Source organism: Corylus avellana, chromosome 5 (assembly GCF_965113065.1).
Source record: "Corylus avellana chromosome 5, dhCorAvel1.hap1.2, whole genome shotgun sequence".
Classification (NCBI taxonomy): Eukaryota; Viridiplantae; Streptophyta; class Magnoliopsida; order Fagales; family Betulaceae; genus Corylus; species Corylus avellana.
Genome location: NC_142494.1, coordinates 22,998,185 through 23,140,518, shown reverse-complemented (window position 1 = coordinate 23,140,518; position 142,334 = coordinate 22,998,185). Strand labels below are relative to the sequence as shown.

At 36.5% G+C, this 142,334-nt stretch overlaps 13 protein-coding genes and 1 pseudogene across 26 annotated transcripts in view; 6 read left to right on the top strand and 8 right to left on the bottom strand.

The window, feature by feature from the left end:
• LOC132182422 (UDP-glycosyltransferase 87A1-like) overlaps positions 1-1,854 on the top strand; it is a 2,184-nt gene extending 330 nt beyond the window's left edge. Inside the window, exons 1-2 of the mRNA XM_088516470.1 lie at positions 1-306; positions 406-1,854. The exon at positions 1-306 is cut by the window's left edge and continues 330 nt beyond it. Of these exons, the coding sequence (XP_088372596.1) occupies positions 1-306; positions 406-1,292 (1,193 nt within the window). The 3' untranslated portion in view covers positions 1,293-1,854. The remainder of the gene's footprint in view (positions 307-405) is intronic.
• A 2,999-nt stretch (positions 1,855-4,853) lies between these two features.
• Positions 4,854-6,863, top strand: LOC132182382 (UDP-glycosyltransferase 87A1-like). Its single transcript, XM_059595613.2, has 2 exons — positions 4,854-5,517; positions 5,618-6,863. The coding sequence occupies exons 1-2, from the start codon at positions 5,025-5,027 to the stop codon at positions 6,511-6,513; spliced, it is 1,389 nt and encodes a 462-aa protein (XP_059451596.2). The 5' UTR covers positions 4,854-5,024; the 3' UTR covers positions 6,514-6,863.
• Positions 6,864-8,868: 2,005 nt separating this feature from the next.
• On the bottom strand, positions 8,869-10,076 carry LOC132182888 (ethylene-responsive transcription factor ERF022). Its single transcript, XM_059596253.2, has one exon. It carries the CDS (start codon positions 9,904-9,906, stop codon positions 9,250-9,252), a length of 657 nt encoding a protein of 218 aa, XP_059452236.2. The 5' UTR covers positions 9,907-10,076; the 3' UTR covers positions 8,869-9,249.
• Positions 10,077-14,150: 4,074 nt separating this feature from the next.
• Positions 14,151-18,232, bottom strand: LOC132181228 (protein NRT1/ PTR FAMILY 4.3). Its single transcript, XM_059594349.2, has 5 exons — positions 17,942-18,232; positions 17,574-17,791; positions 16,844-17,284; positions 16,276-16,424; positions 14,151-15,698 (listed from the first exon to the last, which is right to left on the bottom strand). Exons 1-5 carry the CDS (start codon positions 18,093-18,095, stop codon positions 14,798-14,800), a joined length of 1,863 nt encoding a protein of 620 aa, XP_059450332.1. The 5' UTR covers positions 18,096-18,232; the 3' UTR covers positions 14,151-14,797.
• Positions 18,233-37,270: 19,038 nt separating this feature from the next.
• LOC132183043 (GDSL-like Lipase/Acylhydrolase superfamily protein) lies at positions 37,271-39,890 on the top strand. The gene is made up of 5 exons (XM_059596439.2): positions 37,271-37,593; positions 38,399-38,526; positions 38,796-39,038; positions 39,115-39,370; positions 39,485-39,890. Exons 1-5 carry the CDS (start codon positions 37,308-37,310, stop codon positions 39,703-39,705), a joined length of 1,134 nt encoding a protein of 377 aa, XP_059452422.2. The 5' UTR covers positions 37,271-37,307; the 3' UTR covers positions 39,706-39,890.
• A 346-nt stretch (positions 39,891-40,236) lies between these two features.
• Positions 40,237-42,680, top strand: RAD52-1 (cobalt ion binding protein). The gene is made up of 4 exons (XM_059595470.2): positions 40,237-40,578; positions 40,670-40,707; positions 40,821-40,915; positions 42,250-42,680. The coding sequence occupies exons 1-4, from the start codon at positions 40,280-40,282 to the stop codon at positions 42,391-42,393; spliced, it is 576 nt and encodes a 191-aa protein (XP_059451453.2). The 5' UTR covers positions 40,237-40,279; the 3' UTR covers positions 42,394-42,680.
• Positions 42,681-50,258: 7,578 nt separating this feature from the next.
• LOC132181153 (RNA-binding (RRM/RBD/RNP motifs) family protein) lies at positions 50,259-56,329 on the top strand. Of its 2 annotated transcripts, none has more exons than XM_059594238.2 (6): positions 50,259-50,811; positions 50,954-51,086; positions 51,854-51,989; positions 52,631-52,667; positions 53,967-54,258; positions 54,968-56,329. In XM_059594238.2, the coding sequence occupies exons 1-6, from the start codon at positions 50,629-50,631 to the stop codon at positions 55,006-55,008; spliced, it is 822 nt and encodes a 273-aa protein (XP_059450221.1). In that variant the 5' UTR covers positions 50,259-50,628; the 3' UTR covers positions 55,009-56,329. The 2 variants fall into 2 exon arrangements, with proteins under 2 accessions (XP_059450221.1, XP_059450222.1); XM_059594239.2 differs by having other exon boundaries at positions 54,948-56,329.
• A 2,169-nt stretch (positions 56,330-58,498) lies between these two features.
• LOC132180456 (vacuolar protein sorting-associated protein 52 A) lies at positions 58,499-88,628 on the bottom strand. Of its 7 annotated transcripts, none has more exons than XM_059593288.2 (21): positions 88,478-88,628; positions 87,510-87,585; positions 87,233-87,327; positions 87,035-87,092; positions 86,793-86,888; positions 83,940-84,041; positions 82,925-83,008; positions 82,692-82,772; positions 81,235-81,378; positions 80,562-80,653; positions 79,450-79,531; positions 77,188-77,370; positions 69,414-69,529; positions 69,254-69,312; positions 68,660-68,760; positions 67,617-67,667; positions 60,130-60,309; positions 59,901-60,035; positions 59,572-59,646; positions 59,191-59,248; positions 58,499-59,102 (listed from the first exon to the last, which is right to left on the bottom strand). In XM_059593288.2, exons 2-21 carry the CDS (start codon positions 87,534-87,536, stop codon positions 58,798-58,800), a joined length of 2,124 nt encoding a protein of 707 aa, XP_059449271.2. In that variant the 5' UTR covers positions 87,537-87,585; positions 88,478-88,628; the 3' UTR covers positions 58,499-58,797. The 7 variants fall into 7 exon arrangements, with proteins under 7 accessions (XP_059449271.2, XP_059449272.2, XP_059449274.2 ...); XM_059593289.2 differs by having other exon boundaries at positions 87,510-87,576; XM_059593291.2 differs by having other exon boundaries at positions 87,233-87,321; positions 87,510-87,576.
• A 5,255-nt stretch (positions 88,629-93,883) lies between these two features.
• Positions 93,884-96,127, top strand: LOC132181181 (phytolongin Phyl1.1). 4 transcript variants are annotated; one of them, XM_059594284.2, is made up of 3 exons: positions 93,884-93,983; positions 94,434-94,505; positions 94,765-96,127. In XM_059594284.2, exon 3 carries the CDS (start codon positions 94,940-94,942, stop codon positions 95,774-95,776), a length of 837 nt encoding a protein of 278 aa, XP_059450267.2. In that variant the 5' UTR covers positions 93,884-93,983; positions 94,434-94,505; positions 94,765-94,939; the 3' UTR covers positions 95,777-96,127. The 4 variants fall into 4 exon arrangements, with proteins under 4 accessions (XP_059450267.2, XP_059450266.2, XP_059450269.2 ...); XM_059594283.2 differs by having other exon boundaries at positions 94,590-96,127; XM_059594286.2 differs by lacking the exon at positions 94,434-94,505.
• A 1,302-nt stretch (positions 96,128-97,429) lies between these two features.
• Positions 97,430-105,424, bottom strand: EMB2820 (Cytidine/deoxycytidylate deaminase family protein). 2 transcript variants are annotated; one of them, XM_059596708.2, is made up of 10 exons: positions 105,166-105,424; positions 104,689-104,808; positions 104,537-104,588; positions 104,216-104,289; positions 103,967-104,088; positions 103,430-103,512; positions 101,040-101,139; positions 99,769-100,230; positions 99,041-99,153; positions 97,430-97,726 (listed from the first exon to the last, which is right to left on the bottom strand). In XM_059596708.2, exons 2-10 carry the CDS (start codon positions 104,765-104,767, stop codon positions 97,552-97,554), a joined length of 1,260 nt encoding a protein of 419 aa, XP_059452691.2. In that variant the 5' UTR covers positions 104,768-104,808; positions 105,166-105,424; the 3' UTR covers positions 97,430-97,551. The 2 variants fall into 2 exon arrangements, with proteins under 2 accessions (XP_059452691.2, XP_059452693.2); XM_059596710.2 differs by having other exon boundaries at positions 104,542-104,588; positions 104,689-104,803; positions 105,166-105,423.
• Positions 105,425-107,509: 2,085 nt separating this feature from the next.
• Positions 107,510-111,490, bottom strand: ATWHY2 (WHIRLY 2). Its single transcript, XM_059594741.2, has 8 exons — positions 111,339-111,490; positions 110,635-110,756; positions 110,426-110,523; positions 110,234-110,326; positions 109,898-109,992; positions 109,617-109,690; positions 108,185-108,273; positions 107,510-107,915 (listed from the first exon to the last, which is right to left on the bottom strand). Exons 1-8 carry the CDS (start codon positions 111,368-111,370, stop codon positions 107,799-107,801), a joined length of 720 nt encoding a protein of 239 aa, XP_059450724.2. The 5' UTR covers positions 111,371-111,490; the 3' UTR covers positions 107,510-107,798.
• Positions 111,491-113,601: 2,111 nt separating this feature from the next.
• Positions 113,602-117,788, bottom strand: LOC132180256 (uncharacterized). Its single transcript, XM_059593005.2, has 5 exons — positions 117,473-117,788; positions 116,890-116,960; positions 116,543-116,648; positions 116,321-116,453; positions 113,602-114,267 (listed from the first exon to the last, which is right to left on the bottom strand). Exons 1-5 carry the CDS (start codon positions 117,547-117,549, stop codon positions 114,103-114,105), a joined length of 552 nt encoding a protein of 183 aa, XP_059448988.2. The 5' UTR covers positions 117,550-117,788; the 3' UTR covers positions 113,602-114,102.
• A 1,109-nt stretch (positions 117,789-118,897) lies between these two features.
• On the bottom strand, positions 118,898-124,755 carry GDPD4 (PLC-like phosphodiesterases superfamily protein). 3 transcript variants are annotated; one of them, XM_059596127.2, is made up of 10 exons: positions 124,739-124,755; positions 124,278-124,584; positions 124,057-124,143; positions 123,881-123,978; positions 122,324-122,384; positions 120,827-120,907; positions 120,528-120,620; positions 120,180-120,269; positions 119,395-119,522; positions 118,898-119,303 (listed from the first exon to the last, which is right to left on the bottom strand). In XM_059596127.2, the coding sequence occupies exons 2-10, from the start codon at positions 124,485-124,487 to the stop codon at positions 119,135-119,137; spliced, it is 1,017 nt and encodes a 338-aa protein (XP_059452110.2). In that variant the 5' UTR covers positions 124,488-124,584; positions 124,739-124,755; the 3' UTR covers positions 118,898-119,134. The 3 variants fall into 3 exon arrangements, with proteins under 3 accessions (XP_059452110.2, XP_059452111.2, XP_059452112.2); XM_059596128.2 differs by lacking the exons at positions 120,528-120,620; positions 124,739-124,755 and having other exon boundaries at positions 124,278-124,630; XM_059596129.2 differs by lacking the exons at positions 120,180-120,269; positions 120,528-120,620; positions 124,739-124,755 and having other exon boundaries at positions 124,278-124,631.
• A 15,887-nt stretch (positions 124,756-140,642) lies between these two features.
• Positions 140,643-142,334, bottom strand: part of LOC148585937 (uncharacterized) — a 5,147-nt pseudogene continuing 3,455 nt past the window's right edge.

Here is a 142,334-nt window from a genome sequence, read left to right as displayed (position 1 = left end):
AAAACGTACGTTTCGCCTCCATACCTAATGTTGTCCCATCGGAGCTGGTTCGCGCCGCCAACATGGACACCTTCTTAGAAGCCGTCTTCACGAAGATGGAAGCTCCATTTGAGCGGCTCCTGGACCAGCTTGATCCGCCGCCAGCGGTTATAGTGTCTGATACTTTTCTGTCTTGGACTGTCGGCGTCGGGAACCGCAAGAATATTCCGGTGGCATCGTTTTGGCCCGCGTCGGCGTCGGTATTCTCGGTCTTCCAACATTTCGATCTTTTGGTCCAAAACAAACATTTCCCAGTTGACATCTCAGGTTGGATTAAATTTATACAACTTGAAAGTTTTGGAAGATTACAGAAAACTCAGCTTAAAGAATTACATTTTTTTTTCTTCCTCTATGTGCTTGCAACAGCAAAAGGCAACGAGCGTGTGGACTATATTCCTGGAATTTCGTCCACACGTGTGGTAGATCTTCCTCTGATTGATGGGAAACAAGAAAAAATGTTGCAGAACGTCCAAAAACTGATTCCATGGGTGACCAAGGCACAATATTTCTTATTCCCGTCCATCTACGAGCTCGAATCTGAAGCAATTGATGTTCTAAAAGCAGAGTTCCCATTCCCCGTCTATGCTATTGGCCCAAGCATCCCCTACTTTGAACTTGGAGAAAAGTTCTCACTTGCTTCCGACGAAAGTGACCTCAATTACATTGAATGGCTCGATTGCCAACCAAGAAATTCTGTTCTGTACATTTCAATGGGAAGCTTCCTTTCAATTTCTAGTGCTCAAATGGATGAGCTTGCAGCTGGTTTGCGAGATAGCGGTGTCAGATTCTTGTGGGTGGCTCGTGGTGAGAGTTGTCGGGTGAAGGAGATTTGTGGTGATATGGGATTTGTAGTGGCTTGGTGCGAGCAGTTGAGGGTGTTGTCTCATTCTTCAATAGGGGGTTTTTTGACGCATTGCGGGTGGAATTCCACCCAAGAAGGTGTGTATTGTGGTGTTCCTTTTCTCACCTTGCCCATTGGTAATGATCAACCCCTAAACAGTAAGCTGATTGTGGAGGATTGGAAGATTGGGTGGAGGGTGAAGCAAGAGGTGGGAGTGGACAAGTTGGTCACAAGGGAGGAAATTGCAAGGCTAGTGAAGAATTTCATGAACCTGGAAAGTGATAAAGGGAAAGAAATGAGGAGAAGAGCAAGTGAACTTCAACAGATCACTCAACGTGCGATTGCTGAAAAGGGTTTATCTGAAAATAACATCAATGCCTTCGTTGCGGACATATTTCACAATGCCAATTAAGCACGCTGATGGAAAGTAGAATTCTACAGCAAAATAGAGGACGCGCGTGGGCATGACTCATAAGCATTTATCCCATGAGCACTTCAAGTTATCTTTGTAGCAACTTATTTGAGAGGATAAATAGTTTAATTAAATAAGGAGAATTACCACCCGATAGTTGAGTTGGTAAAGCAGCAGTAGATAAGTTTCAATGCCCTTATCCTTTTTTTCTAGTGGTTACGGGTTCGAACCCGCTTGCGATAGTAGTCCTCGAACTAAATGCTACTAAAAAAGGGCTTTACCAATTTGTACTTTGATATGGTTGTGGTGATGGACTCGCATTCCTAGGCAGTAATTATGGCTCAAACCGAACATTCAAGTAAGGTAGGAATTCATTTCTTATCCAATGGTCATGTCCAAAAGGAAAAATTATACTAATCGCCCCTTCCCGCCTTTTTGAATAGAACAAAAAAAAACATATAAGGAGAATTATCTTCGATTGTTATTTCGTCAATATTTAGTATTTATATTTCTTTTATCTTTGTTCTGGCAGCAGTTAGTTTATTTGTATTAGCTAGGGGTTTCTCTTCAAGTAAGGTAGGAGTTCATCTCTTATCCTATGTCTTTGTACTTCTCTTATTTATTTATAGGCTTGAATGATTAATAAAAAGTAAGCAGAAAATTAAGTCTTTTTTGTTTTTTTGTTTTTTTTGAATTGGCTTGTTTTCACTTGGAAAAGCTGATCTCATGACTTTTAAGTCTTTTGACTTGTCCAAAACCAACTATCATCGTTTTGTCGGTAACCTTAAGAGCATTCCGTATTGAATTTTTTAAATTTGGATTTTCTTCAAAATTTTGAGAAACTTACAAAAATGTTATTCAACAAGCTCTTTACTTTATTTTAAATTTAACTTTGATAAACATGACTCTTCAAATATTAAGAGCCAAAAAGTGAAAGTTAGTTAATTTTTTAAGCTTATATATTCATTTTCCTTCTATCTCTCATCTACACAAAGAAAGAATTAAAAAATAAAAATACAAGTTTAACATAAATAAATAAAATAAATAGAGAGTTTAATGTTTGATTTATTTAAAACTGGCTTTTCAAATATAAATATTTTTTTAAAGTGAATTTTTTCTTTAAATTTAACTTTCATTTGAAGAGCTCAGAGCACTCACATTGGCTTGGCTATTTTTTTTACTTTTATCTAAAATAGATAAGCAAAATATTAAAAAACCATTTGCATCGGATTATGTCTCAAATACAAAATACATTCTTGTTGCATTTGTGAACTATGCACCGCTAGATGTAGCTGGCACTATTCAGATATCTATTTCATTAATATACTATTTATCTCTCCACATCTTTCTTTTCCAAAAATTGTTTTCTACTATTTCTCTCTTGACATCTCTTTAGGGAAAATACAATCCTTATAAAAACAATTAAACAAATATATATTTAAAAGATATAGATAAAAAAAATAAAAAATAAAAAATAAAAAATAAAAAATAAAAAATAAAAAAGAAAAAGAAAAAACAAAGATAATAAAAAATATGGTATATTTTAAAACTCATTAACTAAACTAGATAAATGAAGTTTTAATTAATCATTTTGCATAAAAATAGGCATAAACCAATGTGAGTACTCCTAAGAATGCTTTTTCCTTTTACCTTTCCCATAAAACTTAGGGGTGTCAACCTCTTTCCAGTTCTTGGTTTTTGGCCAAAACCGGGGTACCCCGGTTACTGACCGGTTCCGGTTTGTACCCAATCCGATAACCGATTTTTTAAGAAAATTGTTTTATTTTTTTTAAAGCGGTTTAATATATATACACACCCGGTTCTGGTTTCTTGGTTATAACTGGGTGCCAAAAACCGAGACTGGAATCGGGGTCTCCGATTTTTAGTTTTTTGCAATCGGAACCAAAACCGGCTTCCCGGTTTCCCTGTTTTCCGGTTCTGGTTTCGGTTCTCCAGTAATTTTTTACACCCGTAATAAAACTTGTATGAAACGTTTGGATAAATAAATTATGGAGTCCATAAACTAGAGCCTTCGAAAGCTTACACGAATTTAACAGCACAAAGTTAGCACGCAATACAAATACTGTATACCTTACATATTTCAAAACTTATGAGTTTTGATGAGTACAAATGAGTAATGTTATAGTCTTCTTATAGTCTTCCTAGAATCATCCCAAATGTAATGTACCTTTTAAAATCACTAATAGATTAAAAGTCAATAAATCACATCTCAAATTCTATTGTAATTTTAAAAGTGACATCACATTTAGGATATGAAGACTTATAGCATTACTCAGGTACAAATACAATACATGGGCCTCAATTTTCGCTTTCTATGCGCCTAGTTTATGGACTCGTGAACAACTGCTTGAATTATATGGGTTTTACTAGTTAGGTGATTACCGTTGGATTTGAATTATGTTAAGATATAAGTATAAAATTATATAGGGATAAATATATTTTAGCCTTCTAAATTAAAAGTCATTATTATTTAACTCCATGAACTCACATATGTGACATTTAGATAGATTAAACTACCATTTTGTTGAATTATGGTTAGCCACACTAGAGGTTGTTTGTTAAACAACATAACATCCTCACCAAATACTGTATATGTTTGGTGAGGAAAAAAAATGAATGTAATAATTAGTATAGAAAAGTAAAAAAGTGGTATTGAAAAATAGAAAAATTTTATTTTGTAGTAATTTTTTTTATTTAAATAGTAGTAAAAAGTAAAGTAAATGATGTGATATAAAAAATAAAAATGTTTTTATGTTGATTTTTTTTAAAAAAATGAATAGTATTTGGGAGTGGGAAGGTGTTTAACAAACACCCTCTCAAAGGTGGTTGGGGTGGCGCACGTCCATCCCCATCGGCTCCCCCAACCAAATCTAGGAGGCGAAGGCCATCCCCATCCTATCAGGTGGTTGGGGATGGCGCCGAGCTACTCCCACCACTTTTGGGGTGTCCAAAGCCACCCCTTTCTGTTTTCCTTGTTTTCCTTTTTTTTTCTTAAATAAAAATTATTCTCTTCTATCATTCTCTTCTGTCATTATTTTGGATAACACACTTTTCTCTTCTATCATTCATTGGGATATTCTTTTTTTCATTCTACAAACCATCTCCACTCTCTTTAATTTTTTTATTTTATTTTTTTGAAAAACTCAAAATGGTAAAGTCAAGAGATGGTGGGAGAGATGTTTTGTAGAATGTAGCATTCCTCATTATTCATTTTGGATAACACACTTTTTTGTTTTTAATGTTTGTAGCATTTACCTCACCCATGTTTGTGTTTATTTGATTTCAAGAGATTCCTAAAGATAAGCCTAAAAGCCTGACAGACGCCTTTTTTTTCTTATATTTATTAATTGTACTTAATTTATTAATTTATATTATCATGTGTTTGTGACGTTGTTAAATAAAATTTAAAATTTACCTACTTTTATTTTAGATAAGCACAAGCACAAGCGCGGACCCGCATACACATTAAAAACAAAAAACCTATATATATAATATATATTTATATATTAATCTATTTCGGTAGTTTTAGATCCGCACAAAAATTCTTAATTTGGCTCCCATTGGAATCATATTTTTTTTAAACTACAACTTCCATTACTTCAAAGTCAAACACATCAAATTCGAGACTTTCCGGTGAAACTGTGATCTTAAAGTGGCCTCAAGCCCTTCTCTGAGGTTGAGTAGCGAGGCGATCATATAAGAAATCTGGACATGAGCTCCGTAAAAGCAGCACCAGCCACCGCCTGCCACGTCGTGGTCATTGCCTACCCGGGTCGTGGCAACATCAACCCCATGTTGAACCTCTGCAAGATACTAGCATCGAAGAAGACAGAAATTCTCGTCACCTTCGTTGCCACCGAGGAATGGCTCGGCTTCATCGGCTCCGACACTAAGCTGGAAAACGTACGCTTCGCCTCCATACCTAATGTTGTCCCATCGGAGCTGGTTCGCGCCGCCAACATGGACACCTTCGTAGAAGCCGTCTTGACGAAGATGGAAGCTCCATTTGAGCGGCTCCTGGACCGGCTTGATCCGCCGCCAGCGGTTATTGTGTCTGATACTTTTCTGTCTTGGACAGTCGGTGTCGGGAACCGCAGGAATATTCCGGTGGCTTCGTTTTGGACCTCGTCGGCGTCGGCGTTCTCGGTCGTTCAACATTTCGATCTTTTGGCCCAAAACAAACATTTCCCAGTTGACATCTCAGGTAGGATTAAATTTATACAACTTGAAAATTTTGGAAGATTACAGAAAACTCAGCTTAAAGAAATACATTTTTTTTTTCTTCGTATATGTGCTTGCAACAGCAAAAGGCAACGAGCGTGTGGACTATATTCCTGGAATTTCGTCCACACGTGTGGTAGATCTTCCTCTGATTGATGGGAAACAAGAAAAAATGTTGCAGAGCTTCCAAAAACTGATTCCATGGGTGACAAAGGCACAATATTTCCTATTCCCTTCCACCTACGAGCTCGAATCTGAAGCAATTGATGTTCTAAAAGCAGAGTTTCCATTCCCCGTCTATGCTATTGGCCCAAGCATCCCCTACTTTGAACTTGGAGAAAACTTCTCAGTAGCTTCCGGCGACAGTGACCTCAACTACTTTGAATGGCTCGATTGCCAACCAAGAAATTCTGTTCTGTACATTTCAATGGGAAGCTTCCTTTCAATTTCTAGTGCTCAAATGGATGAACTTGCAGCTGGTTTGCGAGATAGCGGTGTCAGATTCTTGTGGGTGGCGCGTGGTGAGAGTTGTCGGGTGAAGGAGATTTGTGGTGATATGGGATTTGTAGTGCCTTGGTGCGAGCAGTTGAGGGTGTTGTCTCATTCTTCAATAGGGGGTTTTCTGACGCATTGCGGGTGGAATTCCACCCAAGAAGGTGTGTATTGTGGTGTTCCTTTTCTCACCTTGCCCATAGTTAATGATCAACCCCTAAACAGTAAGCTGATTGTGGAGGATTGGAAGATTGGGTGGAGGGTGAAGCAAGAGGTGGGAATGGACAAGTTGGTCACAAGGGAGGAAATTGCAAGGGTAGTGAAGAATTTCATGAACCTGGAAAGTGATAAAGGGAAAGAAATGAGGAGAAGAGCAAGTGAACTTCAACAGATCACTCAACGTGCGATTGCTGAAAAGGGTTCATCTCAAAATAACATCAATGCCTTCGTTACGGACATTTTTCACAATGCCAATGAAGCACGCTGATGGAAAGTAGAATTCTACAGCAAAATAGATCGAGGACGCGCGTGGGCATGACTCATAAGCATTTATCCCATAAGCTCTTCAAGTTATCTTTGTAGTAACTTGTTTTAGAGGATAAATAGTTTAATTAAATAAGGAGAATTATCTTCGATTGTTATTTCGTCAATATTTAGTATTTATAACTCTTTCTTTTATCTTTGTTGTGGTAGTAGTTAGTTTATTTGTATTAGCTAGGGGTTTCTCTTCAAGCAATGTAGGAGTTCATCTCTTATCCTATCCTATGTCTTTGTATTTCTCTTATTTATTTATAGGCTTGAATGATTAATAAAAAGTAAGCAGAACATTAAGTCTTCTTTCCTTTTTTGTTTTTTTGTTTTTTTGTTTCTTTTGTTTCTTTTGTTTTTTGGCTTTTTTTCATCTCGATAAGTTGATCTCAGACTTTTGACTTGTCCAAAACCAGCTATCATCGTTTTGTCGGTAACCTTAAGACTTAAGAGCATTCGTATTGAATTTTTTAAATTTGGGTTTTCTTCAAAGAATAATGCAACAGATTATCTTTTTATCCTCTTAAAGTTGATGTGGCTTTTAAAATTACTATTAGATCAAAATTGAAATATGATTTATCTAAAATTTAATAGTGATTTTAAAAATCACATTAACTTTAGGAGGATAAAAAAAGGTCCCTAACATTACTCTTCTTCAAAATTTTGAGAAACTTACAAAAATGTTATTCAGCAAGCTTTTTACTTTATTTTAAATTTCACTTTGATAAACATGACTATTCAAATATTTAGAGCCAAAAAGTGAATGCTAGTTAATTTTTTAAGCTTACATATTCATTTTCTTTCTATCTCTCATCTACACAAAGAAAGAATTAAAAAAAAAAAGTTTAACAGAAGTAAATAAATATATAGAGAGTTTAATATTTGATTCATTTAAAAGTGGCTTTCCAATTTTTATTTATTTATTTTTATTATTTTTTTTAAAGTGATTTTTTTCTCTTCTTTAAATTTAACTTTCATTTGAAGAGCTTAAAGCATTCTTAATGGAAGAGCCAAATGTTACTTTTATCTAAAATGACTCTTCAAATGTTTAAAAAATCCCCTACATTGGATTAGCTAAAAGAAAATGTAAAATAGATATTTGATTTGAAGAGTTAAAAAAGAAGCTAAATGTAGCAATACTTTTCAAATGAGTTATTTTATTTTTTATTGTTTATCTCACCTGTTTTCTTTTTTTCTTAAATCTTTTCCTACTTTTTCTCTGCATGTTCGCTTTTTCCCAAAATTTTTCCCATTTTTCCTCTCGCATGTTCTTTTTTTCCCAAAACTTTTCTTACTTTTAAAAATATTTTAATAGAATAGATAGAAATATAGCTAATCGGATGTAGAGACATTAGACTACCGGACTAGAGCCTTCGAAATATATCTCCTCCATTGGAAATGCTCTTAGATTATTCATAATAGATGAACCAAATTTTTATGCAAAATGGCTCATCAAAACTCATTTTATCTAGTTAGCTAATTAATCTTTAAAGATCATATACATCCGATTAGCTATATTTTTATCTATATCATTTAAATACTATTTTTTTTACTTTTTATTGGGAAAAAGTGAAAAAAGTTTTGAGAAAAAGAGAAGACATGTAAGATAAACAATAAAAAAATAAAATGGCTCCATTGAAAAGTGCCGCTCTATTGAAAAGTGCCGCTACATTTAGCTCGTTTTTTTTTTTTTTTACTATTTCAATCAAATATTCATTTTGCGATTTTTTTTTTTTGGCTAATCCAATATATGAGTTTTTTTATAAATCCGATTAGTCATTTTGGATAAAAGCAACATTTGGCTTTTTCATTGTAAATGCTCTTAGAGCATTCACATTGTCTTAGCTATTTTTTACTTTTATCTAAAATAGATAAGCAAAAAACTAAAAAACCATCTGCACCGGATTATGTCTCAAATGCAAAATAGGTTCTTGTTGCATTTGTGCACCATGCACCACTGGATATAATTGGCACTATTCACACATCTATTTATTAATAAATTATTTCTCTCTCAACATCATTCTTTTCCAAAAATTGTTTTTAACTATTTCTCTTTCGCCATCTGTTTAGGAAAAATATAATCCTTATATAAAAAAAATATATATATATATATATATAAAAGATAAAAAAAGATAAAAAAAAAAAAGGTAATAACATATCTGGTATATTTTAAAACTCAATAAATTTTAATTAATCATTTTACATAAAAATAGGCAGAATCCAATGTCAGTACTCGTCAGAATGCTTTTTCCTTTTACCTACCCTCATAAAACTTGTATGAAACGTTACGGAGAGACAATTTGGATAAATAAATTATGGAGTCCATAGACTACCAGACTAGAGCCTTCGAAAGCTTACACGAGTGACAGCTTTTTGGCTCTATAGCTTTAAAATTCAATATATTGGAAGAAAGGAAACAGTCGTTGAACGAGTAAAAGAGTGATTACCGCATGGCTCTGGCACATCGTATACTCTTTTGGACTCATTTCAAAGTACAAATAGCCTTTAAGAACATGCTTCTCTGTCTATCTACTACCATTATTATTTTTGCAATCCTTCAAACACACATGCTGATGCCGTTTGCTTTTCATATAATCTTTCAAAATATATAAAACTCTCCAACTTTCTAATTAGGAGTTTCTCCATAATATGCAACTACAATATACATTTTTTTTTTTTTTTTTTAATAAAATTTTTACATATGGAAGCCGGATTCCAAAAAAAGCTCATCATCTTCCAGCAGCTGATCACCCAGTTCTACAGTGGATGAGTCTTCAAAACTCAGTGGACTCAGAAGGGGAGCTTCTTTGACTTCTTCAATCGACGTGATCGATCCCAAATCAATACCAAAACCATCATCGAACACGCACCAAAAGTCCGGTTCAACACATTGTCCAGCTGCGCCTAACCCGGACCGGTTATCCGCAAGCTCAAGAAGAGCCGCTTTGGCAGCCGCGGATTGTATATCTCTCCTGGAGGATGACTCGGGCCGAGGCAACGACTCGGCTAACTCGGGGAAGTTGAGGCACGCTGAGTTGCCCTTTAAGAACAAGGCGGCCGAGTCGTGGGCCCGGGCTGCCATCTCGGCCGACCCGAATGACCCTAACCACACACGGGTTTTTGTACCGGGCAACCGTATCTCCGAGACATAGCGGCCCCAGCTCCTTTTTCGGACCCCTCGAAACTGGGTGTCCGGTTCGCTTTGACAAGCTCGCTTCTTGTTCTTGGAGCCCAGTTTGGAAGATGGTTGGGATTCAAAGCGGTGGGTCGGTTTGGATTCGGTGGGCTCTGGTTTCTCTTCAATGACGGGCGAGTGAATCCTTGTGTAGGTCATATGTTTGATGGAATGCATGAACAAGAATGATGTGAGCGTCACTGTGAGGGAGCCAGGGAGGGTTTTAAAGTAGAGGGTTTGAAGAGGCTGGTAGCCTGGTAGGGGGGAGGAAGGAGGGGTTAACTAGTTTGGTTGGGAAACGGGAAGTGAGAAAATTGAGAATAGCTGGCAACACTTGGGTGAGAGTGTGGGTCGTCTGGATTTGAAAAGGACATCGGAAAAGTACAAACTAACGTTCCATCGAACAACATGCTCTTAATGACAATAATGACCCACCCAGTTTTTTTTTTCTTTTCTTTGCTTTAACAAAGGATGAAACAACAATTTTTTTTTTTTTTTCTATTAATATTATCACAGATTAACAAATATTTACTGCAAGATTTTACTCATGAATTATTAAATGAAAATGTATTTTTCACTTTACTGCGTCTGCATGTTTCGGTTTTTGAAACTGAGTATAACTGATTAATGGGCTAGTTCAATCGACTGTAAATCGAAGATTATTAGTTCGAATCTCTCTTCTATTTTTTAATAAGAAATTTCATGAATTTTATTTTATGAAAGTTGGTGTAGAAAATCCTCTAACGAAATAAGTTAAAATATGTATTTTTTTTTATATTAAAAAAAAAAATTGGTGGGAATAGAGGAAAAAAAGAAGATGGAGGACAATGGAGTAATTGAGGTGTATTGGTTTATCCTGACAAATTAGCACATGCATCATCATGGTTGATGAAACGCGTAAAACCAGCTGTATATGTGTAAGGTGGCGCAAGGCTTTATTTGCCATTTTGCCTTTTATGGAATGCAAGTCAAAGCTTATATCATCGGACCGTGTTGACTCTTTTTGGAGTCCAGAAATCCCATGCCCACGGTATCAACGCACCAACATAACATGCCTCCCTAATTTGCTCTAACAAGTTTCTCAAACCAAAATCTTTAGTAATATTTAAAACCAAGAGGCTTGTTTTTTTGTGCGTAAAAAAGAATTAATATATATATACACTCCACGGCCACGGCCACTCCACCATGCTATGATTCGTATCTAGTTGAGCCTTATCATATTCCTCTTTGACTAATTATTTTATTTCATTCTTAAACAAAACTTAATCAAATGAATTATGAGATAAAATGCAATTTCTACCATTACTCTTCCTCGTTTGCTCTATGTATCAATCATCATGTACATGGCAAGTGGTAAGCCTCAACAAACATAATTTGTTCTCAGTATCAAAATAATTACAAGCGAGTAACTTAATCGCCTATTGACTACGACCGAACTGAAATTAACCATCAACCGACTTATGCGAGTCAAAAATCAGTATGGAGTTTTTATACTGGCGTTCGTTCGGTTAATCGGTATAAAATTTTTGTTGTTGGTTAACTGAATCGAAATATGCATAACCGAACAGCCAAATTTGGCACAAATTAATGCTTTGACAGATGGACTTTGCGGAGTGATGTTTTTTTAAAAGTTTTTGATAAGTTTTTTGCATCTTATATTCTTATTGTTTGCATCTTATGTTCAATAAGTTATTTTAGACACACACAAAAAAAAAAGGGCCCCCAAAATAACTAATTTTTTGCCCATTTAAAAAGCTCACGATTAATCGATTAACTGACCGAAATTAATCGATTACTGAAATTAACCAAAAATTTTGAAATAATTTGTTATTGAAATAAAATCGGTAAATGTACCAGTTCGGTTTGGTAAGCTATTACCGATCGGCTAACTGAAAATATCGGTTAAATCGGTTATGATTTAACCGATAATGTACCGATTCGATTTGGTAAGCTATTAACCGATTTAACCGATAATTTTAGTTAAATGACCAGTAATTGCTTACCGATTTAACCGATAATTTCAGTTAACTGACCAGTAGTAGCTTACCGATTTAACCGATAATTTCAATTAACTGACCGGTAATAGCTTACCAAACTGAACTGGTACCCACCCCTAAAAATAATATCAACAAAAATTTTGAAGATTTCTCACTTCTATAATAGGCTTGCGTTGTTGCGGGAAGGAAGGCCTCATGGACAATCACCAGTTTGGGTGGGGGGGGCCCGGGGTGGGGGGCATGGCTTTTCTCCCAAAAAATTTGAATTGAGAGAAGGCTTTGTTTGTGTTAGTAAGTGGGCTGGCTTCTATAGTTGCCAGACTGGCATGGAAAGTGATTTCGTCAAATCAAATGTCAATCAAATGGACCATTGTAAGCTACGTGGGCCGATAGATTTTGGGGCCCAATCATATGTTCCATCTAGACAAGAGCGCCTCTCTCAGCAGTCAGCTCAGCCCATCTACAACGTACACAAACATCAATGGTTGTCTTGTCTATAGTCTATAGACTCGAGGAAACTACTGTGGCCCCTCTTTAAAGTTTTTAGGCTTTGTTTGACAAAGTTTTTTTCTTAGACATCGTAGTTAATGTAAATTAACGTGAAAAAAAATATGAATATTTTATATAAAAAAGTGAAAAAATGATATTAAAAAAGTGAAAAAGTTTTATTTTATAGTAATTTTTTTTATTTAAATAATAATAAAAAGTGAATGATGTGATATTAAAAGTGAAAAAAAAAAAGTTAAAATGTTTTGATGTTAATTTTTTTTAAGAAAGGATGATGAACAATAACAAAGGAAAAGGAAATAATTTGCAAACAAAGCCTAAGCTTTGCCTAATTATAGATATTTTTCCAAAAGACAAGGATCCTTTTAGATTTCACATTAACACGACAGTGGACCTTTTTTTTATTCCACCTCTATCATCATGTTTGTTTTAAATTAAAGAATTAAACTCCCAAAAAGGGATTTATTACTTTCATATCCTTCAGTTTTAACTTTGTTTACCACCCAAACATCAGCCAGATTCATTCCTACACCAAGATCTTTTACTTTCCTATTTTAATCCTCTCCATCTGTTTGTACTGTTCATGTTATGTGTCCATTTGTTTATCGGTTTGAAAAATTAGCGATTTCAAAACATAAAAATGAGATTTTAATTTTATTTTATTTTATCAAAGCAAGTACTTTATGTTAGGAAAAATATAAAGTCCAGGAGTGAATCATGGTTTTGATAAAATAAAGAGAAATGCTTCTTTTTATTCTGACGTTTATTTTGCGTATATTTTTGTTGAGTTGGCATGCTCCATCTACTATTAATGTTTTGCTTCCCTTTTTAATTAATGGTGAATGTAATATGCCAGCTGATTAGCAGACATGCTCGCGAAATAGATGTCAAAATATAAAGAAGCATTTCTCTCAAATAAAACTAGTTTGGGAGTGGGTCTAGTATAGCTTACTAGCATTTGCTGGTAAAGCCTTATAGTCATAATTACAGCTATGAACTCAAAGCTTAAGCCATGACATGATCATTGACTTATGTGGACCAACTTGGTTGTACCATCTGTTGCTTTTGGGGACCATGAGAGTCTTTTAGCAAACACAAGGATGATGGAGATTATAGTGCAAAACCAATTCTCATAGTCATTTAACCTAATAAAATCGCGGTTCGATCTTTCAAATCGTACTTTGGCGTTTGACCCAACGATATATTAACATATTGAATGAACCCATATGACAATATGTTGTAGGCTAGGGTTTGGGGGAAAAGTATCAAGGCTAGTAGCGAATCATGATTTGGATAAAATAAAGAGAAATGATTCTTTGCATTCTAGCGATTATCTTACATATATTCTGGTTGCATTGGCATCCTCCATTTATCATTGGTGTTTTTTTCTTTCTTTTTAATTAATAGCTAAAGAGGCACATCAGGGAAATAAACGCCAAAATGTAAGGAATCATTTTTCTAGAATAAACTTTCAGTTCATAGCAATAGTAGCATTGTTTGGCAAAGCCATGATAGTCATAATTAGAGCTATGAAGTGAAAGCTTAAGCCATGACATGCTCATTGACTTATGTGGACCAACTTGGTTGTAACATCTGTTGCTTTCTGGGACCCATGAGAGTCTTTTAGCAAACACATGGATGGAGATTATAATGCCAAACCAGATTCCCACAGCCAGTGGTGGTTGGAGAGGACAGCAATATTATAGAATATGAAATTGCAGGGGAGGGCCTGTAGCTCCATCAAAAAACCTGTAGGCTAGGGAACATGTTTCTTTGTGAAGTTGATAAAAGTGAATGAGAAGAAGAGAAAAAGAAGTGTGAGAATATTTTCCAAAGGAACCTAGAAATGAGTTTCTACTACTTTGTATAATTTCCTATTTGATATATTTCTATGTTGTGGTGGTAGAAAGCTTAGAGGCAATAAAAATATCTTCCATATTCATGAATCACATCAAAGGAGATCAAATCAGCTTTTAGGAGCTCGTGACACTACTTTGAACTAAATAAAGCAGAAATCAGGATCCCACCACTTACATATTCCTTTACAGAAAAGAAAATTGAGAAGATGTCTGCCTGACACATGACCACATAAACACATTTTAAGCAGAAAAAGGGAGGACAAGTAGCTAGGAGATTAGGAGAGTGCATTGCATCTTCTGGTCCACAGGTCTACTCTAGACCTAACTTCCCTGTAGATCCTTGAATTCAGCTCAAGAACCACCTTACTTTGTCAATTATTTTGACAAAAAGTGAACAAAAATACCTGAAAACTTATCAACATAGCAGGTGGGTCTAAGAATATGACAGTAGTTCATCTAGGGTGTTCTTTTACTTTGATACATACACGAGTAAGAGATAGGTAGGGTCAAGGAATAATATTAATTAGAAGAGTGTAAATCTTATTTAGTACACTTTTATACTACAGTTAATAAAGATGATGTGACAATAAAAATCAGTCATTAATTTTTTTTTTAACAAAGTTTTTTTATCCGAAGACTGATTTTTACTGTAAAATCATCCAAATTGTACGGGAGTCGCATATCAATCTAATACTCTGCTGTGGCTCAAGGTAAAATATTATCAGCTTCATCTTGCTTGGAGGGGTTGAACCTTTTGTTTTCTGGGTCTTCTTGTCCATATGACTGATGATCTGGTTGTGGAGTGGGTGATACCAATGGGTTATAGAAGTACCATTTAGACAAGAAAAGATAACTGAAGAAGTTGATGAGGCTGAGGACAGCTAAAACCCAATAAAAAAGATCCAATCTATCCTTGTTGAGGTCATTGTCACTAAGCCAGCCACCAGAAGATTTTGAGGTAATTTTGTTGACAAAGGAAACAAGGAGGGAGCTCAAATAGAAGCCGAAAGAGTATGAGCAGTAAGTCATGGCAGTAAGAAAGGATTGCATCCCTTCCACGGATTGCTTGTAGAAAAACTCAATCAGCCCCACAGCAGTGAACATCTCAGACAGGCCAAAGATGAGAAACTGTGGGGCAATCCAAAAGATGGAGAGAGTTTCATTAAAATGTAAAGCCCTGTTTCTTCTCTTTTTCTCAACCATTGCAGCTGAAACCATAGAGAAAGTGGCAACAAACAGCCCCACGCCAACCCTTTGAAGAGGTGTGATTCCCGAGTCCCTTCCTGTGAATTTTCTTGCAATTGGTACAAAAACAGTTTCATAAAGAGGGACAACAAAGATTAGCATAAAGTAAGGGATGGATTGAAGAGAAGCTGGAGGGATGTGGAAGCTTCTTGTTATCCGGGTGTTCATTGCACTTCCTTGTTGGACTGAGAAGGTCTGGAGCTGTGCTAAAATGGTGTTGAAGATTATGGTACAGGCAAATACGGGAATAACTGAGATAATTATCTTCACTTGCTCCACTTGGGCCACGGTGCATAGTCTCCATGGACTTTCACTTGTTCCACTTGTGTCTTGGCTTTTTATGCAGGCCTTGTCAAGGAATCTGTAATTTCATAACTATCTTAGACAATAGAACAACATTGTATATCAAAAGCATCAATTGCTTGTTTCAATTTGAAGCATTTCAATCCTTTTAGCCCTGTTTCATGACATCTTCAGAGAAACAAACCTTAAAAAGTCGTAATTAATCTCTCAAACTATTTGTTCATAATTCCTCACTTAGTCCCACCATTAGAATTTTCTATTAAATTAGACGCACATGACGTGAAATGTCAATTATCCCCGAGGAAATCTGTGAAAATGCCAATATATATATATATATATATATAGAAAACAAATCTTGAGTCCTGCCTTGTTTTTTTTTAAATGCACTATAGGGGTATTTTGGCTATTTTAAGTTATGTGTATTACACCTGACCCATTTTTCTTGGAATATAATAAAAAATTTTCACAGAGCAGACAAAGTAAAAAAGACTAATAATTTGGAATACCAATTAAAATTTTAAGAAAGATATTGCAATTGAGCTACAAGTTGAGAGCTAGTAACTATGGCTAATCATTTATGTAACCGTGATTTGTCGACAGAAATGGTCTGCTATCAGAATGTTCTATTATCGTACCTAAACTTTTCGGTATGGAGGAGATTAGAACTACTGATGTTGGGCGACGTGGCAAAACCATGGGTTTGCACATTGTTTTGACTTCCATGAAGCATCCCTGAATTTGAAGGGCAGACTTGCTTTCTCTTTGTAAATGCAGCAACAAAAACCTGATGATCAGCAGGAGAAAAAGAGATGGATATCATGCACTTCACTTTTAATAAACAACTTGGGTCGGTGCCAAATTTTCTTTTTAATATTGTATATAAAATGAAGAGATTGAGTTAGAATTGATAGTAAAAGAGAAGAAAAGACAAAAAGAAAATCTCATCATATTAGCACTAATTACTTTATTACTTTTTGCTTTTCTGATTTACCGTTCTAAAAGCTAATTGATCACAGTTTATTAGCCGACAGCTGATTACAAAAACATAATGTTTAACAAACATTAAGGAATAAATTAAAATAAGGAAAAAAAAAAAAAAAAAAAAGCTTTCTAAGTATCCAAAAAGTTGAAGCAAAAGATCAAACACCATAAAGGCATTCAGAGTAAAGTGAAAAGGGTAAGCAAGCAAGATAATTACATTACCTGAGCAATTGGGGTGAAGATACTTCCGTGGGGCGGTTTATTCCTGTAAAAAGTTGTACCTGAAATCAAGCTAACCAATCCCACTGCCATGACAGCTGCTGAGACCCCAAAGCCAACATCCATGCCAGAATGTGTCTGCACCCAAACGAGAAGAGTAAGTGCAATAAGCTCGCCCATGCAGAAGGCAAAGTAGGCGATGTTGAAATAAGTGGAGAGCGTCTTGGATTGCTTGGAATCATCTTTTCTGAATTGGTCAGCCCCATGAGAAATTATGTTGGGTTTTAAACACCCACTTCCTAAAGCCACCAAGTAGAGTGCAACAAAGAAATACAAAGATTTGTAGCCCTCTGCCTCCAGACAGTGCCCACCATCCAATATCATGTTGCATTTGGGTGGCTTCAACTGTGGAAGATGGGCTTGAACAGAAAGTAGTATAAAACCCTGTCACATGAATATATATATAAACTTTAGAACAAAACCCATAATTTAAATATTTGTTTTGTACAGGAATATTGGAATGATGAGAATATCAGAGTTTGAATCTTGAAAGATTTAAGTATTATAATGGGATTAGCAGAAGCAGAATATAATAGTAGGGATTGGGCTTTCAAGGGAAGACAAGAATCAAGCTAGAATATGCCAATAGCAGATATATAGTGGTTGAAATTATGAAATATATGTATGACTAGTGTAAGTAAGAAAAAGAGACGTGGACAGAGAAAGGGCTTACAGAGAGCTCCACAAAGCCAAAGATCAACATGGTCCAAAAGCTCCCAAGGTAAGAATCTGAGAGGAACCCACCAAGGAGTGAAAGGAGAAAGACTGTCCCTATAAAATTTGTTACTATGTTTGCAGACTTTGACAGAGGAAAGTGCATCTCATTTAACACGTAAGTTATCAGATTGTTCCCTACTGCAGCAATTGCCATCATCTCAAATGCTTGGAGACCTGTATCATGCCCACACTTTTTCAGATACAGAGTACTATTTGAATGAAATGAAGGAGATAATCCAATCCCACTACAATTTGTATCCATAAATGTAAAAATCCCATAGAATTTTACAATATGCATGGAGAGAGAGAGAGAGAGAGAGAGACCAAGGATAAAAATAGCAGCACTCATTCCGCCATGCTTATTAGACTTGCAGGGTCTGCCTCGCCAATCGACAGACGTATTCTTCCCCATAAAGGCAGGCATGGATTCTCCTTTGAAGTTCATATTTGTCTTCGCATCCACTTCTCTGTCCGCCATTCTCCTTGTACTTTCCTCTGATCTCTATCTATCTATCTATCTATCTATCTGTGTTATTTTAGTGAAGAAAAATATCCACTACAAACGATTTATATTTTTATGGTTGAAACCAAAAGGCTTCCTTCGAAGGAAGCTGTTGTGTGTGATTTTGGGACAAAGCTATCAAGTGGGTTGGTCTCATATTTATAATGTCGCCCTGCATTAATTTCCTGATCATCATGCCGATCTTTTCAAGTCCTCGGCAATTAAGTTGACTCAGCAGTAGTACTAGTAGTAGTGGCATGCATGGCCCAGTATGCTCGATCAAACTAAGCATTGCAATTTGCAAGTCAAGCTCCACCCCTCCAATCACATCGCTAAAAACAGCGGCTACAATTAAGTGTTCTGTTTCTTCCACCCAACACTCATCGGATGATGGTGGTTCCAGGTACCATAGACCGTACTTCTCTCTCGCGCGCCCAGCACTAGCTAGGCCTTGATCATAAAGCATCATCACTCTGGTTGGCCTCTAGTTTCTTCAAGTGGGGCAATCAATCCTATTAGAATATATTCACAATATTTTTATTCTTAATATATATTCTTTATATATATTCTCATATTTATATTATTCATACATATATATAGTTTTTACTATATATATATATATATACTTCCATTTATGTCTAACACCAAATCAGCCATAGATAGTCTTCATCTCTCTTTTCTCTTTCGTGTTTTTGCTTTTATTCTCGTATTATCATTTTCCCCACAAACTTCAACATGGTATCAAAACCACTTTTCTGTAGACTTCAATATTAACGCTTTCTTGCGTTCTCGATCTACTGTCGATCTCATCGTTCCGGTTGTCCACACGCTTCCACGTGCCTAGCTCCTCTTTAAGAAATTGTTAAGAAAAATACAATCTCGCCACAAGATAATGAGATATATACTATAAATCTATATAGCACAATAAATATTGGCAACAAGGGCTTTATGGTGGTTTTTCTCATAAACTTCAAACACATTAATTCCACTACTTTGTGGTCGTGCAGTGCTCTTAATTAATTGTGGTTTGACAGTGTGCTATTAGTGCTTAAATTAATTTCCAATCGATCTCTGTCGATAAAATCGCCTTGTGGTCAAGAATCGAATTATAGCATAGGATATGGCTAGCAGTTCATTGATTCTTTGGAAGTACGTATTTTATTTAGAATTAGAAATAAAAAAATAATAATAATAATAAAAAAAAAAAGAAAGAAAAAAAAAAGAAAGAAATTCTGAAAGTGGTGTCTGGTGCGAGGTGTCATGACTCATGAGCGATTGATCCCTCTGATGCATGAGGGATCGGATGCATGAGTACTAATATCCGAATGATGTTACAGCTTAATTTGTACTGAATATTATTTATTTTCTATGTTTTACTCTCTTTTTTTCTTCTTCTCTCTCTTGTACAACTACACGAAAGTGAAGACTTTATGTTAAGGGCGACCCACTTCAAATTATTGCAATTTGTTGTCCCCTTTTTTTTGGGGGGATAGGAAAAATCGAAAGTAAATAGGGTTTTGGTCATCATGAAAATGAATCCTACGGTGAAAGGTTACACTCTTTATACTTATTTTATATTCGTTGTCGTGACGTGTTTTAAGTATACTCTCAAATCAGCCCTGCACATTAAAAAAAGAAGCATATTTAAAATACTTCACGCCAATCAGTGTAAAATATGTATAAACAATAACATTTTTCTTAAATAACTTTTTTTTTTTTTTTTTCTAATTCTTAAATAACTTACTTAACCCCTAGAGTTGATATATATATATATATATATATATCCAATTAAATTTTGTTATTTGCGGCCAATAGTAGGACAGGAAAATTGGACTGTGTATATATGTAAGTGATTCTAAAGAGTTTTAATTATAACTATGACTAATCTTTTTAAGATATGGCTAACGTTTTCTCTTAAGTCTTAACAAATAGAATCGTATTATCCACCGATAGCCGCCGGTGAAAGATTGGTGGATCAATTGGTTTGTTGGGGGACACTGGTGTGTGCATGATCGATGATTCTTTCACTCTTGCACAAGATTACCCACCTCAGAATTGGTCGCATCTTTTTGGCTAAAAAAAGAGAGAAGAAATTGCGACACCAGTTATGAGGCATTATATATAGAGTACTGCTAAATATGTCACACAATCAGATATTGTTGGCAGGCAATGAGTCAAAGTCAGAAATGCTGGTCCATGTTTATCAACATTATGGTAGAAGAGAAGGCATTGACCATTTCAAATACTATTATATTGTACAGCACAGAGGCATACACTTGATGGTATGGTTTCGGTGGGGGAATAAATAATACAAAAGAAGCATTTTGATCATTTTGCAGAAGCACTAGCTAGTAGCTAGATAGGGTCACATGCATTGCAGGAGCACGTGGCACAATTCTCATTTACAAGATTCATGAGGCTTTTTGACTGGAATTTGATCAAATATTGAATACAGAATACGAAGGAAATTATGAATTACTGGTAATTAATATTATTGGATTAAATATAGAACATCTATGTATAAAACATGATGGAAAAGTTTATTATATATAACGTGACTGACCGACCTGCCGCCTCAGCAAGCCTTAATAATTAAGAGAATAATTAACGTAAAAGCTGAATTTCTTTACGATATTTTATGTATCTAATTCCCAGCAAGCCTTAATAAGAGAATAACGTGAAAGAATTATTCCTTGCTTTCTTCCAATAAACATTCATTATTGAAAAGCACTATATTAATTAACATTTGATAAATATTGGTAATTTTTTGAAAATTTTTGGGAAGAATTTATCTCTTTAATGCTTCTACACTGATTTAAAATGAAAGGATATGCTTTAGTTGTGTGACATTGTTAATTAATTAATTAATTAATTACCCAAAAAGATTGTTAATTGAAAACAAAACTAAAGCTTGTCATGCAAGGATTTGTTTGATAATATTTTGGGATAAATGCAAAATTGGTCCATGTGGTTGGCCTAATTTACAAATCACTCCATGTGGTTTAAAAAACAATTTATAGGTCTCTAGGGTAAGCCAAAATAACATTTTATTCCCTGAACTCATTTTCCGTTGAATGACTTAACGGAAACCGTTACATTGTCACATCACATCCAATAAAAATAAAACAAGTGTTCTTTTTTATTTATGCTTTTAAAAAATGACAAATAAGCTTTTACATATCATTTTAAGGTTCCAACACACACTCCACGTCAAATTAAATAAATATAATTCCTCTATATTTCCTGTGTCACTGTCGTCTTCATCTTCCTCAATGATTCTTGCCGTCGTCTTCATCTGCACCTGAAATTTGGGCATCTGCGTTTTTTGGCAGTGCTTTCTATGGAAACAAATCTCAACCTCTCTGTGTGTATGGTTTTTTTGTTTTGTTTTGTTTTGTTTTGTTTTGTTTTTTTTTTTTTTTTTTTTTTTATGGCAAATGCTTTCTGGTTTATGTTAAATAGATGTTGGAAGATGGTGGCTTTAAAAAGCAAACCGTAGATTCATCTTTTAAAAAATGATTTCTTTTTTGAGATATGCAATTTTTTTTTTTCTTTTGCGGGGCTTGTTTTGTCCTTTAGTGTGCATGTGTAAGATGGTGCTTGTGCTTGTAGGAATATTCATGTATGGATGTAAGTCTTAACGGAAAAAGTAGATGAAGACGACGGCAAGAATCGTTGGGGAAGATGAAGACGACAACGACACAAGGGAGATAGGTGGACTAGGTTTATTTAATTTGACGTGGAATATGTGTTGGAGCCTTAAAATGAAGTGAAAAAGTTTAATTGTCATTTTTTAAAAACATAAATAAAAAAGAACACGTGTTTTATTTTTATTGTGTAACGGTTTCTGTTAAGTCATTTAACGAAAAATGAGTTCAGTGAGTAAAATGTTATTTTGGCCTACCCTAGGGACCTATAAATTATTTTTTAAACCATAGAGAGGGATTTGTAAATTAGGCCAACCATAAGGACCAATTTTGCATTTATCCCTAATATTTTGTTTCTTCTCATTTTTTGTTTTCTCTTCTCAAAATAAAAATATTAATAAACAACATCAAATACAAACACCGAAAACTACTTCAACTTTTATATCTCATAAAGAAATTACTTTTTGTTTAAATTTCATGGGTTTTTGTTAAAGTGTTGACTAAATGATTAAATTTAAATTTTTTCTATTAGCTTAAACGGAACAAGATCCTCTCAAATTCATTTGAATCGAATAATGTTCAGTTAGTTATATTAGAAGGGTATTTTTGTCTTTTCACTTTTTGAATTGACAAAAATACATTTATCCAATTCAAATAAATTGAAAAAAATCTTAATTCAGCTTAAACTTGTAGAACAAATAATTTAATGATAAATTCACCGATTCACTGTAGTGTGATGGTTGAAAGAATTATTTGTATCTTTTATTCAACGCAACTTTTGATTACTTGTCATCCATCCTCACAGCCACGTCATGATCCTAAGGCCCATTGAAAAGCCTATCATTTTAATCCTTTTTGGGTAGGGCAAAGGCAAACGTAGTGGACGACACGTGGATTACGTCACAAAACATCTTTCATTCATTCGCTTAAGATCGAGGTTGGAATCTAATTATAATCCTAATAAATCGATTAGCTAGTAATTAATTAAACGACTGAAGTAGAGAAAATGCCACGATCGATAAATGGTTGGGACTTGAAATGATCGAAAGAAGGCAGCAATTATAATAAAACCATGGTTTTGTTTCTCTGTAGGCCTACATATCCACGATCCTTTGATCTTTGATAGTGGCAAACATTGGATTTTTAGTTGCCGTAAACAATGGCTTTGCCTTTGGCGGCCGTTAAAATCGCCACTTTTTGACAAGACGCTTCGGCTATGCACTGTGGAAGTGACTCACCATTTACTCATCACCTTTCTTCTTTTTATTTTTTTTGCTCTTTTGCTTGTCTTTGCTTCTTTGTTATTTTCTAATGAAGGTGAAGATGCTTAGATGATTGCATTGTATATGGTGATGACGGCAATGATCTTCATATCCTTTTTTGCATTTTGCCATTTTATTTCTTTACTTGTTTGATAAGATAGGGCTTCTTTGAAAAGACAATTCTTCTCGATTCTTTTCAACTTTATTTTTTTTTAGTTGATTTGACGGCACTAACACTCAACTCAACTCAAAATTTTATATTTTTCAAACAACCTCAACATAATCTCAACTATTTTTTCTTTTTAATATTCGCAATTTTGAATTTAATTCGGTAGAATAAAAAAAAAAATTGCAATGATGATCATGTAATTCAATGATGATCATGTAGAATTTTTAAGGTAATTAAGCGGTGAAGTTCTAAATTCTTGTTAAAAGTCCACTTGTTTATCAAGAAAGATGCGAAACATGCTCAATATTATTTGATTGAATAGTTGACTTAGTTACTTCAATTGGTGTATTTTTACGAAAAGTAAACATGAGATAACTTGTTAAAATGATTATTATTATTTTTTTTCTATAAGCTTAACATGACATAATTAGAGATAGAAGTCTTGAGTTCGAATCCTGACTCCGTCCGTGTATTGGGCTTTACTTATTAGAAAAGAGTTTTAGTTCACACACAAGAGGGAGGATAAGTATTTGATTAAATTTATCTATTTCTATAACATTAAGGTTTTGAAATAAGTGGTATTTTAACAATTTTGACCATTAGTTTTAAGTGAATAAAATGAACACTTTTAATCTTCATAAATTAATAAAATACTAATAAGGATTTTAAGAACTCTACCAAAAAGTACTTATTTTAGAAAATCAAGAGGATCCTAATTTGATCAAATGCTAATGAATGATGAAGCCCTAGCATTGCCCATTAATTGTTATGAATTTAGTGCTAGCGTTGACATTCACCATTTTAATTTGGTGTCTATTGATTGAGAATCTCTTCTGTGGAAACCAAGCAATTAAGTTCATGATTACCAATTCTTTATCAAGTCAACCCTACCATGAACTTGGAAACCAATTAAATTTCCCTCTAACTTTAAAACTGAGCCCGTGTGGAAACAAAAACACCCAAAGAGATAAAAAAAAAAAAAAAAAAAAAAAAAAAAAAAAAACATTTAAATGGGCATATTAATTTCTTAATCCTGCCGACGAAGCCACCAAATCCATCCAAAATCTAGTTTAATATGCTAAATATTTACTTTTTATAAAAAAAAAAAAAAGAGAAATCTCCTCCCCAAGGAAAGGGGCCAAAAGAAGTAGGATTAGTCAAAAGAAGGTAGGATTAATGGGTGGAATTGATCCACAGAAGCATATTAATGCTCCTTTTTGGTTATATATATTTACTGATCTCCAAGTTCCTCCTTCTCGAGCTTTTCCTGAAACTGCTTTTGGAATTTGGTAGACATATATATATATATAAGCAGATGAGCGACCAACAAGAGGTGGGTTTAGTAGGCCTTCATTAGACTTTTTGTTAGAGCCATCATTTAATTTTCTTCCCACTTATGATGTGCTTAATTAACAAGTTTTGTTGACCATATAGCACATATGAGGAAGGGCCCTTACGCTCGTACCTAGCTAGCCTATGCCATAGATATGGCAGCCTTTTTGACCTATTAACAATAGTGTAGTCCATGTGTCAAATTTTACTTTGTGTCAGCATGCAACAATGCTTGGGGGTGGGAGACAACCGTTCTCTATTGCCAAATTCATTTTAATTAGGGAGAAGAAAAGGGAAATTAGGGCTAGCTAGCTAGCTAGAGACCGGCCTTTTTTCTTTTCATATAGATAAACTCAATCAGTCTAATCTCAATTAAATTGAAGATTTTCTTTTTTAATAAGAAAGTGTGCTATATGTCATGTACATTAGGGTAATGCAAAGTTTACAAAATAGAATAACAAAAAGTATGTAAATTTTTATTTTTATTTTTATTTTTTGAATAAGAAATAATGTACTAGAAGAAAAACAGGAAATAAAATAGACACAAGCTGCTGCCGTAGCTAAAAGCAACAGCATGAGCAACCAATTACATGTTAAACCCTTTTTTGTTCTTTAATTCTTTTTTTTTTCTAAGTAGAGTATAAAGGAAACAGGGGAGGGGAAATATATCAAAAGAAGTACACAAAATTTGGGTGGGTCAACTCAACAGTCAGCACATTTGGAATGGACGAAGAGAATGGCCTGACCCATTTGATTATTCGCTCAAATGACAGTTAGTAAGGGCAACCTGAGACAGATTTACATGACTAACTCCTACTGCAGCAACAAGTCAACTTAAAACCACAGCAGAGATGGGAGCACTAGAAGAGGCTACATCGGAACTACTGAAACAGAGCACCATCGCGATGTCCTGCAAGGGAGAGGTACGTGACAATGAAGGAATAGAGAGCATTGTATTTGGATTTGTATTTGGATTTGCAATTGGATTTAGATGTCTCCATTTACAAAAAAACAGGTACCAACTATGAAGATCCAGAAAGAGGTTCTAGGGCTAAAACTTAGTTTAGGCTTCACAACTACAAAAAGAGGATCATATTCTATTTATAGGATGAGAAAAGCTTCATGCAACGGGTAAAAAAAAACATTTTGATGCAGATTGCGTAGCCGTCAGTTTGTTTTATTTTCTAAACCGATTTTATGTTGTTATTTTATTAGAGTTAGGGTTTTGTGAGTCTTTATTTCGTTATTTTATTAGGTTTAGGGTTTTGGGATATTTATGTCATATTTTATTAGGTTCAGGGTTTTAGACTATAAATATATGCTTATAGCATCCAGAGAAAATAGTTTATGTTCTTTATTGAAATTTGTTGAATACGAATTACTCATAGGTGAATTTTCTTCATATTTTTCCTTGAAATCATAGATAAACTCTATATTTTGAGAAGAATTCTTAGATCATTGATAGACTCAAGATTTAGAATTATTTATCAGCTGCTTATTGATGTTCTTCGTTGCAGCCCACTAAGTTACGTTGCATTAGTTGGTATAGAGCTCAGTTACTTTCCATGAATGGGGAAGAGCAACCGCTTTACAGACATGAACGAGGTGCACGTGCATACGAAGGCAACACGTAGGGAGCAAACGGCAATCGTTCGACCGAACGGTTGTCATCACCAACCAAGACCGTGATTCCCAGAGGCGGAAGACAAATCTAATGCAGAGTGGTGGCAATACAAGGAGGATAGACTTAGGACTATGAGTGATCAAATTGAAGATCTCACTACCCAAGTATCCGACTGGTGTCGTCACAATGGGAATGAATCTAGAAACCTGTTTATGGAGCGCCAAACGCAAGGACGTCAGCACCTTGTGCAAGCTCATGCCAATCAGCAGGTGAGTAGATTCAAACTCGATACACCGGAATTTCAAAGTTGCTTGCAACCTAAAGAGTTCATGGTGGCAGAAAAAAATAAAAAATTTCCACAAAAAGAAGTACCTAGGAAGATGGCGGAGTTGGTGCCTAAGGAGGGGGCGGAGATCAAGTGTCGTTTGGTGTCCCGATACATTAAACGTACATGCTGACCATTTCAAACTATATGCAACACGGGAGGCAAGGGGGCCAAGCTTATCATTGATCCAAGGAGTCAAGAGAATATAGTCTTGGAGGAAGCAATTCACAAGTTGGGGCTTGAGACCAAGAAACATCCTACTCCCTATCAATTGGAGTGGCTCACAAAAGAAAACGGGGTAACGGTTTTTAAACGTTGTATAATGTCCTTTTCCATTGGAGCTAAATATAAAGATATTGTATGGTGTGATGTGGTCGACATGGAGACGTGTCACCTGTTATTGGGCAAGCCATGGCAAGATGATAAAGCTACTATCTATGATGAAACAAAGAACACGTACAGCTTCATGTTGGGTAAAACCAAATTGACGTTGCTACATAGCTCATGGGTGGAGCCAAAACCTTCACAAGGGGATGATCAATCCTTTGTAGCCAAGCAAGAGTTGACGGACATAGAAAGCAGCATCAAGGGAGTGGTACCATGGCCGATAAAGGAGTTGTTGGGAAGATTTGTCAATGTGGTCCGAGCAGAATTACCGAAAGCGGTACCATCATTGCGAGACATTCAGCTTCAACTTGATTTGGTGCCGGGGTCAAATGTTCCTAATCATCCGCATGACATTAAGAGTCCTAAAAAGCTTGGAGAATTGGGGGAACAAGTGTAAGAGGTAAACCTTTCAGAGAGTATCGCAATTTTTCATGAAGAAGAGGAACCCTTGAAAGAGGTAAATCTTTTGGATAGTTTTGCACTTTTTGGGGACAATTCTACATATTATGTGCCTAATAAGAGCCACGAAGATAAAGTCTTCTATTTTAATGTTGAGTCAATTGACTATGTTGATTTCATTGGGATAGATGCTATTTTATCAAATTATTCTAACCAAAATTGTGATGAGATCTATATGGTGGAAAATACTTTTCTGTTAAAGATTGAAAGGGTCTTTATGAGTTCTTTGGGGATTCTCATGGATTGTGGGAAGCGCAAAGCGCGAGAGAAGCATGACAAATCTACACATCAAAGGGGTGTGTGGGGATTTCACGACAAACATCGAGGTACTTCGATGATGAGAAGCGTCACGCTTATTGTGGGATGTTACCTTGTCTTGATCTTGAAGAACGGCGAGTGGAATGAGTTGACTGTACATCTGAAGGACCGTGAAAAGAACTAGCCGAATTCGAGGATAAATTCTCTCCAACAAGGGGAGAATGATGCAGATTGCGTAGCTGTCAGTTTGTTTTATTTTCTAAACCAACTTTATGTTATTATTTTATTAGGGTTAGAGTTTTGAGAGTCTTTATTTCGTTATTTCATTAGGTTTAGGGTTTTGGGGTATTTATGTCATATTTTATCAGGTTTAGGGTTTTAGACTATAAATATATGCTTATAACCTTCAGAGAAAACAATTTATGTTGTTTATTGAATTTTGCTGAATAAGAATTACTCATAGGTGAGTTTTCTTTATTATTTTCCTTGAAATCATAGATAAACTTTATATTTTGAGAAGAATTCTCAGATTATTGATAGACTCAAGATTTAGAATTATTTATTCGCTGCTTATTGATGTTCTTCGTTGTAGCCCACTAAATCATGCTGCATCACATTTTTACTACAAGTTTTCTAGCGATTTCAACATGGCTTGAATTACATTAGTACAATCACTAGGGTTTCATTGCTAACTTTCAATGACAACTCGAAAGTGTTAGCATGGACCCGATGACAGAGATGAGATCTCTAGAAGCCCTCTAGAGCAAACATTGTCATCATGGACCAAGTAACGGTTCGGGCGATGGAGCTCTTTGGAAGTCCTTTGGAGCAGCTATTGTCATCAAATCCAGGTGACGGTTTAGGTAACGGTGCTCTTGGGTTGGTTTTTTTGAAGTCTATCTACGATTCACTTTAGTACATCAAGGTGACAGTTTGGTGACAGTGTCACAACTAAAGCTTGAAAGACTAACTTTTTACACTAAAAAGTTTAGGTGTTGAAAGGTTTTACAACTCTAGTTTTGATCATCGAATATGGTCAATTTTTAAGACCTAACATATATACTTGAAATAAATAAATGAGGATGCCACATCACCAATATACTTATAATTTATTAGGTGTACCCTATCCATTCATCAACAAACTCATGAGCACTATATATATATATATACACATTAATTAAATCAACCAAACAATCATGGTATATATATGGTGGGTTATTGTAACGACGAAAAAAAAAAAGCCACATGCTCAAAAGATCAATAATTATACATTTATCAAAGAAAGTGGTGTTGATTTTGTTGGTTTTTTAAATCCTACACGTTTTATACAGCCTCCCCGGCCCTCAAAAGAAATCGATCATGGCTGAGATGAAATGAGAATTCGTCACCAAGACGGCAACTAGTGGCATGATGACTCTTGAAAGAGAAGATTATATTTATGTATGAACATAATTATTACAAAAGTATGCTACGCATTTTGGTTATATATTATTCCAACATAATTCGGACGCTGAGATACTCACTAGTGCATGTCAACCAGACAGTATCATTCTGCATGCCCTTTTCTTGTTTCTCTTCTACATTATTAGCTGACTTATTCAAGAGGACACTAGACCACTAGTGACCTTATACGTACAGAGGATGTTTTATATTTATATATATACCCTTTTGGCACCATTGGTCAAAGCTCTTGGAAAAAGAAAAATGGAGCCTTCTCTCCGGTTGGATGAAGAGAGCAAGCAATTGACATATTCATCACCTCAATCCATCGATCGTACTTAAGATTTGCCATTTAATTGTGGTTAAAAGGAGAAAAAAAAAAAACAAAAAAACAAAACAAATTATTTGCACTATCGGCTGTCAACGTACTTTGAAGTATATACTATCTTATCCAGTGGCGAGGAAAACATATAGTGACAAAACTACTAGTCAACAACTATACCATAATTGATTATGAAGATCCCAAATGTAGCCTTGTGTACATGTGAGTGCGTCTTTCTTTCTGTGTGAGAGAGAGAGATCTCCTTTGATTATGCAAATTAATAGTATATATATTATACGAAGACTTTGAGCAAAGTGTGTCACTTTTCCATTCTTAACCGCTCCTTTCAAATGGTAAAAATTAAATATGTTTTCTTTTAAGTCTCCGTCGACATGTTAAAGTCAAGTGCACCGTGCACTGAGAACAAAAAAAAAAAATATTACTTCTTTACATTTTTGTGTTCATTCACGTAAATTTTCGTTGAGTTGGTACGTATACTCTATTTACCATTAGTAATTTTTTTTAATTAATGGTAGATGAAGCATGCTTAATTAACTCTTTAGCGAAAATGTACACCAAAATGCAAAGAAAGGAAAAAAAGAAGAAAAAAAAAACATATAACAAAGTTGGGCAAAAAATAAGAGGACAAAAATTACCTCCAAATTTATCAATGGTTGTAAAAAAAATTCTAACTCAATTTCTAAAAGCATCATGTGATAATAAGTGAATTTTTAATAGTATTAATAAAAAATATATATATTTTTTCCATATATATATATATGCTCAACCACTCAAAAAATTGGGAATTTTTTTACAGAAATTGTGTTGTCATCATCTTAGCCATTCCTTTAAAGCGTCATGAGAAATCTAGTGGCATTCGATCGCATGGAGTTCCGTAGCTCGGAATTAACGTTGTCATATATGAAAAAATTGTTACGGGATAGGGACAATTAAGGAAAGCACAGGACTGTAGAAGCGATATTTGGTCTCTTTTCTGTGCTATGAATATGATCTCATCTTGCTGCGTTCTGTGAGAGAGGGTTCTGCAGATTTGCTTCTGAGGCGATGATCTTATTTGTGGGATGCTGGGAGCTTGGATTGGGTGGTTGCACCAAATTAAGAAAGGACAAAAAAAAAAAAAAGGAGTTTCAGCTTGAGCGTCAAAAGCTTGATGACTAGGTAGGTGAATTATAATGAAAACAATCATGGGAGAATTTGAAGAACAGGGGGAAGATGATAAGGGTGATGAAAATCAAATCTGATGTTGACGACATAGCTAGGCTAGGCTAAGCTATTGAATGGTAGTGCTTCAGAGATTTAAGGATCTCTCCTTACTTCATGCTTTACTAGACAATATCGCATGCCTCGGTGGTGGTGATGTGTAGCAAACGACACATTGACATACCCTTCTGGCACCAAGTGATGCCATGCCAGACAAGATAAAGGATTCGTCACCAACATATATCAGAACGTACATGGGATGTATATATTTTGAACATTTGAGGCCTTGTGATGTGCCAACTATATATATATATATATATATATATATATATATATATATATATATAGTGCTTCAAAGATTTAAGTGTCTCTCCTTACTTCATGATTTACAAGACAATATCGCATGCCTCGGTGGTGGTGATGTGTAGCAAACGACACATTGACATACCCTTCTGGCACCAAGTGATGTATATATTTTGAACATTTGAGGCCTTGTGATGTGCCAACTATATATATATATATATATATATATATATATATATTCAATTTAGGTACCTAATTTAGGCCTCCTTCAAACAAAATGGTTTGAGAAATAACTTCTCACTACAAATAAAAACACCCAAATTGTTACGAGTGAAGAGTGGCGTTTTTTACCCAAAAAAAAGTTACTATTCAAGTAGTAACGTTTTGATAATGACGCTTCAAAAAATCAAAAAACATAGGGTTGAGAATTTGAGAAAAGTGACGTTTACTGTTGAAACGTTACTAATTAAAAACTTATATATTCCTGTAAAACATCACATTTTAAAAGATTAAACCTTCTTCAAACAAAATGGCCGTTGCAGAAAGAATCTCTTGATTTTTTATTTTTTTTGATGATCAATATCATCTTTAAATAAACAACATAATACTTCAATCTACATGCAAGTGAGTGATAAAGATTAAACAATTCAAATAGCAAGTGAAAACTTTAGGTTTTTAGTGTTGACAAAATTCAATATCAAAACATGTTTGGTTGTAAATTATAGGTGTAGAGTTAATTTGGTGTAATATAGTTGATAAAAACATGGAGAATTCAAGCTTATCAATGCAGTCCAGTATAGACTTAGTCGGAGTACAACAACCATATATTTTTTATTCTGACATCCTATGAAAGCATGTTTGCTGGTGTTAGAAAGCTGATTCAAAATTCTAGAACTTTGTACTTCACAAAGATTTCCAATTCAAATGTCCACTAGGTAAAAACAAATTGTTAACATAAGGTTGAAAAAATAGATAGAATGCCCCAATTGTAATCTGGTTGAAGCCCAGGTGATACAAGTTCGAACGGAGCACACAATAGACGAAAAAAATTGAGTTATCAAAACATCCAAGTAAAATGCGGTTGATACCAGTTCGAATAGAGGAGCCATAGAAACATTTGATTGATGGCCGGTATATACCCGCTCCAACACGCTACACAATTTTTGTACATGCACTAACTTTAATCTAAGCCTCAAGTTTTCTCAAGGCCTATATAAGGACTGACTTGCATGATTTTCAAAGAGGGTGTTAGGCCATAATTCAGTATGCTAAGAGAGAACTCTTAATCCTTAAGCCTTCATAGATAATCTCTTTCAGAGATTTTGTTGTAAACCACAACCAAGCACAAAAACACACTTTCACTCTACTGGAGTTTTGATAAACAAAATCAAAGAGAAGAATTGCCCAGAGGTTTTGCTGCTACCTAGCTACTACGGCAGGAGGTAAGTGAGTCGCTTGCCTGGTATAAGGGAGGGTCTATTACAAAGGTTTTATAAGTGCGATTTGCTTGTACAACTAAATTACTCTTAATAATTGATTTCTCAAATTAGGTTGTCCCAGTTGGTTTTTACCTGTGAGAAGTACTTTTTCAAAGGGTTTTCACTTTGTTACCATATTGTTGTATTGATTGTTTTAGAACTTTCATACATACGGTAGTTGAATAATTTTTTATTTGGCATATCAATATTCTGCAACATACATATTTACCCCAATCTTGGTGTTGTTTGGGGCCGGTCTTAATATCATTTATCAATTAGTATAAAAGCGAGGTTTAATATGTTAGGATTAATTTCTTGAGTGAGATCCATGACCTTTGTTGTCACGAACAGATCTTAGATCCTTAATGCGAGTCCTCAAGTTAGAAGATTTAGATAACGAAGATAATTAAGCTTCATATGCCATGCATATAATAAGTTGTTTAAGGAATGTGCTAAATTGATTAAAATCAATAAAATTTCCTTTAAAAAGCTTAATAAAGTTGAGCATAAGAAAAGAGTTTTACTTCAAAAACCTAATGATCATTCAGATGCTTTGGTTGAAAAATGAAAACTCAAATGTTGTGCTAAATGAGAAAAGCAAGACACTTGAGAATGAACTTGACAATTCTAAAAGTGTACAACTTGATAAATTGTTGAATCTTAAAAGGCCTAATATAGTGCCAAAGGAGACTTGGGATATATTGCTATGAGAGCTTCCATCCCTTCTTCATCATGTTCTCCTCCCGTCACGAAAGGAAAAATGGTTGTTGTTTCTACTGTCAATGAGCAAAAAGGTTGTCGTTTCTGACGTTGTTTCTAAACCTAAGTCTAGGTAATTCTAACCCCTCTTAAAAAAAATCATATCAGAATTTTGTTCCGACTTGTTATCATTGTAGCGTCAATGATCATATCCCATCAAATTGTTTCAAGTTGAAACCCCGTAAGTAGCTTCTTAGAAGTTTGTTCGAGTGAGTTTAACCCTTAAATTAATATTAATAGGATTCTCTCCATTTTAAATGATACTTATTTCATAGTCGGGATTTAAAGTTAATGCATCTAACGGTGTATATCAATGTTAATACATCTTTTAAAAAAAATTTAAAAATGTAAAATAATGTAAACTATTAAATACATCAACTTTAAATCTTAACCATGAAATGAAGGGAACAAGATCCTCTCCATTTTAGTTGAAATTGAGAGTATCCATTTAGTGTAAAATGAGGGGTAATATTGTCTTAATATTAAAGTTGAAAGATAAAATTTACAATAGTATCCCTCATTTTACACTAAATGGCCGGATTCTCTCTATTTCAAATGAAATGGAGATAATTCTATTTCGAAACAGGATCCTCTTCAATCCATAATGGACTGGAAAATATCCAGTTCATGTCTAGGATTTCTTCTTAGAAGTCCTAGGGGTACAAATATGATACATATCACACTAATAAAAATAATAATAAAATATTATTTAATTTAAAAAAACTAAAAAAACAAATTAATAAAAAAATAAATGAGTGGTTGGCCACTATAGGGGGTGGCCGGCCACTCCCAAGGGCCAAGATAAAAAAAAATAATAATAAATAAAATTAAAAAAAAAAAAAAGGTTTGCCCTTGGGGGTGGCTCCTTAGCCTAAAGGGGATGGCAAGCTCTTAGCGGGGATGGTTCGGCCACCCCCTTTTTGCAAGATGGGGGTGACCGAACCACCCCATAGGCTAGGGGTGGTTCGGCCACCCCTTGGCCGGCCCGGCTATCCCCTTATTTTTTTTTGTTAATTTTTTAAAAAAAATTTAAAATAATATTTTATTATTCATTTTATTAGTGTATATGTGTCCCATTTGTGGCTTTAAGATTTCTTTTTAAAAATTTTAACCATAAACTGGATACTCTCCCATCCATAATGGACTTGAGAAGATCCGGTCCTTTCCGAAATGGAGAGGGTGTATTATAATTAATAATGTTTTTTTTTTTTTTTTTTTTTGGAACATAATGAATGCAACTTGCCTGACAATAGGCATTACATGTCTCATGGGCTATAATGCGAAGCAAATATAATTCACTCATTTTCATGCTTTCCCAAACGTGGGAAAAGATGGTTCAAGATAGACAACCAGACATCAAGTCGATCTCCTGCTCAATGAAGAGACTTTAGTGATTATGCAAATCTTCTTTGCCCTACACCCAATTATATACACATTCTAATTATAGTAGAAGCTAAACTAGCAAGGCCGAAAAGTAAAACACATGGTCCTGAAGAAAAGCAAACTCGACTAGAGATCTGACGTGGCATTAAATATCTTCAACCCAAAAAAAAAAAAAAAAAAAAAAGAATATTCTTATACCTCTTCAATTATTTAGTGACTTATAGTTTATCGGACTCAACGTTTTGAAAGCCTTGATGTGAAACACAATTTCAAGCCCAACCCAACTTATAATAAAAACCTTCAGATTATATTCCAACTAGCTAGTTTATGCACTGCCGTTACGTTGTTGGGCCAAACTACTTTCTATATATGAATTAAATTCGACAAAATCAAGTAAAACACTACTACTTATTCGAGTAATTAATCAAATACCAAGAAAGCAATAATCACACAAGATGGCATTAAATTTTAGTTAGCAACAAAAATTCGAGTAAGCAAGAATCTCACCCATCTATGACAAATATATAAAATCTTGCCACAAGATACTGTAAATATGGCAAACACAGAAGAGCTCTCTCTTTATATATATATATATATATGATAGAGATGCAAAGTGACGAGTGAGAAGCTGAATCTACAAACACAAGATTTCACAACTCTTTTTATAAATTCTAAAAAACTCTTTAAGATTATAGGGTTTAGTGGAAAAACTTTCTCAAAGAGTATTTCTTGTTGATAAAACTATTGTCTTGTGCTTAAATAAAAGTAGTTAGCTAATTAAGAGCGCATATATTTGACATTGCAATTTTACATACAAAAAATATGATTTTAAACCAAATCCCGGATTATTTACTTTTAAACTAGCTTTGATTTCCACAATTAGCACTACAAAAAACCAATTTTTTGCTAACATAAGTTTTCTAATGTGTCAAGTGGTCTAACACATCAGAAAATTCTTCTGATGGGGCATTTTTGACGTGTTTCGGGCGTGAAAATTATGGGTGTCAGAAACGAAAAATTTATGATAACACGTCAGAATTTTCTGATGTGGCAGATGTAACACGTCATAATTTTCTGACGTGTCACTTTCTGACATGTCAAAAAAAATTTCTGACGTGTCAAATTTTGACACGTCAGTAAATTTCCTGACGTGTCAAAATTGACACATCAGTAATTTAAAATTTATTTAAAAATAATAATTTTTCTTTTTTAAAATTTTTTCTGGATTTTTTTTTTCAATTAAAAAATTTATTAATTTAGATGATTTTTCAATTAAAATAATATATATATATACCAACTCTCTCCCTGATCTCTTCTCTCCTCCATTTTCACTCTCTCTCTCTCTCTTCTTTCCTCCATTTTTCAAAAACTCAAACCCAAAAAATCAAAAACCCAAATCAAAAAATAAATCTTATGCTTCTTCGATCTTATTCTCTTCAAATCAAAAATCTCTCAAATCAAATCAAAATAAACCAAATTAAAGCTTCTTCAAATCAAAAATCTCTCTTCTTCAATATTCTTCTCTTCTTTTTTTTTTTTTTTTTCTTCTGCTTCTCTTCTTCGATCTTCTCTTCTCCTTTTGTTTTTCTTCTTCGTGATCTGCTTTTCTTCTTGCTCTGCTGCCGTGCAAAGAGATTGAGAGAGAAGAGGGAGATTCAGAGAGATTGAGAGAGAAGAGGGAGATTGAGAGAGGGAAAGAAGATCTGGGGAAAGAATAAATAATAAAAGAGGGAAGAAAGAGAGAAAATTAAAGTTGAATGTCCAGTTTTTTTTTTTTTTTTGACGTGCTAGTTTTAGCGCGTCAGAAATATATATATAAAAACTTAATATAAAAATAAAAAATTAAGAAATACTGACGTGCTGGTTTTGGCCCATCAGAAATTTCTGACATGCTAAAACTAACATGTCAGAAATGGACCATATATATATATAAACTTGATATAAAAATAATAATAATAAGAAGAAATGCTGACGTGTTGGTTGTAACACGTCAGAAATTTCTGACTTGCTGCACATCAGAAATATATATATATATATATATATATATATATATATATATATATATATATATATAAACCTGATATTAAAAAAAAATACTGACGTGCTAGTTTTAGCATGTCAGAAATTTCTGACATGCTAAAACTAGCACGTCGGAAATATATAAATATATAATTTTAAAAAATTAAATTAATTTAAATTTTCTGACGTGTCAAATATTGACACGTTAGGAAATCCTAACGTGTTGAATATAACACGTTAATAAATATTGACGTATCATATTCAATACGTCAAAAAAAAATTTGTTGACGTGTCACTTTTAACACATCAATAATTACTGACGTGACAAAATTTGGTTACTGTTTGCCATGGCCCACGTAGTAACCATCCTGTTTTTTGTAGTGTAGGATTGATCCCTTCACCCTCTTAAATTCTTAATCTTTACAGCTTAACATACATCCTCCATAACGGCATTCATGTATATCCATGCCAGTTTGGCGTGCCTGCTGGCTGCTGATGTGTCTTTCTTAGGCCGATCGGTTTTGGTCCACAGGACCCGAGATTCGCTCAATATTGGCTGCCTACTAGAAAGTATAACCTTTACGTAAATTTATTTGATTAGATGCGCATGCATGCAAAGAAGCAAGAAAGGCAGGAGAAAAGGCGCACACAAACGCGCACATAGCGTGCATATTGCTTGGCCGTTTCAAAATGGACAATATTTGCCGGCTGCCCCTTATATTGTCCACCACCCTTCATGATTTCATATATGCGTTTCCAAAGATCATCATCCCTTCTTCCTCTTTTTCAAATTTCTGAAAATGATCATAATGAAGGAAGATGTACAGAAAATGGTTATGATTTCCAATCAGAAGCTCTGGTTCGCCACCACTATGGTGATGCTTATATTCCTACAATATGGGGCAGCTGTCGGGTCACAGCGGGTTCCAGCTATGTTTGTGTTCGGAGATTCCTTGGTTGATGTTGGTAACAGCAACTTCCTCAACTCCTTAGCGAAATCGAATTACTTACCTTATGGCTGCGATTTCAGAACTGGCGCGCCTTCTGGGAGATTCTCCAATGGCGAAACCTTTGCTGATATGATTGGTAATTAACTTTCTACAGCCTTGTCTATATATGTCACGTACGTGCGTCGTATCAACTTTATTGATCCACTTCTGCATTATTTAATATTTCGCAAGCAAGCAACTTTATTAATTATTTTCATTTCAATTTATAGGATTTAATTCCCCCCTTTGTTCTATCTGTTTCTCGTTCAATTCCACCTCTGTTGGATCAAAAAATATGAACTCTACGTGCACTGAGAACCTATTAATCATAAATAAGGTGGTACAACCTCTACGTGCTTGCAACCAATAATATGAGGCTGCCTCCTTTGTCCTCTCCCCCCTCTAGTGCATGTTATTCCGGTGGCGGATCCGCAAGAACACGGAACAAGATTAAAAGATAGAGTTGGGAAAAAAAATTAATTAAAGAGTTTAGGTCCGAGTCACTTCTGAAGGAACCCTTTTTTTTAAAAAAAAAAAAAAAAAACAAGGTTAACATTTCCCCCAAAAATGAAGAAATATCTTCAAGGAAAAGATAATGAATTGTGTAGAATTATGAAAGTCGGAGCATCAATATTGATGAATATTAATTAACCAATAATCATTTAAATCAATAACCATAAACCCTAGCTACCCAATATTTGTCAAATATTTGGTAGCTAGGGTTTATGGTTATTGATTTAAATGATTATTGGTTAATTAATATGTTGACAAATATTTGGTAGGGTTTATGGTTATTGATTTAAATGAATATTGGCAAACTATTCATCAATTAAAAAAAAAAAAAAAAAAGCTTATTGAGCAAGAGCAAGTAGCAAGCTCATTTCTGAATTTTTGGCTTGCAGGGAGGCTGCTGGGTATCCCATATCTTCCAGCCTTTGCAGATCCAAACACAGTTGGAACCAGAATACTTCATGGAGTGAATTATGCTTCTGCAGCTGCTGGTATCCTTGATGAGACCGGCCAACACTATGTACTTTCCTCTATTTACATAAATTATCGACAATTTCCTCTTTAATTTCAGAAAAAATAAAAAATATAAAAAAAGGAAGAAGAAGAAGGAAATTCGAAAAGTTTTGCCGATTTGGATAGAGTTTTTGTTCCCTCCTCCAATTCAATCTATTAAATTGACATCATTCATATATGCAAACAATTTAATGTTGACAGTTGTTTCATGCAAATGTAAGTATACATTGTTTGATGCAAATTAATGTATTAATATATATTGTGATGTGGATGCAGGGTGAGAGGTACAGCCTGAGCCAGCAAGTGCAGAATTTTCAGGCCACTTTGAATCAATTAAGAACATTAATGAATGGGACGACCCTGAGCCAATGCCTGGCCAAATCCATAGCCATTTTGGTGTTTGGAAGCAATGATTACATCAACAACTACCTCATGCCTTCCATCTATCCTTCTAGCTACATTTATAACCCTCCAGATTTTGCCAACCTTCTCCTCAACCGCTACACCCGCCAAATTTTGGTATTTATTTTCACCATCCTTATTATTTTCTCCACATGCTTATATATATAATGATTTTTTTCTCAAAATGCTGTAGGCGCTGCATAGTGTAGGATTAAGAAAGTTGGTGCTGGCAGGAGTTGGACCGCTCGGTTGCATCCCTAACCAGAGAGCCACCGGTCGAGCCCAGCCGGGAAGGTGCGTGGACTATGTGAATCAGATTCTTGGCACCTTCAATGTGGGGCTCAAATCCCTCGTCGACCAGCTCAACACCAACCACTCCGGTGCAATTTTTGTGTATGGCAATACTTATGGTTGTTTTGGTGACATCCTGAACAGCCCCGCCAGCTATGGTAACAAATGTTATTACAATTAATTTTTATATATTGTAACGTTATCTCAATTGTATTTCAGTCGTATAGCTAAACAGAAATACTATAATTCTAAACGACGGTCCATTGCTGCAGGTTTCACTGTTGTTGATAGGGCTTGCTGTGGACTTGGGCAGAACCAGGGGCAAATAACGTGCATGCCATTACAAGTTCCATGCCAAAACAGGAGCCACTATGTGTTCTGGGATGCCTTCCATCCCACAGAAGTTGCGAGTGCTATCCTTGCTTGGCGAGCTTTCTCGGGTCCACCCTTAGATAGTTACCCAATCAACGTGCAACAAATGTCTCTACTCTGAGATTTTCTTTTTTCTTTTTCGCTTTTTTGGCGTGATTTTTTTTTTTTTTTTTTTCGCATGCAATAAGTTGGCAAATGGCAGCTTTGTGTGTAAGTAAAAGTATAGTGTTTGCCTACTCTTCCAGAAATTTTCTAAATGTTTTTATCTCATGATGATATATCACTTTCAATTCAATGTACTGTTGACCGCACTCCAGTAATCTGGTCAAGAATACCTAAATGACAAAAACAAACTCGAGTAACTTTAGAAATGCCGGCAATGGAAATTCCACCGGCAGTTCTATGTTTGAAAAAGATTGAAAATTACTTGTCTATTCTTTTTTAAGTGATTTATCAAGTAAGAAGAAGAAGAAAAAAAAAACAAAAAAAAGATTTCAATGGGCCCATGGACCGGATCTGGGCTAGAAAATTTCCATGCAGGCCAAGTCTAGGTGGCATCGGCCGGGTCCAGTGAGGCCCAAGGACGTACCCATACAACTTTTTGACACTATTGCCCTTATGGAGCGCTGTAAAATAGGGATTTCGAAATCTCTGTACTTGAGACCCAAAAGAAAAAGAGAAAAAAAAAAAAAAAAATGGCATTTTCATCGATGAAATCCCTGGGAAAACCAGTCCTTTCCTTTGCTTCATCTTCTTCGGGCCCTTTCAAGTCGATGCTGCTTCTCTTACAAGCACAAAGCCCATACAAATACCGCTCCTTTTCGTCGTCTTCTATTTCTAATCAAGTGGCGGAAACAGAGGACGACGTCGCAGCAGTGAGCTCGGGAATCAGTCGGCCAATCTCCGAAATCCTCAAAGAACTGAACAAGAAAGTCCCTGATTCCCTCGTCAAAGTCCGCCACGAAGATGGCTTCTCCATGAAATATGTTCCCTGGTACCACTACCACTAGTCCACCACATTTCTGTTCCTTCTTTTTTCTCTTCTTCGCCTTTTCGATTTCAGTTTTTGTTTTCGTTTTATGCAGGCATCTTGTTAATCGGATTTTGAATTTACATGCTCCGGGTATGTTACTTGATACCAACTTTTATTTTTATTGAAAAATTAGTACGAAGTCTACAACTTCATTATTTACAGTACTGGATTCAAAGTTCTTATTTTGTCGCCACCGGTTGTAGAATGGTCGGGCGAGGTTCGAAGCATTACCTATTCTGTTGACGGCAAGTCTGTGTCTGTCGTTTATCGGGTGACTCTCTATGGGACTGATGCAGAGGTATATATCATCCTCTCACACTCCATGGATGGTGTCGCATTCATGGAATTTATCTCTGAAATAAATACTCCTATTTGGGTTTGGTTTATTATTTGTGACATGTTTGTTACATTGTAACAAGTGTGCATGATTGATATAACATGGTTGAACTTGAAATATATTTAAAGTTTTGGGTTAAAGTGGTTGCTTAACATGTTGAGAAATGCTACATTTACATTCAAGGGCTTACTCTTTGATGTGGCAATGAAAATAACCATTGAATTTTGGACGGGTTAATCAGTATATTTCACATTAATGGTGAATTTTAGTACTATATCAAGGAGTAAGTACTTGGAACTGCATGTAGCTAGTTCAATACTTGGAATGGCAATGTTTTTTACTCTTAAGTGTTTGTCTCCCAAGAAGTTTGGAATAGCAATGATATAAGATACCATACAAACAGAAGGTGCACATCAACTTCAAAGGAATTAGCTAGTTCGGCACTTGGATAATGATTGTAGTTGGAGAGACTATAGGTCTAAGATGTTTTGGGATCTTTGCATTTTGAAAAGTAGAGGAACTAGTAGAATATACTGTAGTGTATATGTTTCTCTTGAAATTTCAAAGGTTTCAGGAAAACAAATCAGATTTTGATTAGAACTCAATTTGACTTATGAGTGGCTGAAATCTAGGATGCACTGTTAATGATGTTTATGGTACGTTCTTGAAAGCTTTTAATTGATGACTTCAACAATGACTGTTTTAAACTTCTCTATACTGAGGTTTTGGAAGCAATTTTGAGCACAAAGGCTCACCTTTCATTCACAAATCCACAATATTATCTGTGTAGTTATTTTTTACTGTTGAGATACTTTGGAAGAGTGTAGTTTAAGGCAACTTGGACATGGACTGAATATTCATTGTGGTAAATATATTAGACATTTGCATCTAGGATTGAGAGAAGACAATCACCAACGATTTAGAGTGTGAGCTAGTTTCTTGGTCATTGCAATTTTGTTTGCTAATTATGTTTTCCTTCATCTCACTGTATCTGTACTTTTTTCTATATTGGTTACCGGCATTGTATGTTAATGTTTTGTCATGTCCGGGAGGATTTTGTTAATAACAGAGTTGTTCGTAATTGTTATTTGGTATGACTGTATTTGCATTCAATATAAAGAGAATAATGATTTGGTTTTCTTGCCTTAATTTGGTGATGGGTTTGTGCTTTACGCAGAATGTTCTGATAGCTGAAATCTTGAGGAAGTTTTATAATGATTATATTGAAAATAATGATAATGTTTCAGGAATAGTGGAGCTGACTTTCTTTTTTTCTCCTCTCTTTCGTCCACAAGATATTTAGGGAATCGACAGGAACTGCTTCAGTAGATGACACAAGTTATGGGGATCCTGTCCAAAAGGCAGAATCAATGGCATTTCGTCGAGCTTGCGCGCGCTTTGGGCTTGGGCTTCATCTTTACCATGAGGATATGTCATAGTAAGACACTTGCCCTGTGCTGTGCAAGTTTGCGTTTTGTCTTTCATCGTGTTGGGGAAATCATGCTTAAAATGTGGCTCGGTTCTTTTGGTTGTCGTGTAGTTTTGTATCAAGATAAACAGTTTCATGAAAACCTGAAGAAAAGCCCCCTTTTTTTGTTCATTTTAATGTAGCAGACAACTGCTATTGAAGCATTAACCCCTGTATTTAAGCCAGTATTTTTAGTAGTTCCTGGTGGGAATGTCATCTTTTTGATTGTTATTCAAATTCCAAGTATATCTTGCATAATTTTCTGAGCATACTTTTCGATTGTTAGAGATTCACATTTGACCCATAAATTAGAGCATACTTTTTGTTCTTTACTTGCCACTTTCGAATAGATTTTCTGAATTTTTTATTCGTCCCCAATAATTTGCTGGACTTAGATTGTCTAGCTATTGTCCAAATTGGTCAGTCACTTGAGTAAAGGATGCTTAGATGTCTTGATGGACTACTATGTTTTAGATGACTTAAAGAGTGGAGTGTCAACAAGGCTTCAATTGGAAAGCCCATGTAAAAGTTCAGATTGGATAGAAGAAAAGCCTGCTTTCAAATGCAAAGTTTTTTCTTTTATATTTTATAGAAGCCTAATATCTCTCCATTTCCAACATGGATCGACTTCAGAAGCTTCACCTAGGAATATTTTATGGCAATGGTTCGGCCAATTCCTATTACATTTTTTAGGGCTCAAGGTATACTAAACATTTACTGCAATTTATAGTGTTTTTATGGTTTGTGAAATTAAGCCAAGTATCTTTGATTTGTTAACACTGATTAGTTATAACCTATGGCATCTTATAGTTCTAAAATCATACAATGCTGCCACGTGCGTCTGTATAAGTTCGTCTCGGAAGATGTATAAAACTCCCAAAAAATTTCGTCATAATAATTTTAAAGATAAGGCTTAAATGCTGCAGTTAAAAACTGCCATTAAAACAACCGATGGTTGGAATTAAATAAATAAATAAAATAAAAAACTAACGGTTGAGATTTAACCAAAAAAATTTCCAGCCAAACTGTGTCGTTTTATTTTCATTAAAAACTTCAGAAGCTAACGTCGTCCAATTCTGTTTGATATCTCCCGAGCTTCTCAAACAGAGTACTAGTTTCCCTGAGCTTCTCTGAACCCTCCCACCCACCGCTGCTCTAGGCGGTGCAGACAGTGGCCGGAATCTCCGGCTACTCTCTCGTCCTCTCTCCTCCTTCAATCTTCTCCAACTTCCAACCCATCTTTCTCTCTTAAATCTCTTCCTTTCTCTCTCTAAACCCATTCTCTCACGCTTCAAAATCCGTCCTCAAATCATCACCAAATCAACACAATAACATCCATCCCAACCGACGAGACAAAACAAAATCACAAAAAGAAAACACAGTTTTTTTACCTTCGTTCTCCTCTTTACCTTCTCTCTCTCTCTCTGTGATTGAAAGGCAGCACACGCAACTAGGCTTTGCAAGAGAGACGGCGTGAAAGCGTTGGGTTAAAGATAGCCGTCAGTTGTTTTGCAGTTAAAACTTTTTTAGTTAAATCTCAACCGTTGATGTTTTTTTATATTTAAACCCAACCGTTGGTTGTTTTAACAGCAATAGGTGCTGTAGCCGGATCCTAATTGGTTTAAAAGCTACGTTGAAAAGTGTAGGGAATATTGATGAATGGATATATCACATATCCATAAATATTAATTAACGAGGAAAGGGCAAGTGGGTGTAAGCGAAAGTGAGCTGGCAGTGGGCCACACAGAAGTGTGAAGGGAAAAAGCTGATGGACAGGCATGTGTATATTTCTCTGTTTCTGCCCGTCTCTCTCTCTCTCAGACTCTTTCTAGAGAGAAAGAGAGAGAGAACGAGTGAATGTGCGTTGGCAGCGTTGCTGCATTGTATGGATGCTTGTCGCTTTCTTTGGTCAAAGAAGTTGGAGACAGCTGCCCAACTGCCAGATAATACCCCACCCTCCCCCTCTCCTTTTCCCTGCTTTTATTCCCCTACTCCTCACGTGTACCTGCAACCCCTAGATCTCCTCCCTATCAGACCTTAATGCCCATCATCCAACGGTGTGAAGGACTTGACGACGACTATGGGCAGGTCAAGCAACAGAGTATTGGTGTGAATATCGTAACGTCGAAGGATTTGTGGTTGGGCTGTCTCCAGTGTGAAGGGCCCTGAAGCTTCAATTATCTTTTTCTTACTAATAAAATGCACTTGTTTTTTTCTCTTTATTTCTTTAATGCCATCCCGTTCCTTTGCTGTCTTTTTGTCGGAAGCACGTGGCTGCTCCGTATTGGATCATTGAGGTCAGAATCAGCCACCCAAAACCTTAACGTCCTCGATGAGCCGACAGCTTAACATGAGATAAAACATTGTTTCCTTTTTTACTTTATTATTTTCTTTTTCGACAATAAGGAATCTCCCACCAAAATAGGTAGATTAGGGTCTAATAAATCTCCTAATCCTTGCATAATATGCCTCACTATTATTAAAAATATTAGTATTTATTTTTATAATGAAGTTAACCATACTCTTATCCTAATGCATTATCTATTATTATTTATATTTAATCCTCATGACGCCATGCATCTTACCATTGACAAATCTTCATTGAAAACCAGCTCCTACATGTAAAACTTTTTGTTTATTTTTCTGCCGCCAAAATATAAAAGTTGAAATGGGCATTGAACAATTCATCTATTTCGGCTACCTCATTCATTTTGACCTATTGACCGCTTTGCAAGCCTACCAACCCTTTTCTCAAGCAAAAGAGATTTTATGGAGAGAAAAAAAAAAAAAAAATCCTTTATTCTTTTTTTTTTCCTTCTTCTTTCTTTCTTTCTTAATGTGAAGAAATGGCCTACTGGGCATCGAGTTCAATTCCTGTCTGCCACATTTCTAGTGTCCAGTAATATTGCATACACCATTTCTAGCTATCTCAAGTAACATGCAGACAGAATATTAAAAGGAAAATTGGTGATCTTTTCAAAAACTTCTACACTTCTATTATTTTTGCCATATAACTATCATAGTCCACCCAATTGACAATATCCTCAAAAACTCTAGCAATTCGAGTAACAAATGTGAAAAAATTCCTACGGTGCATTCGTCTGACCGAGACCGTCTTGGACAATCTGCCTCATAAAGAGTACTGTAGCTATCTCACATTTGTTACGGAGATGACTAGAGTTCGACCAACAAATTGCAGAAGTCGAGATCCAACTTTTCTGTCCTTTCTAATTTCACATATAAAAAGTAGAGGAGTAAATGTACAGCATATTGAAGTAGCTAGTATATGTAGCTGTAGGTGTGACAGTATTAAACAGTTTAAGGACCAGCAACAACCGGCAATATCATTGAAATGTCATAATCCGCCATGGGACAATACAGATAAACCTAGCAGGGCACCACATGATGCTGTAAAATTATTGATACGCAGTGGACAAAAGGAGAGGATAGATGAATCAATGCCCTACATTAACAGGGGGGATATCCTTAGGCCTGCTCAGCTATTTCAATTACAAAATATATATATATAGTAATCCATCGAATGTGTGATCATTTTTCTCCTTTGTTCTTAACACCAACATTTTGCTGCTTAAGAAGCCAAGATTCCTTTGACTTAATCATGCTAAAACTATTAGAAATGGGGAGGGGATTAGGTTGAATTATTTCAGAAACTAGTGATTAAAGGATAAGGGGAATTGAAAAGAGCTTTTGAAAACAAAATGCATATTGGATTTGAAAATGACAAAACCTTAGACATGTTACCTTTGCAATTTTCTACAGCTATATCTCTAAAAGACTTCAATTTATATAGTTTTAGGAAAGTTCACGTATCCCCTCAAATTACCACTCAATCTTCTCAAACTTTCAATTCATACAATGTTCCCCGCCCCTCCCCCCCCAAAAAAAAAAACTACCAAAAATTGTTAATGTTCTCCAATAACAAAAATATCCTTAATATAATAAACATAAAAATAATTCAAAAAAAAATCAAAAAATAAATAAATAAAATTCGGGTGTGAAATTTATTTTCTTTTTAGAGAAAAATATAATTTTTTAATTTATTTGAGTTTTTTGTCTTATTGAAAAAAATTTAAGGTCCTTTTTATTTTTTTATTAGTCTTATGAGACATTGTCAATTTTTTGGTAATTTAAGAAAGGATATTGTCGTAATTGAAAGTTTGGGAGGAGGAAAATTGGCAATTGGGTGTGGATTTTTTCCTATATATATATATTCGTACGTGTAAGAAGATTGTTGTACCATTGTCATAGCATGTGATAAAGTATTAGTTAAATGATTAAATTTACTATTTCTTATAAATTTAAACACTTAAAATAACTCACAATAACAAATAAAACTCTCAATTTTAATTAAAATAATTCATGTGTTACATGATTGCTTGGACTTCAAAACTTTTATGCCTAAATTAGTTGAATTGGTCTCCTTTTCTTCTAGGAATGCTACATCTCATGGAAGAGCTAGACACTCACTAGTGCATATTATTATTGACCATCGTGGACTGAGGAAGCCGCACATGCATACTTGTATAGATTGGCCTACATGTATCCTTCAATATGACTGGCTAGGGGACCAGTCCCGACTACTAACAAAGGGGATCACTAAAAAGGTTCACCAATTAAACTCTTTTCAAATAGATCTTTGTATATGATATGTCAAGATCTTCTATTATTTACTAGGAAAAATTCACAATATAATTCTTAAAAGTTTTAATCAAAATTTTGTCGCTTCATTATTTATCATAAGTTGGATGTAGCTTATTAAAAATAAAAAATAAAAATATTCTAATTAAAGGTGATTCAATAATTGATGTGACAAAAGCTAAAGCATTTAATTTAAAAATAATGAATATAATTTCATACAACCATATTTCAACTTCTTTTTTTCTAAGCAAAAAAGACAGTAGGAACGTAACCATGGTAGCATAATTTACTCGCTGGGAACCTTATAGGAGTGGGCTGTTTAGACGATGAAAACCATAAGCACTATAGCCACTAGATTGATTAGCGATATGCACAATATTTAATGTTAATTAGGCCTAGATATTACATGCATGCTTAAAAAAGGACTAACAGGAAGGTAATGGGCTGCACCATCATTGTGTGGTAAGTGTTAAATCATCACTTATCTCATAAACTTAAACTCATATCAATGAGAAAATTTAATTATTTAAACAAATATTTTAACATTACGTGCTCATGACTTTTAGCTCTGATATCATATTAAATCGTCACTTATCTCACAAGCATAATTGATTAAATTATTAAATTTACTCATTTTTATCCACTTACGCTTTTAGAATAATTGATGATTTTAACACATACAAAATTAATAAACGGATTAAATAAAAAAACAAACTTAATAATATTAAAAGGCATTATTAAAATGATTAAAATTGCCGAAAAATGAAAATTAGTATTATTATTTTTGTATCAATGTTTTTTTTTCTTTTTTTCTTTGAGAGTCGCAGAAAAGTGAAAGTGATGAGTACTCCTAAAGCTAGCTAGCATTGATGTTTACGTGCTTACATAAAAACAGGGAAAAGTTGAAAAAATCATGTGATAATTTCTGCAGCCAATGTTGAAGGGTCGACTGGCCGGCAATGGAAATCCTAGTGATAATCTTGAAGGCTTTTGCTATTATATATAATATATGATATATATATTGTTTGAAAATTTTAACACACGTCATATATATATATATACTAAATAAGCTCTATTTTGAATAGCTAGGGTGGTTGTTTATGCCTACACCACTACAGGTCATCATGACATTAGTTGAAAAGCTATGTGTTCTAAATTGCTTAGATCTGCATGCATTTAAAATAATTTTTTTTATTGATTTAGGTGTGATGGTTAATCTTGAAAAAACAAAGCTAACAAACTAAGAATAACGTTTACATATAACAAAGTGAAGGGTGGAATGTCGTTTTAGGCTTTTTGAATCTTTATCATCAAAACCACATGACCAATTTTGTCACGCAAATAATAAATGAATTATTATTCCTCCCCTGAGATAGAGCAATCTCACCCTAAAGACGAACAAGCACTAATTAACTAACAGATTATCCTTAATTCGAATTAATTGGGTACAAAATGTATGTCACTCATACAAAACCCTTCCTATATTATAAAGTTTCTATCAATGTGTCACTTTCCAATGGATAACATGGTTAATTTTTATTTTATTTTTTTTTTATTTTTTTTTTGATAACATGGTTAATTAGGTCCATATATACATCATATTAATTGGCTGCTTAATGGCAATAAATGTGGTTTAATTCAACTAACTAATAATAGCAATTAAGTTCTTGTTTTATATATAGCATGCATGCAATTTTACTTAGCGAGTTGGATTAGGATCCTCTCCATTTTGAGTAATGTTAAGGACTATCTTTTTATCCTCCTAAAGTTTTGATGTGGTTTTCAAAATCACCATTAGATCAAAATTCAAATATGATTCATCTAAAATTTAATGATGATTTTGAAAACCACATTAACTTTAGGATGATAAAAAAAATGGTCCCTAGCATTACTCATCTATTTTACTTGAAATTGATAGAATCCATTAATTCATGGTCAATATTTTGTTTATTGTATCTAATGATCATGTACATGATGCTACGTCGTTTAAATTTTAAAATGATGTGCTACCATATACATCATGTGGCAACGTATACAGTATGAGTAATATATATATATATACACTACAGCTTCATCGTACTGAGCTGATGTGACCGTGTCTATCTCCCCTTATTGAAAAAAAAAAAAAAAAAAAAAAAAAAAAAAAATCCATGCACGTCAACCCTTACAACCCTTAGAACATCTCCAGTAAGATTAGGTAAAACACATAATTAAAAAGTACAATTCTCTATTTTAGATACTATGTTTACAATATACACTTCAACACTCTAACAAATAAGACATATTTTCCGACATTCATCTTTTTTAACGGTTATATTTATGAATATTTTTTTTTAAGTAGTTAGTTTTATTGAGAATGAGAGAAACAATAAAATATTTAATGGGCCTAAATTCTCCATATATAGTCTTATAAAAATAGCTAGGTATGTTTAGGACAGTAATTTCCCATGCATGATTATGGTAATTGCTCAGCTCATTTACAAGATTGACAAAAATGTACTGTTTTGCGTCTTCAAAATAAACAATAGCCCCCAAGCTTAAAGAGTAGCTAAATGATCTGTCTCGAGACCATATTTCATAAAGCAGAGGCCACTAGTTTGAATTTTTTCTATATAAAATAAATAAATAAATAAACATGTACAATAAAGTTTTGTCGTTTCATGACTTTCACAGGGAGTTTTGCCCTATCAGAATAACTTTGTAGAAAACAAAAAGATTCCATTAATGCATAAAAGAGATACACTGAATCAACCCCTTTCATACACAGTAGCCACTGGGCGGTTGACCGTTGACTTCCCCGTGATTTTTTCATTCCCTCCGTTTCCAAATTTCCCCGTCCCGTTTCTGCCACTAGGCAACACGTTCAGAGCATGCAGTTTCCCATGGGTGAGCAACGTAATTATAGGAAAAGTGGTAGGGCTAATTAGTCAACCAAAGTATTTCACTTAAAATAAGCTAAAGTACAGCGAATGAGGGACATAATAATACTAACAAAAACTACTCCCACGCTCATCATTGCGCGTGAACCAAAGCACTTTAGCGGATAATGCCAGGTAATGATAATGACGTGGTGAACACATATTATAATGGCGCGTGAGAGAGTGATTTGAGCAAAATAATGTAAGGAGGTGGGGTCTGCTGTGTATATAATTCATGTCCGTATTATGAGAGGGCCTTTCCTCTTTTTCCAACTTTTGCTTTCTCTTCCCTCCCATTTCTCTCTCCCTCTCTCTTTTGATCTCTGACCTAATTGTGTTTCTGATCAATATCAACACCACTGCCACCATCACCATCTTCACCAAATTCACCTCTAAATCTTGGAAAGATCCATCCAGGCCTAGTGGGTCTTCCTCATCTTCTAGGACTCATTAACACAAGCACACACATACACAGCCAAGTTTTGCATAGACTTAATTAGATTTGGATCGATATCAGCCGCGCGGGGGTTAGAAGAGAGAAAGAAAGGGAGGATAGAGATTGTATAAGAGGGTTGAGAGAGAATTTTATTGAGAAGCTAGCTAGCTGTGAATTGAGCCAGCCAACAACAATGACACCAGCTAATTTGGCAGGGCAGTTTGGCGATACCACTTACACCAAGGTGTTTGTTGGAGGCTTGGCTTGGGAGACGCAGAAGGAGACCATGAAGAAATATTTTGAACAGTTTGGCGAGATCTTGGAGGCTGTTGTCATCACCGACAAGGCCACTGGAAGATCCAAAGGCTATGGATTTGTATGCTTCTTCTTCTTATATATTTTTTCTTTCCTCACATTTCCTTGCACAAGGATTCTGGAATTTATCTCTATGTCAGTAGATCTTGAAACAAATGAAAGATCTAAGTTTATTTGATTAATTCATGTAATTCCCATTTCAGGTGACTTTTCGGGAACCCGAAGCCGCCATGAGAGCTTGTGTTGATGCTGCTCCTGTGATAGATGGTAGGAGGGCTAACTGCAATCTTGCTTCTTTGGGTGTTCAGAGATCCAAACCTTCGACACCAAAGAATGGTATACTTGTTTTTTTTCTTGAATTTTCTACAATCCTATCATATATACTATATGGGCTTTATCTGATACCATAAATCAGATCTGGAAACAGTTTCTTGAAATCTTCCATTTTACTTGTTAAAGATGTTCGTATATATCTCTTACCATGAATATATAATTATTCCAAGATGCTGCAAACAAGTTTAGTTTTTATATGAATATAACTCCTTACTAATTATTGGTATTAATTAAAGACTTCCATGTAAGATTTTGATCGGTCATTGGAAAATATTCTTTTTTGGGAACACACATATATACACTGTCAAATGCAGCATGAATATTCTTCCAACTGGAAAGTTCTACTCTGCCTTCCACTCTGCCTTCCATGTAAGAATTCCTTCACATTCCACAAAAATATGTGGAATAAATTGTCTTTCACTTCATGCATATATACAGGCCACACAATCAGCTTTTTCCAAAAGTCCTGTCACTTCTCTCAAATTGTATTAATCGAAATGATATAATTTGTCTGAACCATTTATCATACAGTATAATATATATACAATTCATCATCATGCATTTTCTTTCTTTCTCTCTTTCTTCTTCTTCTTCTTCTTCTTCTCCATCATGCATTTTCTTTCTTTCTCTCTTTCTTCTTCTTCTTCTCCATCATGCATTTTCTTTTTTTCTTCCTTCCTTCTCTTAAAGATGCATACCATGAATATATAGCAGAAAAATCAATGTGTGTGTTAATTAATTAATAAAGTTTATTATAATGAATTGGACAGGAGGAGCAGGCAGGAACTTTAGGGTAATGGGCTCCTTTCAGACGGGGTTCGGAGGGGGAGTGGGAACAGCTTTTCCTTCAGCAGCAACCTTCCCTCATTATGCCATCCAACAAGGAGTACCTTATAATCTTTATGGGTATATGAATGTGCCTTTTTCTTTTATAACTCTTCTTCTTTTTTTTTCTTTTTTCTTTTTTGTTTTTTTAATGAATTATTTTTTTTTTATCTCTTTCTCTCTTGTGTTATACATGGGACACTGCACGTGCATTGCCAACTTATGCACACCCGCCCCACCTCATTAAACTAGGCTTTTTATCAAGCATGCTCATCCATCCATCCATCCATCCATCGCGCTATACTACTCCTTCATAGCCTCTCTCTCTCTCTCTCTCTCTCTGTCTCTCTCACAGATGATGTTCTAGCAACGATGGCATGCATGCATGCACATAAGAGACATATATGCTCGTTCATGCCAGCATGACGAGTACATGTATGTATGTCACGCAACATTAATGTAAGAAACACGTAGAGAGCACATGCATGTGCGGGTGTGCCTAGAACCCTAGACAGTTACATTATGAAATCTTTAATAAGAATGCGTACCTGCAAGCATGCATACGGTGGTGATGATGATCATGCATGCATGCATGCCTCTCTCTCTCTCTCTCTGTTAAATTTGAACTATTTAATTCGTTTGGAATTTTGTGTTCACCAGCTTCGATCAAATTCTAACCCTTTTTTTTTTTTCTTTTCTCATTTCTCTGATCACTATCTCAGGTACTCTCCGTACTCGCCAGATTACAGTTACCCTACGGTTTGTACATTTTCTCCTTTTTCTCATTTATACACACACACACACTACTTCTCACTTCATAGGATCCGTCTGGAAAGCCTTCTTTTCAGGAGACAATGACCTTTTGACCTGCAAAGTCACACACACAAATAACAAAGCATATCCTTAATCTTCTTTATCAGAAGAAAATATATATATGGCATACTATATATTATCTTTAATAATAATAATAAAAAAAGATGAAATTTTTTTGGATCAAACGGCTAAGATGCCTTGAAATTAAACGATTTCTACAAGATCTTAGGATCATGTAAGATATATCTTCCTAGTTAGTATAAGTACTCTTCTGATCAAGTCGGCACATTTTGCCTTTCGACCAAGCAGGCCAAAAATTTCACTAGAGCTATATTTATCTTTCAACAGTTCACCATTAACCCATGGTTTTATTTGCCAACCACAATGTCCAAAGTACTAAAGGGCCACTGGAAAAGCATATATATTTAAAATTTCTTTTTTTTTTATTATTTTTTTAAACTAAATTCATAATATATATATGAGTAGTGATTTTTGCAACACATATTTGAGCAGTAAAAAATAAAATAATATTTTAACACCGACCGACGTATTTACTGTTTAAGTACGCCGGTATTACAAAAATACTACTCTATATATATATATTTTGCACTGTATAGTAGATGATTAAGTATAATTTCCTGGTTGGTTAACTTAAAATGCAACGAAGGGTTAAAAAAAGAAAGAAGGTGAGAAAATGAGGGGCATGCAGTACACAGACATTGACGCTGCAGTAGATAATATTTCTTGCTACTTTTTGGGTCCATAAAAATATTGTGGGCAAGAGAGAGAGAAAGTGGGGATGAACGTGGGTGAGTGAAAGAAATAATAATGAAGGAGATCGTCAAAGCATTGTTGGCCAATTGTCTCTTCTGTCTTCTTTATACATTTTGAATAACAGATTTATTTTGGGGGCCCACTCACTCAGTAACCACTTTCACGGTCTTCCAAATATCCACCGACCAACAATGTACACCCAAAATTATTGTCCTCAATGCCATGAATCATGATTTTGACTCCCATTTACAAAACACAACCAAACAAAATAACCTCAACTTGCTTTTTTAACTTCCTACCTACGTTGCTACCAACCCGACATATTATAATTATAATAATAATAATCTCCAAAACAGGAAAAAAAATAATTAATTAATTAATTAAATTCACGTTTGGTAATTTGTTTTTTACGTTGTACGATCGATGATTTTGTGCATGCAATAATAATAACCCATGTTTGTTATGGCACAGAGCTACTACAGCGTTTATGGAGGGGCGGCAGCAGCCCAGTTTCCCATGTATGGAACGGCGGGGCCAGGTGGGATGATGACCGGCGCGGCCACGGCGGCGTCTTTCTACCCATATCTACAGTTTGGAGAAGGGAGTGGTACCGGAGCAGCCACCGGATATAGTTCTGGACAGAGTTATGGTGTGAATTACCCACACCACCTGTTTCAGTATTCGGCCATCAACTCAACCGGAGGGTACCCACAGCACTATGGTGCACCCATGTCTCTTGCACCTACGCCTGCTTTGCAATCAGGTTTGTACGTCATAATTAAACTGGTTTTGTTTTTCGGATTACTAATATATATATAATCTAGCATTATGAAAAAGAAGTATATATATATCAGAAAAATCATTATGGCCATGAGTTTAATTAGCCTTTAGAGTTTCTGAATATTCTTCTAAAAACTATCATAATTTAACATGTTGGCTTAAACTCTCTTTTAATAGGTAAAATCTAACACATAAACTATCTAATTAAAAATGAGAGGTAAATGACGAAGATAAAGTTTAAACTTAAGACCTCTGCTATGATAATATGTTAAATCATTACTTATCCTAAATTAAAGTTTAAGCTGATAGGAAGAAGTACAATTATGGCTTGTTTGTGATTGTGTTTGAGGAGTTTAAAAATATTTTTAACACTCAAAAAGTTCGTTTGAAGAAAAAAGTACTCGTTTGGTAAAAAAATTAAAAGCTTAAGACCTCTGCTCTGATAATATATTAAATTACTATTTATTCCAAAAGTTTAAGCGGATAGAAATAAGTAAATTTAATCAGTACGTTAACATGAGCTAATGTTCAAATTCACAATTTTTTCTCTAATATAATGTTAAATTATAACAAACATGCATGATATTGGTTGTAGAAGATATATATAGTTGTTTCAAATTGATTTTGTGCAAGTGGTTTTTGATTGAAAAGAGTTACTAACATCTTTGACAGTGTGTTTTGCTGTGCCTCAGGCGTGACCGTGGCTCTTCATGCACCAATTCCTCATCGCTAGAGATTCATCTCAGAAACTAGCAACATCAAGCTTCTCAGCTGCTTCTTGAAGTCTCTATTCAGACCTTTGGCCTAACCATGGTTCTCTCTCTCTCTCACTCTCACACTCACTCTCTCAGTGTCTAACACCAGCCCATTCTTGTCATTTGGGCTTCTGCACATATCTATGGCCCCCAATAGGGGCTAAAGAAAACACCTCCACAAGTGTTGGAGGGTCATGCATTTTTCCCCCTTTGCATCTTTTTGAAAAGAAGGGTTCCTTGAAAGAGAACCAAAGCATGTGTGTAACCCCACCAGCTCAAGCTATTGGAATTAGCTAAGTTGGGAAAATAGTTTTTCAATTCTTGGCCATGCATGGAAAGGCCAAGCAAAAAAGAAACTAGCTACCTCGTAACTTTTAGCCTAGGAAAGGCTAAGAAGAAAAAAAAAAAAAACACATGGTTTGCAAAAATTGTAAATTCAACAACTCATGATACAGCGAGCCCCTCACTCATGGAAATTAAGTTTTGGAATGGCTAATCCCTCCAACTTCATGATCAGCTAATCACCTCTAGATGAATTAGAGGCAGTTTTAGCAAAATCAAGGGCATGGAAAATGCCCCAACTTTTTTGTCTGTTAACATGTAGTCTTAGGATTTTAGAGCTAGGACCAGTCATGTCTTTAAAATTGTTTTTTTTTTTTTTTTTTTAATTACCAACTGCACTTCAAACTTTCACATGGTGCATGCTTTTAACCAACCATCTTCCCTTAGGGTAAGGGGAGGCAATCAGTACTGATTACTCTTGTTTTTTGTTAATTTTGTAAATTCATTGTGGCTAAACATGGAAGTTTTAGCCCCATTTTACTAAACTTTAGGAGGGATAGTGTTTGTTTTCTTAAAAAACAAAAGTATGCATTTTTAGATTTTAATATAGTTCATCATCCTTTTGAGACTCCATCATGGATGTGGAGCTCAAAGCATTTGCATGTGACCCTGGGAGATATTTTGGTTCCCTTGGGTTCTTCTCCACTAACCCTGCACCAACCATGGTTAGGACTTAGGTCAACCTCTTGTCACTCTCTCCTCCCTCCTTCATCACCTTCATCATCACCACCACCATCATTCTCTCTCTCTCTCTCCCTCTCTCTCTGCGACTTTCACTTGGAGATGGAACTTGATACTCTTTAATTAATTATATGTATAAGCCTATGGATTGGATTGTAATTAGAGATGCTACTTAGGACAACTAAGACTCATTCTCCATCCATGCTGGTTGTGAGAATGGGTGTGATGCTTAATTCTACTATGCTTTTAATTTGAGACTCTTATATGCTTACTTCTGCCATTCCTTAATTTCTCTAATGCTAAGCAAATTTAATGTTCCTCAAGTTCAAAAATATTGTCGTGGTCTTAAACTGAGAATTTTTTTTTTGGCTAGTCATGGGTTGCTATATATGCAAATATGTATGAGAATTATTTTTAGCTCCTATTGATGCCTGCAAGCTTTCAAATATGTAAAATTAGCATGTATCGATCTCAGCATTTCCTGCAAGCTGGAAAATTAGCATGCATCTAATTTTTAAGTGGATTTTTGCTACTACTATAACCAACGTGACACCACTGGTGGGTTGGGAAACGAAGCAGAAGAAATAGACAAGAACAAATCAAAAGCAAACACACAAGAACCCCAATCTCTACATGTATCCATAACTTAACGAGCAATTATTGCAGCAAAACTCTCTTCTTTGTCTTCAAGCTTGAAGACCAATTGAAGCTGAACAGAGCTTCAGCTTCTCAATAGTAACCGCCTCTTGGTCAACATATCTGTAGGATTGTCTCTTTTGTCAATCTTTTCCAAAGTGAATTATTATCTTTCCTCCAAGAGTGAGCGAGTTAAGTAGTACTTGATGTCTATCTGCTTGGTCCTCCAATGAAAGGTTGAGTTCTTAGCAAGATGGATTGCACTATGGCTGTCACTTAATAGCCTGCCTGCAATGGTTTTGCTCTTATCCAAACTCTTTCAAGAGACCTTTTAACCATAACTATTTCCTTCAAGAGACCCTTTAACCATAACTATTTCCTTGCACGCTTATGTAGCTGCAACATTCTTTGAATTTGTCATGGAGATTGTCAGTCTTCTGTAATTGAGACACCCAATTGAATAGAAACCAAAAAAAAAAAAAAAAAATTGAGACACCCAATTGACTGCTACATTATACCCAACATAAACACATATATACTCTGTAGTGCTCTTCCTGAAACTGTCAATGTCTCTTGCCAAATCTGACTTAACATAACATAGTGTTGAATCTGTAGTACCTTAGAATCCACTTGACAGCTTCCCATCCTCCTTGCCCGAATTGCTCATAAATCTGCTATCAATTCCCATTGCATCAGAAATATCCGACCTCATACAAACAATGGCATACATTAAGTTGCATACAGTTGACGCATAGATTATATCAAGCAATTGGCCAATATATTGTCATGCACCCCGTGTCAGGTTATATTGGACAATCGGCTAGTATTTGGTAATGTATTTGGTGTTAGATTATATTAGGCAATTGGTCAATGACTCAATACAGGGTCATGTACCCTGTATTATATTATATTGGGAAATTGATCAGTACATCTGTATATGGTCATGTATCTAAATCAGAGTATATCAGACAAATGGTAAGTGCATGGTCATATTCCCCAAATCAAATTATATTGAACAATTGGTACCGCATAGTAGATTTCATTGGGCAGTTAGCTAGGTCATGTAGTTTAGATCAAATTATATTGAACAGTTGGTCAATATATAAGTATGTACCCCATATTACATTATAGTGGATAATTGGATAGTATATGGTCATGTAGCTCATATCAGATTGTAGTGGAAAATTGGTCAATATATAGTCATGTTACCTTATATCAGATTATGTTGGGCAATTGGTCGAAATGCAGCCATGCGCCCTAAATCAAATTACATTTGGGCAATTGTCTAATATATGGTCATGTACCTTAAATCACTCTTCGCTTGGGTAGCCAATCAAGAAGAACGGATAGCTAGCCTTATTTCCTAACGAGCCAATGAACGACTAGTTTCCCAATGTAAAGTGAGGGAGTGAGATAATTGATCCCTCCATGACATTATGAGATTTGATGACCCTTCGCTTAAGAAAAAAAAATCCCCAAACGCGATAACTTGCATTATGTGACGTTAAGCGGAAAAAAATGAAATTCCTACTAGTTGAATAAAATTGTAAAATAACATATCCTAAAACTATATATATATAGAGAGAGAGATAGTAAAAATAAATAAATAGATTAAACGAAAAAAAACCATCCCAATGCGACGTGACAATTATGTATTAGAAGTGCTACAAAAGTAGAACAAGTCTAGCAAAAGAAGCAATAGCCGTCACACATACTGAGGTCAATTATTTAATAGGTTCAATATTTGCATAAGGATTCGAGCTCATTTAGAAATGGACGCTCGGCTTGTATCAATTGAAGGAGTCCCTCTAAAAAATAATGAAATTGATAAATAATTTATTAACACAAAGCCAACAAAAAGCCTGTCATGAATAGCACTTTAAACGCACAAGTTGAATGGACGAAACCAAATCCTCGGGAGATCTGCTTCAGAAGTGATCTCCTAAAGCAAGAAACAAAGACTCGAGAGCCCCAGCACCGAAACCGACAAGACTCCAAGCAAAACCTCTTTAAATAAATTAACCACCTTCCCACGTGTGTTGGAGTGTGCGTACGTGCGTGTGTGCACACGTGTGGGAAGAGAGCGAAAATTTCCCGACCTGAACGATTTAGAAGGTCCTCGAGTATTTCCTAATTTCATACATGATTGAAGATATGGACACCAGATCCTTGTTCAGTGCAGATCCACCGACAATCCTCTTTATGCAATCCGAGAGCCTGGTATAATATAGCAACAGCTGAGTCAACGCAGCCCTCAAAATTTCCATACCACAAAGCAAGCTGCTGAAAGAAGTTATGACATCTTTGTGCATCAGTTCTATTGCGGCTTTCCATCTGCTCGCAAAGTCCTTCACAAGTGGCTCCACTTCAGCGACAGTTATGGCCTTCTCAGAACTAGAACTTGGGTCCTCCGCTGAATAACAACTTGCAAAATGAGCCCATTTTCTTAAATAATATACAAAATATTGAGACTTTGCAACCATAGTTGTTTAAATACTTACACGCTCGGGTCTTTACAAACTTTATTATATCACTGAAATGCTCTAGTAGCAGTTCTTCCTGCAAGGAGAAGTAGAGAAACTTAAAAAAAATATGCAAAGAAACCAAAAGGCATTAAAAGGCAAAAGTGCCCAAAGGGGTAATAGAAGAGCATTAAGGGACAGTAATTCAATCTTCATAATAGGCCTTTTGGGTGTTTTCATACTGTTTGTCAGTAGGTTTTGCTAAAACTTTTAATAAAAAGATGGGTTGTTTTTCAAACTAAAACAAAAAAGATGTTTGGATAGCAACCTTGGGCGCAATTATTTAGTTTCAGGATCAACACTGAAATTTTTTCTTTTGTGCGTATAATCGAGGTCTAAAAGCTACTGGTAGACAGTTACCACAAATAATGTTGTGTTGCTCTTCAGCAGTTCCTCAAAGTGCATTTGAATTTTCCCACCTTCTGGAGCAGCTTCCTGAAATAAAAGTGATGAACATATTAAATACCAGAGTGGCTGAAGGCCGAGGACACTGCAAAATTCTTGAGCAACAAATATAAGTGAATATGCTGCCCATCTAAAAGGCATTATAACTAAAGCAAAACTTGTCCAAGATTTCTTTTGGATAAAAAGGAACTTGCCCTATAAAAATTTCTTTCCCAGCACCAAGTTCCACCTTCACATTGAAGTATAGTTCATTTTCCAGAGAAGAATCAAATACTAATTCTTACCTTTAGAACAGAAATTGTCATGTCGTAGTTGTTTATCAGAAACACAATTTGTAGTTTCGTTTTTGGAAACATTTTTGCAAGCTTCATAAGCAAGTCATCAACAGCCATTCTCAGTCGTTCCAAATTCAACTCAAGCTGCAATATTGAGGGAATGCATATTTTGAGAAACTGATCTCAATATGAAATCAAACATATAAGCATTTTATGACTTAAGATCCCTATGTCTAACCTGCCCATCTCCATATTCAACATTAAGGCGGATTAGTGAAGCTGTGAATTCAGCATACCGCCTCATTACGTAGTGAGGATGAACATCGTCTTCCCATAACGTCCTTATGTTTGCATTGCGCAGGCTGCTGAGATGCATATCAAATACCATCTTGAAACGAGGCCATAGGGAAATATTGACCTGCTCAAATTTAGTTAAGAATTAGTCTGCATTTATACAGTGAAAGAGTGAAATAAGATGTGTGGGAGATAGAGTTTAACATTTTGGTTAAAGTTTGTAAACTCTCTCGACACGTCAGCATGATTTTCTCTCTCGCCCCAGCGGCGGGTGAGGCGTAGGGACGGAGCGTGGGGGAATTTTGATCGGTATTCCGGTAGTATAGGTTGAGAATCATCGAATTTTGATTAGAGATATGGGTTATCTGGGGTTTTTTTACGTAGAAACTAAAACTTTTGAGATTAGATCGAACGTGCAAGGCGGAGTCCAGTTGGCGGAGAAGAGTCGGGGGAAAACACGAGACGTGATTATGGCATGGCCAACCATTTTCTGGTTAGCGAGTGCATGGGACTATTTGACGAATATCGAGATCGTTCGTGACAATTGGAGGACTTTTCGCTTTGGCAGCTTTTCATACGTGATGCAGCGAAAAAAGAACTCTCATGGTAACTATTTGGAGTTATCAGAATATGGTGGGAAGGGACGGAGGAGCTTTGTGATCATACCGGAGGGGCACGAAGGGAAGGGATGGACAGATTGCCGGTCGCAACTGCAGAGACTAAAGTTGCATTTTGAGAAGAATAGCAAAGGGGTGATCAATGGGGAGGAGGCGGAGGGAAAGAGACAACCCAGTAGGGCTCCAAATGAGACAAAAGAGCTGCAACCGACGAGCGGAGGGACCATTGTGATGCCACCGGCAGGGCCACAAAACCAGCAGAAGGAGTTTCAGAACCGGCGTTCGTATGCCGAGGCGGTGGTTGGGGAAAAAAGCACGACCGGCACCTCCGGTACACAGCCAGCCGGCGAGGGGGGGTTGAATCTTTGTAAGGAAGGCGCGCAAATCCGGGAGTTGACGAACGGAGATCACGCCATGCAACAAAAGGAAAGTCTGGCGACACACAATTTGGAGAATCTCACGAGCATTAAGGAAATTTTACTTTCCTTACAAAAACAGATATCCAGCTGTCTAGAAAAGCTGGAGCAGGGAGGTGGGAAGAAGGGGCTGGAGATGGGCTGGGGGAATAAGGAGATGGCGATGGGCTGGGGGAATACGGGGAAGGAAATCCAGATGGGCCAGAGTAAAATGGGAAATGGGCTGAAGGAATGGGCCTCAAACAGGGGGAATGAGAATAGGCTTAAGGATCAGCCCACAAGGTTACAGATTATCAATAGATATCGGAAAATATACGTTCGCCGGCATCCCATCAGAAACAGATTATGGCGTCCAAAACCGGTGATTGCAATATCGCCGGTGAAAGACCAGACCGGGACGTCGGAGCAAGAAGTGAAGGATAGTGCCACAGAACACACCGACGCGAGTGACCACTTCCAGCAACTGGCCAGTACAGGTGCGCTGGAGTCTGATCGGAGTGGAACGCCGAAGCAAACTACGGAGTCCATTGGCACAGATCACGCCGGCGAGACGGAGGGACCACTTGGGCAGGCTGAAAACAAGACAGAGATGGACGAAGAAGGGACTAGAGCTGGCTCAGACGTTGCCGGCATCGCTGTCATGGCGCCAGCGACGGCGATGGGAGGTATGGCGGCGTCGGGGGTGGCGGAAAAGGGGAAGACCGTCACAGATAGGGCCGAAGAGGGGAAAACAGACTCTTTGGGAGATGTTGAAGGCTTGTGTCAGTCTGTGGCTCAGTGCCTGAATTTCTCTGACATCGCCGGGAAGCCTGCCGGAGACATACCGGAGACAGATGAGGAAGTTGAAGGTGCGAAAATACCTGGGGAGATAGGATTGGCCGTGGAGCTATTTATGGAGCAGCCTGAAGGAGGGGAACTCGCCGGGCAGGGTTTGTTAGTGGATGAGGGGGCTGGAGCAGAAATAGAGAGGATCAGCTTAATGGAAGAAATGGGGGGGGAGGAGATATTGGATATTACACCCTTAAACATATTGGGGGTGGGAGACAACATATCTGTGTCCCCAAATTGGGTCCTAGAACGAGTGTTGAAATTTTGCCAAGATTTGGGTCTCAATTGCAATGGGCATGAGGAGGAGCTGCTGGCTCTGTTTACTATCATTGAAAACAATAGAGCAAATGGGCGAAAGGGCAGTGGACACCCGGGGATTGCTAAAGTGGGGAATCGAGGTAGTCGGGAATTAAAGCGATTGGAAAGCACAGTGAACTATGATGTGAAAGGATCGCGGAAAGAGAATGGTAAAGGGAGGGCTGGAAAATCTTGTCAATGAAGCCAAAAATAATTACTTGGAATGTACGAGGCATGAATGAGCCGGAGAAAAGAGTGAAGATTAGGCGGAGACTACGAGAGTGGAAAGCGGATATTGTGTGCTTGCAGGAGACAAAAATGGAGATCATTAATATTGAGGTGATTCGGAGTGTATGGGGGTGTAGTCATGTTGGTTGGTTGTATTTGAGAGCTACCGGTGCATCGGGAGGTATTTTGTTAATGTGGGATAGACGAGTGGTGGAGAAAGTTGAGGAATGTGTAGGGCAGTTTATAGTAGCATGTGTTTTCCGAAGTGTCACGGAAAATTATGAATGGGCTTTTGCGGGCGTGTATGGGCCAACGGACGCTAGTATCCGAAGCAACTTTTGGGATGAACTGGGAGGTGTAATTAATGTGTGGGATCGACCTTGGTGTGTGGGAGGGGATTTTAATGTCGTGCGCAGTATTGGGGAACGATTGCGGGCTACAAGACAAACCCAAGCAATGACCGAATTTGCGGATTTTATCTTCGAGCATGGGCTTATTGATCTTCCAATGGTAGGAGGGCGGATTACATGGTCTAATAGGCGTGCAGGGTCCAGACTTGACAGATTTCTGGTCTCCACAGAATGGGAGGAACACTATCCAGATGTATGTCAAAAAAGATTGCCTAGAGTCTTATCCGATCATTTTCCAGTGTTGTTGGAGTGTGGAATTGGAAGAAGGGGTCGTCTACCTTTTAGGTTCGAAAACATGTGGCTACAAGCGGAGGGGTTTGTGGAGCAGGTCAAGAATTGGTGGAATTCCTATTTTTTTGATGGTAACCCTAGCTATGTGCTGGCCCGAAAGTTGAAAGCCTTGAAAGGGGACCTCAAAAAGTGGAATGTGGAGGTTTTTGGAGACATAGGCAAACGTAAAAAGGAGTTGGAGGAGGTTTTGGGTGGGCTGGACAGAATAATAGAAACCAGAGAATTGACGGAGGAGGAGATACTTCGGCGAGATGAATGCTCTCAAAACTTAGAGAAGACACTCTTACAAGAAGAAATGAGTTGGAGGCAGAAATCTAGAGCTTTGTGGCTAAAAGAGGGCGATCGGAATACGAAGTTCTTTCATAGGTTGGCAAACTCACACAAAAGAAACAACACAGTTGCAGCAATGATGGTGGGTGGGAGAAGGACAGAGGATCCGGCAGCTATACAAGATCATATTGTGCAGTTTTATAAAATGTTGTATTCTGAGCAGTGCCAGGAGAGACCAACCACATTATTAGATCCTCTGATAGAACATATCAACTCTATTGAGGAAGGGGAGCGGTTGTGGATGGAGAGAGATTTTGAGGAAGAGGAGATTTGGGCGGTGGTGAGGAATTTGCAGGGTGATAAGGCACCTGGACCGGATGGCTTTACCATGGCGTTTTATCAGAAATGTTGGGAGGTTATTAAGGAGGACTTGATGGCGGTGTTCAAGGAATTCCATGAAAGTGGTAAATTCGAAAAGAGCATTAATGCTACTTTTGTAGCACTTATTCCAAAAAAAGCTGGAGCGGTGGACATAAGGGATTTTCGACCTATTAGCCTGGTAAGCGGGGTGTATAAGATAATCTCAAAGGTGTTGGTTAGTCGGTTGAATTCTGTCATGGGGAAGCTCGTGTCACATACCCAAAATGCTTTTATACCTGGCAGGCAAATTTTAGACTCTGTTTTAATGGCAAATGAATGTGTGGATAGTCGGATTCGATCTGGGGAACCAGGTATTATTTGCAAGTTAGATTTGGAGAAGGCATATGACCATGTCAATTGGGATTTTTTATTGTATATGTTGGAGAAATGTGGTTTCGGGGAACGGTGGAGAGCGTGGATCCGGCATTGTGTCTCTACTGTAAGATTTTCAGTGCTCATTAATGGAACACCGACAGATTTTTTTGGTAGTTCTCGGGGAGTGAGACAAGGGGATCCTTTGTCCCCTTTGTTATTTGTGTTGGTGATGGAGGCGTTCAGTAGGATGATGAAGGCAATGGCGGAGAGAGAGCTTATGGCTGGCTTCTCAGTGGGTTCGCAGCTTAATGAGGTAATGGAAGTGTCGCATTTACTCTTTGCTGATGATACTATTATTTTTTGTGAGCCAAAGATGGAACAACTTCGGAATTTGCGATGTTTGTTGTTGTGTTTTGAAGCGGTTGCAGGGTTGAAAATAAATTTATCCAAGTCTGTAATTGCGCCTATTGGTATGGTGGAAGATGTAGAAGGATTGGCAAATATACTTGGTTGTGGTGTGGATTCTATACCATTTATCTATTTGGGATTGCCTTTGGGGGCTCATAGTAAGGACCCTGCTATATGGAATAAGGTTATAGAGAAGATGGAGACGAAATTGGCGGGGTGGAAGCGAATGTATTTATCCAAGGGGGGGCGAATAACGTTGATCAAGAGTACGCTATCTAGTATACCCACATACTATTTATCGTTGTTTCAAATCCCAGTGAATGTGGCGAAACGGCTCGAAAAAATGCAAAGAGATTTTCTATGGGGAGGTGTCGGAGATGAGTTCAAATTCCATTTGGTCCGATGGTCCAACATTTGTATGCCTGTGGAGGCGGGGGGATTAGGGGTAAAGAATTTGACACAATTTAATCGAGCCTTATTGGGTAAATGGTTGTGGAGATTTGCATTTGAAAGAGATGCATGGTGGAGGAAATTAGTGGAGACAAAATATGAGGTGATGAGGGGTGATTGGTGTACCAAGGAGGTAAGAGGGTCATATGGGGTGGGATTGTGGAAAAGTATCCGAAAGGGATGGGATGAGTTTCAGCAACATGTGCGATTTGAGGTAGGAAACGGGTCTCGTGTGTTGTTTTGGAAGGATGTGTGGTGTGGGGAGGCATCACTACAGAATTTGTTTCCTGCTTTATTCAATATTGCATGTGAAAAGGAGGCATGGGTAGAGGAGAATATGGAGAGGGTAAATGGAGCTATCTATTGGAATGTTCGATTTATTCGACATGTCCATGATTGGGAATTGGAAGAGGTTTCGAGATTCTTCGAATTGCTGTATTCCCAACAAGTAAGGCAAGGTGGGGTAGATAAAATTTGTTGGATGCCTTCAAAGAGGAAAATTTTTGAGGTGAAGTCTTTCTACAAGGTGAAAATAAATTCAGCCCCGGTGGATGGTCCATGGAAACTTATTTGGAAGAGTAAAGCTCCACCGAGGGTGGCTTTTTTCGTATGGACGGCAGTTATGGGGAAAATTCTAACATTGGACAACCTACGGAAGAAGAACATCATTGTGACGGAATGGTGTTGTATGTGCAAGAAGAGTGGCGAATCTATTGATCACCTTTTAGTGCATTGCGAAACTGCTGTTGAGGTATGGAACATGATTCTCCAACTCTTTGGTATAACGTGGGTGATGCCTGGGAGTTTGAAGGAATGCTTGGGGAGTTGGGGAGGGCAAAGGGGAAAGCGGACAGTCATGTACATTTGGAGGATGGCTCCTTTGTGTGTAATGTGGTCATTATGGAGAGAAAGGAATGCGCGGAGCTTTGAGGATCGTGAAATGGGAATTATAGAATTGAAGAAAAGGGTGATCCAAACACTCTACTCTTGGAGGGTCATGGGGTTTTCTTCGCAAGCTACAACGCTTACGGAGTTTATCGATCTATGTGCGTCTTTTTCAGTTTGAAGCTCGTGTAGTGGGCTCTTTTGTATACTTCCTGTGTACATGGGTTGCGCCCCTTGCGCTTTTTATATAATGCCTTTTAATTATCAAAAAAAAGAATTAGTCTGCATTTTAAGGTGCAAAAATCCATGACAGCTCCAAAAGAATTTAATAATTATATATTCCTTCAATCCTTTTTGCTGGTCCTCCTTTCCTTTTTCTGGATGTCCCACTATAGCTGTCCATTTTGAATACTTCATATTGAGATTCTAAATTTTCTAGATAGCATCTATAGATAATGGAGAATAGTATGCACAAGCAAAACAATGAGGACAAATTAGGTAAGTTACAAGTTATAGAGAGTAAAAATGATAGTCCCTTACAGATTGGAATCCCTGTTAAGGATCAGTAATTGGGTTGGGGGGAGAACTTAGCAAAACCAAAGTCGTCACATTGAATTAGAAACAAATTCTAGTCAATCAGCAATTGAGTTCCATCACTTCCAAATTTATCGTCTTTTTCTAAAAAAGGGACTACAAGTATTTTGTAAGGGTGACAACAATAGAACCAATTTCTGTCAATGCCATGAGGGCCTCCATGTTTGAAAATAATAAAATAATAATTAAAAAAAAAAAAAAAAGGGTGTGCAGCCAAATGGTCTCTTAAAACAGATCTGTCCATTCCAGATAATGTGCAGCTCTGAAGTTTGAAAACAAGCTCCCTAGGCAATAACAAGCCGTGTTTTGGTCTATCTGCAGAGTGTTACACGCCAGCAGTGAGAAGACATGGTCCAACATCGCCATTGGTGGGTAAAACTCTGATACCAGAAAAAATTCAATCTATGAACATAGTTTGTGTTTATCAAAAGGAAGTGTTTTTTTTTTTTCCTTTCTTTTTTATAGGAGTATATTTCCTGCAAGAGTCCTAGAGGTGAATTGCTGAAGAAAGTAACCTCTTTAGGTTACAAGGACATTTATGATTGGATGAAATAGAATTTTAACCTATTACCGCAATTAAGGTTTTTCCTATGAATAGATAGATGAACCTCTTTCCAGAAGAAGAAAGAACAACATGATGCTATGGAAAGGACGGCTGTCTACCTTGCTTAGAAGCAATGCCAGAAGAAATACAGGTAGACAAGGATGCAGAAAAAATGTTAATTGTTTTTTATTTCTTTGGCTAGGTAAATTAACATGCACCCAATGATTTCTTAACCAGCGAATTTAAGATGCTATTTGAACGATATTTTCTTCCTCTTGTATCATGATAAGCTCTTCGCGTGTTCACAGAAGAATTCTATCTATTAAGTATAAACACTTTGTTTCTAAAGAACAAAGGAGATTTGAAATTATAAATCTTGTACCAATTCATTTGTAGGCCAAAATTTATATCATCACCAGGCAGCTCAAATGATAAACACAATATTAAATAATACAGACCTTGTCCAAATATAAATCCAAGCATGGAATTCGCCGCCGAGACATTATAAGCTGAAAAGGAAAACAATGCCAGCAACAGATTAACTATAACCAGTATTCAACACAGTTTCAGTGATCACAGAGATGATTGTATTGGACACTGCAAAAAATCAAAACGCTACATCTAAGACCAGCTGAAATATTTTTGAAAAAATATATTTTATGATAGGGTTATATTTTGCCTTCAAAATAACTCTTAAAATATATTTGCCTCTTGAGTATTTGATTTCCCTCTCAGATCAACCATAATGCGCAACAATTCTTTCAAGGATTCTTTTCACCCAGCAAACATACCCATATCAGAGGGATGCTTAAAATGATTCTTATTTTCTTGGATAGAAGAATTAATATGTATGTGTACATTTTCTCAAACATATTATGAATATATAATTTGTGATTTCAGATTGTGCACCATATATTCCAACTATTACAAAAGAAAATAAATATGGGGTAAGCTTAACTCAAACAGATGAAGAACAGAAATGCAGACACCAAGATTCTTGACAGCCAACCAACTGAACCATCAGATAGAATAATAAGAATTTGTTGTGCGAAGGAATACTGAAATTCTCGGCCTATAGTCAGACAACGAAATGAACTTTACTTAACTAATGAAAGTACAGCATCCAGAATGCAGATACACGAAGAGTGTTTCAGCATCCACAGTACAAAAGGCAAATGTTATACAATGACACAACACCAGTAACAAACAAGTAGAACAGGCATCGAATTCAGTATCCACCCAACAACTCTTGATTTTCTCCTTTTTATATGTTCTTCACTTGGAATCATCATTTTAGATCGTGAAGTTGGCGGGAAAAAAAAAAGTGACAGCAAGCAACCTGAACGTCCAGCAACTATATATTTCAGTTTTAAGGACTCATGGTACAGTCAAAATACAACTTCAAACAATCTAAACACCCCCCACCACCCCCCCCCCCTGGAACCCCAAAAAGACAAAAAAGAAAGAAAAAAAAAATCACAACAGAAAGTCAGTACATTACCTGGTGCTGACGTATTATCCCAATCATGAGCATTAGGCCAATAGCATCATAACAATTTGGAAGTATTGAATTGAAGTGTTCATCAATGACAGCAAATGGACCTGATAATTTCAAAGAGCACATGACAAATCACTGATCTATCCAATTGCTTTAAACAACAAAAATAAGATAAGACCTTCAATGCCATGTACTTTCCCAAGTACAGGTATTTGTTTTTTCAGTTTCCAGTGCTCATGAATTCATATGAAGCTTCTGAAGTAAATACAATACTAGTGAAAAACATGAGTAATGCTACAAGTCCTTCTTGTGCCACTCTTGTATTCCTCCAAGAATGATGTAGCTCTTAAAATCACCATTGGACTTGTGATTGATCGTTATTGGATTGATCAAATGGTAATTTTAAGAACCACATCATTCTTGGAGGGACACAAGAGTGACACAAGAGGGACTTTAAGAATTACTCAAAAAACAGTGGCAATACGAGTCCAACAAAAGTCATCCCATAGACTACCATTTTGTTTTTTGGGATAAGTTGAATGCCAAATAAAATTTGATGAGAAAAGTCAAAACCTATGTATTTTACATCAAAGTTACCTGCAAAAATTTCGTAAAATATGGACTCCTCACCAAAGAAATCATCACAGAAATTATACCTGCAGATGACAGAAAAATGTCAAAATGCTTATCATCACTACAGGACTAACAATCATCATTTAGAAAGCAGCATGAAGGGGCTGATCAAACTCCACAGTACTCAGAAGTAGCAGTGTCCATAAGCAGCTTGTGCAAACTCCTGAAGAGGACCTCGTAAGGATACTTGCTGGAGCTGGCTTCCGCTATATGCGGTATTAAAGCAGGTTCATCAATTTCCTGATAATTTCCAACCATGGCATCAGCAAGCAATGAAAGTACAGCATCTAATCAAAATTATCGTAAATGCATTTATAAATTGAAAATAATGACAAAAAAAAATGTAATTATTTTACAAGTTCTGCACCTACTCGTCATCTTTTACAGATATTAATGTACCAAGTTGTAAAAGCAAATGAAAGTATGAGATAGGATAAGAAACATGTTCCAAAATGCACAAAAAAATATACATCATGCATATCGTTTCTCTTTCAGAACCAGAATTAGGCCTTAAATGATTATTTTATTGAAACTGATAAAGAAATGCAGAGACTTAATACGTTGCAAACACATTTCCTTTCTCTTTTAAAATTTTGTCATGCTATGACATTTTTAATTAGCATGTTTAGGAAAAATGAAATTCATCATTTGATCACTGAAATCAAAGAAACCAAAAGCTAAGGAGGCAATATTTTGTTTAAAATAGTCCAATCTCCAACCAAACTCAAATACCTAAGATGCTCAAAGAAGAAATCAATAACATATACAAATCTTACAAGATTCAAGTCAGAGATGATTATTTTGATGAAACCTAGTTAACACAGCAAACAACATAGGGGAAGAAAATTGATGGCTCAGAAAAAAAGCTTCATGGCAGTAGAGCTGGCATTGGTAGGTGTATAAAGCTTATTCCACACTCTTAACAGTCTATTAGCAGCCAACACTAACCTACCTCGGTCACTTAACTAGTAGATAATTCACCCAAAAAAAGAATTTAGTAAGATTAAAAATGACAATTTCTCGTGCACAACCCAAACAAATACATTATAACCTGGTTAAACACAAATACACAGAGAAACAGTGAGCCCAAACTGTAGAGTACATATACAGATTTGCAAGTAAAATCAAGTTTTACTAAGAACATTAGAGAGAGAGAGAGAGAGAGAGAGAGAGAGAGAGAGAGAATCAACCATAGATACACTAGCACATAACTGACTTTTCTACAAGCCATGTCAAAAGTACAATACATTTGTCTAAGCTTTTGAAAAATTTACTATAAATTATGAAATACTTGACAAAAGTTTGCACTTTAACTTCAGTTATGTTTTTTTTTTGATAAGTAATGATGTTATAAAAAGCGCAAAGGGGCGCAACCCATATACACAGGAAGTATACACAGAGAGCGCCTAAGAGGGAGAGAAATGAAAAAGAAAATCCGAAAAACTAATCACTAATGGAGCTAGCCAAGCGGCCGTCCAAGAGTAAAGAGTAAAGAAGAAAAAATGAGTCAATTCCTCTATGGTCCTAGTGGAATTATCAAAACATCTAGCATTTCTTTCATTCCAAATACACCACATAAGACACAGAGGGATCATCTTCCACACAACCGCACTTCGAGAACGCCCTCCCGACCACCAGCTATCAAACAAGGCCCTCACACCACAAGGCATGACCCAATGCAACTCAAACCGCTTGAAAATCATGTGCCAAAGAGCTCTTGCGAGCTCACAGTGGAGAAAAAGATGATCGACTGACTCTCCAGTCTTCTTGCACATACAACACCACTCCACTACCACTATGTTTCTCTTGCGTAGCGTATCATGAGTCAAAATCTTGCCTAGGGCCGCAGTCCACCCAAAAAAAGCCACTCGCTGCGGAGCCTTAGTTCGCCAGATGCTCTTCCAAGGGAACTCCTCTTGATTAGAAATGGTCAAGGCCTTGTAGAACGATTTTACCTCGAACTTGCCCTTCTTAGACGAGGACCAGCAAATACGGTCAACACTGCCTAGGGAAACCTTGCAAGAATACAACCGATCAAAGAAAGGGGAAACCAAATCCAACTCCCAATCTTGAACTGATCGAACAAAAGTGACATCCCACTCAACAACCCCGTTCCTCCCGACAAAATTCTCCTTCACCCAAGCTTCTTTGTGTCTGGCGATACTAAATAAGGACGGGAAGGCTTGCTTCAAAGAATTGTCCCCACACCAAATATCATGCCAGAATCGAACTTTTGAGCCCTCCCCCACCTCAAACCGAATACCTTTGGCAAAAAAATTCCACCCTTTACGAATATGCTTCCATAGACCCACACCATGAGAACCCGAAACCTCCTTCGTGCACCACCCACCTTCTTGGTCTTCATACTTAGCTTTGATCAACTTGCACCAAAGAGCCCCGTTCTCATTTGCGTATCTCCAAAGCCATTTCCCCAAAAGAGCTTGATTAAACTGGTGCAACTTCCGAATGCCAAGACCTCCGTAGCGTAGGGGGCGGCAGACTTGATCCCAACTCACAAGATGCAACTTGGGCTCATCTCCCATTCCACCCCACAAGAAATCTCTTTGAACTTTCTCAATCCTTTTAGCTACACTAGCAGGGATCGGAAACAGAGACAAAAAGTAAGTCGGGAGATTAGCCAAAGTGCTCTTAATGAGAGTTAAACGACCTCCTTTAGAAAGATACATTCTCTTCCACCCTGCCATCTGACGCTCCATCTTTTCGATCACTTCATTCCACATAACCGTATCCTTATACATCGCCCCAAGAGGGAGACCCAAATACTTCATAGGCAACTCGGCAACACTACACCCAAGGATATTAGCTAAGACCCCAATATTCTCCACCTCACCAATGGCCACAATCTTTGACTTTCCCAGATTCACTCTCAAACCCGAAACAGCTTCAAAACATAAGAGAATGAGACGAACATACCGGATTTGCTCTATAGAATCTTCACAAAAAATCAAAGTATCATCTGCAAATAAGGAATGGGAGACCATTAATTCTGACAAGGCCCTATTTCCCACTGAGAAACCAGTCAGAAGGCCTTGGTCAACCGTCGCATTCACCATCTTACTCAAGGCCTCCATGACAAGCACAAACAATAACGGTGAGAGAGGATCCCCTTGCCGGATTCCCCTTGAACTGTTAAAAAATCCTTCTGGAGAACCATTCACAAGAATGGAGAATCTTACTGTCTTAATACACCACTCTATCCAAGCCCTCCACCTCTCGCCAAAACCACATCTATGCAGCAAATACAGAACAAAATCCCAGTTTACATGGTCATAGGCCTTCTCCAAATCCAATTTACAAAGCACACCTGGCACCCCTGATTTCATGCGACTATCCACACATTCATTTGCAATGAGAACGGAATCTAGGATTTGCCGGCCCCCAATAAAAGCATTTTGAGAGTAGGAGATGATCTTACCCAAAACCGTTTTCATCCTATTGGCAAGGACCTTAGCCACAATTTTATACACCCCTCCCACCAGACTAATGGGCCGAAAGTCCTTCATCTCCACCGCATCCGCCTTTTTCGGAATCAAAGAAATAAAAGTTGCATTTAAGCTCTTCACTAATTGACGTCTACGATGGAACTCTGCGAAAACCGCCATAACATCTTGTTTTAAAATACCCCAACAAGCTTGAAAGAAAGCCATGGAGAAACCATCTGGACCCGGAGCCTTATCACCCTCCATGCCTTTTACCACCTCCCAAACCTCCTTTTCCTCAAAATCTCTTTCTAACCACCTATTATCCTCTTCCTCAATGGATAAAAAGGGCTGGTTATCCATTCTAGGGCGCCAATTGCTATGTTCCGAATAAAGGCTTTGGTAATACTGCACTATGTGATCTTTTACCACAGCAAGATCTTCAGATAAGACTCCATTGATACGGAGCACTTCTACACGGTTATACCTGCGATGGGAATTAGCCATCTTGTGAAAGAAGCGAGTATTCCGATCCCCCTCCTTGAGCCACAAAGCTCTTGATTTTTGGCGCCAATGAATTTCTTCACACAACAAGGTATTCTCCAAATCTTTCGCCTTGTCCGCCTTCCGGATCTTCTCCTCCTGATTTAAGCCTCTTGACTCTGCCAACTCATCCAACTCCTGAATAGCACCCAACAACTCCTTCTTTTTCCTCCCAATATCCCCAAAAACCTCCTCATTCCACTTTTTCAAGTCCTCTTTAAGGGATTTCAGTTTATTAGCAAGCACAAAGCTAGGTAAGCCCTCAAACGAATACGACCCCCACCAAGAAGCAACCTTATCAACAAAACCCTCTGCTTTGAGCCACATATTTTCAAATTTAAAGCCCTTCTTACCTCCACAAGGAGTCTCACCTTCCAGTAATAAAGGGAAGTGATCGGAAAGCAGACGTTGAAGTCTTCTTTGTGAAACTGCTGGGTAGTGATCTTCCCAATCCGGGGATAGCAAGAACCGGTCAATCCTCGACCAACTCTCATTTTCTTGATTATTGGACCAAGTAAATTGACCCCCCATCATCGGAATATCCACCAAATTATTCTCTGAAATGAAGTCCGAGAAAGCCATCATACTTGAAGAATAATAAGAACCACTGGAGCGCTCACTAGGAAAACGGACAATATTAAAATCCCCGCCAAAGCACCAAGGGACCTCCCACACCCTCATCAAACCGGTCAGCTCTTCCCATAGTGCCCTTCTCTCCGCTTCCTCATTTGGCCCATACACTCCCCCAAACGCCCAAACCCAACTATCCTCCACATTTTGGAAAGAGCAAGCCAAAGAGTAAAGCCCCTCACGGACCTCCTTACACTCCACAACCCTCCTATCCCACAACATTAACATCCCCCCCGACAAACCAATAGAGCCTTTAAACTTCCACCCCACATGTTGACCTCCCCAAAGACTATGTATCACCTCCCGGGAGATAGTCTCCATCTTAGTCTCAATCAAGCACACTATATCTACCTTCCATTCTTTCAAAAGACCCCTAATACGCAGCCTCTTTTTGAGGGCATTCAACCCTCTCACATTCCAAACTACGATGTTAAGCTTCATGATCCACCAAAGCGACCCTCTCACCTTCCTCAATCTCTTCAAGTCCTTTGAGTGCAGGGACATAGGCAGAAACACCTCCCAAATCAGAATCGTACTGCCTTCTTGAAGCTTCAATAGCTTTGAACAAGCCCTCCAGGTCTTCCTTTTTCCCCTCATCGGAAACACCAATTTTTGGACAAAATTTGAGGCAGTTTTCAACTACCCAGCTGGATGAAATTGTGTCTGACCCTAAGTCCTCCAACCCTACTGTTTCAGAAATTTTAACCCCATCCATACCTGAGTCAGACTCAAAAGAAGCCAAAGCCAATGTTCGCTTCAATCTTTCCTGTCCAGGTTGAATCAGAGGACCCATACTCATATCCTCCCCCCGATAAGCCTGCTGAGCCCAGCCCCCCACTGCCAACTCAACCTTCCGGCGAGAGGGGCTCCCCTTCAGAAACTGTCGTGTGGCCAAAAGAGCATCTTTCCCAGCCTCGCCGGTCCCCCAAGTCCTCTCCGGCGTCTTCTGATGGTCCTCCGGCGACAGAATCGTCTCCGGCACCCTCTGAGTATATTCCGGCGTCGGTCCAAGGATCCCTTTCAGCTGCCCAGACGCCGCCACCGAGGCTTCTAGCGAACCCATCAAAATCTCGCTCCTTCTCTGCCGGCCATCCTTCCTCCTCCTATAAGTCAGCAGAGATTTCCCTTTATCAGTGGTCTGAAACTCCTCCACCGGGCTTCCGGGAATATGGGTTGAGTTCTCTCCGGCCAAGCGATCGTGATCGCCCCCCACAGAAATGCCGATAGACACCCTTGGAGTCCTATCCGGCGCTGACCCAGACCCCCTTCCCCCTGATATCTCTCTATCGGCCGACAACAAGCACGCCGGAGAAGGCTTGAGAAATTGCGACCCAGTCGTGACTTTCTCAGAGTCCGCTGTAGAAGCCAACCCAGCTTGAGAGGATTGAACTGGGCTAGAACCAAGACCCACCGCTGGAGCCACAACACCTTTGGGCTTAAAAATAACCTTTTTCTTCACCTTTAGTCTGCTGTTAGCCTTTGCCATTTTCCCTCCCGGCCCAACTTTCTCCTTTTCTTTCCAAACAGCCTTCCACTGATCCACATCTTCCTTTTCTCCCGGCCCAAGCCCACTAGACTTCATCTGAAAAATCACCCTATCGATCTTACACATACCCACGTCACACTCCCTCTTCAGACGTCTCAAACACTCCTTCACGTTGAGGAGCTCAATGCCTACCTCAGAGTAGGTCTGCCCCGCGTGATACCCCATCCCCTCCTGTCCCTTCACGCGATCAGGTACTGACATCGGCTCAGATTTCTTCGCCGACTTTGCTGACCTCGCCGGAACTCTAGGCAATATCTCCACGCAACCGTCAGTTTTCGTAACAAACACGCCACCCGCTACCGGACCTCGAGCAGACTTCGCCGGCCAGGAAGATGTCGTCGGGACCATAACAGATTCCATCGGCAACCCCCCCGAAACTCCCTTAGCCCTCGCCGGAACTTGGGTCTGCTTCTGGCCTAAGGTCTTCTTTTCAAACGTATTTCCTCGCCGGCCCTGTTCTTGACCGATGTTGCATGCTTCCTGGGTTGCCTTCGATGACAATCTCACCGTCTCCGCGTAACTTCTCTGCTTCGTCACCTCCTTATCTCCCTTTTCTCCCCTAATCTCTCTAAACTCACTGGACAGTCGGTACTCACGAAGAGATGAGTTAGCTGCTTGTATCTCCTTGGTGAATCGAACCCACCCAAAACCTTGACGTCCTTCAGGGATGATGATCGAACCACACCGTCTTCTTCCATCAAATTCCTCCACTGTCAAGTAGCAGCCATGCCTATTAGAGCACTTCTGAGCAATAATCCTAGGGTATCCAGCTCTGGATTGATCCCAGAAAACTTCAGAATTGTCCACTGCCACCAGATCATTCACTATTCGCACCAGCCAGGCTAGCTCATCCTTTTTAAGGAAGATGGACCTTGTGAATCTATTGCTCCTCTCAAAAATTCTCACCCCTGATGCCCCTACCTTAATGCACACCTCAAACTCCTTGGACTCCACCTTCCACCTCCTCGGCCCTATCATTGTACAAGCAGAAAATAGCACCTAATCACTGACACGCGCCTCTCTATCTAACCAAAGAAAAAAAAAAAGGTTCTCTTTCATTAGTGTACTCCTGAACACATGTTCCAATTTAGTCTCTTGCAACACCGCTATGACAGCCTTCCACATCCTGAGGAGATTTCTAAGACCCAAATGTTTATTCATCTCATTCAACCCTCTCACGTTCCAAGAGATGAGTTTCAGCTATAAGGGAACAAAAGACATCCATCCTCTTCTACCGCCCGACTTGGACATAGATCCTTTAAAGTCATAGTTAATGGAGCAATCTAGCCTTTTCAACTCTCTGCTACCTTTAGGAGTCAACTGATAAGATCTAGGAGATCCCCTGCTCATAACAAAAAAACAAAACCTCTATAGACCCAATTTTTCCTAAAACCTCTCTGCTACCTTTAACTTCAGTTATGTAAGACTAATATGAATATTTTTTAACAAACAAGAGAAAAATTAACGGGAAGAGGAGAAAACATTATTGAGAATAACCTAAATTCAGCTAATATAATATTATGGGTATGGATGTAATAACATAAACTAAGGAAAGCAATAAATTAACGTTAATTTACTGAACAAGCCTTTCGTAAAGCAGCCAAAGAGTTACAATTGAAATTTAACTGGGTGGTTGAGAAGATAAAGTACATGCATTACTTCAGCACAAATTTACCAAAGCAAACCATATTTCACAGCTAGCAGGGAAATATTAATAAAAAAAAAAAATTAAAAAAAACCTTCAAAATTTTTATCCTCTCCCCCAGTGCAAAAACAGCAGACCGGTTCTTTAGCGGTTCCCTTCCTCTTAAAAAGAGACCACTGCTTCGTGTCTCCACACCAATCAAATCGCTAGATGTAGCTATATCCAACTGTAGTTTCTCCAGAGCCAGAATATAAGCACGGAAATGTGCACTTAAGACCTGCAAAACATGCAGTTGCACTTCAATACTCTTCAAAAATATCCACACCAAGGTATATAAGATAAACTATGGTGATTCCTTTAATATATGAAAAACTGAATTAGCTGTTAAGACTTGATACTCAAAACAAATTCACATAGCGATTGGAATAGCTAGGTTTCAACATATTTAGGATGACCTAGAAAAAATTCAATCTCCAAAGCACATCCACCATTAGAAACTTCCATGGTAGCTACAGGTTATTAGGTGTAGCATTACAGGCATGTTCTCTGTAGATGCCAGGCTACCACAGAGCTACCTATCACATCAAATGCTTTCAACACCTAAACTGTTAAAGTCATCCATAAAGGGACAAGTTACAAGAGAAACCCATTAGCCTTGACAAACTGAAGGGAGCCCAGCTTGACTTTGCTTGAGCATCATTAATCAGTGGAGTATAGATTTGAGATTGAGCTAAGCTTAAATAGTCTACCAAATAACTTTCTTCTGCAGATAATGATAGGCCTCACTTACAGAAAAACAAAAAAAAAAAAAAAAAAAAAAAAAGAAGAAGAAGAAGAAAAGACCTTACAGTGAGAATTAAACCCTAAAACCTTTAACAAAAAGGTCCTTCAGATATCTAAAGTAGTGGGTGACATGAACAATAATACAGGTTGACAGTAAGTGGTACTGTGTGAAAGCTCTTTGATACATCCGTACATGTTAGATATGTAGTATGGACACTAGAGAACTCTTCACAATCCTTTATGTATTAAGTTTACATCCAAGGCAGATGTTCTGATATTGTACACTCTACAGAGAGTAATCAAGCACTAGTTGCCAAACTACCACCAATATCATATACAGAACTATGATTTGCAATCACAGTAAGGAAGCATAAAAGAGAGGATTTTTATTCTTCTTCAGATTTCTAAGACATAAGTTCACGAATCAATATCTGGTGAGAGCGAAAATGAAGCCAGTGTTGTTTCTAAAGCATTCCCAACATATGCATAAGAGATTTGAAGAATAAAAGTTTCCTAGTACGTGAATCCTTCTTTATGTCAAATATAATAGAGATACTTGTACTCCAGATATTGGTGAACTGCAAGCTTGCAATAGATATGTAAAAAGCTTTCCCTACATACACAAAGGAGATGTGAAGAATAAGAGTTTCCCAGTAAGCTAATCCTTCTTTAGGTCGAATATAATAGAGATACTTCTACTCCAGATAGAGGTGAACTGCAAGCTTGCAACAGATATGTAAGAAGCTTTCAGTTACTTTGATGACTAAATTTTAAACAAAAGAGTCTATCACTATGATGAGGTATGAAGGGGTTTAGTCACTGATCTCTGACTGAATTTCGGTGTTGGCAATTTGGTTTTCCCCTCTTTTGGGGGGGGGGGGGGGGGGGGGGGGGGGGGGCGCGGGGGACGGCGCCATGCAACATTCAATGGGGGCATGGTCTGCGTGGCTTGTAAGATCAAACCACAAGGATTTGAGGGTGAAAAGAAAAAATTGTATTTTATGTTGGTTCCTCAGCCTAAAAGTTTTTGGTCTTTTATACAGAACGGCAGAACCACCCATTCCTAGAAGCTTTCAAGAATCTTAAGAGTGCTTTGTTGGGTTTTAAGATGGTTGGATTTATCAGGTAATTTATTGTGGCAAACTGGAGTTTGATAAGGATTTAATATTGAAGGAGGTTTTCACCTGTCAAGTTCTAGTTTATAAGTATGAAGCAATGTACTCAAATAGAGCTAAACTATGGAAGTTGAGTGCCTGAATATTTTGGCATGTCATCTTTTCTGTGTCTGCTCTCTCTTTTCTGTGCTCTTCCAAATGATAAACCCCCACCCCCCCCCCCCCCCTCTCTCTCTCTCTCTCTCTCTCTCTCTCCCAACAACCCATGTCTAAAGAGTTCACTCCTCTCCTTCAAAGTAGAATGAGAAAATAACCAAAAAGATAAAATTGAAGCTAACGATATTAAGAGAAAGTGACCACTCCCAAGTCATAAAAATAGAATTGCATAGATGAAAATTTTAGTCCTAGTCCTGAAAAAGTTAATTTAAAAGATAGATAATCGAATCGACAGGATTCACCTTGTTCATTGTGTCCATATATGCTCCACGGACCTCTGTATATACTTCATTGCCATGTTCTTTGAGGAAGGAAACTACATACCTACATGATCATGTTCCATATTCTATATTACCATACCACATTGAACTGAAAAGAAAATAAGGAACCAAAAAAATTATATGATATAAAAATACAGAAGTAGATATGGGTGAAATTGCTCCTTACTGTTTGATAGCATAAACATCCTATGGACAAAGAAATGCGGAATGATTGCAAGCATAATGGCAATGTAAAAATAACTCAAACAATTCATGTCCAATGAACTAATAATACTGTCCTACTTGGATCTATAGCTCTCTTTTCCAACATGGATACTAAACTGAGTTGCACAAAAAAAAAAAACTGTATTGCAGTTTTAGCTAGTAACATTTACAGATACCTGAATGAATGCTGGGGATGTACAAAAAACTATGTAACTACCATGAACTTTCTTAGAACAGCACAACAACTGCCTCAACAGTGACCGCATTTGATCAGCTCTCAACCTCATGATCAAGGCAAAAGAATACACACATACAACTGGCCCTTATATATGTGAAGTCAAGTTTCTCTAATCAGCAACCCATAGGAAACAATCAAGATATGATGTAGTTTTCCCAAACAAGGCTCAAAAGGGAAAATATAAAGATGTATGTGCTAGAAGAATTCATCTCTTGTGAATAGTTAATGGTCAATGGAAAAGAATGCATCACATGAAGCTTCCCAGGACAATGCTAAACAAGATAAGAAACTAAAAAGTTCTACTCGCAAGTTAGATCTAATAAACAATAACTACTTAATTGTGATAGACTCATAAGCCAAATACTTTTAAAAAAAAAAAAAAAAAAAAAAAAAAAATGACAGAAAGAACAAACACAACCTGATGCCATGTTAAAGTAGTTAATTAAATGATTAAATTTATCTCTTCCTATAAGCTTAAGCTTTTGGGACAAGTGGTGATTTAATATAATATCAAAGTCAAAGGTCTTGAGTTCGAACCTAGACTCTGTCATCCACCCCCCATTTCTATTAAATATTCTACGTGTTGGGCATGTGCCTTTAGAACTAAGAAAGTTATTCAGGCACTACTTACTTGTACTTTAAAAGAACATTTTGTTGAAGGATCTGGATATTTGTTTTGGGTTTTCTCAGCGCATAAAGCTTCTGAACTATGAAATCAAACACCTGCAAAAAGACAAATATTGTTCAAATGTCTAATACAGTACAAATCAAGTTTAGAAATGTTTTACCATTAAATTATCAATAGACGTCATTCACTACCCTAATTGATACTCACATCAAGATCACTATCGTAACAATAATAGCACTACCACTACTAATAAAACTAGTAGTAACATTTATGATCATAAAAAATAAGAACAGCATGTCAACCATGCCCTGGGGTCACCAAGGAGTCTTAGCTTCAAACAATTGCCACTACAGATGGCATTTTTTTTTTTTTATAAGTAATTCAGTCTTATCAACGCTACGGATGGCTATTACTTCTATTTTTCTTCTTTTGACAAAAACAAGACTGCTATTACTAATTGATACTAACGAATCTACGAAAGCAATCATCCATATACAAGTATCTCCATGAGCATTAACCACACAGCAGTTACAGATTAGTGTACATTATATGTTCATGACATTGTAGAGGGGATCAAATAGTCACATTGATACTTTGGTAGATGTAAAATGTAAATTAACACAAGATACCAATTAATCATCATCAGCCAATGCATCTGGAAATTCTAGTCGATAACCTTTGAAACTGCTTTCTGCCGTAGTTTTTCTAGCTCAGGTTGAACATCTTTTAGAGCTTTTGAAGCTTTGACCATAGGATCAACATCTACAAACTTCAGCTTCTTACTTAGAATCTCGAGGGTTCTCATATATTCATCATTGACCTGGACAAAAATTCCACTGCAAGTATGTTAACAGCAATGGAAGAAAAGGATCACAAAAAGTCCCAAATCACCAAGTTGCCCAGGAAGCAACATGGGCTGTGCAGCATGTACATTCAAGGACATGTGATGTAACTCCATTCTGTTACAGATAAGGTGTGATGTAGCTCGATTCTGTTACAGATAAGGCCTACATATAATAGTTGACAAATCAACTCTAAGCTAAAATGTTGGAACAGCGCTAAATCAAGTATATGAGCATAAAACATATAGAAAGTGCCGTTCTAAGAACCAAAATGTGTGTATGCGCGAGTGCAAACACGCACACGTAGAAGATGTTGCTGCAACAACTAGAAAAATCTTGCCAACCATGTCAATAGCAAGGGTTAAACAGATGGATAGAAAGTGAAGGGGATGCCTGGATATTTCCACAATCAAAAGCAACGAAATCTCCTCATGCAATGATTAAATCCTTACAAGAAGAAGGGAGGAGAGGGAACTACAAGCAACAATTGATCACTTCAACTACTATACGTTCGATACATGCACATACACACACATAAATATATATAGAAGATGTTGCAACAACTACATATCAACTGGCCAGCCATGTCAATATTCTGGATTAAAAAGACAGATAGAAAATGAAGGGGATGCCAGAACCTTTCCAGTATCAAGCTACAATGTCCTAGATACCATGATTAATATGTTAAAACAGTACGGTGGAGGGGACAGAAAAAAAAAAACTATAAGCAACAATTAATCATTTAAACTAAAACACATTTCCCTAGAATGAAATTTTCACTCAAACCAATCTAGCAAGTCTTACAAGAACATGACAATGACATAGATCAAACCTAAAAGAGCTTAATCCAACTATGGCTTGACACGATTAGTATAATAATAAAAGTGTAAAGTTTTAGCAACAGGTTCAGAAAGGAGCTTTCTAATTAAGGCGACTGTAAAAATAGACAAAACACACATATAGACTTCTCTCAAATTACCTGTATCAATATTTTTATCATAATTCAATCACCAGACATTAATAATACCAGGGCCTACTTATCAAAAAAATAATAATAATAGCAGGGCCCTGATAATCCTTTTGGCTAGGTGAATCAATGAAACTCTTTGATTTGTAAAAAAGACATATAAACAAGAGTCATTTAGGAATGAGACCACATGTGAGCAAGTTGCAAAACTAAGACAAACAAGTAGTAATATCAAAAAAAAAAAAAAAAATTGGATAAAAACAAGTAGTAATATCAATTATCACATGAACACAGAAAAGCACATTATACAAAAACCAGGGATACCTCTCCATCAACAATTATGTCAACCATCCTTGGAGGGACTATAATGTCTTCAACAAATTTTGCCAAACTTGATTCTGCCACCTGTTTAAAGAACATAAACAATCATATTTCGTACATCACAAGATGATAAGCACTATTAACATCTAATGAGATCCACAAACCCTGTTTGCAGTACTCAAAATTTAAACTCCAACCAAACAATGAAGCATAGCTTTTGATAAAAACAATGATACCTTGCGATTCTTAAGCTTCAGACCCATATCCATAGACTTCTCCTGGAGGATTTTTATGTCTGAACTTATGGAACCAATTTCAGACTGGAAGTGTCAAAGAACAACACCATTGAAAAGTGTGAGAAAAAAATGCAAACCCTTGGGTTTTACTAAAAGAAAACCAATCAAAGAAAAGAACAGACAAGTATAAGAAACAAAAACATTAAAATAACAAATAATTGTGAAAGAATGAATGTCAAACAAGGTATGTAAACAGAGAAAGCCTATATCATTTGAAATGCATCTAACGTCTGGGTTTCATATCTTCTTAGTTACTCATACCACAGCTGAAATGAAACCAGTATCCTTATAATCAAATGGCTGTAGGAAAATCATGACCAAACTTTTAAAGACATCCTGAAAGCAATAGAAAAGTAGAGTCGGTGCCTATAATCAGTGCTCTGTTTTTTATACAGCTTATAAATCGGCCACTTGTAAAAAGCATCCAGACTTTCTAAATGGATCTTTAATATATCCCACCAGTTAACTGATTATGATTATGATTCCAGGCATATCGGACTGAAGTGGTGCTACTTATATAATTGCAATGCCCAGAAATTGATTGTGGGAAGGAGCCCAGAGAAACAACCAGCTCATGCCTATATCTGCATTTGGATTTTATAGACATAGTATGATTCTAAAAGGAATTATGGTCTTATCCCCATCAATAAGACAATGGATTACCAGCTCTTTAAGCAAAGATCATCAAGATCAACCCAAACGGGTGTGTAGGAGTATCATGAATTCTGATTGTTGTTAATGGACAGAATGATACTAAAGAATTTCAGGGGAGCAAACATTCACTAGAATTTTTCTATGATCACATGTTTTCAGCCAATACGTTGTTATTAGAGAGGGGCAACTTGTGCATTTCCAACAAAAATACTTGAAAAACCTTTCTATCAGTATAAAAAAAGTCTCACTGAAGCTGCAAGCAAGGAAACACTTGCTTATTGCCAAGCAAGGGCAAACATACTTGAAATCCGCTGAGGAGAGTTTCCATCTGTGACAAAATACTGTCACATTCACGAATTTGATCATGAAGAGACACTAAATTATCGCTTTCTTTTATGTAATCCTGCAAAAGTAGAAGTACCAAAAGCATTAAAAACAGTGAATATTATAAATGAAAAATAAATAAGAAAAAAACAGTACTCAAAAAGGATTTTGAAGAGTATCTCTACCAACAAAATTTAACCAATGACTGAAAACAAATCACACATTCCTATTTAAGGGCTAATAATTTAAATCTAGTTTCTATAGTTTAAGATCAGCGCTATAGAAGACCAACAGTGCAAGGATGATGAACAATATAACAAGTCAAAAGAGTCTTATCCTTCATTGATGTGCATACAGATGCTTGTACACACTTCCAAGCATCCATAATATGAGATAGTCTGCAACATCAATGGCCAAAGCTTCATTTATGGTAACTGAAGTTAACAACTGAAAATTTCAGGGCAAGTTTGGGTCAGCTTTAGAACCCGTAACGGAACACAATCTAACAATCAAAAAAATAACAATTTTAAATTGGTCAAAACCTCCACAGCAAAACAGCTTAAAATGTCTTAACACCTTAACTTATCAAAAAAAAAAATGGTGCTATCCTCCTAACTTGTCAACAACAAAAGCCAAAGAGTATCAGAAAGTATATGTTTTTAAAGCTATCCTCCTAAAAATTGTTTGTCATTAAACATACCCTTCATGGCCCATAGGGTCCAAGTGCTCCACCTAATGACTGTCACCTTCCATTCAGGCTACTTAAACTCTTCTTGTTCACCAGTGATGAAGACTAAGTAGAGCAGAGTTACAAGGTAGGCTTGTTTGGCCAGTTCCGATGGAATGAAAGAAGTGTCTTATATAATGATAAAAACATAATGGAGCAATGCACTTCAGCTGGTAAAAGGGTGGGGAGGAATAGGATAATCCTGGATTCAAAATATTACCAATCAAAGAAAGTTGTTGCAGGAAAATTGGTAGAGATACTCTTCATGTAAGCACTTGACCTTGAGGTTCTGCTTGAACTGTAGTGCTAACGGAAAAGCATTTTTTTTCTAAAAGTCAATTCCAAGACCTTTTTTTCAATTGGGTATGAGATTTTCTCTACTCAATGAGAGTTGCTAACGAAAGTAGTCTACTGGCTAAAGTTCCAGTTTCCTCTATCTTCTGTTCTGCTTTGCTTGCAACAAATTGTTTGACTTTCAAGTAGTACTTCCCAGAACAATCGAAGTAGCTTTTCTTCGAGCGCCGAAACTGTACGCATCTCCCGACACTTCACTAACAGCTTTCTTTCTCTAAGTCAAGTCACTTGACTTGAACAAAGACTTTAAAAGTAACTAGCCATCCAAAAAGAAAGTCACTTGACTAACGGCGAGGTTCTTTTTGTTCAGCACAATCCTCCGGAGGATGGACAGTTCTCATTGGTAGGTCTTGGGTCCAATGCTAGCTTGCCAGAGGTATTGGGTCCAAATCGTGTTGATGTTCCTGATGTTTTGACTGTGCGGACCTCCCCAACACTGCCGGTTCCTAAATCTCTGAAGATCTACAACCAAAAGCTGAAGAACAGTAACTTTGCCAAGATGGACAATAGTCTGATTGCCGAGGCAATGACAATGACTAGCGCTCCGCCTACTGGTCCTTTGGATTTTGGTCTGAGCTCGCCTTTGCAGCCATCTGGTCAAACCATAGCTAAGACCTCGCTGGAGGTTATTTAAGGCCTGGCAAGTGTAGTTGTTCGGAATTCCCTTCTGGCGAGGGGTATTCTCCGGAGGGGGTTTCTCAAGACATCTGCTATGGCTCAGCCTTTTGTGGAAGTTTTGGGTAAGGGAGGGACTATCAGCCCGACAGTGTTGGTTCCATCTTCGGCACTGGTTGATAAGGATAATGGGGACATTCAAATGGATGGGGAGGTAGACAATTTTTGAGAGGAGGAGGAAGAAGAAGATTATCATTTCCCCTAAGGTGATTTTCCCCATGCCGTGCCCTTGGATTGGATCTCGTGTGAGTTGCCCCCAGAGGCTGTCCAAAAGGGTGGGGTGGATGAAGCCGTTTCTCTTTCTCTATTTTTGTCGGGGTTTGGGTCCTTTTCATAGGTTTTCGTGGGTTTGTCTCATGATCCCCCTCCCCCAATTAGGTAAGGGATGGTCCTACCTCTCTCAGAATTGGGAGAATCATCGAAGTCAGTTTGTGCTTCTAAGTCGAAAGGAAGGAGGGAATTGAAGAACTTGGAGAGTTCTATCATGAGGGTTCCAGTCGTGGTAAAGGCAAGAGGGTGTAGGTCTTCTGTGGTGGGGCTTTGGGTTTGTTTTGTGGGTTTATGGGCTCTTTTTCTTTTCTTTTTTTTGTTTGCTTTTGTTTCTTGGTGTCCTTGTGAATACTTCCGGTGTAATTAAAGGCGCCTCATGTTTTTTTATAAAGTCACTTGATTACCTATCAAAAAACAAAAGTACCACTATAGCAAAAAGCATGTCGCTTAAGAAGAAAATTTATACAGATATGCAACTGTACGACAATATAGTCTTTGGCAGTATGATATGATAAAGCAGTGGGAAACCAGTCTATTTTGAAGAAGCAGACTTCCTAAAATAAAAGAGAAGACACTTCACACCACAGTTTGTATATGAAAAATTTCTGGATTTATTGCAACAAAGCATCAATCACTGTATGCTGTGAACACCATAGTAGTATGAGCTACATAAGACAATTTTCATGCTACCATAAATCAAGCAAATCCTAGAAGAAAAAAATTATAATCATAAATCAAGTAGCTACAAATTATTAAAACTATGGATTGCCATTAAAAAAAAAAATCTGCTTAGAAGCCACAAACCTGAATCGAGTCCAATTCAACTTGCCGTAAATTGTTCTCAACCCCCTTCGTATACTCCCTTAATGTTGTCCCTTTCGACAGTATGTTTGCAACTACCTACATCAAAAAAGAGGCCAGAGGGGTGGAAAGGGGATCATCAATGTGTAAACCTCTAAAAAGAACATAAGAAACCTTTTTTTTTTTCAGTAAGCAGCAAGAATAAAATTATTACACTCAGACGCATTGATAAATAAAGTACTTACATCATCATTTTTACATTCTTCCAGTTCTTGCTGCAGGCCTTCCAATGACATATCATCACTGTACAACATAGCAACCAAATGTCTCTTCATAACAACAGAATGAAAATAATCTATTTAAAGACAAATCAAATTGATCACTTCCTCCAAGTAATGAACAAATAGCACAAATCCACCCAACAACACAAGGAACAATCATACCTGCTCGCATCCTCCTCGACAGTCAAGTCCCCAACAAATGCTCCTAAATCAAATACATTTTTCTGAGCATCATTTGTCTCACCATAAGACTGCCCCTGCGCACACATGAAACATAAATCAAACACGTGCAAGACTAGGATTATCACATCACTGTTCTCCTGATGAACTAATGGTGCTTTCAGCTGCTTGAGAAGCAGCAAACAGACCTCCTTGGATCACACAACCATTAATAAGAATTACAAAGTCGATCGCTGAGAACTTCAAATTTGAAACTTACCACTTTGTTCGTCGCAACGTTGGCCATATTGGTGAATCCAACCAAAGGCCTCAAGGATTGAATGCACCTGACAGAGCTTTTTTGAGCAGCAAATGTTAAGATTAAACAGAATTTCAGATTCAGATCGGAAGATTTGTTCCTGATTACTATTGCATAAATGAAATCTTGGCAATCTGGTTCAAGCCCCGTTGTGGATCAAGTCGGTTAGCATCGCTCGAATGCACAAGAAAGAAACTAAAGGAAGAACCAGAGCGTTCCGCCAATCAAATCAGGGAAGAACGCCTGGTTCGTTTGGCAAAAGCCATGGCCCCCATTGACCGGTTTTCAGACTAAACATTTGGCATATTTTTCCAATTTTGCCCCTCTCCGAAATTTTTCCACAGAAAATGAACAAAATTCAGAGACGAGAGCACAAAAGCAAACCCCAAAGAAAGAGAGTAGATGAGTAAATGATTACCAGAGTATTATTGATTATCGAGTCAAAAGGTAAGACGATGGTAGTATGTCTCTGTGAAGGAGACCCAGCACCACCACGTCCACCACTACAGACTCGGCCACCCAACCACCTTGACCTGACCAGATGACCCTCACCCTCACCCCCCCATCTCACTCCTTTCTCAATAATCTCTCTCTCTCTCTCCTCCTATTTTTCTCTCTTTCAATTCAAATGGGAGAAAACATTTTCCACCCTCCCATCATTTTCATCGCTTTCTCTCTCGTTCTGTCTGATTTTAGCCCAAATTCATAATCATGATGTTATTTCAGAATAACTACAAAAAGAAAATAATAATAATACTATTATTATTAATTTTATATTATTAAAACACGGAGAAAAAAAAAAACAAAGGAGAGAGAGTTGGGAGGGAAAAGGGTGCAAGTAATCCAGTGGTGGTGCACCGGAAAATGGATGGAACCTTTGAAAGAATAAAAAGAGAGAGAGAGAGAGAAAAGCTCAAGGATTTCTCCACCTCTGCTTGCCGCTTTGATTGATTGTTACATTCCCAATTATTATTCCTTCTTTTTGGACTGGGCTTCGGCCCTTCTCAGGCCTCACTCTTCTTAAGCTTCTCTTCTGCGCTCGGCCTAATCACGTCTCGCCAACTGCATCCTGCGCCTTACGCCCATCAGCCCATGCTCTCTCTCTCTCTCTCTCTAGCTCTCTAGCTCTCTCGCTATCCTTAGCCTCCCCGCTGGCCGCTACCACTCATTCTAAAAACTCCACCATTTTCGATTTTTTCTTTTCAAATTTAGAGAATATAGCTAGACTGGGCTCGCAAGTTTTCGGAAGGGATGGGGTGAAACGGGACGCTTTATTTTCGCATGAGGGAGATGGAGGAAATGAGGGAGCTGGAGGAAAAGAGTACAGCGCTGAATATTTTGGGAAAAACAACTTAAGGGGGGTAAAAGTGTAATTTTACATTAGGAAAATGACAACAACAATGTTTAGACTGGACCATGCCTTTTGCCAAACACTAATTACATCATTCGCAATAATTTTTTAAAATTCACTTTATTTAATTTAGCTAATAAATTTTTAAATGTTTCCTACATTTGATTAGCTATATTTTATTTATATCATTTATTTATATATATATATATATATATATATATGGATTGTATTTTTCCCAAATATCCTATTTTTCAACTTTGAAAAAAAAAAAAAAAAAAAAAAAAAGAGAGAGAGAAAGATGTGGAGAAAGAAATAGTGGGAAAATTTTTTGGAAAAAGAGAAATAGAAAGAGAAAATTTTGGGAAAAGAGAAAACATGTAATAAAAACAATAAAAAAATGAAATAGCTCATGAGAAAAGTGCTGCTACATGTAGCATTTTTTTTCTTTTTGTTGCTAATCTAATAAAATATCCATTTTGCTTTTTTTTTTTTTTTTGCTAATCCAATGTAGGAGTTTTTTACAAATCTGATTAGCCATTTTAGAGAAAAGTACAATCTCTAAAATGGCTAATCGGATTTGTAAAAAAAGAGGAAATGCTAAATGTTCTTTTAGTGTTCTCCTGGTATCTTCATAATTGTGATATGGCTTTTAAAATCATCAATAAATTAAAAATCAATAATGATAATCTCAAATTCAACGATAATTTAAAAAGTCACATCACAATTAGGAAGACATCAGAAAAACACTAGAAGAATACCTAGCATTTCCCAAAAAAACCTACATTGAATTAGCCAAAAAAAAAAAATGCAAAATGAATATTTGATTGAATTAGCCAAAAGAAAATGCTACATGTAGCAGCCAAATGCTACTTTTATCTAAAATAGTTAATCAGATTTGTAAAAAAACCTCACATTGAATTAGCAAAAAAATAATGCTATATGTAGCAGCACTTTTTAAGAGAGTCATTTTATTTTTTATTGTTTCTCTTATCTGTTTTATTTTTTTCCCAAAAATTTTCCTACTTTTCAAATGATCATTATGAGAATATTCTTTCACAATTTTTAATAAAAATATATTTCATAAATATGACTGACATTACTATGAGAATATGGTTTTCATACCTAATGTTGGCAACTATGACATTTGAAAAATATAACTGTTGAAAAATATAATTATTATAAAATAAAACCGTTTCAAAAATATTATAGTTACGAAAATGATTATTTGAAAAATAATAATCGTTGAAAAATTATTGTGCTAAACAAATTACCATTGCAAAAATAAAGAATGAAATACGAATTTTAGAAAAGAAATAAAGATATAATCAATAAAGAGTAAAAAATAATATTTAAATGATATAAATAAAAATATAGCCAATCAAAATTTAAATGTAGAAGGCTTTAAAAAATTCATTAGTTAAACTAGATAAAGTGAGTTTTAAAAAGCCATTTTATTTCGGCTTGTGAATTCTCTTATTAACTTGCCTTGAAAAATTGGAAACAAACGAGCGAGTGTCGTTTGCAAGTGTGGCTTTCGAGCCCAAAACAAATGACTTGAGTGGCTACACAAGTCCACTTGTGATTTTGGGCTTAACATATAATATTTGACTTTTAGTCCTTTTCTGTTTCCTAATTTAATTATTAACCGCTTAAAAGTATAACTAACTCACTAAAAGACACTACTGGCTTGAAATTAAGGTGATAAATAGATAAGAAAAATGTCAAGACTAATATCAGCATGTTAGAAAGTTAAAGATGGTATTGTTCAATCTATTTTTTTGGGTATTTTTTTCTTTTTGCACTTCTTGAAAGATCCAGATTTCGCACCTTTGAACTTGGCCGATGATCATCTAAAAGACAAGGGAGGAGGTTGTCAGTAGGCCACCGGGCTAGAGACCGGAGGCACTCCGACACCCAATTTTATTGTTTGTGAGCTTGAGGGGATGAAGTATGGGAAGAGCCCTCTTTGGGGGAGAAGAGTGTAAAAACATACCTGAGTGTGATAGAGGATGAGGCTTTATATTAGGCTCTCTCAGGCCCCTCTTGGGCTTGATTGAACTTCTTCGGCCTCTTGTGACAATAAGTCTTGTGCTAGGCTTTCTTGGGCCTCTCCTGGGCCCTAATAGTAGTGGTCCTTTTATTTGGTTGGATCTTGGATCTTAGGCTCAATTTTATTTTTTATTTTTTATTATTATTTTTATCTTAGGCTCATTTTTGGGTCCTGTGTCTTAAGCACATGTTTGGTATTTATTAGCATTAATGCTATACGTGGCTTTTAAAATTATCATTTGATTAAAATATAATAAAGATCTATCACAAATGTAATAATGGTTTTAAAAGTCACCTATAGGTGTAAAGAAATGAGCATAAAAAGTGGAAGTATGTGTAGCAAATAAATTATTGTTTGGATGATGCAATGCTATTAATTATGTTAATGTTAGAGATCTCATTGTTAATATCAATATATACATTTAGGGCTTGTTTAGATGTGCATTTGAGGGACATAAAAGTGCGTTTAACACTCAAAAAGTTCGTATGAAAAAAAAAAAAAAAAAAAAAAAAAAAAAAAAAAAAAAACCCCATTTGGTAACAAAAATTGAAAGCGTTTTTAAGGGTCAAAAAAGTCTACAAATTGTCAAAACGCACAAACTTAAAAATTAAGCCTTTGCCAGAAAGTGCTTTTTGACTAAAAAACTATATTTTTCAAACACAATCACAAACATGCTCTTATACTCAATTTGTTTTGATATAAATTTTTTTGTTAAAAAATATTTTAAGCAAAATCATTTTTTTAGGATAACTGATCCAAAAGTTACTAGACCTTGCCACGTTAACTTTGTGAGATGTTTGTATATAGTATGTAGCATTACTCTATGATAAATGAATTTGCATAGTTGACACTGACCTTATGCAAGTTATAACATGAGACCTAAGATTAGAGTTTATGTTTTATAAAGTTGGTTATTGTTGCTTAAGGTCAAGGTCAAATTATAGATCTTCATGCTTAATTTCTAAACAAAGCTTCACGTGTTGAATTGTATGCATGCATGTGCTCTCTGCTATAAGTCAAAGTTGAGTCTCAACGGTGCAAAGGGCACTCCAAGAAGTAAGTACATTTGCACATGATGATGTTTTATCTCAACAGTTTTGAACCATAACCTAGCTAGTTTGAATTAAAGGTTTAATTTTAAAGTTTCAGCTAGAGTCAAGGAAATAAAGTTCCTGAAGTTGGTGCAATGTAGGGGAAAAAATGAACGCTAAAAATTACATTTTTATATTATCCCACGAAACCGAAGGAAGTTAATTGGAAAAACTGAAAATTTAGGGGGACGCAACTCAAGGTAATATTGTGGTATGCCCCCTCTTATTTTTAGAAACACTTTAATAGTTTTAATTGGTCATGATTCTGTTGGTCATGATAATTTAGTTGATGAACTTTATATGTTATTTTTTGGATGTTAATTCTTCTACATGTTTATTGTTGATTGTGGTTATAGAACACATAATAAGATATGAAATGAAGGAAATAGAGAAACACACAAAAACTAAGGTGGTTCGGCTATAGTCTATATCCACACACTAAAGCCTTATAAGCTAGATATTTCTTTGATTGTATAATCTGAGTACACAATTCTATTTATAGAGCTTTACATGTGATTTAAAATATTTCAAATACAAACATATCCCTTAAATTAGGGTTAATAAATATTATCTAAATTCCTTATTTAGATAATACAAAATCAACATTTATTTTAATAAAGGATTTCTTTGATTGTAGATATGTTTATATGTATATGATCTACTGAAAAATAAGGATCAAACTTATCAAAGTGAGGTTGAAAGACAAAAGAGAAGAAATACTGAAGTTGTTTGATCAGATAAAATGGTGGGTATTTGGCACTGTATTTGTTGAGTATTTTCATGGGCAAAATGGTAAAACAAACATTTGGTTTGCAAGCTTAAAAAGTCTATGTATGGGAATAGGATCCTCTCCATTTCAAAATCCCTCCATTTCCTTCATTTAGTGCATTTTGAAGGGTATTGCATTTAATGCACTATCCTTATTAAAACTTTTGGACAACACTACCCTTCAAAATGCACTAAATGGAGGAAATTGAGGGATTTTGAAATGGAGAGGATCCTTTTCCCTATGGTATGGGCTTAAATAAGCATCGAGATTGTGACAAAGTGACTTTTAAGTTATAATTTAAATAAAATGTACCACAAGGTCAGAAAGAGTAAGTTTGACACAATCCTCCTGGCGGACGTGTTTGGCAATACATTCTTCCTCTTTCTTTCATTTAAAAAAAAAAAAAAGTCAACTTTTTTTTCTTTTTTTTTTTGTCTTTATATTACTAAACAACTTGTTTTTTGTTTTTTTTTTTTTTTTTTTTCATTTTTCTCTCATAAAAAATTAAAATATCAGTTTATTTTTATATTACATAAATTACTTTTTATTGTTTTTCAAACAAAAAGCTCACATCAAAACTCTTTACCTAACGTGCCAATATTTGACTTGTTACATGACAAGAAGCATTTATTTAGAGTGTTGATATGAAAGACTTGAGTTTAATGTATCACCATATGTTAGGATTAGGTTTATTATTAAGAAGCGTATGAGGTGTAAAAGTCATAAATACGAATAAAAGAGCATTTAAAAATGTATGTAAATTTTTTTTAAATTAGTCTGAAGAAAATATTTTTTAACCTATATAAAATAGTGCTAAGTATTTATAAATATTTAAAATGTACGTTAAATTCTTAAGATTTCAACTATTTTTTATATTATTCTCAAGATTTCAACCAAATAATAGAAAATAAATTAATTTTTTCAATATATTTCCAAGTCTCGTGTAAAAAAAAAAAAAAGTCGAAGACAGCAAAGAAAGCAAGAGGAAAGAGGAGGGGGCAGTCAAAAAGTGAAACAATTAATACCATTACCACCCCTCTGTTAACGCCCATTTCATTACCTCTGTAATCATCTTATGCTCTCTCTCTCTCTCTCTCTTCCTCTCCAATTATTTCTCTCCCGAGCTTCTGAAGCAACATCTTTTGAAGGATTCTTTAGAGCTTGACTTTACAAGGTAATGGCTTAGAGAAACATTGACGATGATCTACTTTGTAGCTCAGATAATTGTTGAAAGTATTATCTTATATATTGTTCCTGTCTGCTAACTGTGGCCAAATAGCTGCTCAAGAGGAACAGTTGAGGGGTGTATTTTTTATTTTTATTTTTTATGTTCATGTTTTTTCTTGTTATTTCTCGTCAACCAAACAGAGGTTGATTGTTTAAATTCGTTGACTTTATTATTAGTATTTAGTTGTAGGCTTTAGATCTTTGGAAAACATGATTGGGTTTCCCTCAAATGTTGGTTGTCATGTTATTTCATAGATTAGAGTCGTGGGTCGTGTTGGATTTTGAATCTCTACTGGGCTGTGAAAAACTCTGGTGGTCATTTTTCAAATTGGGTTTGTTTGAAATTTTTTAGATTATACCTCTGATTGTCTGTACTTTTTTGCTTCGTTGATTACAGAGGGCATGCCATGGCAAAGTTGTGTTTTTGTTGTTATGTGAGTGTTTGTGATTTGTGAAGATCGCTAGGCAGGTATGAGAGATTTCATTCTTGCTTTTGAATACTTAGCTGAGGGATTCTGTTGGTATTTATTTGAGGCTTTTGACTTTATAGCAGATGAATTACTGGCATTTTATTTGGTTTTTGCCTCTTTGGTTGAGGGATTTATTGGGTTCTTCTTTTGCCAAATCCTGATTGCATAGATTCTTCAGCACCCGACCTTCTACATTGAAAAGGGAATAATAGAAAAGGTATTGCAGAGCCCTATATTAACAGTTTTAATTAATCTCAGGCTTTTATGGTGATGAGAGTGCTTGGTGTGTGGTAAAGTCAAGTGGGTGTTGACGATCTGGAACCTGGAAAGAAAGAAACAAGGATAATACAGAGTGTATTTTATCATTCTAAGCTAGTTTTTCAAGTGGAATTGGCTGCAGAGTAAAGTTGAGGGAGTTTTTATCACCATTGTAATGGAAACGATTCAGAATACAGTTTATTACTGTTGCGTTCAAAGGAGTAACAGGATTTTGTACACGTATAGTGGCGGAGCCCATGAAATTGAGAATTTGGCTGCTATGTGCTTGGAAAGGGCTCCCCCATTCCACAAGTGGTATTTTCAGACAATGCATAAAAGGACTTTTGGGTTTTTGATGGAAGATGGTTATGTTTATTTCACAATTGTTGATGAGGGTCTGGGTAACTCAGGTGTTCTTCAGTTCCTGGAGCATGTGAGAGATGAATTTAAGGTGGTGGCTAGAAAAGGTTCTAGGGGAAGTTTCTCAAGTATTAACTCAATTGGCATGCAAGAACAGTTAGTACCTGTCATTCGCCGCTTGATCACCTCGCTGGAGAATGTTTCTCAAAGCAGGAGTGATTGGACAGCTGAAACACCTTCATCACTTCATGCAGGTCTGTCTCCATCGCCAAGTAATGCAAATGGACAAATTGAAGCTGCGAGTTCTACAAAAGCCCCTTTGTTGGGCAAATCTAGCAAGCAAGAGAAAAAGAAGGCTAAGGATCATGTGATTGGAATGAGAGACATTGAGTTGGACGAGCACCGAAGATCTACAGATAGAGGAGTCAAGGCTGATTTGGAAACTCTGGATTCTAATAACCAAGGTGGAGTAAGTTCCTCGGTCTCATTACAGAAGGATTTAGGCTCACTGAGGGTCAGACCAGGCTCTCAAAGTATTCGTAAGAAGTGGTGTCGCCAAGTACGGATTGTTCTTGCCATTGATGCAGCTATCTGTGTAATACTGTTCGTGATCTGGTTATTGATCTGTCGTGGTATTTCATGCCTTCATTGAAAGATTTGTCATTTCTGTGAGACTTTAGAACTAAAGTACGGTTCCAAATGTAAGCTGGAATCATGACTTGGAAGATTCCAATCCAAATTCTTTAGAGAATAGGTTCTGCAGGGAATGAATGAGTGAAAGCTACGGACCAATTTGTCCATGAGATTTAATATATATCTGAAGGTATGCCCCTTAAAACTAAAATTCAATGGGATCAGATCTAGGAAACACACTGTATAGTGTCATTGCTTTTGCATGTGTATATCAAATATCCATAAGATTTTCAAGTTCTTGGTTCTGAGTGATTCTATATTCTGATTGCCGATATAAGAGATGTTTTGTAATCTCAGAATTTGCTTGTCAGTTACATTCTTTTTATTCATTTCATGTACTAAAACATCCTACTTTTCTTTTGCTTGATGCTTGCTAGTTTTTTGAACACTCTTCTTGAATCAGCATGAAGTTGTTTTTCTGAACCCTGAATCGATTATTTGTAACTTGTGCGTTTGCAATTAAATATCTGCATATTGATCTGTATTGACAATTGATTAAGAAATCATTGTATCATTAGGCAGGAGTGACTGCAATTGGCAAGCTCTGCATTCAACTCATTTTAAGATGGTTATGTTTCTGAATTTGTAGTACTCTGCTGTTCCTGTTAACCACTTCTCCCCGCATTCCTAGTTACAGTGTGTGCTTCATTAAAATCAGGCATGTTTCAAAGCAAAGCAGTTTCTATTGTATTTTTGTTTGGGATGTGGTCTGGTGAAGGAGTGCATTGAGAAAATTCAGTTTTGTTTCTAATCAATGATGAACCGATTGCTCTTTTAGATGGGCCCTGAGGAAAGCAGAGAGCTCTCTCTTTCCTTTCTGAACTTTCTATTTGTTAATTTTTTCTAGTATGAACCTAATATTATTCTCCCCTTTTTATATAATATTAAATCCAATATAAGACATCCCCATGAAGAGGGAAGTAGCGAGAGACAAGAATGGCGATATTGTATGTAATGGTTACTGATTGTCCAGAAATATTTCAAGTTAATTCAAGAAGTAAATCCTTTTTGCCAAAACCTAAGAATGAACATCAACCCAAACTCAGTCAAGGGTGGTTAATATATTTGTTTAGGTCCGTGACTCAAAAGTTTTATCCTAACCTAAAGGTACACGCCATGAGTCACCTGGTATTTCACAGTAAATTCACCCAAAAGAATGTTAGAATGTGATCGTACAGACATCTTATATCTAGTCTTTCAATGTAACTTAACGTGCTTTTGGAAACAATTTGTCAGCGAAATTTTGAGCTTTAAAACATAACATGACATCGAAAGAAGTATTTTTGAGTTTTTTTTAAAAAAGCTTAAAACAAAAAAATCATAAAAATCATAGCCCCAGGTAAAGAGTGTGATTCAGAGTGACAAACTAGGCTATGGTCTATGGATGAAACAGATTGCAATCCCATGCAACAGCTAGGACATTGAATGTGGGTCGAACCATCCACACTTTGGGTGGTTCAGGGGTGCCTGAACCACCCTAATATTTTTAGGGATGGTTTGGCCAACCACCAAGAAACCACTCCCAACAGCACTTTTCTCTTTTTGGCCTCATTGCCAAGAGGACCAAGATTTGGGTGAATTTACCATAAGGAAATAAGAAAAGGCAAACAAGTGAAAAATCACATTAATCTCATTGCATGAATGTCATATATGGGGAAATGTTGATCAGTTGATGCATCCCTAGCATTTTCAGGAGCCGCACCTACTCAAGAATTGACAACCGTTAAAGTTTGGTTAAAGTTTCACATCTAGCACTTCTTCAGGCAACAAGACTCTGAAAACAGCAAAGCGATGATTTAAGCTTTTCTCTCCCTGTAATCTGTAAACACTGCCCAAGGCACCAGCATTGAGATTTGGGAAAGCATAAAATATGCGCCTAATTCGTTGATGAACAAGTGCCATTGCACACCTAAAAACAGAAATAAGAGGCAAGATATCAGAAAATTATATACCATTACGAAGAAAAAAAAAAAAAAATCTCGAGGAAAACATAAAAAGATAGAAAAGCTCTGCTTGATTGAAAAATAATCATTGCAGCTAGAACTTTCGTTGGAGACCTTTCAACAACATATTGTCCTGTGTCAATTTAAATAGAGTCATCTTTCAAAGATTTTGGGGTATATTCTTTCCACCACTTTTCTATAGGGTGTAGGGAACATTATGTATAACATATTTTACTAATAGTACCGTGAGATTAGATTATTAACTCTTTTTTCCTTTCCTATTTTAAAATTCTGAGGAAATTATTTCTAGGGAAGCCAAAACTAAATCTGTTTCAGCAGCCATACGACCATGATTAAACCCAAGGGTCACCCAAAAACCGAGCTTCCCTTGAGCTGAATCAATCCCTGAAATTTTACGAGTTAACTCTCCAACACACTTGTCATGCAAATTCACATATAATAAGCAATTCTTAGATCAGATACTAGTTAGGAGGAACAAGAATGAACGTCTCAGAGAACATCTAACCACAAGTGTTAAACCACCACATGAGGTGCACAAGCCCACAAGCAGATTTTGATGTGGCTCAAGCTCAGCTTGTTTAGTGACCCTGAGCTTGTGCCCCAGCTTGGCTCCTTTACTAAATGAACAAACTGACCAAATCCTGAACGACTCAGAAGCAGCTCAACTCACTTGCAACCTTGTGCTAGCCAGCTCTAACATCATGAATATACAGCACAAGTAGTAGGGATGGGTATTTCTTTTACCAACAAAAGATACCGACAAGTTGGTACAGGAACTCCCCATGAATTTATATCCAACCAGCTGATACTTGCTAAAAACAACCAACAATTCAGGCAAATCACAATCCCAACTTCATTTCCTAGCCCCATTTTGCCTTTAGACCAAAGCACACTGGCCTTTGTTCAGTTTAAAGTAATAAAAGCTACAAAAAGATAGCTTATCCCGTGAGAAAATATAAAAGGGCGGGGGCAAAGTTAGGCGAGTGGGTGGGGTTTTACCTTGGCTGTAATTCTGATAGGGTTAGAAGGCTTCTTTGGGTTGAGATGGCTAGTTTGCTCAGCTGGTGGAACCTGCCTTGATGTATTGGGGTGTTTTTTGATCTTTTTAGTTAGGTATTTCCTTTTGTATACTTCTTGTGTACTTAGAGGCGCTTTATGCTTTTAATAAAATTTGTCAATTACTATATATATATATATATATATATATATATCAAAAGTCTAAAATAAGATAAAAGGTTTGTTCTGTCTGACAAACTTACATTGTACATGGCTCCCAAACAAGGTAGATGTCATACCCAGTACATAGATAAGGTCTGGCTGATATACAATGATGCCCTTCAGTAAGAGTATCCAGTTTCTCATCATCCTCAACCTGGAATGTCATAAAAAAATGCTGACATATACCTTCCAACAATATATAATCTTTTATAAGAGAAACTTTAAACAATATATTCATTATATATATATATATATATATATATATTATTGCCTCAGAAGTTCCGTTTCCATGGTTTTACCGTATGTGTATGTACCCAATGAACTGTTTAGATGCTACATATTTATGTCAAAGCAAATAATACAGTTCTACAATAATAGCCCTGATACTGAAATGGTATAGATGTCTTATAAATGCATGGGTATTGCAGAACCTTTTAGAAAACTGCACAATTCAATCAGGAGATGAAATACCTGATTAGAAAGCATCAATTGTTTAGTAAAGAGTTTTCTCTTTGTTTTCAAAAAATTACAAAAGCACAGTACCATTTGAACTCAACGTAGTTGAAAATATTTCCTTTTGTTTAAAAAAGGATTCAAAAGACTACAGATCTTTTTGAACCCAACATGAATATGTATTATAGTATAGAGGGCAGCAACTACTACTAACCGCACTCTGTAAATGTTTTCATATGCATCAGCCTTATTCAACGGATCCCAAAATTGCCCATTACAATGTTCTCCAGTCCAAGGAGAGAGAAAAGTAACTCACATTGTTAAGATTGATTTTTTGTCTTTTAGCTGGAGAGCTTGTGAAAGAAGACTGCATATGATCCAACTCAGAAGATTTATCTTCAATGTCTCCCAAACCAGAGAAAAGTTGCCTGTCTCTAGCTGCAGAGGATTCAATGGCTACAAGTGCAGCATGTCGTAAAGGGTGCCAATAACAAGAATTTGGTGTATGTGGTTGTTTTTCAGACCACTGCCAAGGGTATAAACAAGAAACACCAGTACATAATTGTTCAAGTTTAGTGGTGGAACCATTTGGAAGTAAACTGTCATGGGTTACTACTATATTGGAATCAGGATGGGAAATACAAGCTTCTGGCTGTTTCAAGGAGCAAGGTCGAATGCTGGTTTTGTTTGTGGGAGTATTCCAACAGCAACTTTCATCACATGCACTAGCAATTACTTGCTTAACTGAAGGATCCACAATCACTGCAGCATTCACTACCTGCAAAGCAGAAGGGAATATGCAGGTAAAGAAAAGAATTGGTCATAGCCTCACAAGTGTAATAGCCAAACATGCTAAACATGTGTGCTTCAATATGAACTTCAAATAACATCAAAGCTTCACTGCCAAATATCCTGAATGAGTTCGCATAATACCATACACTGCAAAGACTGACTGGGATAAACAACAGGTATTGTACATCTTCACATACACTGCCAACTTTAGACTAGACTTACCACACTAAGTGTGCGTCTCTCGTTCTAGCTGGGAAAGAATGCTCAATTTGGAAAAATCACCTTTGGGTAACCTCCAAGATCCATAATGTGCATGTTTCAAACCACTAAACAAGATTTATTGAGTGAGAGATAGGTTGAAACCCCGGGCAACCCAACCCGAGTCCAATTTATGTTATCTATTTTATTGTATGATATAATACCATCTTACATATTTATAAATTCTTTATGCACATACACATATTTACATGTAACCCAGAGTCGCTAGCCTAGCACCACTCCAGGAAGTTGAGATTTTCTAAGTCTTATAATGTGAAGACATTTTGCTTCTCAGCTGACAAAGAAGTAAGCATTACACTCCTATTCTAGATTAACTCACAAAAAAAGTCCCAAGTCAAACAAATTATTATACACTGGTTCAACTATTCTTTAACTTGAGTTCCATGAACACAAGAGCTTGATCAGGTAGGTAGATTACTCCACTGATGGGAATGGGCCCCAGTTGAGAAACCCATTCTAGTAAAGTTGCATCATCCCAAAGACACAGCTCGTTTAGGAAAAGGAAAGTAATTTTACCAAACCATGATCAGATTTTGCCAACTCAACAGCAAATTTCATGAAGCTGAAAACGGATTGCGAGTCCTCTTGGCCAAATCCAGTGATGCCATCAATATTGCTGTAATTTAAAGAAAATAACAAATAGCACGAGTAAGTAACGATGGTATGAGACAAAGAATTGTTTTGACAAATACATCCTAAGATTATACCCCAAAAGAAGATAAAAATGATGATGGATGCCCACACCAGATAATGAAACTAGCAAAAAAATATTCAACCATCTCATCAAGTTCCCTACCAGGAAAAGAAAAAATACATTATCAAGTTGACGTTCAAATACAAGTTGGGGAAAAATCAAAACCAGTCCCTAGATTTTCTTGAAATTTAAATTTGGTCCTTGGGTTTTAATTTTGACAATTAGGTCCTTAGATTTTATCCAATTTCAAATAGGTCATTTTGTCAACCTGTCATCTAATTAATTAACAGTGTGCTACATCAGACGACTAAGTCAATGACCACACACATCAAGTGCCAGCTGTAAGTTCCACATGGAAAATTTACCTTGAATTATGAATCTACCCCGAATAAAATATTAAAATAAAAAAGGTGGCAACTATGAGTGGCGCCTAACCCTGTGTAGCTGTGAGGGGAGCCACAAACGCCACCTTTTTTTTTTTTTTTTTTTTATGTATGTAAAGGAAATTCATTAAAAGTACAAAAGGCGCAACTCAAGTACACGGAAAGTATACAAGAGAGAGAAAAAAAAGAAAAAAAGAGAGAGAGAGAACAACAATTGACACATAATGTGTCAGACACAAGCTACATGTATTCGACTTGGTGATTTGACATGGCATGCTATCAATCCATTGGATGGTAGGTTGATGGAGGGAACTATTTGAAACTAGAGTAAAACTTAAGGATCTAATTGTTGAAATTGGAAACACAATGACTAAATTGCAATCACAAGAAAAACTAAAGGACTAATTTTGATTTTTCCCGACAATTTGAACCGACACCATTGCTATACAATGCTAACAATAGAAATTTCTTAATATGTCATTTAGAAGCATGTTAACTAATTTAGTTTGAAACATCCATAAGACAAAATTCTTCTATTCCTCTCCAGTGTGACCCCCCCCCCCCCCCCCCCCCCAACAAGTATATTGCAACAAATACGATGCCCCCAAGTATATTGCAACAAATACGATGCAACACAATATCTTCCCCTCATAACAAAAATCAGCCTAGCCACTGTAGTAGAATCATTGAAAGTGGAAGAGCTAATTAAAATCTAAGGCTGCAAATGAGCCAAATCACTCACCAGGTACCCACATTCAGCTACTGTTCAACCCCAAGTGGTTGGCCCAACTGGTGGAGGCTTTGGTCTTAAGGTGTTGCTTCGTTCAAGGTCAAAGGTTTAACACCTCATGGGTGCAAACAATCCCTTGGGGCCATACTCCCTAGTGAAAAAGCCAGCGATTTAACCAGTTCCGTATAGGGAAACTTCCGAGGGTGCAGTGCACGGGACTGGGGTTTACTCTATAAGGGTGGGTCCGAAGGGCTCTGCCTTGGAGAGGTTTCCCGAAATCAAAAAAAAAATTCAGCTAGTGTTCAACCCAATTTAATTGTAAATATAAATGAGTAGAACCAGAGTCTTGGTGCTTGTTTGGATACAAGCCCTATCCTGAACAGCTTCAGTCCAGCATTAAGGCTTGAGAATCCAGTCGTGTAAGAGAGATTTTGAGTGGAACGTAAAGGTTCATGATTTTGGAATATCGTTGAATGATAGGAAATATAAGCAAACAAGACAAAATATCGGTTTGTCTTACGTATTTAACCGGTGTCTAACAAAATCTTGACTTTAAAAATCATGAAAAAATACCTGGATGGAGCTTTAATATCACCAAGCTGAGCTCAAGCTCTCTTAATTTGACCAAGCAGAGCTCAAAGAGCAAGGCATTCAGCTTCGCTCGGCTCAGCTTGTTTGCAGCCATATTTGTTTTTTACAAAATCAAGAGACTATCAAAAAAAAAAGAATCAATATTCCATATAGATTCAAGGATGTGTAAACCTGGAAGGTTCTTCAGTCATACAGGGGTGTATATTCCCATTCTGCCTGGATATCATGAGTCATAGTTGGCAAAACAATTATTCATTTCCTTTAAGCAAATAAATCAATCACTAGTGAACGTAATAAATATGTGATTACTTTTTTTTTTCTTCCTACAATGAAGGATGACTTATCATTTTCATCTGTAAGACCCCTAAACATCAATCCTCCTGCTCATGTTTGAAAAACTAAAAGCCTTACTACATGTAAATTAATTAGAATTGATAAAGAAAACCATGAAGAGACAGTTATGATATAAGAAACACCAATGAGTTTAAACTGATGGCAAAGAGCTTACTAAGTTGGTGGATGATATGATGTTGGCCAAAGCTTGCATTGTTCTTCCCACTCTTCCTTTGACAATGCATCAAATTTGCAAACCTAAGAGAATAAATTCAAGAGTAAAACATATCATTCTTAGCTAGACCCATAGTGCTACAGCAGAACATGCAAGATAAAAAAAAAAAAAAAAAATAGACAATAAGAAATTTTAATTTCGATGAAAGATGACCATAGTTTTCACTTGAGAGAACAAAAAAAATGTATCACCAGTTTTCAGCTTATTTTTCCATATTTGAATATACAAAAAAAAAAAATAGTTTCGATAACCATAATTAGCTTGATAGTGGCCTAAGTAAAACCCCGTATTTCAATAACAGCACAAGGCTATGGAATATCACATTGAATTATAACTAAGATTCTGTTTGTTCTGATGTAAAACATTTCCCAACAAAAACAAGGCCTTTGATCAAACATTAAAGTCATCACCGAATGCTTGAAAACACTTTTAAACAAGTATTAAAATATGTATTGATAAAACAAAAGGAAGACCCACTTTTGTAATAAAAGGACTCAACTGGTAGAAATTGACCAGCTCCTGTACACCATGCGGCATACTGTCCAACTGATTGTCATTTTCACATGCCAGACATAAGATCACTGATAACTGAGTTTTCCCTATCAAAGAATTTGAGGTCACTGTTAAATTCTGAATATGTTATAGGAAATGTGTTGGAGATACACCATATAACGTGAGAATCCTGGGTGTGCATCACACACATAAGACTAGATTGTGCATGCATACCTCCTTCAAGATATTTCTTCTGCACACGCTTCACATGGCGGAGAGCCTCCAGTGGCGCTATCTGATTTAAACGCCTAAAAATAGACAAATTTTAATTTGAAATAATGTACAATTATATTATACCAATCCTACGCCTATATGTGCATGGCTGCACGCATGTTGTCCATATACATGTAACATTTAGAGTACAAACACCAAATTCAGATGAGAACAACAAAAAGAAAGATTTTGTTTCATTTGATTTAAACTTCCAAGGAAATAACAACTAAAGTTCAAATTAGAAATAAAATTTAAATGAAAAAGTAGGAAATCGAAGCCAACCTTACCAAAGTGTTGGTGAGCTTTGGCTCAATAACTGAAGCAAAAACATTCACTGTACATCACAAAATAACCAAAAAGACAAAAACAAATCAAAACACCGGAAAACATTTTTGAAAGTTCTCCCAAATTGTGTAGGGATTTGATAAACTAACCGGTGGGTTGTTGGTCAGGCGGCGTTGGAGGCTTGTCTGGGATGTGAAGGATTTCCCACGAGTCTGTGGTCTTGTTCATTGGCTGTGTTTGCTATCTCTCTCAAATACCTGTTTTCTGTGCTATGAACGAGAAAGATGTGAAGCCAAATTAGAGAGCGTGCAAAATAGGCGGTCATGGGAAGGGAATGAAGGAGAGCTTATGCCAGTTAAGCTTAGGGGACAAATCAAACACATAAAAACCGCTCAGCCAAACAAACACATACTAAAAGATTACACCACCTGACACTGCACTGAAATTTCAGAACGGAATCAGATGATAGGAACCTTCAAATTAATTTTCGTTATTAAGCTATTACAATAATAAGTCCTTTCCTTACTGGGTTAGGATTGTTCTTGCTCTATAAAATCAGAATAGAGAGCGTTCGTTCTTGAGTGGCTTCAATGTGCAGAGTAGTAGAGATTCGGTGGGCGACTTACCTTTGCAGAGCGTTCGTTCTCACGGTGGTTGGGTGAATCGGTTGCTCTGACTAGTGAGAGCTCCGTGTGTGGATCACCGTCGTCGTGTGCGGTGGTTGAGCGGCGCTACTCCGGTGGTTGAGTGGTGCGGTGTTGAAGTGCTGTTCCGGTGGTGCGGTGGGTGTTGTTTTCTCAGGTGACCTGATGCGAAGTTGGGAGCGTGGCGGTGTGCAGCCGTGGGAGGCAACCGTGCTTGGCGTTTCAATTTATTTTTTGCGTTTTTAGACCGTGCGTGCGTTAATTTGGAGAAGAACGGTAGTGTTTGCCTACACAACTTCACTCAGTCAGGCTTGTTTTCTATTCCAGTGCAGGAACTACACTATTCTAGTCTTATGTAACCCTTATTTCAATTTTAATATTACAGCTTAATATGAACCACATTTCAGTTTTGAGGAAATTTTTGTCCTAATATGAATAAGAGTAAGGAGAAAAAAAAAAGTTTTATGCCCTTCACACATAAGCGGTAGAGAGAGCTTAACATTACCGACTTAACTCTAATAGTAACGTTTTACTAAACGAGGTTTCTTTTGAATTGATAATTGTTTTGAAGATTGTTGAAAAGTTGAGAAAATTTAATGAAAAATTATGTTAGAAGAACTGTCAAGCGAGCACTAAATTGTCGAGCAATGAACTTTACATTAAACAAAAATCAAGAATCATTGAAAGTTCGATTGCAAAGAGAGCAATATGCCAGATAAGACAAAAATTGAGAATTATCAAAAATTTGGTTGAGAATGGAGCAAGAGCATGGAGCTCCAAGTATGAAATTGGATTTCCCAAACTTGAATGATGGCGATCCCTCACTATGGGTATTAAGAGCAGAACAATTCTTCAAATATCACCTCACACTTGATGATTTAAATGTTGAGATAGTATCAATTAGTCTTAAGAGGACATCATATTGGCTTGCTTGATTGGTAGCTTACCATAGAAAGTCAACATGTGATGAATTTGTAGAATGACTCCTTTGATTTAGTCTTTTAATATATGGTAATGTAGACAATAAGCTAGCGAAGATTCATAAGACATCAACCGTGAGTGAATATCAAAGTTGTTTATCAACAATTAAACTTGAGGGTGGTCAAAAAGGCAGTTGGTGAGAACTTTCATTTGAAGGACTTTGGGTTAGAAATCCAACAAGAAGTAAAGGCCCAATGATCAAGGACAATCACATTTGCATTTTCAATTGCAAGAATACAAGAGGAAAAGATTGGTGTGGAAAATCACAAAACAACTAAAGTGGTGAACATTGAACAAGATGGTTGGCGGAAGTAGCAATGCTCCAAATCTAACTCGTCAACCTCTGGTTATCTTGTTAACATAAGAAAAGCTCAAGCAACGGTCAACTAAGGGACTTTGTCGTCATTATAATGAGAAGTGGCATAAGAGACATCAATGCAAGCAAGAAAGGTTACTAGTAATTGAACCGAGTAGTGATTAACTGAACACTGGTGTGCATGAACAGTGTGTACGCTAGTGTTAAGATATTATAAAATATTATTTAAACAGTAAAATAATAATAATAATAATAATAATATATGAACACTGACGTGCACACTGTTTATGCACACCAGTGTTCAGTTAATCACTACTCAATTGAACCTGTGGAAAAATCGATTCATCTAGGATTTGATGGCAAGGAGTTTGATTCCAACTTTAATGAATTTAAAGTTGCGGAAGATTCAATGGCAGTCACTATTCACGGATGAGCCGGCTACTCCAACCTCCAAACAATGAGGGTCAGCGGATATCTCCAATGCTAACCAGTAACTGTCTTAATTGATATTGATAGTACCAATAATTTCTTAAATGACGATATTGCAAAAATACTTTGAATTCTAGTGGAGTCCTATGACCAGTTTGAGGGGAAATTGGCATACAAGGCAGAATCTTAACTTGTAAGGTAAGTGTTTGAGAACAAACCCTCTAGTGCAAGATTAAGAATTACGAGTCGATCATTTTTTCTGTTATCATTGGGCATTAGGCGATTAAGTAGTGTTGGGAATCGAGTGATTTAGAGCCATGGGAGACGTGCTATGAAATTTCTTGAAATTAACTATGAACTTCACATTAAATGGGCAGAGGATAACTTTCTAAGGCAAGCACAAAGGAAATGTTACTAGAGTTGGTTAGTCATTGAATAGAGCAAATTCTCAAAAATAAGTGTCTAATTCCTATAATTGATGAGCTGCTTGATGAGTTACAAGGTGCCCAACAATTTTCTAAGTTGCATATGCGTTTTGGATACCACCATATTTGAGTTCATTAGGATTACATCCAGAAGACAATTTCTAGCCATCTCAGGGATAGAAAGTAGCACCCTGTGATCCAGAGAACCAATACCATAGCTAATTCTAAAAGTTTTACATAATAGTTTCTAGTTTTGCGCTAATTCTTTTTTGGTTTACGACTAAGAACGTCACTAGAAAGCGGAAAAGAAGTGTTTGGTTACAGAAACAGGATTACATAAGAGTCTACACAAAATAAAGCACACAGTTTAGGACGCCCACAAAATAGTCCTTTCGAATTGATAAACAATACGAAGAGGTGGCATCCAATGCGAACATTCTATTTGATTCTTGGTCAGTATGATTTCATTTATCCCACTCTAAGTCCATATTTTTTGGATCCACTTTTGATGGGTGCCCCTCTATGTGTCTCGGCAGCTGATTAGTTAACCGGTCCCAACCCAAGATGTGGGGCAATGCAAACTGCAAAACATAACAAGTGAATATTGAGCTCAAGAGGGAAATTAGACAGTATGATGTACCTATGAGGCTATGATGATATGATGATGGCTATAGGTGAGTTTGACCTATATCAAGGAAATCATGTACTTTATGTTTATATACAGATTTAAGGAAATAACATTTGAAATTATGGAATAACTTTCTTGCCAATACAAAAAGTGTTGAAGAATCCATGAAAATTCAAATAAAAAAAAAAAGATGACGAAGCATTATTAAGAATTTTGTCATACGCTGCAAGCTGTCTTTATCACTGCAGCTTCTGCAGTCGTGACAGGAACAGTGAAGTATTCTTTGGTTTTGAGAATATTGTTGACAACATCTGCCAAAGAAGCATAGAAATAATTGAAACAATTGTTAAGAATTCAATGAGGAAGAATGGAACCAATAAACTCAGATGAACATTGTTTCAAAACTTCTGCAGGCAAGGAAAAATCAACTTCTCGTTTGCAGAGAGATCTGACCTCAATGTAAAAGCATGAAGCTGTTCTGCCTATTTGTACACATCTTTAACTCACACCTAACCTCCCTAGAGATTGCAATAATGAAAACTGCCTGGTAATGTTGTAGATGAATGAATAAGGAGTTCGATAATTAAAAAAAAAAAAAAGGTTCAGAGATGCCCTACTTAATAATTTATCCTGAATCATTGTGGTTTTCCATCTTCAGGTTACCTAAATATTAATGTATTCATATATCCACTCAGGCCTACCAGGGGTCCTGCTGGGAGGTGATGGTGAGTGGGAGGGGAAGCACATGGCAAATGTACATCTGAACCCACCCCATACACTTAAGGAAAAAGAATGTTTTAATGAAATCCCAGTTTTAAAGTTGTTCTAGAGATATTATTCAAACTAGGAATCAACAGCCACTAGAACAACTATCAAACAACATGCTCTCCAATCCCTCAGCCAATGAGAATTTATTTTCAGAACATTCAAATTTCTTCTCTTCCCTATAATCCTACAAATCACCAGAAAGGTATTATTACTAGGAGGCAGCTCGCCACAGCCACAAACATTAATCAACAAACCCCTTTATACCTAGACAAACTGCAAGTTACTTTTTCCCATGACTACGTATCAGTCAAGAAACATTAAATCTTGTCAGTGTCACCCAAGAAGCTTCAAGTCTAGATATTATTACCCAGAAACCAGTAAATCTAGACAGTACTGCTTCCACATGCTTAAAGCTATAACATTCCAACTTCAACGATGTCCCATTAAATCTAGCAGTCTCATGCGCTTGCATAATTGCATAAGCAAAAACACTAAGAAAAAATTCATTGGAAATTATAACCACTTACTCTTCCTTAAATTGGTCTGTCGGTAAATAATAGAAGTTTATTGACATAAAAATGACAGCATCATAAAAACATTTTCTAATCCTAACCTCACTTGAATGAAATAATAAGGCTAGAACAACCCCCCTCCTACTCCTTTTTTTTTTAAAAAAATTTTTTTTTTATTTTTTTATTGATAAGTTACACACACACCCGGTGGAATTTGAGCCAACAACCTCACCATCCACCTTGCTACAAAGGGAGGAAGTACCATTTGAGCTAAACGCAAAAGCAATTCATGCAAAAAGCAAATGAATTACAAAGAAGTAGCAAATTGAAGTCATTCAAGGAAAAAAGTAAGCATGAGCGGATAGAGTTCTTACTCAAAGAAATTAAATAGCCAGTACCATCTGCATGAGCCTTAATCGATAAGGTCTTCCTGACTTGACCAGAATTACTGTAACATAAATTACTCATCATAATGAAGCACTTATCATTTTTCAATAGCATAAAGGCTAGAAAAAAAGGATGCTTGCACAACGAAACAATACAATAATGCCATCTGAACAACTTGGTTTAATCAAAATATGCTTCTTGGCAATCAAAACTTGAGTCAAGATTAAAGATGCTTCCACAAGAATAGTAAGTCAGAAAAAAAATCAACCTTGTTAGCATTGATGGATCATGGAAGAATTCACAAGAATCTTTGGGACCCAAGCTTATCAAAGACCCAACCTCTGTTGCCGACAAAGCAAAAAACTACAGAACATCCAGTAAATCAGTAAGTTAATCTGTATGGAGAGAGAGAAAGAGAGAGAGAGAGAGAGAGAGCACTTATAAGCTAAAAGGCTCAAGAAAATCCTGTGTACATCATTATGGAAATTGACCAATAAGACATTCTGGATACTGTTTGATTATGTGCAAGGTGCAATTTACAGAGCTGCGGTTGTAATTCATAAGTGTACTAAGGCTTTAAAGAGAAAGGAACTAAAAAAATCACCTGTTTCTTCTCATAATCATACTTGCGCTCACCAACAGCAGGTAAAAATGACAACATCATGACACCACGGCGACGAACTCTAAGACTACCAGACTATGTGACAGGAAAGAGATAAATGAGAAGCATTACTCAACTCCACAGAAAAAGATGCACTTGAATAATTGTAAAAGCAACAAAATAAATCACTCATACATCCGATTTGGTGAAAGTTGGGAGAACAGGTCTCACAGACAGTGAAGCTTTGCCCTTGTAAACATCATAAGAAGCAAATATTTGATTTGAAACATCTCCTGTAGGTTCAGAATCAAAAGGACGCAAATGTCCAATTGTACTTGATCATTTGATAGAAAGCAAAAAGGAAGACAAATCCTGAAAAGTGCCCATAGAGATTAAAGCAAAACCTTTAGAAGCAAAATTCTCTCTAGCAGTTGATATCCCAGCCCGAAATGTAAAAGCATACAACCATGAAGAATCTTTAACATCAGCAAGTTTCCCATATAACAGTTTTTCAGACAACTGCTTCCTGTTTTTTTGACAAAGAAATTTGAAAAATCAGCAACAAACTCAAAAACAATAAGGAAGAAACAGTTCAAGTTTCAAATAGTCAGGTGTGACAGTACCTACAGTTCAATCAAACGCGTGCGGAATTAAAATATACAAAACATGTATTATCGTAAAGCAGAATAAATATGACCAAAACACTGAATCGCCTATGCATTGCAAAAAAAAAAAAATATTAAAAAATCAGAGCTTTACTCTCCTTTAAACTCAAGTTTTCTCGGCAACCAAAGAGAGATCAACAGACGCAGAACATACAGAGTCTCCAGTTTCAGTTTCCCTAATAATGGCACAAGTAAAATCTCATACCAAAAAAAAAAAAAAAAAAGAACAACTTCCCAAACTAAACAGAATGAAGGAGATGAATGAACCCAAAAAAAAAAAAAATCTCTTTAAGAAAAAAAATCAAAGAAGCCCAACAGGTGGATTAGAGCTAATCGAAAAATGAGATGCCACCAAAACTTCAAATCCCATCCCCTGTTACTTTCTCTGTGGCCAAACGGATAATGAAAACACTTAAATAGTCTTAGATTAAGCCAGTTGATACCTGGACGGCAAAAGGCGCGATAGCTTCATCATCTTCTCAGTGTGGGAGAGAGTGTTTGTGTGTGATTTTGGGAGGGAGGTATTCGAGCGGTCTTACTTAAATGGCCAGCCGGGAAAATGGAATTGGGTTTTGGGTTTGGGTAAAATTTTTGAAATGTGTTTTGGGTTTTTGATTTTTGAGTTTTGACAAAGGTAAATTTGGAAAATACTTTTTACGGACACAAATTTCTTAAATTTAAAAATCGATGTGTTTTTCAAGCTATTAAAAATAAAAATAAAAATAAAAAGTGAGAAGCACATGTAATTAAAAAAAAAGTATTCCTCACACGCTAGCGACATGTGTTATTTCTTCAACAAAAAAAAAAAAAATGATACTGTTGATTTTGTAAGTTAGTTCGTAAAAAATTTCATACAAACTAGTTTGTATAAATTTTTTGTTCTTTGCGATTACACATTTTAAAGAGAAATATTAGGAGTACTAACTCTTTTATTAAGAGAGGTTTATTAAACTGATGTATAGTTTGTTTATTGGAAAAAAAACAAAACAATTAATTATGAGAAATGTAACGGGCACCAATAAATATGCTACACATTAGTTTAGTAAGTTTATATTGATAAAATAATTAGTACTCCTAGCATTTCTCCATTTTAAAACCATGGACTCTACAAAATAATTTTTGTTTGGTAAACTGAGAATTGTTTTTGAAAACTAAAAAATTGAGAAATATTTATAAAAATTAAAAGAAACAAAACGAAGAAAAGATAAAAACAAAAAAAATTGGAGTTGAAGTCTGGCTGTAGCCACCTTGAGATGCCACGAGGGTGGTGCGACTACCCCCACCTCTTTGTGGGTGGCCGACCACCCATTGGCCACCGCCAATGGGTGGTCGGTCACCCACTTTAATTTCCATATTATACTTTTTTTCCTTTTTTAGTTTTTTTTTTAAAAAAAATATGGGTGTTTATGTAAAATGTATTTCATTCCTTAAGGAATAACTATTCCTCTTATTTTTTAGAAGAATAGTTATTTCTGTGTGTAAGGGATTAGTGATTTTCATAGAAATGACTATTCTCAGGAATAGACTCTTACCAAATAAAAGAATGACTATTCTATAAGAATACTCATTCCACTCAAAGGGTTTATTCTGCAAACCAAACAAGTCCTAAAAGGTTTACCCCGGGTTATTGTATCTTTCACGAAGGTAATTTAGTTACCTGGAAGAACAAGAAGCAAATGGTAGTTGGAGAAATCCATTTTAAAGAGATAATTTATTCTTGATAATTAGACACTAATCCTGTTTGAGAAATGCTAGGGGCCTAATTCTTTTACTAACATAGGTTTACTAAATTAATTTGTAGCTCATTCATTGGTACTCGTTACTTTTCTATTAATTAATTGTTTTGTTTTTCTCCAATGAATAAGCTACACATCAGTTTAGTAAGCCTTTGTTGGTAAAAGAGTTAGTGCCATTCGTATTTCTCATCCCGTTTTCATGAAGGTACAAAGCAATGAAGCATATTGAAGTGTACTGTCATATTGTTTGTAACAAGTTAGTCAATAAAGAGGCCGTTACTCCTTAATGAAAAGTCAAAAGATCAATTGACAGATTTATTCATGAAAGCTCTTGGTAATGGACGAGTTGCGTATTAATCTGGAAGTGTAATCTCCCCTATAAATAACAAATGAAAGTGTGAATATCTAAACAAGATATTAGCCCACCATTTATTTTCTCAACACACAAGAAATTGCAATATTATCTTTTAAACGGACCTTTGTGATGCTGAAAGGGTAGTAAAACTTCAGATATTTTGGTTGGCCTGCTAAATTAGTAAGGTTCCACAGTTCAAAACATTTTAATATGCAGAAGAATGCCTAAGAAGTCACATAGGAGGAAGATGGACACGGAGAGGGACAATCTAGTGATCCCTACTTTTTTTTCTCACCCCTTTTTAATGAGGGTTTAGAAGAAAATGGTGCAAATTAAATTGATTAGTTCTATGACAAGATCCTAACTATTTAATTAAAAAACAAAGCATAAGGAATCCAAGAGGATCTGATATGTAAATCATAGACTCAACAGCTCTTTCTTCAGGAATATTTATTTTTCTGTCTTTTGTGTTCTCTCAATATCTTGTGCAGACTCAAGAAATTAAGTAAGGAACAATAAGCCCTGGCCACGAACGCCCTCCTTGTCTCAATACCATTTTTTGAGGCCTTCAATTTGGACTATGGTATCAACAGATCAGAAATGCAATAATGAAAATATGTTAAAAGAAACCTATATAATATCATTGAAGTTCTAAATAACAAGCAGAGTTTGATGTGAAAAACCCAATTGAAAAACTAATATATCTTGTGATCCCACGACCAGCAATGGGTAGAAAAGAGCAGGCAGCTCCTCGGTCCTGTATCTATCAAGGCTATGATCCATTCTAGTGTGTTTCAAAACACCATTACAATGTGAATCTCAGCCTGTATCCAACTCGAAAGCACACCAATAATTCAACGAACAATTCGATGAAATAGGTGGTGCTAAGCAATAGAGAGAGTTTCATCCGTTTCCTGTCATAATTGTGAATAGACTTCATACTTCCATTAGTTTTTATCCAAATATTGCCTTGGCTACACTACTTGATACAACAAGCGTGACACTGATACAAACGTCTTTGTGCATCTTGAGCATAAAAGTGTTCTATGTACAAGTATTAGGTTAGAAACAAATGTCACTGCTCCTGTTGATGGGATGAAAGACACAAATAGTTAGTCAGACATCCCTTACCTTGAGCCTGATATCGGAGCTTGAATGAAGTGGTTTCTTTGGGCTTAAAGGAACAGGGTTGAACTTGTGAACCAAGAACTTAAAACACGGCAAGAATGTCACATACAGCGTGGCGAAGATAAAGGGCGCTGCAACAAGCCATCCCAACAACTGCAAAGATTGATAGATAAATTAGTTTGCAATTGTGGCTGTCGTTAAAATATCAAGGGAAGCTGGGAAAAAGAACATAAATAAAGGCAAGCAAAGACATCTCATGTCAGGACTGAAATGCAATGATTTAGGTGTCAATTAACATATAACTACTCAAGTGTTACATATTGATCTCCCTACGAGCTTAAACGATAACTATTTGGTCATTTAGTACATAAAGTTTGTAGTCTGAAATCACATTGGTGGCCGTGACTAGCTCTATGCACAGGGAACTAAGTTTGACAGGGAAACTAAGCTAAGCAACCACAGTTAAAGCATCACCAACAATAGGTGCTAGTCCAGTCTCTGAACCTCTGCTCTTATTTTTCTTTTTCCTTCATTTTTTGGGACAAGGTGGTGAAATTTATTGTTAACCAAATGAGAGATCAAAAACTGGTCAGTACATGAATATAGCATGACTACCTTTTCTAACAGTAATTGCATCATGTTACGTAGCACCTCGCTGACAGAAAACGGGTTATTGCAAGTGATAGGAGTGCTCAAAAGCCTAAAAGAGCACTACAAGCCTTGTTGCTTTTTTTTTTTTTTTTTTTTTTTAAAGAAAATTCTCTTGCATTAGTTACTTTTATACACATCCTCTTATGGCTATATAGCATGAACTGACATAGAATATAAGATACAAAAGGAGATGAACATGTTGTCACAGCAAAGAGTTCGGGACAGTTGTAGTGAATACAGAGCCATGAATGGATGTGTCTATATTATTGTGTCATCAGGTTTTGGTTAATATATCTAATTCTTTATGGTTATTACTTGGTAACTGATAAAACATCCGTTGTCCCAAAAGTTTAAGTTGATAAAAAGATGTGAATTGAATTATTTAATTAATATTCTTAATACTCCTCCCCACATGTGGGCGTACACGTCTTCCCTCCCTCAATAAGTGGGTTCAATACGTAGAATATATTACTAAAATAGAGGTTTAAAGTAGAGTCAAAGTGCGAACACATAACCACGGCTTTGATACCATGTATAAATCACCAATTGTCTCAAAAAATTGAGCCAATAGAAAAAATTGAATTTAATCATTGAATTAATATTTTAATTGTAACATAATATAATCACACCCATAGTCCTAACATTATTCATCAAAAGTCAATAAATAAGGAAGTGCTTGGAAGAAGCAACAAGATAAAAGGACAAAACAAATATATAAACCATTCAAAGTTGTGTAGGCATAAAAAAGGTAACTTTGAGCATGCATTTCATCTTTGAGTCAAAATTTATATGCACATGGGAGCAAAGATTCAGGAATTATGGAGAGTCTGGAGACATATAGAATATGTCAAACATATGTCTGAGAGGCATCATGGAAGCATAAGTGGCCCAGGCAATAGAGATGGCTTCCTTGGTAGTCAAAGCCAATAGTCTAACAATTGTTTATAACAACCAAAATCACAACAAAATTACTACAAATCCAGTTTCATTTTAAACACCGTCACCATTCACTGGTCCTGTATATCTGCAGGATAGTTTTACCCTGTTGCCAGAGTAGCCAAAAAAGTAAAAATATCCACTTCTATCATTATGAAGAGTTAAAGGTCTGAACCCTTAGGTTAAAGTCCTAACTCATGAGACAACTTGGTCACTGAGTTCATAAGTATCCCAAGCCTCATGCAACCATAACAAATTGTACTCAGGTATTTGTAGCTAAACAATGATGGACTCCATGGTTCACAACCTTGTCCAAGTAGTTAAAATATTAGCATCACTGTATCATGAACATGATACCAAACACTCCCAGAGACCCCATTAGTAACAAAATATGAACTGAAATCAATACACTTCAGATCATCCTAGCATCCACATATAGCAATTGAAGGTAACTGCTCTATTATCAGAAACAAAAGGAATGCCAGTGCACAGTGAGCCAAAATCAAAAGTAGCAATAACTAGTGGTCTTAATGAGCCCATAAAAGGTGTGAGAGAGAGAGAGAGAGAGAGAGAGAGAGAGAGAGATTTAAAATTAAAGGACGTTAATTAAGCTACCTACCGCATGAGCTATACTTAGGAGGACTTCACGCGAAGCTTGCCCAGTTAAGACCTTCTTCAGAGCATCAGATGTCAATGGAAATTGAGGTCCACCAGAGATAGTTTCACCAAGGCGCAAGAAGGGTACCAGCAGACTGGAAAGCAAAAAATATCAGCAATCCGAATATAAAATGAGAATTGATCTCCATTGGTTTAAATTGATGGTATGAAAGCACACAAGCACCTCAACTCTAATGGAGTAGCAATAAAGTTTGCCAGTATTGCAGTTGGAGCATGGCAACGAGATTGAAGCAATGCAATAGCCATCCCACATAGAAACACAGTGACCCCTGTTAATGAAACATTAGTTCATTTGAGGAATGCTTGTAGTACACTCAATAGCTCACTGTTCACGTAGACACACACATAAAAAGCAAAACCAATGCACAAGGTGTGTAAATAAACTATGAATCATGCTTCAAAGATCAATTTAATAATAACGACCAACCAGCACAACTACTTAATTTCACCACCTGTAAGACAAAAAAGGAATTAAAATATATATATATAGAATTTCTAAATGCGATATACCACATATTGGAAATACTCCCAAGGTAATGCCAAGAGCAGCAGAGAATGCCAGTTGCTTCGGCTCAGCACCCCTGAGAAAAAGAAGAAAATTTACAAACTGAAAATGCTTTCTCGGAGGCTTATTCTTCTTATAAATATAAAACAAAATAACTCCAACTTTGACTATTTCTACTGTTTTAGTCATTAAAGAAATAAATAAATGACCATCAAATAATACTACAAGGCTTAACTGAGCTGATCTCTACATCCAGAGGAATTTAAGGATTGGAACAAAAATCAAATTTTCCTTTCTTTGCGTCTGATTTCTCATTGCCCAAACATGGAAAAGGATGGAAAATTAGTTTTTCAGATCTGTAAGCTGTTTCAATCCAGAACTCAATGCTTGTTGACAAACAACTGGCCAAAATCTAAGCATGGGAAACGCATAATACCAATTAATGACCGATAGCAATGAGTAATAAAGCACAAACCCAATAAAATCCCACCAAATGTCAATTCAATCACACCCAATAAACCAGCACCCACAAACAAAAAACAAGAAGAAATAAAGCAAAGACAAAATCTTTTGAGAGAGAGAGAGTACCTGCGGAGGATTTGGAGAAGAGGATCGACGATCTTCTTGTGGAACCAAGGACCCAATCCAATGCTTGCCATTGCCATCTTCTTCTTCCAAATTATAAGAGCAAACTGAAAAAAGGAATCAAATTTGGGGTTAAAAAAAAAAACCCTTTCTGTATTTATATGAGACTCTTAAATGGATTCAGTGTTCATTAAATTCTGTTTCAGAGATGAGAATCTTTTCTAGAATTCCCCAGATTTTGTTGTCTCATTTCGTTATCTCTGTGCGTCAAATTCAATCCTATGAAGCACTAAAACGATTTTCTTATAATTGATTTTATTTCATACAAATCTTAACTTGCAAGATAAGAGACAGGTAGTTGAAATCTTTTTTAACCAGAAGAGCAGATAGATGTGCCGGGCACGGGTGGACACCGCCCCAATCTGGTACGGGCAAAAGCACGGTAACACCTAACTACTCTGCCATCGCTGATATATCCTGTGCGATCTGAACCATTTCTTAATGTGGACCCTAGGCGAGGATCAGTTGCAGCCTGCAGGTTGGATCTTGGACAGTTCAGTGCACGGTACTCAGACGATCCTGCCACTGCACAAACTCCAATGCATTCAGGAAAAGGTAAATAGAGAGGAAGTGATTACTTTTACCTGAGTTACCACGTGTAGAAAGGCACACGGAAATTGGAAAGTGTGTGAGGCGCTTCGTTCTTAATTTATTATTATTTTATTTGAAAAAAAGTACACATAATTTCATCAAAATTGCCAATGTTTCACATGTTGACAAAAATAACCTTCATAAAAATTAAAATAAATTGTAAATTCTTTTTTTAAAAAATAACCTTCAAATGCATCTACCTCTCTCTTTCCTTCTCTTTAGTTCCTTATTTTTATGAATAATGCTGAATTAATAAATTATGGTACAGATAAATAACATGCTCCATGTTTTTGATTTTGGGTGAGAGATGAGTTTCTACAGAAAACATGTTTCGCACCAACACTGTCATTGCGAGACTTGATCGGTATCATCCAAATTGCACAAGGCATCAGTTCAGAGTTGATAATTCGTATTTATGTGTCGAGTTTGCAAGTTGTGTAAGAAGTTATCAACCCCACCTTCAATGCAGCACACCAAAGACTAGAGCCAATGACGGACTAGGGGGGGACCGGGAGTGGCACTGGTCCCCCAAGAAAAAAAAAAATTTAAAGTAAAAAAAAAGTTAATGTATTTTTTACTAATTGGTCCCTTCCCAAAATAATTTTGGCTCTGAGTTCCTCTCCAAATTAAAACTTGGGTCCCCTGACTAAAGCCTATATAGATCAAATTTGCTCAAAACAATAGCTTAAAGCAGAAAAGCCTTGCAGGAATACCATCCATCAGAAAAGGTCCATTGTCATAAACTACAAGTAGTGGTGCATAAAGATTATTCACTCGTGATTATAAATGACTTATCAGATTGAAGCTTATATTCTCAATAGTAATACATACCTGAAATAGGGTATGCATGTGAACGTGTCAATACCATCACAGCCAGAGATAATATTCCAAATCAAGTAGTATTATAAGTAAATTAATGAAGGCTATTTGGTATTTCAAAATATTCTGACATTCACAAAAGTGGAAGGCAAGCCTCTGAAACAGAATAAGTTCTGTACTTGAAATGAATGAATGTCATTGTGACATCGTAAAACCTTCCTCAAGGCATTGTGTTCTAGTATCTTGCATTAGACGTTGAAGTAGAGTAGGGTTGCTTGTAACAACAGCATCCACTCGCTCAAACAACATCTTTTGCATGGAATCCACGTCATCGACAGTCCAGGCATAGACTTCTTTATTCCTCCTGTTAAGACCCAAATGTAAAACATGAAATCACACACACCACACACGTGCTGTTAACCTCCAAATACTAATACATCAAACAGATTTCATACCCATGCAGAATTTTCACAAGCTTTTCATCAACCAAAGGGTGATAGACACCAACGACTCCAGCACTTTTCATCCTCAATAATTTGGTTCTAGCCCCAGTAGAAGGATCCTTCATGACAATGTAACCCACCTGTAATGACATCTCACCCTTTTAGAATGCGAGAATTAACTCAAAAATCAACATCACCAACTTCCGTACCTAAATATCTGGCTTTACGAGTCAGGCCAGTTGAGTATTTCATATATATATATATATATAAGAAGGAGAAAAAAGAAAATGCTGCTAGACCAGTAAAATGAATTAAAACATGATAATTTAAGTATATAAATTCAAGTCCGCTGGTGATGAGATTATCAATCTCAAGCAGACATTCCATAACTTTAAAATGCAGCTAAAAGACTATTAAAAAGTTGAGGGGGGTGGGGAACCAAAAAGGCTTCTAAAGGAAGGAACCATATTTTGCAATAACACCCCATCCATCCCCACCCAAAAACAAATTAAAAAAAGAAAAGAAAAAGTAAAGTAAAGCAAAGAAGACCAAGACATGAAGACTACTTGGTAAGATCCCCATATATACAGTCCAATGTGCAGGACACGTGATAATTTCAGGTTTCAAAGCAGTCAACAACTTCACCAAAATTTCCTCAAGTTGAAGATAGGAAGTGTTTATCTTCCCCACTGATTAGCACAAGAGAATTCAGCAAACAGGACAAAGCAATTATCTTAAAATAAAAAATTGTATAGTAAAAGATCCTGAAGATTTAAAATCAGTTCACTGCTTCTTACCATAGTATGCGGTGATAGTTTAATTACATCCCTTGCTAAACTGTCACTTTTAGCCCATACAAGGCAATTTGAACACTTTGTTCTTTCAACCTGTTAAAAAATGCAGTGAAAATTATAAACAGGACTTGAAAGTATTTTTCGTGGGTAAAACTTGAAAACCATTTTAGCTTTGCAACAGTGCATTTGTAAATGGCAAACCAAAAGGTAACTTCATATTTGAAGTTAGTTATAATTTAACATGTTAGATAGTTATTCAATGCATTATAATCACATATGTAGAGTAAAAGTTAGAAAACATAATAAAATAAAAATAAAAACAGGGGAAGGGCAAGCAAATAACAAACTTACAACAGAAAGAATATCCTTTGCAAGCCCTTTTTCATATAATGGAGGCCCAACCTTAACATCTATAACCACTTGCCGAACAGAACTTGATATCAACTAAGAACATCAATTAAAAATATCAGAGAAAACTCAACGACAAAGCTTTAATAGAATAAAAGAAAAAGAATTTGCAGATAGATGTCAATGAATAGGGTCATGAGGCACACCAAATGGGTCAGTAAGATTGATGAAATATGTTTACTAGTTAGTAAAATAGGCGAACAACCATTATTTCAGAAGGATTATGGAAATCCGGAGTATACCGTCAAAGCATCTTCAATGGTAGGAATTCTTTCATCATGAAACTTCTCCACAGATTGATGAGCACTGCCTAGCTCTTTTATCTACAATCACAAACTAAAATACAATCTCAGTCAACATTACTCATATATATATGTGTGTGTGTGTGTGGAGGGTTTATGATATTACTAAAACGGAAACTATACTTTAACCACCTGTGTTAAGTTCAAATTGCCAACTTGTGGTTTCAAGAGTTGCACTTTACCAACTTGGGGTAGAGATATATATATATATATATGCTTATTTTACATTGTAATGAGGTTGCTATCATGATCTTAGGGCTTTATTTCGAGGTAATGGATTTACACACAAATTTTAACAATTCAAGGCTAGAAAAATATTAGAGGATGCGACTTCACGTGGGTAAAATGAAATTTTTGAAACCACAGGTTGGCAAATCAAACTCAATCCAACCCAGATCACAAGTGGATAACGTACAATTAACCAAAATCATTAAATAATAATATCTTCTCCAAATTAGACCCAAAGAAAACTGAAAGTATTTGCTGTCACTAGAGATTAATATGTCATGACAACTTCAAAACTTTGCATGCTTCAGATCAAACCAGATCACATGAAAAAAGTTAATACTAGAAGCCATGCATGAATCAGCAGATATGGTTATCAAAAGTAAATTTTTGAAGTCAAACTGAGGCTGCCAATAGAAAATGACACTTCACTCCAAAATGGATCATCGTGATTATGGTTCATCCTATTCCCCTTAAATGACCCAGAATGTGTAAGACTATAGAAGATACACAGAAGAATGATTTATTGAAGGCAAAAGGCCATTGTTAAAATTTGTCCAAACTCTCCTCACTTTCTATCAAGAATTCTGTTAACTCACCAGAAGCACTGATAGTTTACAATTGAGAACCCCAACAATTAAACTGAGGAAAATATCCTAGATCACACCTTCTACACTTAGCTTTAGGAAACCATGACCAACTATTTTATTAGAACAAAGGCTAGTACTTGAGCTCAATTAAGGGTCCTGAGGGTCTTGTTTGCTGGTTTTCTCATATGTCATTTTTCCATCTGCATGTAGGCCACAATCACATTGATCCACTGGGACACATGAGTGATAATACCAACAACCGTTAAGATATCAAACCTGGCACAACTTGGCCTAGCTCAAACCAAGAATAAATCAATCTGTTCCCTTTTGGTTGGTTTGCACGGTATTAATCAACATACTTACTCAGTCTGGTCCAAGCTTAATGAAGATAAGATGGTTGGTTAGCATTGGATTGGTATCCCTGGTAACCCAACCCAACCAGTCAAATGAATGTTCATCTACAATTCCATATGTATAAATTAACAGTTACAACTTCAACAACAACAAGTGTGGTTGACATTCATTAACTGGCAGATTGACAACAAAAACTTGATTCATAATGTAAATACGTGGGGAGCTGCTTAACATTGTTGACAAGAAAGGCAATTCACAAAAGTCTCACCTCTTTCATGCTCAAGTGCCCTACTTTAGAAGTACTGTTTCCAGATATCCGCTGCAAATCCCTGCCTGTCATGTGAGAATCAAATCTCCAAGTAGCTAATTCAATAGAAAACAATCTGGATAAATAATGCTTAACCATGAACATTTTCAACACTTTTAGATAAGTATACCTTTGTTCATCAGTTATGGATGCTTTTAAGATGGTATTTACTACTCCTATAATAGGTAATATGCAAAAAGATAGCAGAAGAGCACAAAAGTGCATGAATGATTTTAAATGTGTTCAACCAACACGATTAACTCATTGTATTACTTTTTTTTTTTTTTTTGATAAGTAATATTTTATATCAAAAGTGCAGAGGGGCGCAACCCTAGTACACAGGAAGTATACAAGGGAAACGTCTAACTAGAAGAAGAGAAAAGGACAAGAAAATCAAGAAAGCTAACAACTAAGGGAGCGAGCCAAGCTGCTGTCCATGTGTAGAGTGTATGGAAAAAGAAGGCCGTAAGTTCCTCCAAAGATCGCTCAGAATCCTGAAAGCATCTCTCATTCCTTTCTGACCATAGGCACCACACAATGCATTGCGGAACCATTTTCCAAACAACGCCACTCCTGGAGCGACCTCCTGACCACCAACAAGCAAATAATCCCTTCACCCACTTAGGCATGACCCAAGACAATCCAAAATGACTGAAGATAGCATACCATAAGGATCGAGCAATATCATAGTGAAGGAACAAATGATCAATAGACTCCCCATCATTTTTGTACAAACAACATCTATTGATCACAATAAAATTCCTTTTTCTGAGATTATCAATCGTAAGAATCTTCCCTAGCACCGCCGTCCAAGTAAGGAAAGCCACTCTCGAAGGTGCCTTGGTACACCAAATACTCTTCCAAGGAAAAGGATCAGCCTCTTTGCTTACCAAGACATCATAGAAAGATCTGACATCAAACTTCCCTTTTCTAGACGGGATCCACCAAATTCTGTCCTTCCCTCCCCTTCTCATTCTCTAGGAATATAACAGAGTATAGAACGAGGCTAACACTTCCAATTCCCAATCGTGAACCGACCGAAAGAAACTAACATTCCATTTGCGGGTTCCACCCGTAAGCTCCAAATTGTCGGCGATGGACGCATCTTTTGCATTAGCTATATTGTGAAGGCCTGGGAAAGATTCCTTCAGAGTCATATCTCCACACCAAACATCAAAGATTCCTTGTATTACTTAACGTATGACTCTCATCATTTTTTATACATCCAAGATATTCTGATTTTTTTTCTACACCATTTTCCATATTTTGATTCAGATCATGCATAACGAGCTATATCAACCACAATATGTTGCCATAATAAAACAACTTAAAACATCATAAGATTCGAATCTCAGTCATACCCAGTTCCACCCGCTTAACATCCCAGCTATCAAAGGTAGTTAATTCCATGATTAATTGATTTGAGGTTGTTCATGTACCATGGCAGTAAGATGATGAATCAGCAAAACTAGATTGTGGGTGAAATCTTAAAGCAAAAACATGGGAGCCCAGAAGTACCTATCGTGCAGCGCGAACAAAACCCCATCTGAGGAACGAGAAACATCAATCTCAATGCAGTCTACATGAGAACCAAGTGCAAAACGATATGCAGCCATCTGTGAAGAAGAAAAAGTAAGACAACATTAGTAGTGGGACCTAAAGCCGGTGAGTTTGGTAACATGGGGGGAGCTTACCGTGTTGGGGAAGGCCTTAGTCGAGTCACCTCCGTGAGCACATACAAGCGGAGGATCATTCAGCCAACCGCACTTTCTTTGTTGCATCTGTGTGTGCAAACGTTGCAAAATGCAAATCGTTCGTTCATTCATTCATTCCCAGTAATCCAAATTCTATTTAAGGAAATATTAACAAAGATGGAAATCTTGATGGGTTTGAGTAAATGAAGGAACTGACAGACCTGGTGGAAGTTCCTGAGTCGGAAGTGGAAGAAAATTGGAGGCACGACAGCGATGAAGACCAGGCTTATGATAATCGTACGGAAGAGTCTTTGCGAAGAAAATCTTAATCTGAAGCGATGGAGGAATCCACCACCGTGCCCACCGAATTGCCTCTGTAGGAATCGCTCCCCTCGTTGTCTCCTTCCCAGCAGTCTCATTGGGATAGCCATTTTTGGTCTCTCCCTTTCTCTCCCCTGTCTCTCACTCTCTTACATACAAACCTTGCATTTTCTTTTTTTCTCACGGAGAGAATTGCTGAAATTGGAGCTGTAAATACGATATTACAATAATTATTTTGAAAGCCACCTTTTTATTCGATTGTATGTTGCTTAACATTTTGGGGATTTATTAAAGTTTGAAAATTACTCATATACCAAATATCTGCCCGATCAATCCCAAGAGAAGAACCGAGAAAACAAACCTGGGCCGGGTCGTGTACCCGAACAGCAACTCGAATGAGCTGTGGCTACTAGCACTAGCAGATGCTCAGATTAGTATGGTATGTGGGGTGCGACTGGGAGGATGATTACCGACCTTGCTATTTCAACTGTCCCATTATTCACCGACACTCTTAACTTGTAAGTGGGCACGATGAATAATAAATAACTGTAGTTACTCTGTTTGGACAGTACCTCACATAGGTGTGGGTATCGGTTATAACGGTATGAGTAACCCTATTTTCGATAATTAACCGAAGTTATCAGTTAATTCGGTTAATTAACCAATAATATTTTGATAATAAATTATTCCGAAAACTTCGGTTAAAACAGTTAATTGGTTAATAACCGTTCGGATAATAGGTTATCGTCAAACCAGCACCATGCAACCCACGAGGCTCCAACATTGCAACACCGCGCAACCCACAACCATGAGGCTTCGACGCTGCACCACCGACAACTGAAGTCAAACCACGCTGTCACGGACTCATGACAGAAGAGCAACATGACAATGAGAGAGCCAAAGAGAGACGGTCGGGAGCTGAGAGTGATGAGAGGGGCATGCTGCGAGAGAGCTGAGAGTGAGACTGAGAGTGTAATGTCCTGAAAATTAATTAACTAGTAATTAAATCTACGAATCGTCTCGTAGCCTTATTCCACTCTGAATAAGACTCAGGAACCTCTACTTCTTGAAAAGAGAGGATACTAAACAACGAAAACAAAAAGATTCTATAAACATAATTGTTACAACCAGAGCATCTACCAAAGATCATCAAGTAGCTAAAATCACACTATATAAGTCATCATCTTTACAAGGAATTCATGCTATACCTCAATATGCAAGCATGCATAAAATCTCTTAAGCCTACATCATAACTCAAAAATACTAGTTACCATGAGTACCCGCCTAAGCTTGCAATAAGTCCTCAAGTATCTCCCAGGTCGAATCCTCCTCAATAACTAGATGTTTTGCGGTAACCATCTTCTGCTAAACTATTTATAACAACACAGTTGTACATATGAAGAAAAAAAAGAAATAATACAAGGGTAAGTCCGACGACTTAATAAGCATAAATGCACATGACGTACCCGTCATTAAATAGTGAACTCAATTGTTTATAAAGCACATGCAACATTATAAGATGACAGTTTATCATGGATGTAATATAGATATAATATATGCTTATAATCATAAGTAACAGTAATAGTTTAACCGTATGGTCTATCCGAAATATTACTCCTTCTCAGCAGGGTTGGTGTTGTCCCGAGGAACCTGTAATACAACATCGGTGCCTTGGATATTGTACGCTACCGTACATAACATTAATGGCACAACCAAGTCCGACCTCGGGTGGCCCACACCATTAATGATGTCTGTCCTATAGTAATTATCCATTAGAGAATAGCTGCGCCTTGGTCACGAAACCATTGCATCCAAAGCCCACACATACACACATTTAACCATAAAGTTAACATGTATAGTAAGCCCATGGTCATTATCCCGCACATATTGGTGTACCATGTAATACGATGCAATTAATCTTATCAGTCTTTTACATGCATAGTTTTACAAGTATCATCATTGTCTTATTAATCAACATATATTTTCACAAAAGGGAGTTCATAGTAGTTCCAAAATGTATTTTATGAGAGTTGCAAAATATGCATGTTTGATATATATAAAATAGTCGTGCAATGCGGGAAAAGTAACAACAAGCATCCATATGAGTTTGTACTAACCTTGGTCGTAAGGCTCCTCTGTAAAATTTCCTTAGGCTCCATAACCTCGAATACTGAGAAAATACATATAATTAGTTCTAAATCAAACTAAAACGAACCTAGAACATGAAACTAGAGGCAATCGGACGACTGGCCAAAGTGGCGTTCCCTGGAACACTTATGATCGTACGTTCGGGTTTGTGGTCGTACGTTCGCTCAAAGAGCTTTAGGTAGAACCTCATTTGGTTCAACCATCCTCCTATCCTCCCAAACTGGTTATAAAGCTACTAAAATGATATCTAGGACCTCCTATCTCAAAACAACACTTCCATGCAAAAAGAAATATACCCAACAAGAATCAAACACTAACCCATGCTTAAACCAACATTAAGGGCAACAACGTAACTAGAAGCTACAAACTACCAACTAAGTTAACTATGAAAAGCACTTAAATAACATAACTATGTAACAAGCTAAGCTCAGAAGATTACCTCATTGAAGCCAAAAACCTCCAAGAATCACCTCTCATTCTCCAAGAACTCACAAAACTCACAAGAACACACTCACAAGAGGATTTTTGCGGGGTGTAAATGATTGTGTGAAATGTTGAGGGTAGGGATGTATTTATAGTAGAGGGTGCTACCAACTACTCCAAAAAGTGGCTAACGTCCGAGTACTATTAGGGTGTACGTCTGGTACTGTTTACATAGTGGTCCAAAGGCTGTAGCGTATGTCTAGGTATTATCCAAGGAGTATTTCAAGAGTAGCGTACATCCATGTTGTCCCGAGTGTACGTCCATGTCGTCCCCAGCATACATCCATGTACTATTGGTAGAGTATGGCGTACTATTGTCAGTGTACGTCCGGTGGTCCCATACGTACGAGTGTATGTCTCGCAACCTTAGTGTACGTTCGGTCCGAAAGTCCAATTCCCAAAATGCCCTTCTAGCTCTTCCTAATGACCCAAAGTCCAAATTAACCCTTTAGCTAAGCTATTTAAGCTTAGTTAATTATTTGGGTCACTACAGAGAGAGGCGTGCGAGCGTCAAGAGAGTTGAGAGTGAGAGCACTGCAAGAGTCAAGAGAGCAGAGGGGGACAGCCAAATGATTTGATTTAGGGTTAGGGGAAAAAAAGAAAGAGATGTATATATAACATCCGAAAACTACGTAGTTTTGATTATTTTATATTAGGAAAAAAAATAAAAATAAAAATGAAACGACGTCGTTTTATACTCCCACTATCGGTTCCTTATCAGTTAAGTTCGGAAACCGATAAGAAAATTTGTTTACCGATTACCAAACCGAACCAAAAATTGATATAAAAATTTTACTAACCGACTTCTGGAAGTTGCAGTTAATGTCGATTTGATTGCAGTCGGTAGACGGTTGGTAATCGGTTGATCTGCCCACCCTCACCAACAAGCAGTACCTGACATATGCATTACTTCTAGGGGTGAAAAGGCGGGCGGTTATTAACCGCCCGCTAACCACCTTAACCAGTAACCGTTAGCCACCCTAGCCGCTAACTACCTTAAAAGCAGTTAGTAAAAAATCGCTAACCGCCTAGCGGTTATATAATAATAATAATAATAATAATAATAATTATAACAACAACAACAACATGATCAATTGACCATTAAATCACAATTTTTTTTTTTTTAGAGAATTAAAATCACAATTTAAGTATTAATGTATTATCAATATAATTTATATGATTATTCGCATAATCGATTAATCATTAAATCATATGATTATATAATAACAAATTATACATACATAATATGACATAAGTCATAAGTATATATGTTCATACTAATACAATAATTAAGTACCTAGAGACTTAGTTCCAATATATGTTATAAACTTATAAGTCCATATATGTTATAAATTATAATTATACATATATGCATATTGAATAATACAAATGTATAATATCAATACTTAATCATATGATTCAATAACAATTCAAACAATTAATCATATTATCCATATACAATGATAATGTGATTCGTATAATATTAAATTAAGTAATTAACATTGGATCAAACAATGTGTTACTTATAACCACAATTGAAGTATTAATGTATTATCATTATAATATATATGATTATATCACATGATCAATTGATCATTAAATCATATGATTATATAATAACAAATTTTACATATATAACATGGCATGATTATACAAATTCATACTAATCCAATATATATATATATATATATATATATAGTATTCTTAACATGTTGTGATTTACATTTAAGGACCATTTTTTTAAATTTTTTTTTTCTTTTAAAAGTACAAGTAGATGTAAATTAATGTAAATTTGGGGTCAAATATTTTAGAATTTTCAATATGGGCTCCTTTTGGAGCAATTTGGTCCAATGTGGTATATATATATATATATATAGTATTCTTAACATGTTATGATTTACATTTAAGGACCTTTTTTTTTTTTTTAAAAAAAAAGTACAAGTATATGTAAATTAATGTAAATTTGGGGTCTAATATTTTAGAATTTTCAATATGGGCTCCTTTTGGAGCAATTTGGTCCAATGTGGTATATATATATATAAATCCCAAAACTAAAAATTGGCCCAAAGGCCAAACTTAAAAAAAAAAAAAGGTTATAGCGGGCGATTATATGTTTACTAATCGCTAACCGCCTAGTGGATGCAGTTGGTGAAATTTAGTAATCGCCTAGGCAGTTACGATTAGTGGTTATTAGCAATAACTGCTAACCGCAACCCACCTTTTCACCCCGAATTACTTCACTAAAAAAAGTGAATTGGGCACAACGATTGGCCAAGGTTCATACTCTATTAGAGGACGACACCTAGCCAAGGGGGTATGAGGGGAAACTACTATGCTTAAGAAAGGGAATGCAACTATCCCAAGTACACACATTAAATAATCTATTGCTTGGGCATTCTCCTTATATCTAGAAAGCATTCTCTTCACAAAAACCCTACCTAACGTAAGTATTAGAAGTATTTCCACTAGCGCTTCCCAAGTAAGTCTCCAAGCTTACTTTTTACTCCTCATGCAGGCATTCATGGTTTGTGGTTAGTCGTGCAATCAATTGGATCATCGGTTGGCGCCATATAACGGAATCAAACAAGGGGCTAACAGAGTTCGTTTGGTCCTCACCTCATCATACAAGGTGGAGCTCAAGTATGCCTTGTGGTTCAATTTCAAAGCCACAAACAACAAGGTTGAGAATAGAGCTTTGATAACCCGACTGACCACAGGCAAGGAGTTCAGAGCAAAAGTACTAGCCATGCACAATGATTCAAAATTGGTGGTTGGTCAAGTGTTGGGTGACTACAAAGCCAAAGAAGATTGAATGAAAATGTACCTCACCAAGGCCTTGGAGTTGAAGGACCAATTCAAGAAAATCAAAATGGAACAAGTCCCGATGGAATAGATCAGTTGGGAAAATCAACTTTCTCAACTAGCCACGACACTAAAGACCAACCCCATAAAGAGCACACCCATAGAGTTCCTCGAGAAACCAACTATAGCTTGCGAGTAGAAGGAGAAACGGGTCAACCGGACAGACCTAGAGATAACTTAGGCGTATCCCTATTTAGCTATATGAAAGTGTTCATGCACTAGACCAACACATTGATATAGACAATCCTTTATAACTTGAAGCAGTGGGTTACGGAAAGTTGGCTCTGATACCACTTTGTTACGTGCTTACGTAACGTGATGAGAACTAAGTAGAAAGATTGATATGGTAGGATTTTCGAGGAATCCTAAACCTCCTATGAGCAATTCAAAGTGCCAACTCCTACAAATTAAACACAAGATTTGAATAATTTACTTGATTCCCTTTTCTTATTCATAAATAATGCAGTATTTAAAGACAATAGAAAATAGAGTCTCACATGAGATATGACTTCCATTTAAAATAGAAAAATCTAATCCTACCCAAATAGAAAAATCTAATCCTACCCAACTAACAAATAACAAGATAAAAGAGATAAACATAACATAAGAGTCCTACACACACAACAATATTAAAATAATAAAACAACTATAAAACATTAATGAACTAAATAATCTAATTGTTAATACTTCATAACAGACCCACTACCTAACAATGACTATACGTAACATTTCATCCCTCTTTGAATCGACCTTGTCCTCAAGGTCGTAAAAATCTTGCAGTGAAAATCTTTTTTCTTCTCCTTTGACTCACCATTTTTTTTTTTTTTTTTCTGGTGAACCACAAAATCAGGTTGCATTTATCACCAAATTTCTTGTCTCTGTTGTGAAATAAGAACCTGATGGGGTTTGTCCCACTAAAGACCGGTTTGGTATGGTGAAATTGTGTTTGCTGGTGGACTGAATTGTGCAGATGAATTTTTGGTTGTGGAATTTCGATGTGATGATGGTAATCTGATCGGATTTTTGAACATGACAGCTGAGTTTTGGCGTTGTCGCGGTCATAGTGGCGGTGTGGGGCATGCGGCTTTTGCACCCGCAACATCGTTTGTTGCTACTCACGTAGGTGTTCATTTTTTATTTTCGCTAAAGTGCTCTTGAATCAGCCAAACGACTCGTCCATTTTTCTTTGGAATTCTTCCACTTTTCTTTGGAGTTCATGTACTTTCATTTTTCTTTGGAATTTTTCCACTTTTCTTTGGAGTTCATGCACTAGACCAACACATTGATATAGACAATCCTTCATAACTTGAAGCAGTGGGTTACGGAAACCTGGCTCTGATACTACTTTGTTACGTGCTTACGTAATGTGATGAGAACTAAGTAGAAAGATTGATATGGTAGGATTTTCGAGCAATCCTGAACCTCTTATAGGATTTTCGAGGAATCCTATGAGCAATTCGAGGTGCTCTCAACTCCTACAAACACGGGTTTGAATAATTTACTTGATTCCTTTCCTTATTCATAAATAATGCAGTATTTAAAGACAATAGAAAATAGAGTCTCACATGAGATATGACTTCCATTTAAAATAGATACATCTAATCCTACCCAAATAGAAAAATCTAATCCTACCCAACTAACAAATAACAAGATAAAAAGAGATAAATATAACATAAGAGACCTACACACACAACAATATTAAAATAATAAAACAACTATAAAACATTAATGAACTAAATAACCTAATTGATAATATTTCATAACATACTCACTACCTAACAATGACTATACGAAACAGAAAGGTGATGCAGATCGCCGAAGTCCCTGGAAGTGCGATTGAGTGCTCGCATGCTTGCAATCGAGCGCACTTCCAGACACTTATGCGCACCAAGCTTCTGGTTGTGCGATCGATCGCACTTGTGCCTACGATCGATTGCACACGGAGTCATTATGTTTTGTTTCTGCATTTTAATTAGGTTAAGCCGACTTTATTTAATTGTTTTAGTATGATTAGGGTTTTGGGAGTCACTATTTCGTTATTTTATTAGGTTTAGGGTTTTGGGGGTATTTATGTCATATTTGATTAAGTTTATGAGTCTTAGGGCTATAAATACATGCTTATAGCCTCTAATTTATTAGTTTATGTTGATTATTGATTTTATTAAATAAAAAACCTCAGAGTTAAGCGTTTTTCTTTCTTTCCTTTAAAACCTAGAGAATATCTAGCTTTTGTCAAGAAGATTTCTTAGATCATTGATAGAATCAAGATCTAGAAGTATTTATCTAATGCTTATTAATGTTCTTCGCTGCAGCCCACTAAGTCACTCTACATCAAAAGGTAGGAAACTGCCCGATATAAAAAACAAAGCCAAAAAGTTTAGGGTTAGAGTAGCGAGATGTACATTTTGCTGATTGTGGATGGTAAAGCCACTCCTAGGGCCGGTTTGGGCGTGGCCAAAACCACGCCATGGGGTGGTTCAGCCACCCCTTAAAGGCATAAAAAATAAAAAAATAAAAAAAATTGAGGGTTACCCTGTGGGTTGGCCAAACCACCCCAGGCCAAACAGGGGTGGCCGATCACCCTCATTTTGCAAGTCGAACCACCCCCAATGGCCAAAATGGGGGTGGTCGGCCACCCCACTAGGCACAAAAGGGTGGCTTCGAGCCACCCCTCAAACTTATTTTATTTTTAAGTTTTTTTTATTCATTTAAAAAAATTATTTTTTATTTTTTTGGGACATAAGACACTTGTATTGTTTTGATTAGGCTAACATGGCGATCCATTAGTTTCATTGATGGAGGTACTGACCCATCATTATCAATAACAAAGTTACTATCTGTGATATAGGTGAAAAAAAATATAAGTCATTAAAATCCAAATACTAATTAGGCATTTGATCCTTAAAATAATTCATGTTACTTGACGATAGTCTCTCCATTCTTCTTTTGCTTGTTCTTTCTATCTTGATCAAAACAACGTGTCAAACAAAGAACAAAATGTGTGTGCGTGAGAGAGAGAGAGAGAGAGTGAGAGAGGAGATAGTGAGAAAGAAAGAGATGAGTTGAAGTAATAGAAAAGTATTGGAGAGAGAAGAAAATGTAAGGTTAGGATTTGAAAGCAAATAATATATTTAATAAATCCCAAAATGATGTTGTTTCATGAAAAATAAGACAGCATCGTTTAGAATATATTAAGTTAGGCCTTAACTTAGGATAAATTGATATCTGGTTGGGCCATAAACATGCTTATAAGCAGCGTTTTTAGGAGATTAATATTCTCTAACCATTTTTAAAATAAAGCCTTTTTTTTTGGTAGTGTGGGACTAACATCAACAACCCCAACTACATACATTCTTGTAACAAGAATAATTTTTTACATGAATATAAAATGCTTATAACCATTATAAAAAACGAAATAATTGTGAATAGAAAAACAAAACGTAATTGACAATGAATTTATTTCCTAATTTATCAAAATGATCACTCCACTGATATCAAGGAAAAATACAATAATTTTGAGCTTCTTTTTTTATGTACTCAAGGGCACTTGCTGTCTTGCTGACTACTTGACTCGCAACTTTTTTGGGCTGCAGCTTTCTCTCCTGGGAAGGAGACACACTTTTAGTGGTTCTAGCCATCAACAATGTACCCTACCTTATTTTCCTTTTTTGGAATTTTGTTAATTGTATTGCTCATGTTAGTTTAGTTTTAGGGAAAAATATAAAAAAGCCCCCCAAACTACCAGCTGTTTGCGATTTAGCCCCCTGATGTTCCAAAACTCATAAAGTAGCCCCCTAAACTACCAAAATGTTGCATTTTGGCCACTCCGTTAGTCAAAACCGCTAGTCTGGAAGGAAACCTCGAAACGACACCGTTTTATTAGGGTTAAGTTACGAAATCGCCCTTATGGCATTTTTTTTTTTTTTTTTTTTTTTTTAAAGCTGGAGCAAAACGGCGCCGTTTTGCTTATGGTTAGGGAACCCTAAGCAAAACGGCGCCGTTTTGCTTAGGTTAATAGGTAACAGTTTAGGGCCTCCTTCTCCTTCACGCTCACGCTCACGCTCACGCTCACGCTCACGCATCTCACCCGTTCCCCTGGTTCACCCGTTCCCTTGGTTCACCCAGCCCCCCGCCCGATTCTCGGCTTCCCCGTTCACGCAGCCCCACCGCACGGTGCGCCGCCCGATCGTAGCCATCCCCCGGTCACGCAGCCCCCCTCGCACGCGGCGCCGCCCGATCGTAGCCATCCCCCGGTCACGCAGCCCCCACGCAGCCCCCCTCGCACGCTGCCGGCCGGTCGTCGCAGTCCCTTCACGCAGCCCCCCGTTCACGCATCCGGTCCCGTCATCCTGAAGGTAGCCCACTTTCCCGATTGAGTTTTTCCTATGGGTTTGGTTGTTTTGTTAAAGATTTTGTGGAGAATGGGTTTGGTTTGTTTGTAGAAGATTTTTCTGGAGAATGGGTTTGGTTGTTTTGCAGAACATTTTGTGGAGAATGGGTTTGGTTGTTTTGTTAAAGATTTTGTGGAGAATGGGTTTGGTTTGTTTGTAGAAGATTTTTCTGGAGAATGGGTTTGGTTGTTTTCCTTCACATTTTGTGGAGAATGGGTTTGGTTGTTTTGTATATGTATTGATGTTCTGATTAAGTGCGAAGGAGAATTCGCTTTATAGTGTCCAAAAGTGATATGGGTCCCTATGTTTAGAATATTTTTGTCTCTATATTTTTGCCTTGTCTGCAGCAGACCCGTTGGTTTTGAATATAATTTTTTTGTTGTTAAAAATTGAAAGTTATTGGTTGCTGTGAATTTTTTTTTGGTTAAACATAGAAAGGTATTGGTTGATGTGTATATTGTTTGCTTATTGTCGGATGGGTTGGTTTAAAATTTTGCATTCTGCCTTCCCTTTGTTCTGTGGTCCCCCTTGTTGTAATGCATGTCACGCAGCCGGTCCCATCGTCAACGATGGAGAAGTTTGCTGGCGAAGATGATGCGAATGGCTGTGTACTGTCAGTGGGAAGTTCGCCGGCGAAGTCTACCTCTACGTGTATGAAATGCCTATGCGGAATAGAATCACCAGTGATGACTTCTCGCACGCAGAAAAATCTTGGTAGAAGGTTTATTGGATGCGGTAAATATAAGGTGCGAATTTAGGTTTTAAAAATTAGGGGTTTTCGATTTCTTTCTTTCTTTCTTTCTTTATGCTTTTCTCTATTTGATTCAAATCTGTACAGTGATTGCTGGTTTGGGTTTGTGGGTCTATTCTAAGATATGTGTTCCATGTTGTGTAGCCAATGTTTTTTTGTGGGTTCCATTTGATGTTTTTGATGATGACTACTTATATTAGACGTTTTTCATTTGCTTATGTGATGAGAATAGAAGACTTACACCCATTAATATGAATTTGTTTGAATAAGTAAGCTGCCAAAAAATTAAGGAAAGAAAAAGAAGAAGAAGAAGATATTTGATGAACATATTCATTTACTTTTGAAATGCAGGACCCCATTTTCTGAGACCCATTCATCACTTTGTATCCCAATAGCATATTCACTTTGTATCCCATTCATCACTCTGTATCCCAATAGCATAAGTTTAATTATTATCCCCTTTTGCCTTATTAATTTGGTTAATTGCTTCTTGAAGTTTAATGACATCGTTTTTATGTACATGATGAAAACATATGTCAATCTATTCCCAATAATAATAATTAATAATAACATGGTATATATTCCCATTGTATGCGACTGTTTTAGCTCTCTCTTAGAGCATACAGCAATTATTTATTGTTCTAAGCAAATAAAGATAATGTTAATTAGAAAGGTGGGTCTTTAGACTCTTTTTTTTTTTTTTTTTTTTTTAATTCTTATTATTATTTTATTTTTTATTAGAATTAGGCATGTCCATTACCAATAAGGTTGGCCTTGTTTGACAAAGTTTTTGGGTCTTTTCCATTGGAGTATTGGAAAATTGAAAGATGTAAATGTTTCACACTCCATAAATAGAAATAGTTTGAAAGCTCATAAGGTCTCCTTTTGTTGTTGTCTTATTTGTCTTCTTTTGTTTTTGACTCTTTTAAATCAAATAACATTGAAGAACTCCATTGTGAATTATATTACACTTTGTTTGTGAATTGGTTAGTAATTCTCATTTATGAAATATGCAGAGCGAAAGTGATCGGGGTTGTGATTATTTTATGTGGGTTGACGAAGAAGCTATGCTCCCTGTGTCACAGTTTGATGCTCAAATAGCTGATCAGAAGAAAGGTTTTGAAACTGAAGTGGCAAAGTTGACGTTGCAAATTGCTGCTGAAAAGTACAAAAATAATAGCATTGAAAAAAACTTAAGGATGTCATTGGCCACTTGTTTGATCTTAGCTTTTTTGTTGTTGTCTTGTTTTGTTAATGATAGGGAGAAACGTCATTGCACTGTTAGTAGGGCAATGTTGCCGTGAGAGGGAGAAACCTATGTACGTTAAGGACTATTATTTAGTATGTTGTATTAAAGTGTGAAACCTATGTTAAAGTGCGAAACCTTGTTTCAATTTCCTGAAACTGACAATTTGATGAGTTTCAATTGTTTGTACATTTACCTATTCCAACCGAATTGCATTGATTGTGTTCTATAAAGTAGTGTTTACACCTAGTCTTGGTGTCATTGGTGTTTTCCTCGTGCAATTGTAGTTAAGAGCCTGTTCATGATACAATTTGATAAAAATGAATTTTCTATCAAAAATATAATGGTTTCATACACAAGGTACATGTTGTAAACATAAACCAAATATATAATGCACATCCAAAATAACCAAATTGTAACGGCTACAAGGTTAATGTGTCTACCATCACCTATATACATATTACACATCCAAAATAACCAAATTGTAACGGCTACAAGGTTAATGTGTCTACCATCACCTATATACATATTACACATCCAAAATAACCAAATTGTAACGGCTACAAGGTTAATGTGTCTACCATCACCTATATACATATTACACATCCAAAATAACCAAATTGTAACGGCTACAAGGTTAATCTGTCTACCATCACCTATATAGATATTACACATCCAAAATAACCAAATTGTAGCATTAACCATACATATATATATATATATACACATCCACAACGATCAATGTGCGATGTTCGTAATCCATTTTCTTGGTGTCTAATATTTTTGCCAATCTGGCTTCTTCCTTTTTCTCTTGTTAGACTCCATGACTGCAATTTCCTTATCCACAGTCGGCACAATCGTTTTACCTCTTCTGGCAGGTGCTGATGTACATGCAGTAGTACGCCCCAAATGTTGTTGAGAATGCTGAGAAGATCCGCTTGGTAAAGGAGTCCCTTCTAGGTGCGATGTTCCATGTTCCTGCGTCGACAACTGTGGGCTCACATTTGGGGAACCAATAATAAAAAATAAAAAATTCCCAAAATTGTAGATACGTTTAATACAAAATATATATATATAGAAGACAAAAGACATTAACAAACAATTCAAAACACATACACACACACGTTACCAAACAATTCAAAACACATACACACACATTATCAAACAATTCAAAACACATACACACATTAACAAACAATTGCACGACTCTCATACACCAAGATATGTGCTAGGGCTACATCTTTAAAATGCACAGATCCCATAAAGAAGTTCTCATATGTTTCAGTGCACCCTGCAGCAAGGATATTCAGCATGGCTACTTCCCAGCCCAGAGAACAGCAAAGGGTGGCATGCTTTTGACAACCCATGGAGTACCTAAAGTGAAACCCTTATGGACATAAATTCGCAAGACATACCTAGGTGAGATGAAGAGAGTAGCATATCACCGCATTTATACCTAAATCAGTGTAAAAGTTGATCAAAGACACAAAAAAAATTCAGATTTATCAATGCAGTCCAACATAGACCTAATCAAAGTAAAATTACCTTATCTTTTGATTATGGAGTAATTGCGTTTCATTTTTTTTTTTTTTTTCAATATACCATCAACGATGACATGTATATATATCATCTCTAAAATTCTCATCATTGATATGCGGTTAATTGTTTTTAGATGCACCATCCACGACCACACCTTGTTGTCGCCGCAAATATATTGCTACGCAAATATATTTGCTATTAGCGTTTCAATATATATATATATATATATATATATATATATATATATATATATATATATATATATATATATATATATATATATATACATACATACACCATCAACATTTATGTTGTCAGTAATGGGTTTCTAAAACTTTAATCCCTAATATATAGATTCGTGCAATAACTTGCGTGAGAAAAAACAATCAAACACGTTGTTTGTTACTCACCCGCGCCCCCCCCCCCCACCCAAAACAAGTTCATTTTGCACGTTGCCTATTTGATAATACTCCCCAATGACCTTTATTTAGAACATATATTTACGTTACTAGAGTAAAAATGAAGTAAGTGCTATACATATTCTTTTTTCCAATCTAACTTTATTTATGTTACAAAATGACCACACAATTTTGTAACTTTAACTGATTTTTTTTTTCCAATAAATAAATATGCAAGCTTCCCTTACACAAATTAAAAATTAAAAAATTTTCATCCTTGTCAACTTCGACATTCTCAAACACGTGCAACATACAAGTAGCAACAAAATACCACCAAAGTGAGACATATTCCTATCTTTGTCCTCTCCCATGCATGCATGATGCATATAATTAAGGAGAGATAAAATGAAAATGAAAAGAAAAAAAAAAAGAAAAAAGAAGAACAAGAGAAGAAAATACTAATATTTGAATATTGAAACTCTCACATCATAAGGGAGAAAAACGTGTATATTTGGATACCCCTTTTGGAGCTAGTCAAGCATGGCCTCAGGATGCAACTAATTCGTTCACATTTGTGTTTTGTGTTTAACCCTAGACATTTTCACTTTCTTTTTAACTTAACTTATTCCAAAATTTTTGCGAAAGAGTGGTTATATTCCAAACTTTTTAATGCCTACTTTCTATTGGAGTTCATTTAAGAATTTGCAAGCCAAAGATGTGTTTTTTTAAAAAAATAGTTGAAAGTTCCTCATTTGGGAGTGCATTTTAAATAAAATGGCGTTATGTAGCATACAAAAATCATAATTCGACACCCAAGCCGTAGGTTGAAAGAAGCAAGGTGGGTGCTCTACATTTGGACAATTTCATTTCTTTTTTGTTAATTTTCGGTCACCTTATGATGTATTGCTTGTCATGGTTTGTTCAGATTTTTCTTCTTTCTCTTCCTTTACAGCAGACAATAAAGGGGACCACATGTGACATGCATTACAACAAGGGGGACCACAGAACAAAGGGAAGGCAGAATGCAAAATTTTAAACCAATAAGCAGACAATATACACAGCAACCAATAACTTTCAATTTTTAACCAAAAAAAAAATTTATACTAAAAACAACGGCTGTGCTGCAGACAAGGCAAAAATATTCTAAACATAGGGACCCATATCACTTTTGGACACTATAAAGCGAATTCTCCTTCACACTTAATCAGAACATCAATACATATACAAAACAACCAAACCCATTCTCCACAAAATGTTCTGCAAAACAACCAAACCCATTCTCCAGAAAAATCTTCTACAAACAAACCAAACCCATTCTCCACAAAATCTTCAACAAAACAACCAAACCCATAGGAAAAACTCAATCGGGAAAGTGGGCTACCTTCGGGATGACGGGACCGGATGCGTGAACGGGGGGCTGCGTGAAGGGACTGCGACGACCGGTCGGAACCGTGCGCGGGGCTGGGTGGGGGCTGCGTGACCGGGGGATGGCTACGATCGGGCGGCGCAGCGTGCGAGGGGGGCTGCGTGGGGGCTGCGTGACCGGGGGATGGCTACGATCGGGCGGCGCCGCGTGCGAGGGGGGCTGCGTGACCGGGGGATGGCTACGATCGGGCGGCGCACCGTGCGGTGGGGCTGCGTGAACGGGGAAGCCGAGAATCGGGCGGGGGGCTGGGTGAACCAGGGGAACGGGTGAGATGCGTGAGCGTGAAGGAGAAGGAGGCCCTAAACTGTTACCTATTAACCTAAGCAAAACGGCGCCGTTTTGCTTAGGGTTCCCTAACCATAAGCAAAACGGCGCCGTTTTGCTCCAGTTTAAAAAAAAAAAAAAAAAAAAAATGCCATAAGGGCGATTTCGTAACTTAACCCTAATAAAACGGCGTCGTTTCGAGGTTTCCGTCCAGACTAACGGTTTTGACTAACGGAGTGGCCAAAATGCAACATTTTGGTAGTTTAAGGGGCTACTTTATGAGTTTTGGAACATCAGGGGGCTAAATCGCAAACGGCTGGTAGTTTGGGGGGCTTTTTTATATTTTTCCCTTAGTTTTATCTTCCTTTCAAAGTTATAATGCTTTGAAAGTGTCTCGTATGCCAATTTTCGTGCACATACTTTAGTCAAATGGGCCACTCCCATCTTATGTTTGAAAGAATTCTCACAGGATTTCATATTCTCTTTACTATCCAGATCAGAAATGAGAAAGATCCTTCCCTTTAGTCCATTTCCCTCATTCAATAATAATAATAATAAATAAAAAAAAATCTAATTTTTACATACAATGTAAAAAGTTGATTGACATGGCCCATGGGCTTTATTTATAGGAAACCAAATTATTATAGAAATTAAGATGCACAAATAGAGAAAAAATAAGATTAAATCTCAATGGATAATATCCATAATGGCAATAATCCTACTAAATAAATGATTAGGATTTCTAAATCTAAAATTATTATTCAGCATTGAGAAAATCCCAAAGACTCTTGTCAAAAGAGAAGTCAGCCAAGCAACTTGGATCATCCTCATCAAAAATGTTCCAAACTCTTGCTTTTGGTGCTATTATCTTAGTCCCAAGATCTTTGTTGGGCTCTTTATCTAACCCACTTATGGAGCATGCGGCTCTTTTATCATCTTCTTTGTCATCTAATAAGTATTCCCACCAGTTAATCCTACTTTCTGATGACATTAATGCTAGAGATATGTTGCTCATATTGTCCTCTGGTACAAAGCTTTCTGGTGTTGTAGGTTTCCCACTTAATTAACCGTGTAAATTTTTTGGAGAGTCCGAGGTCGAGGTTTTATCACTTTCACTTTCACAATGTCTTGTGCTTTTTTTTTGTTTTTTTTGTTTTTTGTGTGCCTTTAGTGTTAGAAGTTTTCTTTTTGTTTAAGTGTGAATTCCAAAAGTTCTTCACATCATTATAATGATGTGAAGAACTACTTGAATACTTCCTGAAAACCTACTTGCAATTAGTGACCATCTACACAAACATAGAATATAAATGTCACCAAGATGTTCAATAAGTATTCAATTAACTATTATACGTATTTATAAAAAAAAAAAAAAAAAAAAAAGACCACGTACATTAGCATGCCTAAAAGATAAGGAAAAGAAAAAGAGAGAACCACCTTGATTTGTCTGTTTAAAGTTATATCGTATCTCGAGCTCGCTTTGAAGCCTATATCGACTTATTGAGCATGCTCACAAGCACATTACTTAGCTATATGGTCAAACGAGTTTGAGTTCTAGGCTTCTAGCTGACGGTCTACTCAAACTCCACCTATTTTCTTTTTTAGTGTTTTTATATTAATCAAAGCACAATACAATTTAACCTACTTATCCATTTTTAAATGACTTAGCCAGTTTGGGATTGCATTAATAAATAGAGTTTTTGTTTATAAAAAAAATCTGAAATAGCATTTTAGAAAAAATCTCATTTTCAACTTCTTCCAAAACGCAACTATGAGCCTTTTATAGCATTCGAAGTCATACTCCGCAAGACATGTCCTAAGAGTTGTCTACGTGAGTAGAACAACACTGTTGCATCTCAACAATCCCTCCCTCAACGTGAGGCTCTTGCGACTCGAACCCATGACCCTAACTCTGATATCATTTGTTGAATCGGGTCTTTGACCCACTCATCATATGAAAACTAATTGGTGTCAAGTGAAAAAAGTCAAAGCCTTTATGCCATTTGAAATCGCATCCCGTAAAGCATATTTTAAGAACCGTTCACGTGAGTAGAGCAACATTGTTGCCCCTCAACAAAATAATTAGAAGCAATGTGACAAATACCTTGGCATTTGAAACATCTACGATTGTTAGGAGGGTTGGAATGGCTATAACCAGCTACTAGAATTTCTGGTTTTGAAGGAGGTTTGGATGATGATGTCTTAGTAGAATTAAGGATTAATTACACTTTATCTTCCTCCACCACCACTCTTTTACAGGCTGTCTCCTCGAACTACCAATTTTCACACTCATCCCTTTCAACAACCAACAGTTGGCAAAAAAAAAAAAAAAAAAAAGGGTCCATTTTGTTGCAAAGATCGTTAAAAGGGAAGACAAACTAGAGCTAGCCTCGGATTATAATACTAAGACAAACACATATACAGAGAACATATAAACAGTTGGAATTATATT

Coding starts and splice junctions, on each gene's coding strand:
- LOC132182382 (XM_059595613.2), top strand. CDS start 5,025: ATGAGCTCCGTAAAAGCAGCACCAGCCACCGCCTGCCACGTCGTGGTC. Junction 5,518..5,617: donor TTTCCCAGTTGACATCTCAG/GTAGGATTAAAT, acceptor TGCTTGCAACAG/CAAAAGGCAACGAGCGTGTG.
- LOC132182888 (XM_059596253.2), bottom strand. CDS start 9,906: ATGCATTCCATCAAACATATGACCTACACAAGGATTCACTCGCCCGTC.
- LOC132181228 (XM_059594349.2), bottom strand. CDS start 18,095: ATGGCGGACAGAGAAGTGGATGCGAAGACAAATATGAACTTCAAAGGA. Junction 17,792..17,941: donor TGCTGCTATTTTTATCCTTG/GTCTCTCTCTCT, acceptor GGCATGATACAG/GTCTCCAAGCATTTGAGATG. Junction 16,425..16,843: donor TCTTCACCCCAATTGCTCAG/GTAATGTAATTA, acceptor GCTGATCATCAG/GTTTTTGTTGCTGCATTTAC.
- LOC132183043 (XM_059596439.2), top strand. CDS start 37,308: ATGATCATAATGAAGGAAGATGTACAGAAAATGGTTATGATTTCCAAT. Junction 38,527..38,795: donor ATGAGACCGGCCAACACTAT/GTACTTTCCTCT, acceptor ATGTGGATGCAG/GGTGAGAGGTACAGCCTGAG. Junction 39,371..39,484: donor GAACAGCCCCGCCAGCTATG/GTAACAAATGTT, acceptor CCATTGCTGCAG/GTTTCACTGTTGTTGATAGG.
- RAD52-1 (XM_059595470.2), top strand. CDS start 40,280: ATGGCATTTTCATCGATGAAATCCCTGGGAAAACCAGTCCTTTCCTTT. Junction 40,579..40,669: donor TCCATGAAATATGTTCCCTG/GTACCACTACCA, acceptor CGTTTTATGCAG/GCATCTTGTTAATCGGATTT. Junction 40,916..42,249: donor TCTATGGGACTGATGCAGAG/GTATATATCATC, acceptor TTCGTCCACAAG/ATATTTAGGGAATCGACAGG.
- LOC132181153 (XM_059594238.2), top strand. CDS start 50,629: ATGACACCAGCTAATTTGGCAGGGCAGTTTGGCGATACCACTTACACC. Junction 51,990..52,630: donor GTACCTTATAATCTTTATGG/GTATATGAATGT, acceptor TCACTATCTCAG/GTACTCTCCGTACTCGCCAG. Junction 54,259..54,967: donor TACGCCTGCTTTGCAATCAG/GTTTGTACGTCA, acceptor GCTGTGCCTCAG/GCGTGACCGTGGCTCTTCAT.
- LOC132180456 (XM_059593288.2), bottom strand. CDS start 87,536: ATGGCCAACGTTGCGACGAACAAAGTG. Junction 87,328..87,509: donor ACGTTGCGACGAACAAAGTG/GTAAGTTTCAAA, acceptor ATGTGTGCGCAG/GGGCAGTCTTATGGTGAGAC. Junction 87,093..87,232: donor GTCGAGGAGGATGCGAGCAG/GTATGATTGTTC, acceptor TATGTTGTACAG/TGATGATATGTCATTGGAAG.
- LOC132181181 (XM_059594286.2), top strand. CDS start 94,940: ATGGAAACGATTCAGAATACAGTTTATTACTGTTGCGTTCAAAGGAGT.
- EMB2820 (XM_059596708.2), bottom strand. CDS start 104,767: ATGAACAAGACCACAGACTCGTGGGAAATCCTTCACATCCCAGACAAG. Junction 104,290..104,536: donor CTCACCAACACTTTGGTAAG/GTTGGCTTCGAT, acceptor GTCTATTTTTAG/GCGTTTAAATCAGATAGCGC. Junction 100,231..101,039: donor CAAAATCTGATCATGGTTTG/GTAAAATTACTT, acceptor TCTGCTTTGCAG/GTAGTGAATGCTGCAGTGAT.
- ATWHY2 (XM_059594741.2), bottom strand. CDS start 111,370: ATGATGAAGCTATCGCGCCTTTTGCCGTCCAG. Junction 110,524..110,634: donor AGAGAATTTTGCTTCTAAAG/GTTTTGCTTTAA, acceptor CTGAACCTACAG/GAGATGTTTCAAATCAAATA. Junction 110,327..110,425: donor CAACTTTCACCAAATCGGAT/GTATGAGTGATT, acceptor CCTGTCACATAG/TCTGGTAGTCTTAGAGTTCG.
- LOC132180256 (XM_059593005.2), bottom strand. CDS start 117,549: ATGGCAATGGCAAGCATTGGATTGGGTCCTTGGTTCCACAAGAAGATC. Junction 116,961..117,472: donor CTTCTCCAAATCCTCCGCAG/GTACTCTCTCTC, acceptor TCTTTTTCTCAG/GGGTGCTGAGCCGAAGCAAC. Junction 116,649..116,889: donor GGGAGTATTTCCAATATGTG/GTATATCGCATT, acceptor TTTCATTAACAG/GGGTCACTGTGTTTCTATGT.
- GDPD4 (XM_059596127.2), bottom strand. CDS start 124,487: ATGGCTATCCCAATGAGACTGCTGGGAAGGAGACAACGAGGGGAGCGA. Junction 119,523..120,179: donor AACTATCACCGCATACTATG/GTAAGAAGCAGT, acceptor ATGTCATTACAG/GTGGGTTACATTGTCATGAA. Junction 119,304..119,394: donor CTTGTGAAAATTCTGCATGG/GTATGAAATCTG, acceptor GGGTCTTAACAG/GAGGAATAAAGAAGTCTATG.